This window comes from Neodiprion pinetum, chromosome 2 (assembly GCF_021155775.2).
Source record: "Neodiprion pinetum isolate iyNeoPine1 chromosome 2, iyNeoPine1.2, whole genome shotgun sequence".
Classification (NCBI taxonomy): Eukaryota; Metazoa; Arthropoda; class Insecta; order Hymenoptera; family Diprionidae; genus Neodiprion; species Neodiprion pinetum.
Genome location: NC_060233.1, coordinates 16,661,406 through 16,773,669, shown reverse-complemented (window position 1 = coordinate 16,773,669; position 112,264 = coordinate 16,661,406). Strand labels below are relative to the sequence as shown.

At 37.8% G+C, this 112,264-nt stretch overlaps 7 protein-coding genes and 1 long non-coding RNA gene across 15 annotated transcripts; 7 read left to right on the top strand and 1 right to left on the bottom strand.

Moving 5' to 3' along the window:
- Positions 1 to 2,134: 2,134 nt before the first annotated feature.
- On the top strand, positions 2,135 to 7,933 carry LOC124212735 (juvenile hormone esterase-like). The gene is made up of 7 exons (XM_046613104.2): positions 2,135 to 2,334; positions 2,630 to 2,765; positions 3,094 to 3,436; positions 4,966 to 5,328; positions 5,965 to 6,128; positions 6,649 to 6,938; positions 7,003 to 7,933. Exons 1-7 carry the CDS (start codon positions 2,135 to 2,137, stop codon positions 7,238 to 7,240), a joined length of 1,734 nt encoding a protein of 577 aa, XP_046469060.1. The 3' UTR covers positions 7,241 to 7,933.
- Positions 2,206 to 36,572, bottom strand: LOC138190429 (uncharacterized). Its single transcript, XR_011176368.1, has 4 exons — positions 36,311 to 36,572; positions 35,862 to 36,234; positions 2,867 to 2,907; positions 2,206 to 2,783 (listed from the first exon to the last, which is right to left on the bottom strand). It is a non-coding gene; the product is annotated as an uncharacterized lncRNA (long non-coding RNA).
- LOC124212737 (juvenile hormone esterase-like) lies at positions 21,666 to 31,843 on the top strand. Of its 2 annotated transcripts, XR_006881735.2 has the most exons (8): positions 21,666 to 21,907; positions 22,200 to 22,335; positions 22,650 to 22,992; positions 24,507 to 24,869; positions 25,506 to 25,669; positions 26,188 to 26,477; positions 26,542 to 26,806; positions 31,372 to 31,843. XR_006881735.2 is itself a non-coding variant. In XM_046613106.2 (7 exons), exons 1-7 carry the CDS (start codon positions 21,708 to 21,710, stop codon positions 26,753 to 26,755), a joined length of 1,710 nt encoding a protein of 569 aa, XP_046469062.1. In that variant the 5' UTR covers positions 21,666 to 21,707; the 3' UTR covers positions 26,756 to 27,467. The 2 variants fall into 2 exon arrangements, 1 of the variants encoding a protein (XP_046469062.1); XM_046613106.2 differs by lacking the exon at positions 31,372 to 31,843 and having other exon boundaries at positions 26,542 to 27,467.
- On the top strand, positions 32,367 to 45,010 carry LOC124212736 (juvenile hormone esterase-like). Of its 3 annotated transcripts, none has more exons than XM_046613105.2 (7): positions 32,367 to 32,661; positions 36,709 to 36,844; positions 37,173 to 37,515; positions 39,046 to 39,408; positions 40,046 to 40,209; positions 40,728 to 41,017; positions 41,082 to 45,010. In XM_046613105.2, the coding sequence occupies exons 1-7, from the start codon at positions 32,462 to 32,464 to the stop codon at positions 41,317 to 41,319; spliced, it is 1,734 nt and encodes a 577-aa protein (XP_046469061.1). In that variant the 5' UTR covers positions 32,367 to 32,461; the 3' UTR covers positions 41,320 to 45,010. The 3 variants fall into 3 exon arrangements, with proteins under 3 accessions (XP_046469061.1, XP_068989562.1, XP_068989563.1); XM_069133461.1 differs by having other exon boundaries at positions 32,538 to 32,661; positions 37,204 to 37,515; XM_069133462.1 differs by lacking the exon at positions 32,367 to 32,661 and adding an exon at positions 36,383 to 36,634 and having other exon boundaries at positions 37,204 to 37,515.
- A 135-nt stretch (positions 45,011 to 45,145) lies between these two features.
- On the top strand, positions 45,146 to 65,944 carry LOC124212714 (glucose dehydrogenase [FAD, quinone]). Its single transcript, XM_046613065.2, has 6 exons — positions 45,146 to 48,643; positions 56,971 to 57,191; positions 58,164 to 58,378; positions 61,050 to 61,528; positions 62,981 to 63,310; positions 64,110 to 65,944. Exons 1-6 carry the CDS (start codon positions 48,563 to 48,565, stop codon positions 64,755 to 64,757), a joined length of 1,974 nt encoding a protein of 657 aa, XP_046469021.1. The 5' UTR covers positions 45,146 to 48,562; the 3' UTR covers positions 64,758 to 65,944.
- On the top strand, positions 65,586 to 68,315 carry LOC138190308 (glucose dehydrogenase [FAD, quinone]-like). 4 transcript variants are annotated; one of them, XM_046613067.2, is made up of 2 exons: positions 65,586 to 65,675; positions 66,280 to 68,315. In XM_046613067.2, exon 2 carries the CDS (start codon positions 66,290 to 66,292, stop codon positions 68,159 to 68,161), a length of 1,872 nt encoding a protein of 623 aa, XP_046469023.1. In that variant the 5' UTR covers positions 65,586 to 65,675; positions 66,280 to 66,289; the 3' UTR covers positions 68,162 to 68,315. The 4 variants fall into 4 exon arrangements, with proteins under 4 accessions (XP_046469023.1, XP_068989554.1, XP_068989553.1 ...); XM_069133453.1 differs by having other exon boundaries at positions 65,652 to 65,675; positions 66,283 to 68,315; XM_069133452.1 differs by having other exon boundaries at positions 65,672 to 65,944; positions 66,283 to 68,315.
- Positions 68,316 to 76,092: 7,777 nt separating this feature from the next.
- On the top strand, positions 76,093 to 86,255 carry LOC124212709 (glucose dehydrogenase [FAD, quinone]). The gene is made up of 5 exons (XM_046613061.2): positions 76,093 to 76,484; positions 80,694 to 80,858; positions 81,525 to 81,677; positions 82,841 to 83,209; positions 84,217 to 86,255. The coding sequence occupies exons 1-5, from the start codon at positions 76,140 to 76,142 to the stop codon at positions 85,144 to 85,146; spliced, it is 1,962 nt and encodes a 653-aa protein (XP_046469017.2). The 5' UTR covers positions 76,093 to 76,139; the 3' UTR covers positions 85,147 to 86,255.
- A 7,570-nt stretch (positions 86,256 to 93,825) lies between these two features.
- On the top strand, positions 93,826 to 103,697 carry LOC124212719 (glucose dehydrogenase [FAD, quinone]). Of its 2 annotated transcripts, XM_046613076.2 has the most exons (5): positions 93,826 to 93,994; positions 96,799 to 97,028; positions 97,099 to 97,557; positions 99,090 to 99,273; positions 100,278 to 103,697. In XM_046613076.2, exons 3-5 carry the CDS (start codon positions 97,141 to 97,143, stop codon positions 101,552 to 101,554), a joined length of 1,878 nt encoding a protein of 625 aa, XP_046469032.1. In that variant the 5' UTR covers positions 93,826 to 93,994; positions 96,799 to 97,028; positions 97,099 to 97,140; the 3' UTR covers positions 101,555 to 103,697. The 2 variants fall into 2 exon arrangements, with proteins under 2 accessions (XP_046469032.1, XP_046469031.1); XM_046613075.2 differs by having other exon boundaries at positions 96,799 to 97,557.
- Positions 103,698 to 112,264: the final 8,567 nt, after the last annotated feature.

The window sequence follows — 112,264 nt, the reverse complement described above, 5'->3', positions numbered from 1 at the left end:
GAAAAAAATATTCATTTGACTCACAGTCAGACAAAAATTGAAGGACCGTAAATTTCAGTTACAATAACACTGCTATTGATGACTTTGATTGCATCAGATTATTAAATTTATTTACTATGGATAGCTGTCAAGGGAATATTGTTTCAACTAAATTCAGCCCGATCAACTTCAGTTACACTTTCAAATTTTCGTTATATCAAATATCTCTCCTTAACTGTACTATACGTTTTGTACATCCTTAAGCTTCGGAGAATAGTTTAAAACATAATATAACCGTTATGCTCAAGTTGAAACTATTTTTGAGATCAAAAACGCATCAAATATCTAGGGTGACACGTATTTGATGCTACTTCTAAGAAATAAATTACATATGCTACATAATGCATTTTTAACTATAGTTTATATTTGTAACCGATTTTACCCATAATTTTGACATCTAATTGATATTCTTATGCAAAAATGTATTCAAACATTCTAAAATTCATGCAAAATATTCTATAACCAGATTTGAAAATAATATCTTTCACGTGTCTCAAAATTTATTGTGCGGATTACTTCAAATCCATACAGTAATAGTTTCAATCCATGTAACTTTGTTTATAACTGATTATCAACATTGTACGGGCTACGAAAAATATAGGTACCATATTTGTACTGACATTGCAGTCTTCCTTGTGCGCCGAATAATTTTTTTGAAATTAGTAATAAGTAAGACATCTTTTTACGACTATTTAGATTTTTTTAACGAGTGATATGTTCATAAGTACCAATCAGCCACGAATAACAATTATGTTCACAAAATGTCGAGATTGGTTGCAAATACATACTGGAATGTTATATCAAGTTTCTATTACAACTTTTGTCACTTTTTACGATAAACTGTAGTGAAAATATGTTGTTGAGGATTTTTCGACATGTTTCTGACCTTGAATATGGTTGTAAATCGAAATCAACCGTTAACCAATTATGTTCGACAATTTCCTAAATTGCGGATACTTTTGAAAGTACAAAAACTGTGTTTCGTTAGAATAATAGTCCCGACGACAAATTTGACAATATTGCAAAATGGCCTTCCGCATGTTGAAATTACTTGATTCCACCAAGTTTCTCATACATCTCCAGATTTCCGAAGTCGAAAGAAGCTCACAATTAATACTACTTTCGGTGATGGTGTTTAATCATGGCGGAGCAATCAAGGAGGGAAGTTCTCTTTCAACACGTCACAACACCGAATTTATCCTCGATAAAGACGTGCTACTTGTCACAACGAACTACCGCCTAGGCGCGCTAAAATTTTTGAATACCGGAGACGCAGTGGCGTCCGGAAATTGGGCGCTCAAGGACCAATTCCTGGCGTTGCCCACACGGAAAAAAAACCCTACTTGGGTGTAAATTCGTACCCCCAACTCACAAATAATGCTAATTTCCCATAAGAAAAAAATTAGGCGTACGAATTTACACGCAATTTGGGTTATATACGTGAAAGCCAAAAATGGGAAGCAAATATGTATAGATTCGGCACATTAAAATCCTTCATATCTACATTATTTTTTCTTTTTGAAGTGGATTCCATTGCAGACCTGCCTAATCAGTTAAAGCTGACCTTGAGTCTCTGCACTAGGCGAATTATAAAGCATGCTGAAACCTTTGATCACGATTTTTTCGAGAACGACTGCATGTGAAACAGCTGCAAGCCGTAGAGCAAAAGGCAGCCAGTTGTTTGGAGATAAGATTTCATGCCATTTATCATCTTTTGACGCGATTGAAGATTCGATACGGTCTGCAATAGATTGCGATTAGGAATGAGATAATCGATATGTTAAAGTACTACCGATTGGTCAGAGTCTTGAGCAGATATTATACTTATCTTCTAAAGTGTTTCAAAAAGATTCATTACTTCTTGCCTTTTCCATCACGGCCACTTTGAATACAGTGTGAATACAAGTTAGATACGTGTGAAAATCTGACCTCTGTCATTTGGATTAAAGATTAGGAAAGATAATATTTTACTGCAGTCTAATGATTGATTATAGATTTCACACTTATATTGTTGATCGACGTCGCATATAATCCGAACCAAAAATAAGGGCAGTTGGAAATTTGCTCAACTGCGGGACAGCGAACATTTTTCACGATGGTGCTGCAAGTGACGGTGAAATGTGTCCTCCTTACAATCTTGTCAAGTTTATTATTTCTCGGTACAAGTTATGGTGAGCCAGAAGTTACGATTCTTCAGGGTAACCTGCTGGGCACGACTATGACCACCAGAAACAATCGAAGCATTTCCGCTTTCCTCGGGATTCCGTATGGCCAGCCACCGATTGGAAATCTCAGGTTTGCCGAAAGAGCATATTCGTAAATTATGTACGAATGAAACAAACGATGTTGAAAGTTGGGTGTGGATTATCTGAGAGGAGAAGTTTAACGGCGGTCATTGAATACGATACTACATACGTGGTACGACATGAATTTTGGGTTGTGTCGCAAGTCGATAAGATAAACATGTAATTGAGTTGCCGATGACGCCATTTCATTGGATGGACTTTGAAACGTATCGTACGAAAGCGTTCCATTTCAGTTTTTTTCCTTTTTTTTTTAATTAGATTCTCAATTTTTTTGCTTATGTCAGATTCGCGAACCCCGTGGCAGCCGGAGCTTGGAACGGGACTCTGAATGCCACTAGAGATGGAAGCGTATGTCCCCAGGCGTTAGGCAGCATATCAGGCAACGAGGATTGTCTGTACCTCAACGTTTACACGCCACAGGTTGATAGACACAAAATTCTAAAATCAATATCACTTCATAGTGTGGTTTGAGCGAATCGAAAGTGCTTGACTAATTCGACTGATACAATTACAATACTCACGAGTCATTTTGAACTACATCAACGAACGGAACTGCACTCACCTAGAAAAAACAAGAAAAGAACACTAGTTAGATTGATTACCAAACGAATACATGAAAGTTATCTTCCACTGCAAGGGAGCTATGAAACTGATATTTCAATATTCTGCATCCACTAAGAATTAATTGATTTCGCACTGCATTTTCAAGCCAATATTTTTAACCTCTTATGACCTCAAATCTTCACAGCTTCCGGTGAACACAAGCACTCTGCTTCCAGTGATGGTTTGGATCCATGGAGGAGCTTTTTTACACGGCAGTTCAAGCTCTGCCACTTTCTCGCCAAACTACCTTTTGGATTCTAATATCGTGCTTGCCCTGCCGAACTATCGGATCGGGGCTTTAGGATTTCTGAGTACTGGCAACGAAGTGGCGGCTGGGAATTGGGGGCTGAAGGACCAGATCCTGGCTCTCAAGTGGGTGCAAAACAACATCGAATACTTTGGCGGTGATCCTGATCAAGTCACACTTTTTGGACAAAGTGCTGGAAGCGCTTCCGTTCATCTCTTGTCACTCTCGAAAGCGGCGGAAGGTGAAAACAGGTTTACTTTACTGTCTTGATTCAGATCAAGAGTCTTAAGCTCAACAAATCTCTTGTTAGGCTCTTTGAATACATCGGAAACATCCCCTCCTTCTTTCGAAATTCGAAATGACTAATTCAATATGGCGAAAAGGAAAACAGACGAATCATTCTATTTCTAATATCGATATGTTGGCCGACTCATCATTTTCAAGTGCGACGTGAATTTGACTTCTGATGGAAAAAAAGAAGAACAATAAAATGGCGTCACATTTGTGTAGTTTTCTTGACCGGTAACCATTACAGAGTACGTCACCTGAAATATTTTCACACACGTGCCAAAGTCGGCGGTCACATTGTTAGGCATTATGGAAGAACTCTATTCGGTAATTTATAATTAACTTACTGGCAATGACGGACATTCAAGAGTCAGTACAAATCACGATCTCGATCGTTCGTCAATTAAAAGTAAGATATTTCATGACATACAAAGCTATACATCAACCTGCGAATTACTGTCTCGAAACTTTACAACAACGCATGAGACGTATTATATTTCCACTTATGTAAGTGGAAATGCCCAAAATTATCCCTGTTTCTTACGTTTAAATAATAATTTCACCAATTACTGGTCTTACGTATTGACGATGCCTCAGTGACAATAGTCCGTTCACTTTGAACTGAAATAAGCGCTGAAAGTGCATCAATTTGGAACAATATTTTCCTTCACAAATCGTTTGGCGATGGGTGGCGGAGGGGGGAGGGAGATGTTAAATTCAATTATCGTCTTATCCTGTCCATTGTTTACTTTTACGCACGAACAATAAGAAACCAACTTGTAGGGAATAAAATTCCCTACAACTTGGGTGGTGATTTTTAATTCTAGGATAACTATTTTTATATTTATAACCGAAAAAAGTAGAGATGAAATCTAATTATTGCGTCGTCACGTTGATTGTCAACTTTCATGCATAAACGATGATCAAATCCCTCTAAGTTTGTTCATCATCGTTCATACGTAAAAGTCAATGATAAACGAGATAATGAGACCATTAAGTCCCATCCCCACTCCTGCAGGCCTAAATCGAGAAATATCAATCTTACGGAAAAATGGTAATTGCCCAAGTTGTAGAAAATAGAAATTGCTTCAAGATTGGTTTCTACCATTTCTAGCGTGAAGTTGAGAATGAACGAGTAACTTAACAACTAAGAAAATCCACATGTAAATTCAAGATGGCGATTGAAGGTAGAGGGATGGACTCCCAAAAATCTAGTTTTTTACTACAGATGACCCCCACCTTCCTAACGATGCGCGAAGGAAAATTTTTATTCTAAATTACCGCAATCATTCAAAATTCAGCAGTGACGGATCTGTAGGAAGATTCGGCTCTAGTGGCTCCATAGTATTTAACTTCGATCCACTGTAGATCTGTTATTTTTCCCACATCAAAACCGCGGCAATTTCTTCTCGAACAAGAGGAGCAGATAAGCCTCATCACTACAGAACGGATCTCAACGACACGAATCTTTTCGATCCACAGGACTGTTTCACAGATACATAACACAGAGTGGATCGGCTCTGTCGACTTGGGCCCATTTGCCCAGTGCAGGATACGCAAGCCGTGCTTTTCAGCTCGGTGGCTACGTTGGCTGTGACAACGACACCTCGAGTGCCTTGATCGAGTGTTTGCGGACCGTGAATGCCTCGGATATCGTCGCCTCAGCCTCACAATTCTACGTGTGGGAGTCGGTCCCAGTTGTTGTGTGGGGCCCGACTGACGAGCCAGACATAGAAGGCGCTGTGCTCACCGACAGTCCTACGAACTTGTTGGCGAAGGGTGAATTCTGCGATTTGCCTTGGATGACAGGAATCGTCCGAGACGAAGGGATCTTAATGACCGGAAGTACGTACTCGATATTTCAAAGACACTACCCAATTACAAGTACCGAAATTTTAAGCTGATGACAATTTTTATTATCGAAAAATTCTTAGTTGTGATTATCATGCAGCTCATAGCGACTTCAATTTTGTTACTGTAATCAGAATGGCTATTACGTACTACCGTTCTTTTCTGATACAGTTACTCGTACTATCCATCCTTGTTATTTTCAACCCTAGAACGGCAACGGGGGGAGGGGGGAACACCGCACGCTATTTTAAATTTTCTGCCGCAAGAGAACAGCTTACCCCTTTTTCGGCATTTTAACTGATGTTTGGACCACTTTTTGGAACTTACGCAAAAAGTCTTTTGGAACACGAGATTCTTCATTAAAAACCGAACAAAATGAGACTATAAGACCCTTAATGATATGATGGACCCGAGAGATAGAGTTCACAAAATTGCGGCGTTTTCGACCCCCGTTAGTCGAATAGGTGAAAATAAAATGAGTTCACCGTTCTAGGGTCAAGATAGTTTGATGTTGATGCAACGATGAAGTGATATTAAGGTCTCTGTAGTGATGATAGGTTGTTCACTGAATTAAATTTTTCTTAATGTACTTTGAATTGAAATTCATTTCGTTTTTGCCTGCTTGAACAGCGTTCTATAGCGACGATGAAATGTTTTATGACTTTTTGGATAACTTCGATCTTGTGCTGCCCGAGATGTTGACCTGGAATTATCAGACAGACTCAGGAGCCGCTTGGGTCAAGGCTGTGAAGACGTTTTATTTCAACGACGATTTTACAACAAACTCAACTGAGGTGGGTAAAATCTTAACCCTCAAATTTTGTCATTCGGTCACGCGCCTTTAGATTCCAAGCCGGTGCGAATAGGAATTTGAAATTTTCCAACCGCTGTAGTTATGGCAACACAAACGATATTTTCTGCAGTGGTGTAATTTTCAGGCGAATTAATTAATCGTGTTAGAGATCAAAAGTAGCGATGTTTTCCTGTGAAAAATCATCGTTCTGAAAAAGTCTATATCGCCCAAAAGGTTCACGATCCTTCAAATCTGGTGTATCTACATGACACGTGAAATCTTATGAAATCATTCGAGGTCTCTGAAATTTCAATTACACGAAATTCCTGAAATTCCTGGAATCCTATGAAATCTTTCGCATTCGTCCGAAATCTACCCATAATTCTTTGAGATCGTATGATATCGTATATTCTTGGAATCCGGTGTAAAAACAACAAAACGATGGAGTGGTCAGCCCCCCAATCCCGCCAGTCACTAAAATGACACTATTGACTATATCTGACTATATGATTTGCCGTCAGCTGCTCACGAACCTAACTCGTCTCGTTGGCGACGCTATCTTCATCTATCCAACCTTGGACGGACTCCAACAGCAGCTTCCTCTGGCTGTGAATCCCCAGTATTTTTACTTGTTCAATTATCGAGGTACCTACAGCCTCGATGCGGCAGTACCCGACGCCGTCGTGCACACCGACGATGTCATCTACCTCTTTCCACTGACGTCGATCCTGGGAGGTGATAATTTGACCGACACTGATTTCGAAATGGTGGACAACATGGTGCAACTCTGGACATCATTCGCGATCAATGGGTGAGTTGTTCAGAATTCGAAATATCGTATCGAATTCAAAGCTGACGATGCCCTGACATTTCAGGACACCAACGGTTTTGGCTTCTGAAGAAAACGTCACATGGACTGAATACTCGACGATGGACAATTATCTACGAATAGGCAACCAGTCTGAAGTTATACTGTCGATGGAGTACTCTCTTTTTAAAGAGCGCATGGAGTTTTGGGCTAGTTTGGTTCATGCCGAAGCATCTACAGCTACCTTGACGAATACCTCGACCGGGATCTTGGTTCTTTTATTAATTTGCTCAAAGCTCATATAGGCGAGTTTGCGATCGCTAGTGTATAAAGCACTTCGTTTATCAACGATCGTGTTTAGTTATCAGTTCCTGGAACGTGTTTCATTGTTGTAAGGAACAAGGTTGGCATTAAGTTGATGCTTCCATTCGATTTTATCACGAAACAGTCATGCATTGAGTGTTTGTCAAATCCTTAGATTTATAACCTACGAGAACCTCTTCATACGTACTAAATATGCAAGTATTTTCGGGCGGTATGAAACGAAGCATCGATATCTGGTTGTGAATGTCTCCACATAATTCCAGTATCTATTCATTTTGTTTTTGTAACGAGACCTCAATAGTTCACTGTTTGCTGATACGTATCTCGTAAATGCTTGACGGAAGGCTATCTCGTGATACAATTAATGAAAAGTACCGATTTCGGGCCACGTTGAAGGGTTTTTTAATGTCTAGAAAATTAGTAACGTCAAATTCTTATGTGTCATTCGTAAAAATATACATTTAATATCTCCAGAGAATCATTTTAGAAATTAAAATATAACACACGCGCACACACACACACAAAATTTACATGGGTTCGGGACTTTAACACTTCGTGAGTTTGATATGGATCCTTTGAGGGTTAAATTAGTGAAAAAAGGCTCCTACAAAAAATTAATCGTCAGTCGGAAAATTCTTTTGTATACAATAACCTCAAAAAAAAGTGAAGATCAACTCTTTGGATTTCTTTACCCACCGATTTTGACGAATTCCAACAACACTCAAATCCATTCATGCAAATGCTATGTCGACGTTATTTTGTGTGAATAATCAATTGAGCGTAATCTTAAGTCACTATGATTGTTCACTTCAAAGTCATATCCAAAAAATGGAGAAAACTAGTTTTGTTTTTCCAGCTTTTGATCCTCCGATAGTCGATATGTCTTTTTCGAATTCGTTAGAAGCCAATTTGTAAAAAAAAAAAAAATTCTCAGCAACCAATTTTGAAACGGAAAATTTCTTAGTTTCAAAAATCATAAGAAATCGGAGACTAGTTCCTTTGTATTTTCGGCAAAAGTCGCATCGATTTTGAACAGTGCAATTTATGTACATAAGCTACGTTTACGTCATTTTGCGAGTGGAAACGAATGCACATTATTCTAAGTAACCGGAATCGTTCAAAAGTTACGTTCAATAATGTCCAAGCCTTGTCAAATATTCTCTGCTGTTGATCGAATGTCAATCTGATTGCATTTACCCAGTTCCCGTTTTTGCAGTTAATAGAAAAAATAATATTAAGTTATAAATCGACTCTGGCAGAAAAAGATATTAGACTCAACAGATTGCAGAAAGAAAAGAAAAAACACACGACTTAGCTCTTTTCATTTTGCCACAATCTTGAACAGATCTCGGAAAATGTTAAAACCAATTTCTTGATACGTCATATCGCGGTTATTATTCTCAAACCAGAAGAAAAAAAGAAACAAACACGTTTGCTCATAATTTCACCTTTCTGCAATCTGCAACGGTTTAGAACTTACAGCAGACGTACTGCAATTCAATATAAAATAGTAGTAAGGGGTCGTCCACATATTACGTCACGCACTGGCGGGGGCGGGGGGGGGGGTCTGGACAAAACGTTACTAACTGTGACATGGGGGGCCTAGGGGTTTCCCCAAGTATGACATCACACTTCAAAGTTATAAATTAAAAAAAAAAATTGTTTGTAGTATTTATCGACGCGAGGTAAGTAGTATTTAATATTTACTTATGCTTTGTGCCGATAGTTGCAGCGCTATTTTATTATCATGAGACACTTTAGAACCAGCCCTCTGACACTCACCTTTGCTCGTGTACTAAAAAATTGCACGCGTTTTGTCCTCGTTTTTTAGTTCCTCTACGTGGCGCTAGTAGACTTCTGACACGCTCGCTGCCCTCGCTGACCACACGCATGCTTGTCAGACAACTACTAGCGCCACTGGTGGTGAAGATTGGCGGCAGAATCGAGGGACATTTTGCGAACCACTTTTAGCAGCGTGTGTCAGGGGGCTGTTCCGAACTCAGCAAGTATTTTTGGAACAAGTAAATGTACGACGTAATCAATAATCAACAATTGGCAATAACCAATCAAATAAATCATTGACAGGGTCATTAAAGATCAATTGGTTATAGTACAAAACTATGGAACGGTAGGTTTTTATGCTCAACTTGATATATATGCTTATGGTGTTATGATAATTGGTTTTGGTGTATTGATGTGAACACCTTCAAATTGTGTATATATGTTCAAGTTTCTGAAAATGAACATACCTTATTTTTAATTTTTGTAAATCATTTTTTTTATTGAAAGTTTTTTTTAATTTATAAATTCTGATAAAATTTGTTTTCCGAATGAAATTTAAGGTTAACTGCAAATTTTACAATTCTTTCAATGCTACTTTATATTTTATTTTAATATATTGTAACGTGGCATTTTTGATGCCCGTTACAAGGAGCTCCTTGAACCCTGGGCGGAACCAAAAATTTAGGAATTTCCGAAATTGAGTCGCGAAGTTTTTGAAAAAGAGCGCCAGGACTAGAGTCACGCATCCGAAACTACGAGAGGGGACACATTAGCGAATAACGTAAGATATTTCAGGTTTTTTTTTTTGTTTTTTTTTATTTTTCGAGCTACAACGGCATCAGGCAAGAAGTCAACACCGAATTCGAGGAAATTGCGAAATGGCGGACTAGCAACAATTGCGAAGGAAGGATGTCGAGGCTGCGGAGGGGGAGCCGACGCAGATCCCCGCATCGCGGGAATCCAAGGTGGACGCGATTCCCGCTGGCGGCCGGCGCGCCGCAGCCTCTTCCCCTTCACCCCGCCAACAATTGACCAGCGAACTTGCGACGGACCGACTAGCGACGAGGGAGCACCACGCTCACCGCCAAGACGTCATGGAGCTGCGCGGAGGACGAGATTGCGAGCTAGCTTTAAGTTCTGTGCAGCGATGCTATCGAAGGTGCGCGTCGAGTTGCGCGATCGACGAAATCGATGACGGATCGATTATTGCGTATTCTTGTGGGTATGACGTCACGTGTGGGATGGCGTATCGAGATCCGTGTTGCGGCAGGTAGTAGGTTTTTGAAACCACTCTAGTTCTGGCGGTCGTGATTAGTAGTCACGTTTTGGGGGAGTTTCGCGAAGCAATGGAGTCGCCCAAAAATCGCGAGGGGAATGGAAAGGGGGTTGCATGGATGTAGAAGGTAAGCGCTGCTTCTATCCCCGCGATTGAATTTCGAGCATAATTGCGAAAAGGCTTGCCGAGTAACGGATAGCCGTTTTGGATTTGCGTTGTAGAGAAGTACTCGAAATTCTTTGGCCGATTCTTTTGCTTGATGACCGTAGCCTGAGTACGCGGGTTAGAGTAAAGTAAATTTTGAATTTATGAAAAAGTTGAGTAGAGTCACGGGTTTTAGTTGAATCTTTCTCGTTAGTGAAACCAAGTATAGCCGAATTTCGCCCTACCGGGTCGAGCCGCGTTATCGTTTTTTTTTTGTGTCACCTCTCGAGTAGGTCGGGAAATACCAAATTGGAGTGCTCGGATTAGCGGGTAACGTTTTGGGGGATTTTGACAAGAATTAAGTTCGGATGCGTTGCGATTGCGTGTAGTTTAGGTTACGTTTAGTTGCGCCTGCATTGAGTTCCGTACCCGTTAGTTAAGATAATGTAGATTGAGTTGAGTTACTCTGAGCTTGTGTTTAGTTGAAGTTAAATGTAGTGGTGTTTGCGCTTAGTTAAGTTTACGTTTAGTTAAGATAGTGTTTAGTCGAGGTTAGGTGATGTATAGTCGAAATTGCCGTTGCGTTGAGCAGCAGTTGAGACGAGAAGTTTGAGCGTTGCGTTTTAGTTGCGTTTAAAATATAGTAGCGTTTACGGATTCGTTTAGATTTAGGACAGCTCGCGGTAGCGTCGAAGCTCCGAGTCGGGTGAGATTTCGAGTGAGATTGAGGACGCCGTCTATTCGGTAGCCCGACGGCGCACCGTCGAATAATTAGTTTTAGTTTCGTTTCGAGCAATAATCGCCATGGAGAACAAATGGCGAATTTGCAAATTAAGACTTGCGTATGAGGATTTTGTGATCGTTGAGTGACGTTTTAGTTAGGGAGCCGCGAGCTCATTAGAGTAAGAAATAGAGTAGGCTACGTGTAATTTTCTGTTTAGTTTTAGACTCGCGATGAGCGATTTTTGGATTATATTTTTTTTTTGTTTTGTATCACCGCTATTGTGAAATATGAGGTTTTATTTTACTTTTGTTAAATAGCGTGTGTATTTCGAGTGTCTCTCTCTCTCTCCAAAAATTACCCCTCCCCTCTCCGCGGTACTGAGCTATCGGGCATATGCCCAAGGAATAGCGTATTAATGATTTCGAGGCGTGTTCATCACGCCAGGCGCCCAACAAAAACTTTGCGATATTGTTTTAGATCCAGGGTACATCGTGGACGCCGATTTATTGTGCACGCGGTAAGTTCTCGGTCATTTTCTCCGAGTGACCGAGGAGCGGGAAAAATCCACGTCACAATATACACAGAAAAATGAATGATGATCGAGGAGACCTTTATCAGCGACTTTTTAATGCTGTCAAAATGACATATCCCGACAAGTGAAAACTATTCATTCAAACAGAAACAAACTCAGTTTGGACAAGTATGAAATGTAGGGAGAAGAAAAACGGCGACAATTTCGTAACAATTGTTAACGAAGAAATTAGTTTTTCGAAAAGATAAGCTATAAAAAAAAAGTTGAACTCGCCGTTAATAAAATTTCTTACACCTCCCTCAAACGCTAAGAATCTACATATTAAAGGAATTGAAAATGATCTTCAGTTGCCAAGTACAAGTCCAATAGTAGCTAGTAAATCTTTGATGATTACCTCAACATCTAACAGAGATGTCGACAGTGAAAATAACGACAAACCGGGTTGTGATAATCCTGAACTCTCTCGACAAACTCCGGCTCAAGAACTGAATAAAGAAAATATTTCTCATCTTGAACGACAAATATCTGATATTACTAAAGCACAAGATGACAAAAAAAGACAAAACGCTGCAGTAAGACAAAAAAAACATCGACAAGAAAAAAAGCAAAAACTTCGTGAAATTTGTGAAAAGATTCCAGAAATTGCCAAGGAGTTAAAGATCAAAGAAAAGCCAGGTAAACCTCGACTCGAAGATGAGCAGCCAGAATTATTGACAGCTATTGCAGACATAGCAATTTTCGGAGGAGCTGTTGATGACCGCAGAAGAACTAATCTTATTAGAAGCTGTAAGGGATTAACGCAACTCACTGAGGAACTGAAAAAAGACGGTTTCAATGCAAGTCGGAGTGGTGTCTATTTACGTTTATTACTTCGTCGTTCTAATACTACGGAAGGTAGACGTCACATTACAACTGTGCCGGTAAAACTTTGTCGCTCTCAAGCTGATCAACATCGCAAGCATGATAACACGAACTTCTGCTTTAGCAGTATCCGTGATTTAGAAACAATAGCATCATTATTGGGACTGCAACAAGTGTGTTTCATATCACAAGGCGATAAAGCCCGTGTACCACTTGGTATCACTGCGGCTAAAAAGCAGGCTCCGATACTTATGCATGTTGAGTATCGTGTTACTCTTCCTGATCACGATTGGGTAGTCGCCGAGCGACATAAATTAGTTCCTTCGGTCTATGCTGGAATTATTATACAAACCAACGGTGAAGGAAGACCTGATGCTGTAAGTTACTCTGGACCCACTTCTGTAGCCATACGAAGTGGGAAACACAGTTCATCGTTACCTGAAAGTCACGCTAGTGATTTGAAACGTCTTCTTGATTTACCTGATTTTCAAATTATTACGAAGACACCAGAAGGGCTTATTAAACCAATTTTAATTCTTACAGTAGACAGTGGTCATGACGAAAACCCTCGTTATTCACGCGTCATAGCTAATGCAATAAATAATTTTAAAGAGTTAAATTTAGATGCTCTATTCATTGCTACGAATGCACCTGGGAGAAGTGCGTATAATAGAGTTGAACGTAGAATGGCTCCTCTTAGCAATGAACTTGCTGGTCTTCTTCTACCCTATGATCGTTTTGGGACTCACCTCAATAATCAAAATGAAACTGTTGATCTCGAGTTGGAAAAAAAAAAAAAATTTGGACATGCGGGAAAAATCTTAGCAGATATTTGGAGTTCCATGATTATCGACAATTATCCAGTAGTTGCTGAGTACAATGAACCTCATGATTATGAATCTGTAGAGTTACCAGATGCTAAATGGTATTATCAGCATGTGCGAGAAGCGCAATATGTTCTGCAAATCGTAAAATGTGACTCTATAGATTGCTGTGGGCCTAAACGAAGTAATCTATCAGACATTTTGCCTGAAAAATTTTCAGTACCACCTTATCCTATTCATCAAGACTCAGTTTAGTGCATACCAGAAACTAGCATTGAAACCAAAACATTTGCTCCCCTCTTAGTTCGATTAGCATTTAAAAAGCATCCTGAACCGAGAGAAATGAAAATGATACCATATGATTTATACTGCCCGTCTATTAAATCACAACTTGTCGGAAGATGCTTTGTAAAATGTGGTTTGTATCATGCTTCAATAAAATCAGCTGTGAAACATTGCAAAGAGTTCTATCAAACTCTATGTACAAATTATGTAAAAAAAATTCGACCAGTTCGAGTCGCAGCTCAATAAGCTCGAGAACTTATGTGTATTATTCAAAGCGATGTATGTAACCAGTTATTACTTATTACTAATATCTAAAATAACAAAATAAAACTAATTATAACAAGCCTTTTGATCATTATTTTGCAGAATGGAGATTTAGATGCTGAATAGCTCAATACTGATGATGTTAAGGTACAGACATCCAGTATACCTACCGAAAAAACTGATAATATAGGATTTCCTGTCATTGAGTCAATTACCGATTGGGCATCAAATCCGTGGACATCACAAGAATCATAATCGTCTTTTTTTTGTTACAGAACGTTTATTTGTGATTTAAATTTTAGAAAAAGATAGTTGATATAAAATGAGCTTTATAAGTGTTATTAAATTATATAATAATTGTTGCAATAATTTATAGAATAAACTAATCGAAAAATAAATACGAATTTTTAATGAACTGTACTTTACAGTTGGCATATCGACTAAAAAAAAAATAAGACAAGGGGGGGGGGGGGTGATTGTATAATGTGACATAATATTTGTAGGGGGGTTCATTTGAATGTGACCAAGTGTGACAGGGGGGAGGGAGGGTTAAAATATCGTGGAAAAAGGTGTGACGTAATATGTGGACGACCCCTAACATTGTAAATTATGCATTATACATTCATTTCTCATGAAGATGAAGTTAGTAACGTTGCTGTAACGAAATATTGAAATGAAAATTATCACCTGTTTCGCAACGGCTGAACAACTATGAAGGAGTTGAATTCACAAAATATAAGTTTGTTGATGCTGTATTACAGTTTACTAAAGGTCAGACATTTGAAAAGTTGCAGAATGAAGAATTATTCTGAAAGAGCATCTTTGCATTGCGAACTTCAACCTCATAATTTCTATTTTCTTTCATGTAATTCGTTACTTCCGGTATAAGGGCCCCGCTTTCCCCACCCTGACTACGGCACTGTGTTCCGTATCACAGTCTCTGTTGATATAGTTCAGTTTTTAATTTTGAGTGACATCTTTTATGATCCAGCGGTATTTTAGTCATTGCGATGATAAAGCCTCCAAGTAACGTACATAGACATTGATTATCGATTGCGTGATTTTTTTTATAGCCGTATGAATATGTATTGACCAGTATAAATACATGTGATTAAATTGCACATCAGCATGTATAAAAGGCGAGTTTCCTGTACGTTATCCTAAAAATATTTTCTGATCAGGTGAAACCGAGAATGATTCGTTTCGGCAAAATTTTATAAATGAACATTTATAAGAAGAATTATTGTGCATAAGATGCGCGATAAAAATGATGCAAATTATATATATTGTAACAACGGGGAAAAGTACGAATGGACTGAGAGAATCAATGGGTTCTCTGTGCGAATTAAGCGTACGCCGAGCCAAAGAAGTCTGACGAAACGAGGATTATTTGAGAAAGAAAGTGGATATATTTTGACACGAAGTTCTCTTTTTAAAGTCTAGAGACTGACTGTTTTTACAATAATATTTGTTGACGCAGCAACCCTATTCATTTTATGACACATGAAAGCTTACAGTTTAAGATGATTACTAGATCATTAGAAAGACGATAACACGGGTGGTTGATGATTTCACCCTTTATAACAATATCAATTACTAGAACTTTCATGATGTCGATAATATTCTGATCTCAATTTTGATTATAGCTTTACTAATAATAGCAATTTAAACGTAATTTTTCGATACTGCAGAAACCAGTACAATTCCTCCTTTTTAGTAATATGTGTAATTATAATAGATTTGATGGTCTTGAAACGAAATATAGTAATAAAAAATATGTACCATGTATAATTTTCATGCAATGTTTCTTTTAGTAAATTTTTGCTTATAAAATATAATGAAACACTAATGATAGCAGCAGTGCTTGTAAAAACAAGTTATAATATTGAAAAGTTTAAACAGTAAAATCATCAGAAAATCTATCCACTCAATAGTACAGCAAGACCGATTCCGGACATAGATTCTTACTACGGACACTTACTGACATCTTCCCAAGACTCAAATCCTTTTACGCGATGACGTCACAGCGATTGACACCTGCAGTATTGACCTGAAGGTCAAAATCACGCTGTCTTACCAACAATTTTATCTACCAAAGCTGAAATCACGCTGCCTTACCAGCAATTTGTATCGATCAAACGTCAAAATCACGCTGCTTTACCAACAATCCCGCTGTCATCCTCCCTTACCGACGGTCGACGTGTAGCGGAGACGCAAACCATTCTGTTTCATCATCCTACCAATCTCAGGAATGTTCTGCTTAACCTTGAGCGGCTTTCAGTGCGAAATCAACCATCCATAAATCCGGACATAATGGTTGTGAGAATTGTTTTTGCCAAACCGGATGCTGGTGTGATATCAACCACCCCGCATTATACTCTCACATAACGTTCCTTCTCCAAGCACTGTTTGGGAAGCCAAAGTCCAGTGTAATACCAACCTCGTGATATTCTACAATTAATAGTTTGAAGAATTGTTTTCGTCAACCTGGAAGCTGTGGTGTGTTATCAACTAGTCAAGCACAAAGTTCAAACCTCAAGACCTGCGGAGTTGAGCTATGGAATGCAAAACATGATAAGCTAGTTCAAGACCCACATACGTACAGCTCGCCCCATAAAAAAAGATTTTCATCACATTTAACGATCATTCAAGTTTCAACTTGTCACGCGCACGTGAGAAGTAAGCAAGCTGAAGATAGAATCCGAAAAATGTTTGAAATCAATATCAATATCATGGAATCTGCGTACAAAATCTTGGATAAATCCAAATCTTGAATCAAATTAACGAATTTCATTCAACAACAGTATGTCATCTTCGCAAAAAACCGTTCACGCTCGAAGACGTGAAACACCCTCATTACTTACATTTCACAGGAAAGTAGCGCGGTGCTGCACATCAAGGCTGTAATCTAAATTATCAAAACTCACATAGTGTTCTAGTGATATTCCACAATCTGTTAGGTTACAATTCGAATTTTCTAATTAAAGCATTGGCCACATTTTTGAGAGTACTGTTCAGCTTCTGCCCGTTAAAAAAGAAAAGTATATTTCGTTCACAAAATTCGTTCAAGGGACGGACGTAAAATTGCGATTTATAGATTCGTTCCATTTCATGATCAGCAGCCTTGAAAAATTAACAACGTATCTGAATAATAATCAAAAAACAACTATACATAAATTTTGCATTAGCTCGAATAAATTTCAGTTAGTAACCAAGAAAGGTGTTTTTTCATATGAGTACATGGATGATTGTGTCACGTGCGGAGCGGTCTCGGACGCGACGACTTCAACCCTCTTGATCTCTCAGAGGTTTATATTTAATTTTTGGTGGATTCGGAGGTGAACGTCCTCTACAGGGCGTTCCGTGTGAAATGGATTGGAGGATTTCGATATTAATTTAGGAATGTTTTGTATAGAATCAAAATGTTTAATGAAAAGAAAAGATAGCAAGAGAAATGGGAGACGGGGAAGCTTACAATATTCCTTATCTTAATGGTTACTCTCTCTCTCTCTCGCACTTACTCTTCGGTGGTTCAGCCCTCAATTCGCAGAACAGCTCACACTTTCACACTCACATTCGATTAAGACTACACAACTTGATTAAGTTCGTGGCACAACTTCTTACACTTAAAGTCTAACTTCGAAGACTAACGTCGCGACGCGAGACGCTTGGATGACCGCGTGTAGATTTAAAGGAATGCTCTCTCTAATCGTCAGAGACCCAAGACTTATAACTCTATACTCGACAGCTTTGAAGGAGCCTGTTTCCGTTGATGTTGGTTTGATCCTGTCTCTAACGGGACTGTCTTCGCTCGCTCGTCCGACACCCCTTGGAACGTCGGGCGGCGAGCGAGCTTTTCGCTGACTTTGCAATTTCGAACAAAGGCTCGCCTCGCAACGGTCATCCTCGAAGCGCGTGATTTCGCGCTCGCCTCATCCCGGTGTTGATTACACCCGGGATCTGGCGGGCGCGAAGACGCTGACGTTGCTGGCTGTCCAACTACGCCGTTGCGCTTGGCTATACCACGAACTGATTATAATAAAATATTTTGTATAGACTAACTAAACTATGCTTCCCTGTCTCTAAAGATAATAATAATGAAAAATGATATGATCGGTAATATATTACAATTTTGGGTAAATGTGCGGCGCTCGTGACAATTGGAAGAAGCTCGAGGACGTACACTTGGGGACAATGAATCTGAGACGGCTAATTCTTTACACTAGACAGTTATGTTGGCAACACAGTCAGCCGACCGCGAAACAAACTCAACTCAATAAACATAACGTCGAATCGTCGAAAATAACGTGTCAATCTAATAAGTCATTATCGCCGCACTATTCTAAGGTTAGATCCGACGGTCATGGGTTATGTTATGTTTATTGAGATTCAGTTTGTTTCGCGTTCAGCCCACTATGGCGCTGTAGGTTTCTCTGTGTTGCCAACACAACTGTCTAGTGTAAAAAATTAGCTGTCTCAGATTCATTATCCCCAAGTGTACATTCACCAACTTAAGAAAAATTTTATTCAAAATTGAACAACCACACGCATGTCAAGATTGGCAAACTTTCAATCTTAAAACGTTGGGGAAGTATTCAGACTTGTACTTGCAAACTGATGTTTTTCTGTTTACTGACATTTTTTAAAACTCTCGGCAAAATTGTAGGGCAACGTACAATCTGGACCCACTACATTATTACACTGGAGACTAATGGAACTCACGAATCAGACGTACATACCTGTAACTGTACTCAAGGTCAACACGGTGCGAGTTGAATGCAGCATCACCACGGGTGCCTACGGCAATGGACGTAAAGTACACACTATTCACGAGTTTTTTCCAACTATCCCATCAGGATATAAGATCGTGGAAGAGCCGTCGCACGTCGTTTACCTTCCAATCACCATCAAAACCATATATCACGTTCAACTTGGGTTAGTGGATCAAGACAGAGACCTAGTTAATTTTGAGACGTATTGATACCGTTCAGTATGCTATTGGGTTTCGCTGAAAATTACCGTAATTATCGCAAGATCGTTGTGAATGCCAAACACGAGTTAATTTGACAAGATCAAAAACTGATGTCAACACAATTCTGCAGTCAAGTGGAGGAATTCAAAATTGTGAGCAACGCAGTGGAATGCCTTGTGCCGGATTTGGAACTCACGGATCAGAGAAAAGTTAACGTGCTCAAGTTCATTGAGAAAGATCCGCCTACTTCGATAAGTTTCCACAATTGGGAATTATACGAATGTCCTTTACTTCCCACTACATCGAAACACGTTTGGACTGTGAAAATTTCCACTCAGCTTAAAAAACTTTGATATGTCATTTTGGCTTTCCAAACAAGTCGCAAGAGCAAGACCAACAAGAACGCAAGTCGTTTCGAGAGGGGGAGAAAAGTTGTTTAGTGACGCCAGCCCGTACATTTGCGCGCCAGATTTGTTATGGATCAAAAAACCCTTCGAACTTTCCTTCGATCCGGCCACAAAACATCTGGTTAACTTACGTTCAACCTAGGCCGGGTTTTTCCACGCATACCCACCGATCGGTCAGTCGACGATAACTCCTTGGAGCAACGCGAAGCCCGAGGTGAGATTTGTAAAGTCAAAAATAAATACATATATACTTGACAATAACTGAGCCGTTCATTTTAGCCTAACCACACCCTCCATCCACAGTTGGATTTCACTCTCCTTGAAAACATCACCATCAACGTTTCTATTCAAGCCACCTTACGAATGGGATTGTCTACACGTTAAATACAAAAGCTAAAATTCTTGGTTCCAACGTAATTTTCACGGTTTGCCTTGGAGCTGTGCAAATATACCATTCGAGAAAGTAGAATGGACAATACGAGCTGTGCAAAGCTCACAAGGCGTACGTGAAAGGAGTAGAAAAGAGAGATTGGCTGCTTAAAATTGTTCCCAAAGTACAAATCATCAATTTGCTGGACTTGGGCTGCCCATCGCTTCAAAGCATACAAAAAATTTCAACTGTGTCTGCACGATATGATGAGCATACAACACCTGACGCAAACTGTGCAGCTCAAAACGTCGTGTTATTTAAAAATTGGTTACTGAATCATCATGCTGTACGGAAGGCAACGCTAAGCGATTTACGTTACTGTACCGAAGCAACTACAAAAAGAACAATCCCTCATTCCAGGGGAAATTGGAGCAAACCATGAGTATCTGCACTAGGCAAATTATAAAGCATGCTGACGAGGAGAAAGCGGCAAGTTACCCATGAATTTAGTGCTGAAATTTGGTAAGCGTTTGGTGGGAAATGGTACTAAGTAAACTGTGAAATATTAGCTTTAGAACGCAGCCGTTCTTGAGATATTGCGGTTGGAACCTTTCGCAATCGCTTGCGTACCTTAAAATTTGGCGAAATAAAATATCTTAGCAAACAGACGAGCAGCGAGCGCGTCGGACTATCATCCGCGCTGATTCTTGATTTTCATGCTTGTTGACGAGTACAATGTTTCGGATGGTAATCGTTGTAAAAGCAATCAAAACTTTTGTACTGTCGGCACCAGAAGCATTGAATGAATGCTGCTTCATGTTCGGCACAGTTGTATTTCTTTTTCTTCGATTCCGTTGGCGCAGGGTATTCACGATTTTTTCCAAACCGACTCGGACTCCGCAGGTAGAGAATTGTTATTATTCTGCCGAAGTTGCATTATTATACAAAAGTAACTTGGGAATTACCCGTGTACTAACGTCAAATATGCAGCAAGTACTCGTGTTTGTAATTGATGAAGCAGGTTATTATGGCATATGTTTTTGATTCTAGCGAGTATTTAAGCAAACGAGATCCATTTGATTCGGTGCAAAAGTAGCGTACGTGCAAAAAATGTCGATTGTAAATACGTCCGAAGTGAATTGCGATAGAAGAAGGGGAAAAAATTCAATGCAGCCCGAGACTTGAACAAGAAGTCTCAGGGTATCCAAGAGATTCTGCAACGTTCCGACCGCAATATCACAGTAACGTCTGCATTTCTGAAGCTAATATTTTGCAGTTGACTTGGCACCACTCCTCACTAAACGCCTACCAAATTTGATCCCAAAACTCGTGGGTAACTTGCCGGTTTCTCGTGGTAAAACCTTTCATCACGATTGTTTCGAGAATGGCTGCATATAAAACAGCTCGAAACCGTAGAGTAGAAGGCACCCAATTGTTTCGTGACAAAATTTCATGCCATTTACAACCTTTTGTCGCGATTGAAGATTCGATGTCGTGTGCAATAAATTGGAATTGGGGATTAGATAATAGATAGGTTAAACTAGTATCAATTGGTCAGAGTCTTGAGCAGATATTATACTTATTTTCTAAAGTGTCGATCGACACCGATTAGTATTAAATATAAATACGGTGTTTTGTTTTTACATTGAATAAGTGACCTACAGAAAAATTTGAGGAATATCAGAGAGAGGTCGACCGACGAACAATGGTTCCATTTATTGCGAAGCAGACATATTCTTCAAGCAGTAAAAATGCTTCAAGAACATTCATTACTTCTGGTTAGTTCCATGACGGTCACTTTGGATACAGTGTCAGTATAACTTATATGCATGCGAAAATTTGGCCTTTGTCGCTTGGATACGACAATTAAAGAAGATAACACTTGACCGCAGCTCAATCTTTGTGGATTTTACACTCATTTCGTTGCGCGACACGGCACACAAGCCAAGCAAAGAAAAACAGCAGTTGGACATTTGCTCAACTGCGAGACAGCAGACATTTTTCACGATGGTGTTGCGAGTGACGGTGAAATGTGTCCTCTTTACAATCTTGTCAAGTTTATTATTTTTCGGTACAAGTTATGGTGAGCCAGAAGTGACGATTCTTCAGGGTAACCTGCTGGGCACGACTATCACCACTAGAAACAATCGGAGCATTTCCGCTTTCCTCGGGATTCGGTATGGCGAGCCACCGATTGGAAATCTCAGGTTTGCCGAAAGAGCATATTCGTAAATTATGTACGAATGAAACAAACGATGTTAAAAGTTGGGTGTAGATTATCTGAGAAGAGAAGTTTAACGGCGGTCATTGAATACGATACTACATACGTGGTACGACATAAATTTTGGGTTGTGTCGCAAGTCGATTAGATAAACATGTAATTGAGTTGCCGATGACGCCATATCATTGGACGGACTTTGAAACGTTTCGCACAGAAGCGTTACATTTCAGTGTTTTCCCTGTTTTTAATTAGATTCTCAATTTGATTTCTCACGTCAGATTCGCGAACCCCGTGGCAGCCGGAGCTTGGAACGGGACTCTAAATGCCACTGCAGATGGAAACGAATGTCCCCAGGCATTTGGTAGCACATTGGGCAGCGAAGATTGTCTGTACCTCAACGTTTACACGCCACAGGTTGATAGACACAAAATTCTAAAATCAATATCACTTTATGGCGTGATTTGAGAGGTTCGAAGATGCTCGACTGATTCGACTGATACAATTACAATTACAAGTACATCAAAGAACGGAACTGCACTCACCTAGAACAAACAAGAAAAGAACACTAGTTAGATTGATTACCAAACGAATATATGAAAGGTATCTGCCACTGCAAGCAAGCCATGAAACTGATATTTCAATATTCTGCATCCACAAACAATTATTTGATTTCGCACTGCATTTTCAAGCCAACATTTTTAATCTCTCATGACCTGAAATCTTCGCAGCTTCCGGTAAACACAAGCACTCTGCTTCCGGTAATGATTTTCATCCATGGAGGAGCTTTTGTACTCGGCAGTTCAAGCTCTGCCACTTTTTCGCCAGACTACCTTTTGGATTCTGGTATCGTGCTCGCCCTGCCGAACTATCGGATCGGGGCTTTAGGATTTCTGAGTACTGGCAACGAAGTGGCGGCTGGGAATTGGGGGCTGAAGGACCAGATCCTGGCTCTCAAGTGGGTGCAAAACAACATCGAATACTTTGGCGGTGATCCTGATCAAGTCACACTTTTTGGACAAAGTGCTGGAAGCGCTTCCGTTCATCTCTTGTCACTCTCGAAAGCGGCGGAAGGTGAAAACAGGTTTACTTTACTGTCTTGATTCAGATCAAGACTCTTAAGCTCAACAAGTCTCTTGTTAGGCTGTTTGAATACATCGGAAACATCCCCTCCTTCTTTCGAAATTCGAAATGGCTAATTCAATATGGCGAAAAGGAAAACAGACTAATCATTCTATTTCTAATATCAATATGTTGGCCGACTCATCATTTTCAAGTGCGACGTGAATTTGACTTCTGATGAAAAAAAAGGAGAACAATAAAATAGTGTCACATTTGTGTAGTTTTCTTGACCGGTAACCATTACAGAGTACGTCACCTGAAATATTTTCACACACGTGCCAAAGTCGGCGGTCATATTGTTAGGCATTATGGAAGAACTCTGTTCGATAATTTATAATTAACTTACTGGCAATGACGGACATTCAAGAGTCAGTACAAATCACGATCTCGAATGTTCGTCAATTAAAAGTGAGATATTTCATGACATACAAAGCTATGTATCAACCTGCAAATTACTGTCTCAAACTTTACAACAACGCACGAGACTTGTGTAAGTGGAAATGGCCAAAATTATCCCTGTTTCTTACGTTTGAATAATAATTTCACCAATTACTGGTCTCACGTGTTGACGATGCCTCAGTGACAATAGTCCGGTCACTATGAACTGGAATAAGCGCTGAAAGTGCATCAATTTGGGACATTATTTTCCTTCACAAATCGTTTGGTAATGGGTGGCGGAGGGGGGAAGGAGATGATAAATTCAATTATCGTCTGATCCTGTCTATTGTTTACTTTTACGCACGAACAATAAGAAACCAACTTGTAGGGAATAAAATTCCCTACAACTTGGGTGGTGTTTTTTATTTCTAGGATGACTATTTTTATAATTATAACCGAAAAAAGTGGAGGTGAAATCTAATTATTGCGTCGTCACGTTTATTGTCAACTTTCATGCATAAACGATGATCAAATCCCTATAAGTTTGTTCATCGTCGTTCATACGTAAAAGTCAATGATAAACGAGATAATAAGACCATTAAATCCCGTCCCCACTCCTGCAGGCCTAAATCGAGAAATATCAATCTTACGAAAAAAATGGTAATTGCCCAAGTTGAAGAAAATAGAAATCGCTTCAAGATTGGTTTGTACCATTACTGGCGTAAAGTTGAGAATGAACGAGTAACTTAACAACTAAAAGAATCTACATGTAAATTCAAGATGGCGATTGAAGGTAGATGGATGGATTCCCAAAAATCCAGTTTATTAGTAGAGATGACCCCCACCTTCCTAACGATTCGCGAAGGAAAATTTTTGTTCTAAATTAACGCAATCATTGAAAATTCCGCTGTGACTGGTCTGTAGGAGGATTCGGCTCTAGCGGCTCGATTGTATTTAACTTTGGTCCATTGTAGATCTGTTATTTTTCCCACATTAAAACCGCGGCAATTTCTTTTCGAACAAGAGGAGCAGATAAACCTCATCACTACAGAACGGACCTTCACGACACGAATCTTTTCGATCCACAGGACTGTTTCACAGATACATAACACAGAGTGGATCGGCTCTGTCGACTTGGGCCCATTTGCCCAGTGCAGGATACGCAAGCCGTGCTTTTCAGCTCGGTGGCTACGTTGGCTGTGACAACGACACCTCGAGTGCCTTGATCGAGTGTTTGCGAACCGTGAATGCCTCGGATATCGTCGCCTCAGCCTCACAATTCTACGTGTGGGAGTCGGTCCCACTTTTTGTGTGGGGCCCGACTGACGAGCCAGACATCGAAGGCGCGGTGCTCACCGATAGTCCTACGAACTTGTTTGCGACGGGCGAATTCTGCGATTTGCCTTGGATGACAGGAATCGTCCGAGACGAAGGGATCTTGATGACCGGAGGTACGTACTCGATATTTCAAAGATGCTAGTCCAATTGCAAGTACTGAAATTTTGAAGTGACGACATTTTTATTATTAAAAAAATTTTTAGCTGTATTTACCATGCAGCTCATAATGACTTTAATTTTGCTACCGTAATCATAATAGCTATTAGGTATTACCGTTCTTTCTTGATACAGTTACTCGTACTATCCATCCTCGTTATTTTCAACCCTGGAACGCTAACGGGGTGTGAAAAAACACCACACATGGATTTACATTTCTAGTCGCAAGAGAACAGCTTACCCTTTTTTCACCTTTCCAACTGATTTTTGATCACTTTTTTGGAACTTGAGCAAAAATTTTTTTGGACCGCGTGATTCTTTATTGAAAAACGAAGAAAATGAGAGTATAGGACCCTTAATGATATGATGTACCCGAGAGATAGAGTTCACAAGATTGCGGCGTTTTCGACCCCCGTTAGTCCAATAGGTGAAAATAAAATGAGATCATCGTTCTAGGGTCAAGATAGTTTGATGTTGATGCAACGATGAAGTGATATTAAGGTCTCGGTAGTGTAGATACGTTGCTTACTGAATTAAATTTTTCTTAATGTACTTTGAATTGAAATTCATTTCGTTTTCGCCTGCTTGAACAGCGTTGTATAGCGACGATGAAAAGTTTTATGACTTTTTGGATAACTTCGATCTTGTGCTGCCCGAGATGTTGATCTGGAATTATCAGACAGACTCAGGAGCCGCTTGGGTCAAGGCTGTGAAGAACTTTTATTTCAACGACGATTTTACAACAAACTCGACTGAGGTGGGTGAGATCTTAACCCTCAAAATTTGTCTTTTCGTCACGCGCTTTTAGATTCCAAGCCGGTGCGAATAGGAATTTGAAATTTTCCAACCGCTGTAGTTATGGCAACACAAACGATATTTTCTGCAGTGGTGTAATTTTCAGGCGAATTAATTAATCGTGTTAGAGATCAAAAGTAGCGATGTTTTCCTGTGAAAAATCATGGTTATGAAAAAGTCTATATCGCCCAAAAGGTTCACGATCCTTGAAATCTGGTGTATCTACATGACACGTGAAATCTTATGAAATCATTTGAGTTCTGAAATTTCAACTACACGAAATTCCTGAAATTCATGGAATCCTATGAAATCTTTCGCATTCGTCCGAAATCTACCCATAATTCTTTGAGATCGTATGATATCGTATATTCTTGGAATCCGGTGTACAAACAACAAAACGATGGAGTGGTCAGCCCCCCAATCCCGCCAGTCACTAAAATGACACTATTGACTATATCTGACTGTATGATTTGCCGTCAGCTGCTCACGAACCTAACTCGTCTCGTTGGCGACGCTAACTTCATCTATCCAACCTTGGACGGACTCCAACAGCAGCTTCCTCTGGCTGTGAATCCCCAGTACTTTTACTTGTTCAATTATCGAGGGACCTACAGCCTCGCTGCGGGAATACCCGACGCCGTTATGCACACCGACGATGTCATCTACCTCTTTCCACTGAGGTCGATCCTGGGAGGTGATAATTTGACCGACACTGATTTCGAAATGGTGGACAACATGGTGCAACTCTGGACATCATTCGCGATCAATGGGTGAGTTGTTCAGAATTCGGAATATCGTATCAAATTCAAAGCTAACGATGCCCTGACTTTTCAGGACACCAACGGTCTTGGCTTCTGAGGAAAATGTCACATACACTGAATACACGACGATGGACAATTATCTACGAATAGGCAACCAGTCTGAAGTTACACTGTCGATGGAGTACTCTCTTTTTAAAGAGCGCATGGAGTTTTGGGCGAATTTGGTCCATGCCGAAGCGTCTGCAGCTACCTTGAGGAACACCTCGGCCGGAACCTTGGCCCCTTAACTTATCTGCTCAAAGCTCATATAACCGATTTTGCGCTGGCAAATGTACAAGGTATTTCGTTTATCATAATTATAAGTTCCTGGTACGTGTTTCTTTCTTCTAAGGAACTGAGTTGGTAATACATCAATACTTTCATTAGACTTCCTCACGAGACAGTCATGCATTGAGTGTTTATCAAGTTATTAGATTCATAAGCTAAGAAAATCTGTTCATACGGATCAAATTTGCAAGCATGTTTGAGCGGTATGAATCGAAGCATCGATATCTGGTAGTGAACTTTTTTTCATAATTCCAGTATCTATTTGTTTTGTTTCTGTGACGAGATCTCAACAGCTTACTATTTGCTTATACGTATCACAATCAATAAAAAGTATCGATTTCGGGCCCAGCTGAAGGATTTCTCAGCATAGAAAATCAGTAACGTCAAGTTCTTGTGTATCGTTCACAAAAATATTCAATCAATATCTCCAAGGAATTATCTTAGAAATTAAAATATATAACACACACGCACGAAGACAACTATATATTATATGTATATTTTACATACATACGTATAAAATTCACACGGGTTCGGGAATTTAAACCCTCGCGACTCTCATGTGGACCCCTTAAGGCTTTAATAAGTGGAAAAGAGCAATTTTGTTTGGCTACAATAATCTTAAAAACAGTAAAGATCAGCTCTTGGACTTCTTCGCCCCCCCCCCCCCCCCCCCGCCCTTCCCCGATTTTGACGAATTTCGAACAACACTCAAATCCATTCATACAAATGCTATGTCTACGTAATTTTGTGTAAATAATCGATTGAGGGCAATCTCAATTCGCCATGATTGTTAATTTCAAATTCACATTCAAAAAATTGAGATATCTTATCTTGTTTTTCCGGCTTTTGATCCTCCGGCGGTCGATATATCTTTTGTAAATCCGGTAAAAACGAGTAAGTAAAAAAAAAAAAAACAAACAAACAAACTCTTAGCAAGCTATTTTGAGACGAAAAATTTTTTGAATTCAAAAATCTTAAGAAATTGAAGATTGGTCCCTTTGAATTTTTGACAAAATTCTCATCGATTTCGAAAATTGCAATTTATGTACACAGGCTACATTCACGTAATTTTCGAGTGAAAACGATTGCATACTATCCCAAGTCACCGAAATCGTTGTTTCAAAAGTTACAATTTCGAAGATCGAATCTGGTTGAATTTACTGAGTTCCCGCTTACGCAGTTAGTAGAATAAACATTACAAAGTTATAAATCGACTCTGGCAGTAAAAGATATTAGAGTCAACAGATTGCAAAAAGAAAAGAAGAAACACACGATTTAGCTCTTTTCATTTTGCCAAAATTTTCAACAAATCTCGAAAAATGTCCAAATCAATTTCTTGATACGCCATATCACGTTTATTATTCTCAGACTTAAGACTCAGACTCAGACTATTGTCAAATAATTTCAACTTCCTGCCATCTGCAGCGGTTGAGAACTTACAGAAGTACTGCGATTTAATGTAAAACAGTGGTGGCATTGTAAATTATACATTATACATTCATTTCTCACGAAGATGAAATGAGTAACGTTGAAATGAAAATTATCACCTGTTTCGCAACTGTTGAATAACTTTGAAGGGGTTGAATTCGCAAAATATCAGTTTACTGATACTGTATTACAGTTTACTGAAGTTGAGACATTTGAACAGTTGCAAAATGACGCATCATTTTGAAAATGCATTGTTAGATTACGAACTTCAACTTCGTCATTTCTTTATCTTCTTTCACGTATTTCTGTTTCCTCCTCCGTTCCGTTTTGTCAAGCATTCGTTCGAATTATTAAGAACTGGGAAAATGTTGGTGTGGCAAACATCCAAAAATTGATATATTTACTTACGACGAAATTTTCGGCTTCGTTCTACGTTACTTCCGGTATAAGGGCCCCGCTTTTTTCACTCTGACTACGACACTGTGTTCCATATCGCAGTTTCTCTCGATATAGTTTGAAATTCAATTTTGAGTGTCGTCTTTTACGATCCTCCGGTATTTTATTCATAGCGATGATAAAGCCTCCAAGTATATGGTAGCGCAACGAAACGCAAATGAATAATCAAATCCATAAAATGATCGAACAACTTGTTTTGTTAGCAATCTCACAGCACAACCCATTCGGTTTTATAAAAATATTCTTGCGAAATATTAGTTTCTCGGTGTAAAGAATTAAATTAATTCCGAATCAAGACTTGAATCATCTGCATTCAAATTTGAATAAAATTTTCATTCAATTATCAGATTATCGACGTAGAATAAAAAAAATTAACACATCACCAAGAACTATTCCTCCAGTCACGAACACAGCGATTTACCACAACTCATGAAAGGCTAATTTTATATTATAATGATAAAGCACGGCGTTCCGTTGGAGGAAGATTTACACGTGCCTCGGTAAAGAAGAAAAAAAAACCGTGGATGGCCGGATGTAAACTAACTGGCAATGCAAAGGAAGGCGATGAAAATTAATTGAACTGACTACCGCATAAATTAATTTCGTAACTGGTGCGGTAATTTGGAAAATTTCACTTCAACGTTGAGTGCACGTAGTTAAACATTTGCATACATCGTTTTTTTTCAAATATTATAATCACGTTAAATTTAACCAGGCCCGCATTTGAAATTCATATATGTAACTTTCTAAATGGACATTTATCAAAAAAAAGGTTTTGATAATGAAAAGGAGGGTAATAATGTCAGCAAAATTATCTCAAAATCTTATTCCATGCACTCGAGCTGGTAAAATTTCAGACTTGGATAGCAAGCTGCCGAATGCTATGAATATATAGCATGCATTTTTATCTCAAGGCATCCAATTAGATAAAAAAACAAAAAAAAAAAAATTAAAAGAAAAAAAAACGACACAAATACTGTACTTCACCAACATTGTATTTTTTGGATTCTTTTGGATTCTTGCTGTTCATTTGCTTGTCATTTCAAACAAATACGATTTTCAATTACAACGTGACAGACGTTAATTACCGATTGCGTGATTTTTGTTTTATAACTGTATAATATGTATAGACCGGTATAAATACATGCCGTGTGATTAAATTGCACATCGGCATGTATAAAAAGCGAGTTTCCTGTACGTCATCCTAAAAATATTTTGCAATCACGTAAAACCTACAATAATTCGTGTTGATAAAATTTGACCAGTAAACACCTGTAAGAAAAATTATTTTGCATAAGATGCTCAAAAAAAAAAAAAAAAAAATGTGCAAATGATACATATCAATTACCAGAACTTTCACGATGTTGATAATATTTTGAATCTAATTTCGATTACAGCTTTACTAGTAATAGTTATGTAAACAAAGTGTTAATTTTTCGATACTGCAGAAACCGGTAAAATTCATAACTTGACGCAAAACAGAAAAAAAAAGAACATGAGGTAATAAATGATATTTTGGAAATTGCCATGATCAAGTTATTTCGCATATTACTCTTGATGTAAACGATCTATTGAGTAAAGGAAAGAACACAAAGGTAGTTGATTCACCTCTGCAACTTTTTTTCCGTTCAGATACATAAATAAGTCTTATGCTGTCACTTGTGATCGATATACGCAAATGTACGTAGAAACAACTCACTGCGTAAAATCTAGCGTTGTATATCATGTGCAATAAAGTATTCAGTATACCTATGTATATTTTTTCGCGAGCACTGCGTAATTATTTTCCTGCATAACCCTATCATGATCATTGATGAACACAATGTATGATATGTGTAATGCTCCGAAGTCGGATATGACTCAAGATAACCACAACCGCGTAGAAATTTCATTTGTATTTTTTGTTTAGAACTCATTTTCTCAGAGTTCAACAGCTGCTACAAATTAGCACGTGAATCCTGTTTATTTGGGAAACACACTGAGCACGTATAAAGTGAATTCACAATGAAGGAGAAAACTTGCTTCCAACTTCGATTCACTGTCGATTTTGCAACAATAAATAAAAACGAAAGGCATGACACAATATATGCATAATTTGCTAAGTTGATGTTTAATACAGAATGTACGGAAATTCGAAAGTCTTCGTTCGACGAAGTAGCTAAGGCCGGAAATTGTTTTACAGGTTCATTAGATGCCTAGGAACATGTCATAAAGTTTGTCACAAAAATGAGGTTCGGATTTTCGCGTCGCATTTTTTTGAAAATTGATAAAGTTGTAATTTCACGTATTTTTTTCCGTTGGTCTTAGAAAAAAAATGGTTCTTGCAAAAGTTGTCCGTCATGTTGCCCTCTGTAAAATTAGTCCCATACAAAAATCACGTATCGTTGGTAGTTTACTTGTAAATTACCTGTAAACACGGACATCGATCGTTTTGTTTATCGCTATTAATTCTGTGAATTTTCAATGACATGCCTTGAAACTCGTCCAACGTGTAGAACAATCATTTCTCCAATTTTTTCAACAAGACCAAAAATTTTGCGCGAAACTCCAGGCCTGATTTTTTTGACAAACTTCATGATATGTTTCTAGGCTAGCCAATGAACCAGTAAAAAAATTTCCAGTCTTATGTTCTTCATCGAGCGAAGTCATGTAAATTTCGACTGGATTACAAAGATTTATTTTGGATTTTCAGGCTGGTCAAAACAATGTTTGAAGTAGATAATTTAGAAAAAATGAAGAATGAACAAGTGCAGCTGTGGTTAGTCAAATTGAATTGGATCAAAACGATGTCGTCGCCTCATTATCAGAAAAAACCAGCGCATGCATACGAAGAGTTAAGTTATCAACAGTTTTTTAGACATCGCTATACTATTCTGGAATTTTTGTAACTGAAAAATGTTTGATTTTTACGGGGCAGTGCTCAACTAAAATATATGCGAAAAACGAATTTATTATACCTGTTTTCGAAAATGACGTTCAATTCCAGTAGATTCCTGCTTTTTCTGAATTATTTACTGCATTACAAGTCCTCTTTTTTGTTGATTCAAGGATTCATCAGGGGTACGTAGTATATGTATAGCAAAAACAATGAGTAAATGGAAGAATTAAGAAATAAATACTAAAAAAGGGTCAAAACGATTTCGTCTTAATATGGAGGAACGAAAACAAGAAGTAACGGATTTGCATTTAAAGAGCATATAATACTATTCTAAATTTTCTGTAAATGATGAACTTGTACCATATACCTAATTCGAGTAGATCGTAGCTGACTTTGGAATAAATTGGAATTGGGGATTAGATAATAGATAGGTTAAACTAGTATCAATTGGTCAGAGTCTTGAGCAGATATTATACTTATTTTCTTAAGTGTCGATCGACACCGATTAGTATTAAATATAAATACGGTGTTTTGTTTTTACATTGAATAAGTGACCTACAGAAAGATTTGAGGAATATCAGAGAGAGGTCGACCGACGAACAATGGTTCCATTTATTGCGAAGCAGACATATTCTTCAAGCAGTAAAAATGCTTCAAGAACATTCATTACTTCTGGTTAGTTCCATGACGGTCACTTTGGATACAGTGTCAGTATAACTTATATCCATGCGAAAATTTGGCCTTTGTCACTTGGATACGACAATTAAAGAAGATAACACTTGACCGCAGCTCAATCTTTGCGGATTTCACACTCATTTCGTTGCGCGACACGGCACACAAGCCAAGCAAAGAAAAACAGCAGTTGGAAATTTGCTCAACTGCGAGACAGCAGACATTTTTCACGATGGTGTTGCGAGTGACGGTGAAATGTGTCCTCTTTACAATCTTGTCAAGTTTATTATTTTTCGGTACAAGTTATGGTGAGCCAGAAGTGACGATTCTTCAGGGTAACCTGCTGGGCACGACTATCACCACTAGAAACAATCGGAACATTTCCGCTTTCCTCGGGATTCCGTATGGCCAGCCACCGATTGGAAATCTCAGGTTTGCCGAAATAGCATATTCGTCAATTATGTACGAATGAAACAAACGATGTTAAAAGTTGGGTGTGGATTATCTGAGAGGAGAAGTTTAACGGCGGTCATTGAATACGATACTACATACGTGGTACGACATGATTTTTTGGGTTGTGTCGCAAGTCGATAAGATAAACATGTGTAAGTTTGTGGCCTGTTTACCCAAACTTATCTATGAAAAACAACAAACACGCTGAACGGGTTACGGAAAGGATAACCAAGAGTGACCTTCGCGGAATCATCGCCTCGGGAGAGAGGGGAGTGATTGACAGGCGCTCGAGACATCCACTAGCGTCATAGTGAATGCTCAGTAAAATATATTGTAAATTATATTATAAATTATTCTTTTCATCATTGTCAACTAAGCCTACAATCCCGATCGTCAAAACCGACATTGTTGTTGATTTAGGTGACTATAAGTGTTATAATTATTTTTGTTATTATTTATGTAATTATTTGTGATTGGTGTTAATATAATGTTTCAGTATCGTTTCTACATCAACCCAAGTCGTTGAGACTCAGGAATTATTATTTCCGCAACCCTTTTAAGTTATAAGAGTCACGCTTAAGCGTAGTTGCATAGTTATGAAGTTGACGATTTGTATTTTAGAACCTTCATCATTTTTGTTTTCTGATAGAACCGGGTTTCTTGATAAGCAATCAGCCTCTGAATTATTTATGCCGGGATTATATTCGATATCAAATGTAAATTGTGAAATGTAATTTAATATGTGTAAAAGTTCTGTATCTTTGCAATTTTTTATGTTGAAATTACGTAAAGGTTCATGATCTGTGAATATTTTAAATTTTTGTCCTATTAAGTGATATTGCCAATATAGAATCGCCTCTTTGATTGCTAAACATTCAATAAATATAGCTCTTTTTATTTTTTGAGATTCTGACAACTTTCGCGAAAAATAGAAGACCGGTTTAAGTGTGTTATCTTCTTGAGGTTGTTTTAGTATTGCACCCACGCCTTCTAAACTAGCATCTGTATATATGAAAATTGGTTTCGTGGGGTCGAATATTGCTAGAATTGGTGCTTCACATAAACAACCCTTAACCTTATCAAAACTGTTTTGACATCTAGCGGACCAATCGAACTGCACATTTTTTCGCAAGAGATTGTGCAATGGATCCAAGATAATTGAGGATCTAGGAATATATTTCAGATAAAAATTTACTTTCCCCAGGAATTGTCTAACTTGTTTTTTTGTTTTCGGAATCGGAAAGTTTTTGATCGCTATTAAATTGTCATTAATCGGTTTTACACTATTGTTTGATATTGTGTGTCCTAGATACGTAACTTCTTTTTTAGCAAAACTGTATTTATTCGTGTTTAATTTCAAGCCTTGCTCATGTAAAACATCCAATGTTTGTTTAATATGTTGTACGTGTTCATCGTAATTTTTCGAAAATATCAGAATATCATCGATATAATTAATTGCAAAGGTGTCTAAATTGTTGTTTCTAATTATGGTTGAAAGTATTCGTTGGAATATTGCTGGAGCCGATTGTAAACCAAAAGGAAGACACGCCCATTGCCAGTGACCGTGGTGTGTGACGAAAGCCGTTTTATATTTATCTTTCGCACGTAATGGTATTGACCAGAATGCTGAGTTGATATCTAACTTCGAGAAGTAAACGCACCTCCCAACACGAGCAATCAGATCATCAATTCTAGGAAAGGGGTAACCTTCTGGTACTATGAGTTTATTTAGTTCGCGATAATCAATACATAGTCGCGATTTTTTGTCTTCATCTTTCTTGTGTACTAAGGTCAGTGGTGAGGCATATGGACTATACGACTCCTCGATCAATCCTAATTCCAATAATTTCTTTATTTGAAATTCTATTTCTAATTTATCGAGAATAGAGCACTTATATGGTTTTCTCGATATGTACTTATTTTCCGTTAATTTTATTCTTGCTTCGAAGTTTCTGACTGTACCTATATCGAACTTTTCCTTGGCGAAGACTGAATCGTATTTATTTAACACACCATTCAGACTATCTTCGTTATTGTTCGAAGCATAGTTTATTTTAACGCAATCAAAACTTTGGTTCGAACTTATATTTTGAGAAATTTCAAGATTTTCGTTTTGACGCAATCGGAATGATTTTATACAATCCAAGCCAAGCAACAGATCTTCTTCAAATAAATCATTTTTCATTATTAGGAATGGCGATACTTTTTCTATTTCAAGTATCTTTAATTTCAAAAATACCCTTCCATTCGTACTTGCTACGCCGCCCATTGTTCTTATTGTTGAGCCCCCACTCATAGGGATATTCATTTTTAATTTTTTGTAAAATGTATAATTAATCAAGGACACATTGGCTCCTGAATCGTAAAGAGCAACTGCCTTTTCATTACAATTTACGGTAACATGTAGTCTTATAAGTGGGAGGCTATCTAGTTTTTTGATTCGGCAGATTTGATAATCGCTGATCTTGCATTTCTGCAAATTTCCTCTGGATGGAATCTATTTTTATAACCGGCTTTCTCGCAAATACGACATCCGTGTGGATCGAACTTTCGATTTTGCTTATTTATTTCTATACGTGAGCTGTTATTGTTTGATATTGGTTGAAGTTGACTCAGACTAAACATTAAATTTTCTATTGTTTTCAATTCACGTTTATGAAGGTGTGATCGAACAAATTTTGGCAGGGCAATAACGATAAAATTTATTTGTGAACTGACGCCTAATTCTGGATCTGCATCTATTAATAGGTTTCTCTTCTTTAATGCAAAATCTAAATATGGTCCACTTATCCAACGAAAAGAGTAAGCGTATTCGACCTCTGACCACGATTTTTCCCCGAATGTTTCCAGAAAGGAACTTTCCCAAAAGCTCCAACGTTTCGTCATACCATAAGTTTTAAAAATTGATGTAAACCAGTCTATGGCTGGTCCTTCTAAAACTAGTTTCAGAACCTCGGGGAATTGATTTTCTTCCACTTTAAATCTTTCACATTCAAGAACAAATAAAGTGAGCCATGATTTTGCGTTCTGATTTCTGTTTGAAAATTTTTCTAATAAAATGCCCTTCGAAATCAATTGGATCGGGGTTTCACGTGCCGGAACTGTTAAACTGGATGAGTTTGGAGTGGGTTGGGGGGTTTCTATTTCCTCCAGGTAATAATCGTTGAACACTACATTACCCTCCTCATCGAAGTATAACCTTTGCAGATGCGCGTCCAGTGAGACGATAGCTTTTCTCTGCTTCCCTCTTTTATCCAGACTCTTGATAATTCCTTTGACCACTGGTAATTTGGCCAGCTCAGCATGGTTCGAAATCGGTTGATCTTTTTGTTCAAAAGAAAAAATTTGTTCCTGTTCCAATACTTGGATGGATTTAACCTTGATGACGGTCGTCTTGGCATCCCAGGCTTCTGCGGCGAACTGGAATTTGACCTTGACCTTCTCCATTTTGTTGTTGATTTTTAAGTTATAAGCCTGACTCTTATAACTTAAAAGGGTTGCGGAAATAATAATTCCTGAGTCTCAACGACTTGGGTTGATGTAGAAACGATACTGAAACATTATATTAACACCAATCACAAATAATTACATAAATAATAACAAAAATAATTATAACACTTATAGTCACCTAAATCAACAACAATGTCGGTTTTGACGATCGGGATTGTAGGCTTAGTTGACAATGATGAAAAGAATAATTTATAATATAATTTACAATATATTTTACTGAGCATTCACTATGACGCTAGTGGATGTCTCGAGCGCCTGTCAATCACTCCCCTCTCTCCCGAGGCGATGATTCCGCGATGGTCACTCTTGGTTATCCTTTCCGTAACCCGTTCAGCGTGTTTGTTGTTTTTCATAGATAAGTTTGGGTAAACAGGCCACAAACTTACACGTGTAATTGAGTTGCCGATGACGCCATTTCATTGGATGGACTTTGAAACGTATCGTACGAAAGCGTTCCAATTCAGTTTTTTTCCTTTTTTTTTTTAATTAGATTCTCAATTTTTTTGCTTATGTCAGATTCGCGAACCCCGTGGCAGCCGGAGCTTGGAACGGGACTCTGAATGCCACTAGAGATGGAAGCGTATGTCCCCAGGCGTTAGGCAGCATATCAGGCAGCGAGGATTGTCTGTACCTCAACGTTTACACGCCACAGGTTGATAGACACAAAATTCTAAAATCAATATCACTTTATGGCGTGATTTGAGAGGTTCGAAGATGCTTGACTGATTCGACTGATACAATTACAATACTCACGAGTCATTTTGAACTACATCAACGAACGGAACTGCACTCACCTAGAACAAACAAGAAAAGAACACTAGTTAGATTGATTACCAAACGAATACATGAAAGTTATCTTCCACTGCAAGGGAGCTATGAAACTGATATTTCAATATTCTGCATCCACTAAGAATTAATTGATTTCGCACTGCATTTTCAAGCCAATATTTTTAACCTCTTATGACCTCAAATCTTCACAGCTTCCGGTGAACACAAGCACTCTGCTTCCAGTGATGGTTTGGATCCATGGAGGAGCTTTTTTACACGGCAGTTCAAGCTCTACCACTTACTCGCCAGACTACCTTTTGGATTCTGATATCGTGCTCGCCCTGCCGAACTATCGGATCGGGGCTTTAGGATTTCTGAGTACTGGCAACGAAGTGGCGGCTGGGAATTGGGGGCTGAAGGACCAGATCCTGGCTCTCAAGTGGGTGCAAAACAACATCGAATACTTTGGCGGTGATCCTGATCAAGTCACACTTTTTGGACAAAGTGCTGGAAGCGCTTCCGTTCATCTCTTGTCACTCTCGAAAGCGGCGGAAGGTGAAAACAGGTTTACTTTACTGTCTTGATTCAGATCAAGAGTCTTAAGCTCAACAAATCTCTTGTTAGGCTCTTTGAATACATCGGAAACATCCCCTCCTTCTTTCGAAATTCGAAATGACTAATTCAATATGGCGAAAAGGAAAACAGACGAATTATTCTATTTCTAATATCGATATGTTGGCCGACTCATCATTTTCAAGTGCGACGTGAATTTGACTTCTGATGGAAAAAAAGAAGAACAATAAAATGGCGTCACATTTGTGTAGTTTTCTTGACCGGTAACCATTACAGAGTACGTCACCTGAAATATTTTCACACACGTGCCAAAGTCGGCGGTCACATTGTTAGGCATTATGGAAGAACTCTATTCGGTAATTTATAATTAACTTACTGGCAATGACGGACATTCAAGAGTCAGTACAAATCACGATCTCGAATGTTCGTCAATTAAAAGTAAGATATTTCATGACATACAAAGCTATATATCAACCTGCAAATTACTGTCTCGAAACTTTACAACAACGCATGAGACGTATTATATTTCCACTTATGTAAGTGGAAATGGCCAAAATTATCCCTGTTTCTTACGTTTAAATAATAATTTCACCAATTACTGGTCTCACGTGTTGACGATGCCTCAGTGACAATAGTCCGTTCACTTTGAACTGAAATAAGCGCTGAAAGTGCATCAATTTGGAACAATATTTTCCTTCACAAATCGTTTGGCGATGGCTGGCGGAGGGGGGAGGGAGATGTTAAATTCAATTATCGTCTTATCCTGTCTATTGTTTACTTTTACGCACGAACAATAAGAAACCAACTTGTAGGGAATAAAATTCCCTACAACTTGGGTGGTGATTTTTATTTCTAGGATAACTATTTTTATATTTATAACCGAAAAAAGTAGAGGTGAAATCTAATTATTGCGGCGTCATATTTATTGTCAACTTTCATGCATAAACGATGATCAAATCCCTCTAAGTTTGTTCATCATCGTTCATACGTAAAAGTCAATGATAAACGAGATAATGAGACCATCAAATCCCGTCCCCACTCCTGCAGGCCTAAATCGAGAAATATCAATCATACGGAAAAAATGGTAATTGCCCAAGTTGCAGAAAATAGAAATCGCTTCAAGATTGGTTTCTACCATTACTAGCGTAAAGTTGAGAATGAACGACTAACTTAACAACTAAGAGAATCTACATGTAAATTCAAGATGGCGATTGAAGGTAGATGGATGGATTCCCAAAAATCCAGTTTATTAGTAGAGATAACCCCCACCTTCCTAACGATTCGCGAAGGAAAATTTTTGTTCTAAATAAACGCAATCATTTAAAATTCCGCTGTGACTGGTCTGTAGGAGGATTCGACTCTAGTGGCTCGATTGTATTTAACTTCGGTCCATTGTAGATCTGTTATTTTTCCCACATCAAAACCGCGGCAATTTCTTCTCGAACAAGAGGAGCAGATAAGCCTCATCACTGCAGAACGGACTTTAACGACACGAATCATTTCGATCCACAGGACTATTCCACAGATACATAACACAGAGTGGGTCGGCTCTGTCGACTTGGGCCCATTTACCCAGTGCAGGATACGCAAACCGTGCTTTTCAGCTCGGTGGCTACGTTGGCTGTGACAACGACACCTCGAGTGCCTTGATCGAGTGTTTGCGGACCGTGAATGCCTCGGATATCGTCGCCTCAGCCTCACAATTCTACGTGTGGGAGTCGGTCCCAGTTGTTGTGTGGGGCCCGACTGACGAGCCAGACATAGAAGGCGCTGTGCTCACCGACAGTCCTACGAACTTGTTTGCGAAGGGTGAATTCTGCGATTTGCCTTGGATGACAGGAATCGTCCGAGACGAAGGGATCTTGATGACCAGAGGTACGTACTCGATATTTCAAAGATGCTAGTCCAACTGCAAGTACTGAAATTTTGAAGTGACGACATTTTTATTATTAAAATAATTTTTAGCTGTAGTTACCATGCAGCTCATAATGACTTCAATTTTGCTACCGTAATCAGAATAGCTATTAGGTATTACCGTTCTTTCTTGATACAGTTACTCGTACTATCCATCCTCGTTATTTTCAACCCTGGAACGCCAACGGGGTGTGAAAAAACACCACACATGAATTTACATTTCTCGTCGCAAGAGAACAGCTTACCCTTTTTTTTACCCTTCCAACTGATTTTTGATCACTTTTTTGGAACTTACGCAAAAATTTTTTTGGACCGCGTGATTCTTTATTAAAAAACGAACAAAATGAGACTATAGGACCCTTAATGATATGATGTACCCGAGAGATGGAGTTCACAAGATTGCGGCGTTTTCGACCCCCGTTAGTCGAATAGGTGGAAATAAAATGAGATCATCGTTCTAGGGTCAAGATAGTTTGATGTTGATGCAACAATGAAGTGATATTAAGGTCTCAGTAGTGAAGATACGTTGCTTACTGAATTAAACTTTTCTTAATGTACTTTGAATTGAAATTCATTTCGTTTTTGCCTGCCTGAACAGCGTTCTATAGCGACGATGAAATGTTTTATGACTTTTTGGATAACTTCGATCTTGTGCTGCCCGAGATGTTGACCTTGAATTACCAGACAGACTCAGGAGCCGCTTGGGTCAAGGCTATGAAGACGTTTTATTTCAACGACGATTTTACAACAAACTCAACTGAGGTGGGTAAAATCTTGACCCTCAAATTTTGTCATTCGGTCACGCGCCTTTAGATTCCAAGCCGGTGCGAATAGGAATTTGAAATTTTCCAACCGCTGTAGTTATGGCAACACAAACGATATTTTCTGCAGTGGTGTAATTTTCAGGCGAATTAATTAATGGTGTTAGAGATCAAAAGTAGCGATGTTTTCCTGTGAAAAATCATCGTTATGAAAAAGTCTATATCGCCCAAAAGGTTCACGATCCTTGAAATCTGGTGTATCTACATGACACGTGAAATCTTATGAAATCATTTGAGGTCTGAAATTTCAATTACACGAAATTCCTGAAATTCCTGGAATCCTATGAAATCTTTCTCATTCGTCCGAAATCTACCCATAATTCTTTGAGATCATGTGATATCGTATATTCTCGGAATGCTGTGTACAAACAACAAAACGATGGAGTGGTCAGCCCCCCAATCCCGCCAGTCACTAAAATGACACTATTGACTACATCTGACTATATGATTTGCCGTCAGCTGCTCACGAACCTAACTCGTCTTTTTGGCGACGCTAACTTCATCTATCCAACCTTGGACGGACTCCAACAGCAGCTTCCTCTGGCTGTGAATCCCCAGTACTTTTACTTGTTCAATTATCGAGGGACCTACAGCTTCGCTGCGGGAATACCCGACGCCGTTATGCACACCGACGATGCCATCTACCTCTTTCCACTGAGGTCGATCGTGAGAGGTGATAATTTGACTGACACTGATTTTGAAATGGTGGACAACATGGTGCAACTCTGGACATCATTCGCGATCAATGGGTGAGTTGTTCAGAATTCGAAATATCGTATCAAATTCAAAGCTAACGATGCCCTGACTTTTCAGGACACCAACGATTTTGGCTTCTGAGAAAAATGTCACATGCACTGAATACTCGACGATGGACAATTATCTACGAATAGGCAACCAGTCTGAAGTTACACTGTCGGTGGAGTACTCTCTTTTTAAAGAGCGCATGAAGTTTTGGGCTAGTTTGGTTCATGCCGAAGCATCTACAGCTACCTTGACGAATACCTCGACCGAGATCTTGGTTCTTTTATTTATTTGCTCAAAGCTCATATAACCGATTTTGCGCTGGCAAATGTAAAAAGTACTTTGTTTATGATAATTATAACTTCCTGGGACGTGTCCTTTCTTTTAAGGAACTGAGTTGGTAATACATCCATACTTTCATTAGACTTTCTCACGAGACAGTCATGCATTGAGTGTTTATCAAGTTATTAGATTCATAAGCTAAGAAAATCTGTTCATACGGATCAAATTTGCAAGCATGTTTGAGCGGTATGAATCGAAGCATCGATATCTGGTAGTGAACTTTTTTTCATAATTCCAGTATCTATTTGTTTTGTTTCTGTGACGAGATCTCAACAGCTTACTATTTGCTTATACGTATCACAATTAATAAAAAGTATCGATTTCGGGCCCAGCTGAAGGATTTCTCAGCATAGAAAATCAGTAACGTCAAGTTCTTGTGTATCGTTCACAAAAATATTCAATCAATATCTCCAAGGAATTATCTTAGAAATTAAAATATATAACACACACGCACGAAGACAACTATATATTATATGTATATTTTACATACATATGTATAAAATTCACACGGGTTCGGGAATTTAAACCCTCGCGACTCTCATGTGGACCCCTTAAGGCTTTAATAAGTGAAAAAGAGCAATTTTGTTTGGCTACAATAATCTTAAAAACAGTAAAGATCAGCTCTTGGACTTCTTCGCCCCCCCCCCCCCCCCCCCCCCGCCCTTCCCCGATTTTGAAGAATTTCGAACAACACTCAAATCCATTCATACAAATGCTATGTCTACGTAATTTTGTGTAAATAATCGATTGAGGGCAATCTCAATTCGCCATGATTGTTAATTCCAAATTCACATTCGAAAAATTGAGATATCTTATCTTGTTTTTCCGGCTTTTGATCCTCCGGCGGTCGATATATCTTTTGTAAATCCGGTAAAAACGAGTGAGTAAAAAAACAAAAAAAAAACAAACTAACAAACTCTTAGCAACCTATTTTGAGACGAAAAATTTTTTGATTTCAAAAATCTCAAGAAATTGAAGATTGGTCCCTTTGAATTTTTGACAAAATTCTCATCGATTTCGAAAATTGCAATTTATGTACACTGGCTACATTCACGTAATTTTCGAGTGGAAACGATTGCATACTATCCCAAGTCACCGAAATCGTTGTTTCAAAAGTTACAATTAAGCAATAACGTCGAAGTCTTGTCGTACATTCTCTGCCGTTGATCGAATCTGGTTGAATTTACTGAGTTCCCGCTTACGCAGTTAGTAGAATAAACATTATAAAGTTATAAATCGACTCTGGCAGTAAAAGATATTAGAGTCAACAGATTGCAAAAAGAAAAGAAAAAACACACGATTTAGCTCTTTTCATTTTGCCAGAATTTTCAACAAATCTCGAAAATTGTCCAAATCAATTTCTTGATACGCCATATCAGGTTTATTATTCTCAGACTTAGACTCAGACTCAGACTATTGTCAAAATAATTTCAACTTCCTGCCATCTGCAGCGGTTGAGAACTTACAGAAGTACTGCGATTTAATATAAAACAGTGGTGACATTGTAAATTACACATTATACATTCATTTCTCACGAAGATGAAGTGAGTAACGTTGAAATGAAAATTATGACCTGTTTCGCAACTGTTGAAGAACTTTGAAGGGGTTGAATTCGCAAAATATCAGTTTACTGATACTGTATTACAGTTTGCTGAAGTTGAGACATTTGAACAGTTGCAAAATGACGAATCATTCTGAAAACGCATCGTTAGATTACGAACTTCAACTTTGTAATTTCTTTATCTCCTTACTGTTCTTTCTTATTTCTATTTTCTCCTCCGTTCCGTTTTGTCAAGCATTCGTTCGAATTAGTAAGAATTGGGAAAATGTTAGGGTGGCAAACATCCAAAAATTGATATATTTACTTACGACGAAATTTTCGGCTTCGTTCTACGTTACTTCCGGTATAAGGGCCCCGCTTTTTTCACTCTGACTACGACACTGTGTTCCATATCGCAGTTTCTCTCGATATAGTTTGAAATTCAATTTTGAGTGTCGTCTTTTACGATCCTCCGGTATTTTATTCATAGCGATGATAAAGCCTCCAAGTATATGGTAGCGCAACGAAACGCAAATGAATAATCAAATCCATAAAATGATCGAACAACTTGTTTTGTTAGCAATCTCACAGCACAACCCATTCGGTTTTATGAAAATATTCTTGCGAAATATTAGTTTCTCAGTGTAAAGAATTAAATTAATTCCGAATCAAGACTTGAATCATCTGCATTTAAATTTGAATAAAATTTTCATTCAATTATCAGATTATCGACGTAGAATAAAAAAAATTAACACATCACCAAGAACTATTCCTCCAGTCACGAACACAGCGATTTACCACAACTCATGAAAGGCTAATTTTATATTATAATGATAAAGCACGGCGTTCCGTTGGAGGAAGATTTACACGTGCCTCGGTAAAGAAGAAAAAAAAACCGTGGATGACCGGATGTAAACTAACTGGCAATGCGAAGGAAGGCGATGAAAATTAATTGAACTGACTACCGCATAAATTAATTTCGTAACTGGTGCGGTAATTTGGAAAATTTCACTTCAACGTTGAGTGCACGTAGCTAAACATTTGCATACATCGTTTTTTTTCAAATATTATAATCACGTTACATTTAACCAGGCCCGCATTTGAAATTCATATATGTAACTTTCTAAATGGACATTTATGCAAAAAAGGTTTCAATAATGAAAAGGAGGTTAATAATGTCAGCAAAATTATCTCAAAATCTTATTCCATGCACTAGAGCTGGTAAAATTTCAGACTTGGATAGCAAGCTGCCGAATGCTATGAATACATAGCATGCATTTTTATCTCAAGGCATCCAATTAGATGAAAAAACAGAAAAAAAATTAAAAGAAAAAAAAACGACACAAATACTGTACTTCACCAACATTGTATTTTTTGGATTCTTTTGGATTCTTGCTGTTCATTTGCTTGTCATTTGAAACAAATACGATTTTCAATTACAACGTGACAGACGTTAATTACCGATTGCGTGATTTTTGTTTTATAACTGTATAATATGTATAGACCGGTATAAATACATGCCGTGTGATTAAATTGCACATCGGCATGTATAAAAAGCGAGTTTCCTGTACGTCATCCTAAAAATATTTTGCAATCACGTAAAACCTACAATAATTCGTGTTGATAAAATTAGACCAGTAAACACCTGTAAGAAAAATTATTTGGCATAGGTGCTCCAAAAAAAAAAAAAAAAATATGTGCAGATGATACATATTAATTACCAGAACTTTCACGATGTTGATAATATTTTGAATCTAATTTCGATTACAGCTTTACTAGTAATAGTTATGTAAACAAAGTGTTGATTTTTCGATACTGCAGAAACCGGTAAAATTCATAACTTGACGCAAAACAGAAAAAAAAGAACATGAGGTAATTAATGATGTTTTGGAAATTGCCATGATCAAGTTATTTTGCATATTACTCTTGATGTAAACGATCTATTGAGAAAAGGAAAGAACAAAAAGGTAGTTGATTCACCTCTGCAATTTTTTTTCCCGTTTAGATACATAAATAAGTCTTATGCTATCACTTGTGATCGATATACGCAAATGTACGTAGAAACAACTCACTGCATAAAATCTAGCGTTGTATATCATGTGCAACAAAGTATTCAGTATACCTATGTATATTTTTTCGCAAGCACTGCGTAATTATTTTCCTGCATAACCCTATCATGATCATTGATGAACACAATGTATGATATGTGTAATGCTCCGAAGTCGGATATGACTCAAGATAACCACAACCGCGTAGAAATTTCATTTGTATTTTTTGTTTAGAACTCATTTTCTCAGAGTTCAACAGCTGCTACAAATTAGCACGTGAATCCTGTTTATTTGGGAAACACACTGAGCACGTATAAAGTAAATTCACAATGAAGGAGAAAACTTGCTTCCAACTTCGATTCACTGTCGATTTTGCAACAATAAATAAAAACGAAAGGCATGACACAATATATGCATAATTTGCTAAGTTGATGTTTAATACAGAATGTACGGAAATTCGAAAGTCTTCGTTCGACGAAGTAGCTAAGGCCGGAAATTGTTTTACAGGTTCATTAGATGCATAGGAACATGTCATAAAGTTTGTCACAAAAATGAGGTTCGGATTTTCGCGTCGCATTTTTTTGAAAATTGATAAAGTTGTAATTTCACGTATTTTTTTCCGTTGGTCTTAGAAAAAAAATGGTTCTTGCAAAAGTTGTCCGTCATGTTGCCCTCTGTAAAATTAGTCCCATACAAAAATCACGTATCGTTGGTAGTTTACTTGTAAATTACCTGTAAACACGGACATCGATCGTTTTGTTTATCGCTATTAATTCTGTGAATTTTCAATGACATGCCTTGAAACTCGTCCAACGTGTAGAACAATCATTTCTCCAATTTTTTCAACAAGAACAAAAATTTTGCGCGAAACTCCAGGCCTGATTTTTTTGACAAACTTCATGGTATGTTTCTAGGCTAGCCAATGAACCAGTAAAAAAATTTCCAGTCTTATGTTCTTCATCGAGCGAAGTCATGTAAATTTCGACTGGATTACAAAGATTTATTTTGGATTTTCAGGCTGGTCAAAACAATGTTTGAAGTAGATAATTTAGAAAAAATGAAGAATGAACAAGTGCAGCTGTGGTTAGTCAAATTGAATTGGATCAAAACGATGTCGTCGCCTCATTATCAGAAAAAACCAGCGCATGCATACGAAGAGTTAAGTTATCAACAGTTTTTTAGACATCGTTATACTATTCTGGAATTTTTGTAACTGAAAAATGTTTGATTTATACGGGGCAGTGCTCAACTAAAATATATGCGAAAAACGAATTTATTATACCTGTTTTCAAAAATGATGTTCAATTCTAGTAGATTCCTGCTTTTTCTGAATTATTTACTGCATTACAAGTCCTCTTTTTTGTTGATTCAAGGATTTATCAGGGGTACGTAGTATATAGCAAAAACAATGAGTAAATGGAAGAATTAAGAAATAAATACTAAAAAAGGGTCAAAACGATTTCGTCTTAATATGGAGGAACGAAAACAAGAAGTAACGGATTTGCATTTAAAGAGCATATAATACTATTCTGAATTTTTTGTAAATGATGAACTTGTACCATATACCTAATTTGAATAGATCGTAGCTGACTTTGTTAGGAATTAAATTATCCAAAAATGCCTTGACTTGTTTTGATATCCAGCTGTGCAAATGACCAAAACATAACTAATGTAAAATCAATTTGGTCGCATTCAACAAACTAATGCTTTAATTCAAAATGTATTGACCTCATAAAATATGTGTAACACGTGATTTCGCAGAATTCATTTGCAACAAAAATTACCAGTTATTCGTAGAAATTGAACAGACTGTAGGTACGCGAACTTGGTACTATCGAGTAGCCACATTCTAATGCAGAAGCAAGTCTTATCGGGATTCATCTGCTACAAGAATCGAATGGTAACTTATCGACATTAACGATTGTATCATAAAAGTACACGATTTCTGCTGACAGCTGACTGACGTAGCGATAAAAATGTTCTAACCCTTTCTATTTCTTATGTTAGATAGTGACAGTCAATCCATTATTATGAACTGGACACCATAGCAACGTCTTCACTCGTTGTAAGCAAAAAATACTGTGAATTATGTGAATCAATACTTTAACCCACTTGGCTCCTTGAAGCTGTAAAAGATATTGTTCAGAACTGGTTCTCTTTAATAGGTACTGTTTACTCTATGTTGGTACTAAGAAATGATGCTCGATTATGTAACCCGTCTCAGATTATTCATTTACTACTCAATGAACGATTCCGAACGAAGTTCACGGCTTTTTATTGTGTTCCGTACCATGGGAATATCTTTGATGAAAGTAAACTGTCACGGCACGTAATTTGAGTTGCGTTTCAGTCTACAATGATTTACTAGGTATCACCATGTGCTCATCAGTCGCTAACTTTCCCTAGATAGACCATTTCCAATTACATCTTTCTAGTCAATGTCCTTCGCACACAAGTGTCAGGCTGCATTTTTCCCACTGTACTTGGATTCCACAAACTTACGTTCCTTTTCGCAATTTTTTCCACTGTACTTGGATGCCACAAACTTAAGTTCCTTTTCTCAGTTTTTTCCACCTCTCCCAGGACATCACTCTCCCTCAATACTCAATCAGCAAACCAATTGCTGGTGATTCCTCGACTCAGAAGAACGTGTATACCGAAGCTCTTTTGGACAACAATATAAATGCTTTTAACCTAACTTATACATCACCTGGATCCCCTTAATTACTGTGCAGTACGTTCATATGAGATTCGGTGTTTGTATCACCGTAGACGAGGATTCGCGTGAAGAAAAACAGACTTTGGTCCTTCCTCCGAAGGTCCTTAACCTTTGTTCCTAAATTTTTCTACCTCGACGCGTTTTCGACAGGACTGTACACCTGACACATCCTTAGAGAGAAGATCACTCGTGTCGTCAGGCAAGATGACGAAGCCCGACGGTTAACCTTAGGAGGAATACGAACGGAAAGAAAAAGAAGTAAGAATAAGAAGAAGCATGCCGAATGAAAAAAAGTAGAGAGAAAAGGAGGTAAAAATTGAATACAGCTGCAGCGCCGGCGGTTGGATGACTTCATCACTGCTGCACCGAAGGGGGAGTTTCGGAGAAGCCCACGTTCGTCTGACAGACTCTTCTCTTGCCTCGAGTATTTTCGTACAGAAGGCTTCGACGCCGCCGGATCTCGGGTACAAGAGTGAAGTTTGACTATCGCAGTGTGTGATGATCACCGCCTCGCGAATGGCGGGTATTTGTCATTAGTGATTCTCGGTCAATCGGTATTACCATCATCATCGAACATCCGGCAGATGCAGCGGGGAATTCAGCTGCAGACGGTACTTAAGTATCAGCAATGAAGATAATGTTGTGAAGGGTCACTTCATTCATCCGTCGATCGCTGCGGTGGGGTGAAATCATCGATGTGATTAAGTGCATGTATAGTGTCTGACCGCATGTGTGAGTCATATTTTACACGTTTTCGTGGTATTTCAACTGCGTCTAAGCGTAATTGCAAGACATGGAGGAAGTGGCTTGATGGGCTTCGAAGACTTCAAAAGCGGACTAAGCTTGGTGCCACAGTCTGTTTAATTCTAGAGGTGACACCGCGACTTTTCTAGGACGTAAGAATATGGAGCTAAAAGTCTTCCTCGTCCATTTTCTGCAATGGATTATCATCGGCTTTGGATTCGCTACGGCCATTAGATACGAAGTGAGTTGGTTACTTGTTTCCAAAGTTATTAAATTATCGCTCACTCGTCTTTCTGATTTTTTTTCTCATTTCCTCCGTCCACGCTCTGATTATTTTTCAACTGCCTAGTTTGATGCCGCGGTAATTGAGGTTGGTACTTAGTTCGAACCAATGCAGAAACGCGTATCCTTGCGTTGTGTAAGAGTGTGTAATACTTCCGTAGTGAAAGCAAGGGAATTATTATTCAAAGACTTTTACTAATAATTTTACACATATCCAGTAGAAGCAGATTCATCGGCTTTTGCACCCAAGAGATATTATTATCATAATTAGCGTTGAGAATTATGATTATTACTTTATTTTACAACCATCGTATTATTCGACTTGGACTAATTATATTATGTTAGCTCAAGTCGTCAACGCGCAAAACATTCTCTATGTAATGATATTAAAGAACAAGTTGCCTTCCACCACCAGATGGATTTTATTTACACCGAACCTTTATGAAACGTGCGATCTTAATATAGTATCTTGTTCGCAAATTACGTTTCATCATTTGTTATCACAGTATAAAAATAATCAAGAGGAGCAAATTTTTTTACCAAAATTGTGTGTAACGTCGAACTATCCAATCTAGCGGACAAGTTCAATAACTCGTATAATCTCACATTGTTTTCTTCTCCTGAGTGATAAAATAATTACTTTAAACTCGGTGAAATATTTCTTTGGTCGAAGCAAAATTTTTATTCAATTTGAGACAATGGCACGTTACTGTATTGTTGAATTTTGTACGTTTTGTTTGCTATTGCATCAATTTTTCAAACTTTTGTTAATAATTGAAGCATTAGCTGTGTCGTTGACCCTGTCATTTTCCAAAATTTAAAGCGACGACTTTATCGCTCAGGAGAAAAAACAAGTGTTGAAATACGAGTTGATGAATGAAAATAAAGTAATAAACAAAGAGACTGGAGAGTTAAAAGTAAATGCTCTTTGCTAATTCGATTACGAGATAGTCGTACGTTGAATTCGTATCAAATTAATGTATTTGGAAGTTTTCACGTTTTTCCTAAAAATTCACGAAAAACGAACACTAAAATTATAAACCAGAGCTTTATCTATCAATTTTTCACATTGAATTGCTTTACTGTGATCAAGAATCTGATTGAATCGTTCATTTTCACTCCCCAATGGCTTATATTAAGAAAACTGTGTTTCGCAAATTCAATGAAACAGTTTTTTTTTCTATTGTCAATTCAATATTGCTATCCGATGATGAAAATCAGTATCAGTGGATTCGAGGAATAATTGAATGTTATACGGTAGAAATGTGATCGGGAAAAATCTGTCAGCGAAATTTTGGAGATAAATGTTCCCAACAAAATTACTATAAATTGCGTTAATCTGTAAAAGTCAGTTTGGTGATGATAACCTCAATTAGTTAATTCCTCCAGTCAGTTCAATGGTTATCGCATATTGTCTCCGACTTTGTCAGCATGTAGCGACTGATTAGTGATTTTCGTACAGCTTGTTTCGCTATCGCAAAATTTGTTTGTATAAGCTCAATACTAGTTTAAAATAAATTTCGTTACGATAAAAAGTGGGATTAGGATCTTGTTTCTATAGGTTCTGAATTCGGAATCACTGCATACGCTTTTCAAATTCTGTCTGAAAATCTTCCTCGTACTTACCAATTTGTTCATAATCTATACATTCAGATTCCTCAATACCTCAACAGCCTTTCCGGTGTTACCCTAATAATCTTATATTAGTAATTGACGTATAAATTTTGCTATCGCAAGTGTACAATTTTTTGAAACTTCATATCGACAAGCAAAACAAATCAGTTTATGTAACTCGTTTCCGTGTGTCCATCATTAGCAGTTTTGATAATGGCTGAAAAGACATCGACGATGTGGATATGATTCTTTCGCAGCAAAATTACTTGGTCAAGGTTCCAAGCTTGTCACATTGGTTTGATTTCTATTATCGTTACCGTCCTCAATAATTTAATAAATACACCCATCAAGGTTGTACCAATTATTTGATAGATTACAGGTTGCACTGATTGTGAGAGAAATTTTTAGTTCCGGTTACCGCTCAGTCCTCAACTATTTTCATTTTTTACCACAATCGAAATATATAGTTCTAGATACAAAATGAAAATTAGTTTTCTAGCTGTTACCAGAAAGTCTAGTATCCGTTACTATTCTCTCTCATTACGATCACTGTTTCTATATTTTCTTGTAACCGTTGCGAAAATTTAATGCTCGTGCAACGATACATTGACGTTAAAGCCTTGTTCAACTAAAAAAGTAGAGTAAACCGAAGAAACTGATTTTGCGTTACAATTACCAAAAAAGAATCGACAATAGCGCAAAATGGTTACGTTTACCTCGTTTTTCGTAATTCCAACAATATTCAAACAGTTTTTTTCAACGATACCTGTTTTACTGAATTTTTGCTAGTTACTGTAACAAATGAAATTTTTCTCAGTGTGTTACATTAAATATGGCAAATTTAACTGTCCAAAAACCAGTTGCGAGACTTGATGCAATCTGTGTTATCCTAATTCGTCAAACGTGACTGTCGGTTTCGCTTGTTGTATTCGAATACGAAAAATCGAATGAATATTAGAGTTTGATAATTTATCGTTAATCTTATAAATCGCTAATTCCAATATCGAGACGTCATTGAATAAGAACAACAAATCAAAACGCGGAAAAATGAATCATAGTTTTTTTCAGTTTCCTTTCAAGACCGATTAGCGACTACTATTAATACGCAATTAGTTACGAAAGAGTCCGATTGATTCAACGAACATTTTATTGAATGATTACAAAGAAGCAAATGACCTCATGATTGACACACTTACCACTTGATTACAGATTTTTTTTCTTATGTAGGACAAAGCATTAGAAAATGTTTTTCTTAAATTGATTCTACGAGTTATTGCCCTAAATTTTCCAAGCTGCAAATTAGACTCGGCAATTCAAAGTTATTTCAATTTGTACGGTTTTAGTGGCAATTAACAAAGACTTTTGTGAGTTTAAAACGAGCAAGCATATAAAAACGGATGTTCGAAAAAAGAGAGATTCGTTCTTCTCATGTAAACCAAACATTTTATAACCTCACGTTATTCAATGAAAAAGTAAACTTTAACGAAGAGTGAAAACGATCTTTAAAAAAATAACAGTACATAGTTAATGCATGTATGTGATAAATTCTTCGCAAATTTTCAACTTGTCTTTTACGTGCATTGAGAAAAATTTCATTTGTTACAGTAACTAGAAAAATTAAGTAAAACAGGTATCGTTAAAAAAACTGTTTGAATATTGTTGGAATTATGAAAAACGAGGTAAACGTAACCATTTTGCGCTATTGTCGATCCTTTTCTGGTAATTGCAACGCAAAATCAGTTTGTGAGGTTTACTCTACTTTTTTAGTTAAACAAGGCTTTAACATCATTTTATTGTTGCACAAGCATTAAATTTTCGCAACGGTTAGAAGACAATATAGTAACAGTGATCGTAATGAGAAAGAATAGTAACAGATACCAGACTTTCTGGTAACAGCTACAAAACTAATTTTCATTTTGTACCTGGAACAAAATTTTTCGATTGTGGTAAAAAATGAAAATAGTTAGGGACTGAGCGGTAACCGGAACTAAAAATTTTTCTCAGCATGGTCAGAATAATACTCAAGGTTTGACAAAGGAACTGCTGATAATTTATGATATATTATACGGCAACCAAGTCTCGGTTTGTTCCCAGGAGAATTAAATCGAGGAATTTGAGGTCGACGAAGAGGTAATACACGGAATAAGAAGGGTTTACGGCCGCAGAATAGCAGGCTAATTGAAGCGCGACGTTCAAAGTGCGAGTTAAGACATGAAATTGACCGGCGTATTGGCTGCTGTGTGCCGGAAACGTTGGACAGATGGAAAGCGTAGTTACTTAACAATTGGGAATGACCAATAGTCGATATTTCGTCTTTCGTCTCAGTTACAGTGCCGGTCGTATATTTATTTGCTTCTGGCTGGTTGTCGCGGATTATGGAGGCAATGGACTCGAACATGGTTCGTATGAAGTAGACAAAACGAGTTAAATCAGGGATTAGGAGTGTGAGCATTTCTGTTGAGATACGTCATCGTAGAATTAAACAGAATCAGTTTTCTTCAAATTTGGATTGCGCGTCGTTCGGTCGGATTGCCAAGAAACATGGCAGATGACGGAAGAAACGAGATGAAATCGCAAACCACTTTTCATTGTAATCGCGCAAATATTGCATGCAATCGCTTCAATTCGTTTCAAATTATTTAGCAATTGGTTAAAATCAGATTGAACCTGTACAATTTCTTCGAACTATTTTGACATAGCTTGACACCACTTGAAGCTGCTTAAAACCATTAGAAACCGCTTAAAACTATTTTGGAATGAATTGAAACAGGCTGAAATAAGTTTGAACCATTTTAAATTGCGTGAAACCCATTAAGAATCGTTTGAAACCTCTTGATATTAGTTTGAAACAGCTTGGGGATGTTTCTTGATATTTGTAAACTATTTAAAACCGTTTAAAATCACTCTGAATCCGTTGGAAATTGTTATCCACATAATTTGCGAATGAATTACTTGTTGGAAAATAAATTCACAGAATAGTAACGAGAACTTTGTTTAGAGCAAATAATCCCAGTTATATTCCGCTGAGTATTGAAATAGTTCACATCAATTTGATAAGAGTATTAAATTATGTAGAAAAATCATTCGAAACGTATTGTGATGCAATTAGTCGCTTGGAAACTACTAGTGCAGGTAAAAATTCAAAGATTTTCTATTCTAAAAGGTGATTTGGTCTCTATAATTCTGTGTCTCGGTTCTATCTGACACGTGAGAAAATTTTCACACCTCTGCTAAGACTAGCTTTCAAACAACTCGCATATTGGCTCGTAAAATTGACGGTTTACAATTTTTTCTGTATCAAAGATGGTTTCCTGGTGGAGCTCTTTGTAACTTCATTTCGTTATCACTTCAAAACATTTGTATCCTTGAAAAGGGAACCATAACTCTGAAAATCAGTGGTTTATTGGTTTGTTTCGCTAAAAGCAGTAATATAAAAAATCGGAAAATAAAATAAAAATACTCGGTTAGAAATATGAATAACTCATAAAGAAATTCTACTTTTGAATTTTTAGATTTACAATTTATCGACTGCAAATTGAAATTAAGCGTGAAATCCCCTAATAATTGAATCTTCGCGTTAAAAAAATCAACTGTCATAAGAGCACAAAGCAGAGGAATTTTCACATTATTTTTTTCACTCTTTACATTTTACAAGCAATTGAATTTCACCGATTTTCCAGCATATACGTAAAACTTAGGAAAGGTGACGTAACATTGCTATAATTTTTTGCCGTATTTGCTTGATTTTTCATTTAATAAAAAATAAATAAAAAAATACGATCCGATTATTTTTTGTTTCCGATGCGAAGTTTTTATTGTCAAAGTTTAGAACAACTTTGATCAAGTCTGCATTTTTCTACGCGTTAAGCAGAAATCGATTCAGAATTGACAGATGCCAATTACTGAACTGACCTAGATTGATGATTTTACGCCAGGTGCAGTAGTTTATGAGACGAATGATAGTTTGCAATGTCTAGAAATCGTGCTAAGCGTCCACCATTTCCCGCTGGCTAAAAAAGCGGAACTCCGAATTGTCACGGTTCAAACTGTATTGAATTACTTGACACGCTATGTCCGAGATTTGATTAAAGATTAGAAGTTTAGCTTTTACAGCTCGAATGGGGAAGACTCATGAAATTTTTTTGCAAATCAGGAGAAAACTATTTGACATATTTTTTTTTGTTTAAAATAAAGTTAGAGTAGATGCAAAAGTTTGTAAAAAAGGTACTGTGTGACATTACTCGTACTCAAGTTTATCAATATACATTGAAAGCACGCGATATTAAACTGCACATTAACTTTTGTAACTACCGTTTTCGACAGGAATGAAAAATATGATCTGATTGTTTTTGAATTAATATACTTTATGCACATGTTAAAGGTAGAATTTTTTTTCATAAACCTTTCGTGTAGCGAAGTCCACGGATCAAATTCTGCTAATGCAACTGTTTCCATCTTTCTCTTCATTGGTAAAAGATCGGAAAACCTCTATTTTATATTAATATGGATCGAGTCAAAAACTTTCAGCCACTCGCCAATTTGAGGCCTTCAAGTCTTACCGGTTACGAGAAACACGTCGTTAATTTAATTTTGAGATAGATCGTTAGAAACTGCCAAGAAAACGATGTTTTTCGACATTATGAAGCTTGTATATGGAAACGACAAAAATAAAAATAGTTTTCATTTGTTTGCGTGAAAATACAAACATTTTGAAGAATATTTCGACATGCTTAGAGCGGGATCAAGTTGGACCATAATTAAATCGGTGTAAAAATTTCAAGGATACGGAAAGAAAAATGTTTATAAAATTTCAGATCTTTGCAAGATTTATATACCGATTTAATTATGGTGTCATTTTTATCCGAATCCAAAAATTTCAGAATATACTCCGAAATGTCTATTTTTTCAGGAAAAAAAAAAAGAAAAAAACTTGACACAATATATTTTTTGTTCTTTGTAATATACCATCGACTGTGCGGGTTTTCTGAGAGCAAACTGCTCGTGATCTTTATTTTTAAAAGATGGAAAATTTGATTCAATAAAGAAAGGAACTCCTCTTACTTTTGGGAAGAAGGATTATTGGATCTGCTAAGTCAAAAAACTCTATTTTAAGGTCAATTAGTACTCCTACCTTTACCGACCGAGAAAACTCGCCCTTTTTCTTTCTATATTAGGAGTACTACATGACCTTAACTGAGCTAAAGCGTTTCACGAACTCGAACTTTCGCCATAGCCGCCATGTCATAGACTTGAGTAACAAGTTACGGAAGCTGCCATTTTCGTAGACTTCGACAATAAATTGCCAGAGCTACTTTCTCATATTGTTTTACGGGATTGGGAGGTACAACTTCCCAGAGCTACCTTCCTCCACAGACTAGGGAAATGGGAATTCCGTGTCTTTCGTGCCTGCACTTTTTGATCGCCAATTTTTTTCTAACTCACAGCCCAAGGCGAGAGCCGTGGCTGTCTATCAGACTTGGCATTCCCCGAAAACTCGTTGTCCTTTAAAGGCACTTGTTTGACCAAAGCTGTCTGTTAGCCTGCCTCTATCCAAATTTGAAATCAAGTAATTTTAATCGTCAAATAAGGAAACAGATATGATTTTACTTTCAATGCTCAATCAAAGATTGGATTACCAACTTCAAGCATCAAACAAAGTCGAAAGTAACGAAAGAAAACTACCATGAAAAATCACATGGCCAAAAAACTAAAAATGATGGCCAAATTCTAACTGATACAAGATCTGAGTACTAGAGGATACTGTATCACAAAGTTTCGAATTTGCCTTGAAATTATTCCAAGTGGCAAATGAAGTTGGATTCATCGACTGCCTACAGATGAGACCACGTATACGTGAGTCAGTGCAGCGCTGTGCTGCCGATTTGCTATCTTCCAAGAATTGAAGAGGTTAGGTACCTGCCACTTGGCTAGGTACAAAAATTATGAATTGAAATAAAAATTGAAAATATATGCGTGACCAATCGTGGTCAGCAGTTAAATTTATACCCAAATTCTGGGACGATCTAGTTCGCTGAGCATTGCCGCTGCTCATACCGAAGGGGGGAAAAGGATTCATTTTTACAGGCTTATATCGCCAGCTTAGCGGTCGCTGCTAACTCTTGTTGAAACTTTTTGGCGTCGATCTCTGTATCTGTATTGGTGATTCTCTTCCTTAATACCAGCCTGGGTGCCTGGACACGTTACAACCTACAGGATTAAAAATGTCGAGAACGCGCGTTCTTTGACAGTTTTTCGGGATGTATACTTCTAAATGGATTTCATATCTGGATATATCGGACTTTTTCACATGAAAAAACACATCACGGTTATATTTCTTTTCGGACGACAGGAAGTGCTAAGAATGCAAAGATAAATGTTCAATTCGAAAACATGGCAAAATTGATCACTGTGTTGTTCGTAAGAGGTAATACCTAATATCCTAAAAATTTAACGATTTTCGTATTTCAGTACGCACTGTAACATATTTAAATCGGAGCCAGATTTAAGCTTCGTTCTTGAAAGGGTGGCCAAAAATTAGTGAACACGCACACGTTATACACATGAATTTTGGGTCTTATTGCAGACAGTTTAGTCAGCACTGATACACTCAACTGGGTTTAATTGATTTTTTTGAACGTGCTGAATGGTTCTGATTGATTTCCATGTTTGCAGCCGACGGCGACGCCGAGAGGAGCCGGGACATCAGCGAATCCGAGTGGCAATCCTTCCAGCGGATGTTGCCAGTGCAAATTCGATGACACCGCCTACCTCAACTCAGCTTGCGGGAGTATGGCGTCTTTCATGATACTTGTTCAGAGCTTGATGATGTCCAGATGCGACATAGCCGACCCTTGTCGACGGGCCGGAAGGTCGGATCTACCGGACGGCCAATGGTAAGCAATGGTGATGACACAGTTAGTATGAGGACCTCGGTTATTTTTATACCAAGCAAACCGTGCTTCTGCGAAGGTCGTGATTAGCGTTTCATTGGAAAAATCATGCGTGCGATGGCTCGAAGAAACATGGTCGAGAGACATGTGACCGTAACAGTTGAGTGATACCGTGTCCAACGGAAACGATTACAAATTAAGCACTCAAGAAGTTTTGTTGAGGTAAACTCAGTTGAATTGGCTCCAACAAATATTCAACTTATATAAAGAAATACAAAAGACCAATGAATTCGCGTAGAAAGAACGTAGTTATTGAACATTTTTCAGACATAGTACTATTTTGTCTTTTTTGTAAACGACAAAACTACACCATATATCCGATTTATTGTCTACAAATCTACAAATCGCCTGCATTTGGATTTTCATTCGGCTCTTCAAGTGGCTGCGGAAACAACGCATGTGAAATTCATTCAGTTGCAGTCAACACACTAACGCTTTGTTTTGGAATTTATTCATACTACAAAATATCTGTATCAAGTGATTTGTGCGAAATCCGAAATCCAACTACCGTTTCGTAACTTCTATTCCTCAATTTTCCCGTTTGTACACTTTTATGACTTTCCCCCGTAAGTCGAATCAAAAATACCGTGAAAGATGATTTAGACTAAAGAGTCTTTGTTTGTAGCTCAGAAAATGAAATACTTCCGTTCATTCTGTGTGATTTATAGAAATATAAATAAGCTATTTTATGCACAATCATCGGTTTTTTCGATTTTATTCAGTGCCCCACTTTACCCCGATCCTCGTACATTCCCAGGATCATTTCAATTGACGATAGCAAGTTCAACGTTTTCGAACTACGGTTGATTGGTTGTTAGTCGTGCGAGAGAACTAATTGCCAAGTAAAATTATACACCTACTTATCAGTTTTATGAACGGAACGTGACATAATGTTGCTAATTTGATTTGATTCAGGTACGATTTTATCATCGTCGGCGCCGGAGTTGCCGGACCGATCTTAGCCAGACGATTGAGCGACTATCCGTGGTGGAAGGTGCTTCTCATCGAAGCGGGACCTGAGGAACCAACGATGACGGCTTTTCCGGGGCTTGCCTTCAACGCGATCAACTCGTCATTGGACTGGAAGTTCTTGACGGAACCAACGCAGCCACACCCGACAGCTTGCTTGGGTGAGCTTTGGCAAGTCAAGCTGAAGACAGCTTCTTTTGTGGAGAATGAATAGACAGTAGCGTCTGCATCAACAATTGGGAAAAGAGAAGAAACCGTTTAAGAGATCGCCAACTGTGTTATTTGTGCCAATGATAGTGAACAGCAATGAAACAACAAGCCTACTATGCAACAGAAATAATTCTGAGCAATTTCAATAACGAAAGTTTAGGTATTTTAACAGTTTGATAAAAAAAATTTATAGTTAAAACGTTTAAAATTACTGGACTCTGACGTTTTTTATTTGATATTGATGTTTTTGAACTCATTTTGATCACTGTAGTGATCTGCACAAATTGCTTGAAATTTTTTTTTTTTTTTGGCGTAGTTGTTTCCGGTGTTAGTAAAATAGATTTTGAAAAGTAGGGTGCAACATATACCCTATCTAAGTCACATTTGTGCATTATAATTCAACTATCATGTAAAATCTCTAGAATATTTTTCAAACGATTTGTACGCATCTGGTTAACAATCAAAATGAGCCCAAACATACGACTGGAATCACAAATATTAGAATTCAATCATTTTCAACGTCTTAACTTTAAAAGTTTTTCTCAAATTGTTCATATCTCAGCTTGTGGTATTCGAATTTGGTCACTCTGATTCATTTGTATTACATATTAGGGTAATTTGATCATTTGCCTATAGAATCATGGTGCAAATAACATTGTTGGTTTTTTCTGAACAATTTTGGTATTAGTATCCCATTCTCAATTTCCCCTTCTACACAGTGAACACGAGGAGTATGTGATTTGTTTTCAATTGTTACCATCAGCCGTTTTAAATTATACGGGTTTGATCCTGAAAGCGTTATGAAGAGAATTAAATTCTCTACAAAAGTATTTTTCAATCGCGACCTCCGTAGCTCGAACACTGCAAAAGTTGCAAACTTGGAAAATCGATTTCATGTCTGGATTCATCTTTAAACGTTTCTGACTGCTAAGCTAATGACTTGAAAAGAAAAAATCACATGACATATTTTCAAAGCAATTCGATTTTCTATAAAAATGTCTATGGATCAAAGTTTGTAGCTTCAAGGGTTCATGAGTTATAAGCCTCGAAAGTAAATTTTACATGAAAATTAATCTTCAACCATTAATTACCACCAAAATATTTTTCGTATGTCCAATTAATATGAAACACTGTCACTAAGCGACTTGTCCCTACAACCTGAAATATATTTGAACCCACACTTTGCCAACAGCATGCAGGTGGAGAAAATTTGTGCACTAAACTCTAAAGTCATCGCAACAATAATTCAAATCATAAATTTCTGAGGAATTCAATTCTCTACAAAATGCTCCGAGATTCAGACACGTATCGTTGAATGCGCCTGATTGTGAATGGTAACAAATTGGGAGAAAAAAAATGACGCCCTACCAATGTTACTCAGATGAAAAAGCTTCAAATTCCGAGGGCGACATTCCAAATTTGAAATTAAGAGATATCCTTCCGCGAGTATTGCCTTCTTTCTTTTGCTACCTATACATTTAATGTGTCAGACTCGAGGCGGTTCCGGGAACGCTATTTACGCCAAACACGAAATGCGATGAGAACCATCTGATACGTCGGTAAGTCAGTCTGTAAGATCGTGCACCGACATGTCGAGCAGGTCAGACATTACACAGCGCTAATCACGCATCGCCGATATACCTCTGACGATCTCCATTACATTTTGTGTTTGATGTAAATACGCGTGCCTGGAACCGGTTAGAATCCAACACGTCATGTGTACACAACAAGCTTTGATCTAAGAAAAAAGTTACATTATCGTACCATGCAATCGCGACGAATTGAGCGTCTTTAAAATCTGACATTATTTTAATTATAGGAAGTGCGATTCATCTAGATTGCTTGGTATGATGACGTGATTCTTTTCGCAAATAGTAGCACTAATACCGACTAAAACTTTGCGGTTACAGATTTCTTTGAACATTATTACTCCTACAATAAAATATATACTGAGAATGTGTCTGAAACACGAGTATTTAAAATGGAGAAATTCATTCTGTTGGTGGAAGGGGTTAGACTTGAGGTAAAAGTCTAAAAAAATTAGGGAATTAGTTTTTAATTATTCACAGCCGATTTGGAGGGTTGAGATGGTCCAAATTCAACAATGACCTTTTCAAGGCCTACCTACCCTTGTAATATTCAACCTACTCGAGATGTTGGCGGCCGATTTTACCGACCGGCTTACCGACGTATCAGACGATTACCATCAGATTTCGTATTTAAGCCAAATGCGCGCGCTCCCGAATCGTTCAGAATCCAACACGATAAATGTACACCTGATCTGTCCTCGAAACCTCAAATCATGGAGACTAGAGGTAAGAAGGCCGAACGCACATGGCGGAATCGTCGAAAAGTGGATCGTGAAAGTGATGAAAGATCTTGTAGTTCGGGATGTATCCGCAAGCGATACCAGCGCCTGGTTACGAATAGGATACATACGTGAGGATCGACGATTCAAAATTACCGCGCTGACGGAGCCCGCAGTGGTAGCGCCGCCAGGCGGGTACAATCCGCGGATCGTTCATCACTTTCACAGTCCATTTTGCCAGCATTGCGTTCGGCCTCCTTACCTCTAGTCTCCATGCCTCAAATTTCCACCTAATGGGAACTTGACATTCGCAGAAAGAGGCGGAATCTGTGCTTGGCCACGAGGCAAAATGGTGTCGGGCACCGGGGGTCTCTATGGCATGATGTACGTTCGGGGTCACCCCGAAATCTACAACAAATGGGCGCGGGAGGGGAACGTCGGTTGGTCGTACAGTGAGATCGAGCACTACTTCGAGCGGGCGGAGGCGCCGGCAAATCCGAATATGGTGCGGAGCGAGCCGTTCGCGCGAACGCGGAGCGGCGGCCCGTTGCAGATCAACTATTTTCCGCACAAGCCGGACTTCTCCGACGACCTGCTCAACTCGGCAAAGGAGCTGAGCTACCGGATCGGCTCGCTCCGTGGCTCTAACCAGACGGGTTTCATGGTAGCCCCGATGATGACGAGCGCCGGCCTTCGTGGAACTACTTCGCGGTACTATTTGCGGCCCGTCTCGCATCGGCCCAATTTGGACGTGTTGATAAACGCTCACGTGACACGAATCCTCGTGGAGAAGGTGGCTGAGTATTTGCGACGTTAGACTTGTTATCTTGTCAATATTTTATTTATTCCCGACTCGACCATAAAGTTAATTTTTTTTTACCTCAAGAGCGGGACGAAGTGGTATGTTTTCCCCTGAAACGTATTTACGGGAAATATGAGGCCAATTTAAAAATCACAATTTTCAAATAAATTTTCCGGCCAAAGTTGAGTCGGAAATGAAATCCTATATGTAACACAGGAATAAAATTCGACTTTATTCCCTTGTTACATAATATACTATTTGTTGTGTTTATCAAGTGGGCGTAATACAGAATGAGCGGTACAAAAAGTGGAAGAATTTTGTGGAATTTATACCTCGACAACCAATTATTCAATTCTATCGGGGCTTGTTTCTTTTGATTCTTTCGACATCGATAGTTACTTACACTTTTTTCCCAATCAAAATCAATTGCTAGGAAGCATTTTTGTTGACGAGTTCAACGTCAATAATTTCGATCGGTGACATGTTTTGCGGTGCCCATGGTTCGACTTTCTTTCTACCACAATGACGACAATTTGAAGTTTAAATTCTATTGTTAATCCAAAGGTTAGGACTTTTTAAATATGACTACCAAAAAAATATTATTTAAAAAACGTAGTATCGTTGCAAAGAGAATTAACTGTCCAAAAATACTATAATATGTCTCCAAATTTGAAGGAAATCGGTTAAATCGATCGGTTCGTTCCTGAGATATCGTGGACACAGCAATGTAATAGGACAGAGCGAAGTGGTTGACGATACTGTTAATAACAACGCATCTCATCAACTGATTTTTATGAAAAAATATGCAAATGAAGCTCGATCTACGTATGTTTTAATAATATGAACTCAAATCAAATTGAATAATTGGTTGTCTGGATGTTAATTTTTAAAATTCATCCACTTTTTCAGGCGTCCACTCGTATGCAATACACCATGAGGATGCTGTAGTCAGCCTTCACCGACTGCGCTAAGTGTCTCCCATTTTGGCTATTATCAGAGCCTATGTATCGTCGATCCATAAAATTCACAGCTTGCGTAATTCTGCATGTAATATCGAACACGAATATCCAAACACGTGGTTGCTTTACGCAAGAATAATGCCAGAAAACGTATTCGTGTAATTGAGTGGCCACATAGTGCTGGGGTACATATTCTGGCGATATTCTCGCGTGAAACGAAAATGTTATGGGATATTTCTGTTTAACGTTGCATGAAGAATTGCGCCATCTGAGGTATTTTCATATCAGTGATGCGCAGGCTCGTATAAAAGTCAAAATAAGTGACATTTTACTTGGACAATAAAGAATGACTATAGCATCCTTTTACTTTTCTTCTCTTATGTCTATCACGTAATTGCTGCTTAAGTGTCCAATTTTTAGTTATTCATATTTACTGTCGGGTGATTCGTGGATAAATAAATAAAAAAATCAATAAATAAACTAGTGGTCCGCGAGGGCGTACGGGGTCGAGTACATCGACAAGAATGGGGTACGGCGAGTCATGAAGACTAACAAAGAGGTGATTCTAACCGCCGGGGCTATCGGGTCACCGCAGATTCTGATGACGTCAGGAATCGGACCCAAGGAGCACCTCACTAAGCTCGGAATAAAGCCTGTAAAGGATCTGCCGGTAGGAGAAAACCTCCACAATCATGTCTCCATCGGCATAAAGATGAGCATCAATGACACTCACTACGAAACGCTCACTCTTAGCGCGATCAATGAGTTCCTGGCCACCCGGAGCGGGCCTTTAGCTAGCACTGGTCTGACCCAGGTAAAGTATTAGGCATCACCTAAATACATGTTTCAATTTTCACTACCGCCAAAAAAAAAAAAAAAAATTAAACGACATAAATTGCAAATGCGATTTCAATTTTGAAATAAAGATAAAGTAAAATGCAAAATGCATATGTGATTTGTCATTTGGGGAAAATAAAATGGTGAAAGAAAATACTAATCACATTTGTAATTAGTGTTCATTAAAATTTGGTTCAATTGCAATTTTCTCATATAATCAAATTCTTGAGTGCAAAATTTGTTTTTCACGGACACACATGTGGCGATATCTACAAAAGCATAGGAGCACTTTCATTTTGGTCTAAAACGGTTCGTATTTTGACAAAAAATTCAGAAGAAAAACTTGAAGCCAATCGAATGGGGTTATGCAACGAAAATTGGGTTTTCTTGTTTTCGCGTGCAGTAAGACTCAAGCCCGTAGTTTAAAAAATCTCAAATCCGGTGAAAAATATTATTTTGTACACTCTACACCATACTTAAAAATAAAAAACAAATCGTCGATGTTGAGGATCGGTTTGGTGTGGAATGCCTCATACACAGAACCGTATCCTATTGGCAATAACATCTAGAATATAGCAAATAACAAATCATTAACTGTGTAGAACCGGAGTTGAAATTTTCACTATAATATTTCATTATTGAATTCCCGAAATAACTTTTCCCAGTGTACAAAGCGAATGAAAGAATTATAAATGGATCGAATAAAGATAGCAATTAAATTTGAAAAATATGTAATTGTATATTTGTGAATTGTAATTTTTACGATCACTGCGCAGGTGACAGCGTTTCTAGAAAGCAGCTATTCGACGGCTGGAGTTCCCGACCTGCAGATATTCTTCGACGGTTTTAGTTCAAAGTGCCCTAGGACCGGCCTTCAAACGGAGTGTCCAGATGGTAGCATCAACACGTGTCCGGAGCGTCGAGAGATAGTCGCCAGACCGACGGTCGTCTGTCCACGAAGCAAAGGCTATATGAAGCTGCGCTCGCCGAACCCGTTGGACCCGCCACTCCTGTACCCCAACTACTTCGTGAACGAAGTCGACGCAAAGATCCTCGTTGAGGGTATAAAGAAGGTCGTCGAGCTGAGCAAGACCAAAGCATTGCGGAAGTGGGACCTCCGCCTGGACAACAAACCCCATCCATGGTGTGCCAGGTACTACTTCGGGTCTGATGCTTACTGGTCTTGTCTCATCCGCGTTCAGACTGGCCCGGAAAACCATCAGGCGGGGTCTTGCAGGATGGGCCCGGTTGGCGATGTCCGCGCTGTTGTCGATCCTGAGTTGAGAGTTCACGGCGTTGAAAACATCCGCGTTGCTGACGCTTCGATTTTCCCCATCGTTCCCAACGCCAACCCCGTCGCCGCCATCATCATGGTCGCCGAAAAGGCCTCCGACCTCATTCGGGCCGCTTGGATGGTGAAGTGAGAAATTCTCGTTCGCCGGTACGAGTTTCTTGTCCCACCGCCAAAATATGCCGATCCTCTCGAGATCTTCGAAAATTCGGAAAAGAGAGAGATCTTCTTCGACTTCTTCTTTTTCTCCTTTGCTCTTTCATTGGTTAACGGGTTTCTTCGAGAAAGGAAAAGAAGGATAATGTACGATGTAGTGACGGTGAACTGACATGATTGTAACGTGCTTTCTAGAAATAATAAGGATTCAAGTTTTGGTTACAATATTGTCTAAAAAAAGGTTCTCAAATGTTGTGAGCTAAGAAGACGATATAATAAAACAATAACTTTCATACATGCAAGTCTGCATACTTTCAGTCTGCATAGTCATTGTGTATTTTCTGATGTACCATCGACTGGTAATCGATACATTGTAAGCAGTAAGTTAGATAGATCAGGTTCTCTGGCAGACTCCAACTCGTGTGACCATCGACATTAACACTTCACTTCGTGAAATCGATACTCTGATCGAGTGTAAAGAGAGTAAAAATAAAACCAGTAGCACCGAGCAGCATTCAAGAAAGATAAATATACGTAAAGAATTCGATTCTTTCGTCGGTTCCAATCGAACGGTTCAATAGAACTTTGATAATACTTCGATCGAATGGCACTATGTTATAATTAATAACGTAGATCAATAATTGTATATATATATACGCACGCATCTGTGATAATTTCTTCAGGAAACTGATCGACTCGTAAAACAAACTTCTGACGACGCACTTGTGGTTAATATTGAAGCAAAAAATCTGCGGGTTGTAATACCAGTTTGCACAGGTTTTACCGATGATCGAAGTGGGGTAATATTCAGACGCCTGCTTCCTCGGGCATTCGTTATACATATAAACTCCTTGGCAGTGCGCGGCAGAGCTTAACTACAACTCAGAGTGAACAGGTCAGTATTTCGCCCTTTTATTATCAACCTTGAGAAGCCTTTCACCGTGTTTACTTCTGAATTATGGAGATTGTATTCCAAGCTCTACAAAAGACACAATGAGAATAGATTGTATGGTTTAAATAATTTTTTAATCCATTAAACTGTTCACGTTACATCGAAAACACAATTCACAGTATATGGTAGCTTCCGGAAAACGACTGCTTGTACAACGGGGCAAGGTTCAGGTTAATTTTATCGCAAACCGTGGAGACAAACGTCCATTTTCTGTAAGTACCGTCAACCTTTATCCAGTACTTTATTCTGCGCAATGGAACGTTTTCATAAGAGACTATCGTTTATGCCAGAAGAACTAACGTAAGATAATATCGGATCCATTGCAAGTTTTACATGAGTCTTCCTGAATACATGTCGTGTGGTTTTAATAGCTTTTTCTTTATCATTCCATTCCGAAGCAGAAAGACAATTTTTTATTGCCACTTTCATATTTATGCAAAATCATATCCCTCTTAACATTTTCTGTATTTTTTGCCAAATTTTTCCACCACCTCGTTCTGGGCAACGATTTAATTTTCAAGCAATTAGAGACCACTACTTTTTGCAGAAGAACTTAAATGGAGTCATGCCTGGCGCAAGGATGCACAGGAGCGACAGAAGGCACACTAGGTTCGCTGTTCCTGCAACTAATGCAAACGCTGATGTCGGCTCGGTGTTCATTGAACGAGGATCTGTATCCGGCGGATCAAACGACGTACATCCTGTCCAAAGCATCAGAGCCTATTCACTATGATTTCATAATCGTCGGAGGAGGAAGCGCGGGTTCCGTTGCAGCGAGGCGGCTTTCCGAAGTCGAAGAGTGGTCAGTGCTGCTAGTAGAGGCTGGGGAAAACCCTTCGGCCAGCACCGATGTCCCAGCGCTGGTGATGGACCTGCTTGGGATCCCGGAGGACTGGGAGAGCGAATTGGAAGCACAACCCGAGGCCTGTCTAAGCATGAAAAACGGACGGTGTTCATGGCACAGGGGAAAAGCGCTAGGCGGAAGCTCGACGATAAGCGCGATGTTGTATCTGACGGGAAACAAACGTGACTTCGATGCTTGGGCTGCGGCCGGAAATGGGGGCTGGTCGCACGACGAGGTCCTGCCGTACTTCAAGAAGTCTCAGCAAATGCCACCTGGTTTCGCTTGGCCGGACAGGTTCTTCGGTCAAGACGGACCTCTGGTCATCAGGAACTTCAACTTTTCCGAGAGCGCTATTCAGGATCTACTGCTCCAGGCTGTCCGGCAACTCGGCCTTGCCACTCCCGATGCCTTCAACGGTCCTCACTTTACTGGATTCGCTAAAGCCCACGGGACTCTGGAGAATGGAAAACGGGTGAACACGGCCAAGGCCTATCTGGGACCAATCAAGGACAGAAAAAACCTCCACGTAATCAAAGGAGCGCATGTCGATAAAATCGTTTTGAAGGATGATCAGGCGACTGGAGTTGACGTGACGCTGAGAAATGGTCAGAAGATCACTGTCCATGCCAAGAAAGAGGTCGTAGTTTCAGCTGGAAGCATTGGGACTCCACAGCTCTTGATGTTATCTGGAATTGGGCCAAGAGAACATCTCGAAGAGATGGGAATCAAGGTAGAGGCGGATCTGCCGGTGGGGCAGAACTTGCAGGACCACGTGACCTGGCTAGGATTGGGAATCAGCTACGATAATGATACGAATTTTCCGAGACCGTCGAAGCTGCTGGACGCGGTTTACGAGTATCTGATGCACGGCAGGGGGGAATTGTCGACGGTTGGGGGCGTTGATACCATCGGTTTCATCGATGTGCTGGACTGGGCGTCAGTTTACCCGAGCGTCCAGTTTCACGGCATGTACCTGCCGAAGAACGATCTTGGCAGGGCGGAATTTTTCGCGAGAGCGTTCGGTCTCAGCGAAGAAATTTCGCGAGAGGTGGTCGAACAGGCGAAGCGACGCGACACTCTGCAGCTTCTGACGTCGCTACTGAACCCGAAGAGCGTCGGTGAGGTCAGGCTGCGCAGCTCTAGACCTGACGATTCGGTCAGGATTTTTGCAAACTATTTCACCGAGCAGAGCGACGTCGATCTGCTAGTGAAGAGCGTCGAGTTTGTCAAGGCGCTCGAGGACACACCGGTCTTCAAGGAACATAACATCAAGTTCTATCATACGAAGGTGCCGACTTGCGCCGATCACCAGCTTGAGACGAAGGAGTACTGGGAATGCAGTGTGAGGCATATTTCAGGGACGATTCATCACGCCGTAGGAACCGCCAGGATGGGACCTAGTAACGATGTGCGATCTGTAGTCGATCCTCGGCTCAGAGTTCGCGGAGTTCGGAATATTCGAGTTATAGATGCTTCTGTTATGCCCAGTATCACCAGCGGCAATACCAACGCACCGACCATCATGATTGCCGAGAAGGCTTCTGACCTCATAAAGGAACGATGGATGGCTAAGGACGAATTGTGATGCCGTCGTCAGGGCCGACCGGTATCAGAAGATACGCTTTTACAGTTCGTCAATTTTCTCTTGTCATTGATGATATAGCTTATTCTTAATTCAAATCTGTACATGCAGTTAATCCTTTGAGAACACCTATTGTCAATAAATTATCATGAAAGTATTCTCGAGAATTTATTCACAGTTTTCACCTAAGTACATAATTATAAGTTAGATTTGGTTAGCTTTTTATTAGGTGATTAAGGGTGAAATCAGCTTTCGACCAGATAATTGAAAATAAAGTTACGTTCCGATTCGATAATTGGTAGATTATGTTAGCTTTTGGTCAAATAATTAGGAATGAGGTTAGGTTTTTAACGAAATATTCAAGATTTGGTTAGCTTCTATAATTATATAACATCTAATTGAATGATCAGAGATTAGGTAAGCTTCCCATTAGAAAATTTATAGAATAGATAAACTCTTGATTAGATGATTACAGATTAAGTGAGCTTTCATAATCACGTTGTTATAAATTAGGTAAATTTTCAATTAGACGATTAATATACTAACCTGAGGGGGGGGGGGGGGGGGGGGTGTGATTTGGTTTAAAATAACAACCAGGTGATCTTAGGATGTATTTGCAGATAATGGAAGATACTGCAGGGAATGTTTGAAAATTTTCAACCATTTTTTTATATTATTTTCTAGAGATTTTTGCAAAGAAAAAGATAATTTGAAAATTTTTATGAAACGGAGATATGTACACAATTTCGACAGTGATTTACTTCTCGTAGTAACCCAATCCATATGAATCAGTTCAGACGGTCAAATATAAAACTAGGATTCACCTGGATAATTCAAGATTAGATTAGGGTTTAATCAGATGGTCGAAGATTATGTTAGTTTCCGCTATTATATGATGACAGATCAAGATAGCTTTCAATCACACGATTTTAGGTTAGATGAATTTTTAAATAGATAATTATAGGTCAGATCAGCTTTTAATCAGATTATTGTAGATTGCAACGGATCCAGATATGCCGCGATTCATGCAACTATAAGTAGATATATATACATATATATATTGTATATGTATACTAGAGTGCCTCGAAAAAGGTTTATTTTTTTCGATCGGCCACTTCATGAAACCATAGTTAATAACATAATATTGAACCTTACGACAGAAAAACGGCTTGTGACTTTTTTTTAAAGGCCACGAATCTAAATTTTGTATTTGCCATTTTATTAACATGTAAGAAATAAGATTTTAACGGTTGGATGGAGATTATTATATCTCTGTGCAATGGACGGAACTTCATATTAGAGCATTTGACAATTCATTCGGTTTCCTTCAAATCGAGGCGTCGTTGAACATTGAAAGTCCTACGATCTTTGAGATATTCAACATTGTGTAAAACGTAGTTTTTTACCTTTCGAAAAATTTGAACCTAAGATAAACTCCCGGTTTTTGGGACAGAATGACCATGGGTAAGTTTAACATTTACATACGTCGATGACCAAAGTTTTATCAAATCTTGGCATTTCAAGGAAAATGTCCCCTTTTAGATATTACATATTGTAAGGAGATATAAAATAATGGCAAATTACCTTAAAATTTCTGTCACAAATAGCATGTTTGTTTGTTGGATTTCACGTCACCTGGTCGACGAATAATTTTCACTCTTTCTTACCTGTAACAGAAAAAGTGTAACATTAGTCGAGCGAAAACTTTCCAAACTTTTTTCCGACCGTTTTTCGACTAGCTTCTTCTAATTCACTAATACAGAGAAAAATTCATTCAATCTTCAAATCGCAACCTTATCGAAGTTTTACGATAATTCTGCAATGCACGCGTTATGCGCCGAACCGTTAATTATTTTGTAATTGAAACTCTGCCTTGACTCGACGTGAAATCGGGAGCTCGTCATGATTCAAAACCGCTCATTGAAAAAAACAAAAACCGTCACGTGCGTCTGGCTGTCGACATTTTATCAACCGCTTACCAAATCCATGGTTTTTACACCTGAAACGCAAACGGCCTTGGGCTTCGATTGCGCTGGGATTCCCGTAATGAATTGCTGGGGCAATTTCGCAGAATGTTTCGAGTTATATCATCCGGTTTTTCTTTACCGCAACGAAACTGTGAAAAATCGGAGCCGAGCTGTCTCGCGTTTTTACTGAGAAATTCAGTAACTACTCGATGGAATCGCCGCTCTTCACGATCAGTTAGAAATCAACTGAAGCGTTTACAGAAGTCTGTTTGATAATACTCTCGGTATTAGGAGGACAAAACATCTCACCAGATTCAATCGAGCAGCAAAGTAGTCTTACTTTTGGCAGAGATAGATTCGCGAATTTTTCTCATTACATTTTGGTGGGTCATAAATAAATTCTTACCAGAAAAACTTTGCAGTTGGCGAAGTTTCTTCAAAGAGCGAAAATTTGAAAGCATCCACAAAACATATTAATTGTTGAGAACGAGAATTCTAGTCATTGTTTGCATTTAAATTTTGTGTGAAAATGTAACTTTTGAAAATTTCGTTTCAGATCACACAAATATTGAAATATTAATTTCCGTTGGACAATAATTTCGATACAGTTTTCTGCAGATTTGGCGACAGCAAGTGGAATTTAAACCGTTGGGTTGCAAACAAAATGACCAAATAGTACTAGAAGCAGAAGAAAAATATTGCGCGATAACTGAGTTTTTTATTCATATTATAATACGTAATATTATTGCCAAAATGTAGTACAGAAAAGCCTTGAATTCGGCAAAAACTATTTCAGATATAAGCCATTGAATTTTTGTGTTGTGAAACAGTAATGCCTATTGTATAATTCAATTGTATTGCACAGATATAAAAGATAGAAAATAATAGGCTTCAAGGTAGCGAAATAGCAAAAAATAATTAGATACACACTCCTGGAATTTTTTTTCAATTTCCGAGACATGTTAAGGACTTCAATGATGTGTCAATATATCAAACATTCCACAAGTTGTTTCTGTACGCATACAAAATTTTCTTTTCTTCGTCTGACGATGAAAATTGGAATCGCAAAAATGAGTACGTAAAGAAATAGTGCAAACATTGAAAATGTACTGGAATAACATTTCAAAATTACTGGTAATCATCATTTATTAACGCACGTATAAAATAACAATAATATTCTGAATTGTTAGATTTTTTTCCTACGAACAAATGCTGGTCAGAGTTTTGCTGTTGATGCTGAGTTGCGGGAATTTAATAAATTATTACGTGACCGCGTTGCAATCGTTAAGGTTTTGCTTAAATGCAAATCATGCTGCTAGCGAAAGAATTTCGCACATTTTTTATAAAAAGGTACAATTCAATGTTGCAGAAAATTATGAAAGTCATAGTAGATTAGAGTGAGTTTTTTTTATCGAAGAGATGAATTCTCGAATTAAAAAATCGTGACGATGGTATTTATAAAAATATTCCGAGCTGTTTAGAGTCATGCAGTACCTTTACTCAGCAGAATGATAACGCGATTGAATTTTAAATTAAAGGTTATGGATATACGAGAAGCACTCGATAAAAATAACCTAAATTACGCTAAAGGTGATATATAATCTCGATTTTTATTTCTTTCTACCGAAAATATCGGTCAGAAATGAACTGAAATATTGTGCTGAAATATAATGCAAAAAGAAAAGCCAATCAAGTAATGCGAATACTTCTAAACGGCATAAATCGTGCAAAATATTTCTTACGACGCCGACGTCGTGAAAGTTCCATTAAACTATACTGCTAGCGAGTATTGCGGTGACACTCATGGACCATTTCAAAGTGACTGAATGAACAGTGAATGCGTTAGTTTTATTGCCGCGCAAGAATTGTTCCGAAGTTGAAAGTTATTTCGCTCTTCGTTCATCTGATAATACATATGTAAAAAAAAAACTAGGAAATAGAACAGCACATCAGCCGAATGGAAAACTTTCTGAACTACTTTCTATCAATTTTTACTGTGGTTTACAATAACAGAAGATTCATATTTTTTGCTTGATATGTTTTTGCACAAATCAGTTTTCGTCAGCAGTTTAGGCAGAATTTAACACGTGGATATTCTGACATAGTTTCACATGTTTTCTTATTCTTAAAGGATTCGCAAATAACTTCCAAATTTTGTCAAGACCATTTCTAAGATCGGTTACATACTGTTGTTATTTTCTCTTTCATTTCATATTTCCAGCATTTCAAAGAAGTTGAATTTACACAAATCTGTGTATGAAACATTTTCTAAGCTTTGAAAATTTCAATTCCAAATATTTTCGTCAACTCTGTAACAAGCTTAATAAAATTGCATGCATTACAATCAAGGAAGAAACTGATTTTTTTTTTATTACTTTGTAATATTTACTGCCGTATTTCTGAAAAATGCGATCAACAATCAATTTTATTTTTCCCCTAATTCTTAGATGTTTTTTGAATTTTTCAATGTTTTCCAAATTAACTGAACACAGATTTTGGTAAGTGATTCGTGTCAAGAAAAAAAAAAAAAAATGATGGAATAAAACAAGCTGCAATTATGAAAGTGTTGAAATCCTTTTGAGATCACAATCGTTCCATGAAAAAATTGGAAAAATGAAATATTACAGTTACACATAATTATACAATATATGATTATACAATTTTCTCATTATTCTCAAAAATTCTCATAAATTCTTAAAAATTTCTCAACTTGACAACGCAATTGAAGAATGCCATTAAAAGTCGGGCTCATTGTCGCTTCACCTTTTCAATTGGAACAAAATTTTATTTACAGTGTAGCGAATTTTCGGGAAAAAAAGCACGTGGAATAAAAAGAATCATTTCGAAAACTGGTTGGCCGAAAATCGTTACTTTTTATTGATTATACTGCGGGGTAATTATACATGAAATATTGAATATATTATTATATTCATGAGCTACAACAATCTCTAAAACAGAAAAATAAACAATATCGAAGTTTTGAACGAAAGCTCACATATCGATACTTTGTTTCAAATAACTTCAAAAATTGTCAATAATCTATTAGATTAGTTATGTATGACTCCACGATGGTTTATTTTACATAGAAAAATATTTTCTACAAAATCACCGAAGCAGATTGTATTTTTTGTCACTTGTCGATCTTTATTGATGTCACTCCAATGTTGTAAAATAAAATATTTAACGATGTCAGCATGATAAAAAAAAAAGCCTTGTAGTAAATTTGTATAAAATAGTCTTTCGAATAAAATGAGCCATTGCAGAGTGAAATCTAACTGTACTAGATTTGTAGCCTTATTGAAGCGACCTGAAATGAAGCATCGACGTCCAATGTTTATAATTATAGACGTTTTTATTTTTGCATTTCCGAAGAGATCTTCGCAGCTTGCTGATACGATAATTCGATAAATTCTGGATTTACGACTGTCTGACATAAAAATTAACGAAGAGTATCGGATTTTGGTAAACCACACCCGGAAATCCAAATTGACGTATAATGTGAATTTAGTGATCGACTGGCCGGCGGTGGAGGAAATCTAACCGAACGATAAATCGATCGGTCACGGGCATGATTCCCTTTCTTTCGGTGCGGTGGCGTAACTCGGAAATTTTTTGCTCTTTTTTCATGTTTCTCTCTCATTTTCTTTCTCTCAAATGGCTGCAGACGAGTCGCAGCGATATCGCCGCGTTTATTGCTCCAGAAGACCGGGAACGAAATATGCCGGGCTTTCTGAAACTCTCAAGCGGTTTTTACTCGTTCCAGAACTCAGACACGAGCGACATTCGCTTGTCTCAACTCCTTGGAGAAGCAGTTCGCCCGCGAACGGCATCGTTCGAGTAACGCCAGGAAACGAGTCTCCGAAATTAGGAAAATTCTTGTGACCGGAGATAGAAATCCGGCAGTAATTTTTCCCGTGGTGGTTTTTCTTGGATGTGATAAAATACGTGACATTTGTTCAACGCGGATCAAAATTTTTTCTTTTTATCACACTTACGTACGAAATTAGCACGAAGATTTTGAGAATGTCGGTTGATTATCAACGCAGAGAAGTGTTTCTAAATGAAATTGAATGAAGAACTTTGTGTCAAGTTTTTCAGCTTGAAATTAATATTTAGATTCTACGATTTATTAAATAGTCATTATTCAATACGCTACAGTCGATTGTTTGATTAAACGATTTGTGCTCACGGTGAAGTGGGAAATTATCTTCTCAGTAAAACTTTACAACTCAACTAGGGGTAAGTTCAATTCGGAAATTAGTATTTTATCAACTGTTTATGGAAAAGACGATTGTTGCATCGATTTGTCGACTAGCGCTGACGAAATTCCGAAACCCAGCCTAAACAATAATTGAATCTTGTTTCTTTAACGAAGTCAAGATTTATATTTTTTCTCAGTTTCGTTCGCTCGTTAATTTTTTATTCACGGTTCGAAAGTTTTCGAATTTGATTGAAATTGAATATTTAGACCGGGGGCTGGAACTTGGAACTATTTCAAAAATGTGGTATTATGTGAAATTACTTGTGCTGGAAAGGTGAACAAAATTGTGTAACTAGAGTTCAAAAACATCACCGCAGCATTTTTTAAAATATATACTTCTTCAATTTGAGGAATCGTAATGCAAATTAAAGAAACTTGACTGGTTTGGTGTAAGTTAAAGTTTTTCAAGCCTGAAGAGTTGACAAATTATTATTCCCAAGTTCTTAATTTCGAATTAATTTTTCTATTAGTTAATTTCCCAACGAGATTCCTAACACTTCAAGTGTTTATAAACCAAAACTTAGACATCGCTTTTTCACTTAAAATCGCGTCGTAACGGTAAAAAATCGATCAAGTATCGTTCGATTTTACCTCACGACGGCTTACTTTTTTTAAACACTATTTCACACAAATTCACTGGAACAGGTTTTTGCTGTCAATACTCATTATCGTATTGTTATTTTTTTCGTCAATATCAACATTAATAAAATATTTAAAAATTTACTATTTGAAAAATAACCAAGATTAATGCAGTGTTGAGCTCTTTCATTTCATTTATTTTATTTTGTGTTTTACAAGTAAACATCGTCTAAGAGTTACTTGATCAGCACTGTGTTAGGCTCTAAAGTAGTCAACTGATTCGTACAACATTTACTCAATCTAGGTAATATTTACTTAGTTTGATTGAAATTTCTCTCAATTTGAGTAAAATTCATTCAAATGGAATGAGTACTTTGGTGATTCAAAAAGCCCGTATTATTTGATTCCGAATATCAGCCGGCATTGTGGCAACTGAAAGTGCATTTGGCTGATTCACATTTTTGTGTCATTACTGAAAATTGGTCGACTCTCCATTATCTCCAATCGTTGACAACGCAACAAATCTTGATCCGCGAAATATATCCTGAATCGCACAAAGCCTAGGAGAATTCACCCTATGTTGAAGTGGCCATGTGACATTTCGTGGAAGCCACTTGGAAGCATAAACAAGCAAATAGCTTTTTCCTTGGTGATAAGCAAACCGTCAAAACGTTGGCAAGAAGGATAATATTTGTCAACAATAACCGTGTTTCAGAATTTTTCCGCAATGTCGTGGGTGCCGCCGAATTTGGCGCAGCTCTGCGAGCCGCACACAACAGTGTCGACGTGTCAGCCAGCGACTTACATGTTTTTGGCGCTAGTGGTGCGGCTGTTTGGCCAGACGAAGGATAATCGCTTCAACCACTTACACGGGCCATCATTGTACTTTTCGCCGCTGCTCGATAATCGCGGAGAGCAGCGCAGTACGCATTCGGCGGATTTCAGCATCAACGGTGGAGGAATGACCAAGGCAGAGAGCCGCGCGAATCCGCTCAACACGCACGCCGCAAGCGCAGTGAGGCCTACAAGCGCCGCCAGCGCCCCTTTCGGGAGGCCACTGAAGCTCTGCGCGCTGCGCAAACCCGCTGCGCAGCCCGCTTACGCCGAGGAGCCGCTGTACCCGCCGCTTTCCTACCATAAGAACGCGGAAACGGAAGCAGCACCTCGGCTCGCGATGCGACAGATCGCCCAGATCCACGGCGAAGTCGCGGATGACGTCATTCCCGTGGTCGAGAGCTCGCGGGACAACGTCGGTGCCAAATTTGGGACCGGATTTGCCATGTACGACACCTGGAAGCAGAGCATTATCCTCAGGAATTCGGACGACATCGTCACTGGCGAGTACTCAGAGAATATCAATCACGTTATTGCCTCACCGCTAGCAGATAGCGAGCCTGCGGCTTCCGGACAATCTTTTGGTCAAGGCTTCGCCGCCGAGGAGTACGACTTCATTGTCGTCGGCGCTGGCTCTGCCGGCTGTGTCGTTGCTAACAGGCTGTCCGAAAATAAGCACTGGAAGGTAAGTTAAAGCCTGTACCGAAAGAAATTTCTATTTGTGGTTAGTGTACAGTTTTTAGCTGCTGTCATTTTCCACGGTAGCCAGAAAATTTGGTACAAGTCTATCCAATTTGATTATGGTCACTTAAAGTTTATTTTCCTGTTACTGTTGTCGTAATTTGATCTTGGTGCAACGATGAAGTGACATTAGAGCCTTCGCAGTGGAACAGAATTGTGAGCTAAACAAACAGATTTAATGTTGCAATGCCCAGAAAATATAATACCGGACCCAATACTGTCTATTTACCTTCGCGCATGCTTTGAGCGCCGGAATATCGAGACAGAAAGAGATAGAACGAGAAGGAAGAAAGTGTGACTTGAAGACGTTAGAAGACCTGTATATACAACACTGGAAAAATAACACAGGTCTGCGTGCAAAAAACTGCATAGGTGTTTTTATACTGTCTCTTACAGATTTTTACTCACTGAAACCGTGAAAAATTCGGAAAAACTTCCATCGCGTCAGATTTTTTCTTGCACTTCGTGTTTGTAGTTTAATTTAGAGTGAAACTCTCGTTCAACTAGAAATCTAGTGTTCTAAAAATCCTATGCAAAAGTGATTTCCTACTTTCATTTAATATGTATTGGAGTGAGACTCAAGAATAAATACAAACATGGAAACAGAAAATGGTAACCGGCATCGTGTTCGGAGAGTTATAAAAAAATCAAGGAAAAGGTTTCATAAGCAAAAAAAATGAACACGGAATTTTAAGTACATTTCATGAAGAAATTGTTTGTTTAATTTTATAAGAAATATTGTTTAGTTCATCCTAATGGAATGGTGGTTGTTTTCATTATTCTTATGCTTTTTTTATGCAAACATCTTGTACTTTGCAAAAGTACTGTACGTGACGGAGGGAAATGGAAGTCATTTTTGGATTCAGCACACTCGAAAGTATAATTTTTATCAAAAACGTCCCCTGCAGCTGAAATAAGTATTTTTTTGCAGACCTGTGTGATTGACTTTTTTCTAATTTATCGATGTTACATAGCAAAATTACATTAACATGTAATCAATTGAACAGTTGGCGTTATTGCAAATCTAGAAACACGGTCGTATTTTGAGCGACGACTTATCGAAGCGTAAGGGTGAAGATTAAGAAGCGACAGCTGTTTATGATATTCGAAGTTGTAGCGGACGATTTTTCCGACAGTCGAGGCCAATTGAATTACTTGAAATTGCGATAACCGAAGTTCTACGGCATTGAAAACTAAAATCACACTAAAAAATTACTTGGACCACACCTTTTTGTAATCCTAACAATATTCAAACTATTATCAAAACGATATACATTTCACCAGAATTTTCTAGTAACAAAAAGAAATGAAGTTTGTCCCAGTGTAAAATCAAACTTCAGACAAGGTCAAACTCCAAGCTCTTTCTATTTAGAACAAACTTTGACTCTCATTCTAGTTTCATGGAATAAGTATTTTTTATCGATTTAGGTTCATTTTGTTGAATAGGTTCCTGAAGAATATTTGTCCATATAAACTGAAAAATTTACTTTCTCCAAGAAGCTCTTAACGTCCACAATATTTCTCTTTCAAATGGTAAATTATTCTACAGTAATCCTGGTAGCACAGAAACAGAAGCTGTTATTTAATTTCCACTATGATTATTAATTACCAAACTATGCGATTTATTTTCAACCAACAATATTATGAGACAAGTTTTAGATTGCTGAAAATTCGATGATCTAAATAAATTAAATTTTGCAAGTGATTTTAATATTAAATTTTAACGCGTTTTTTTATTATTACTTGATTTTTTTTTTTTGTTTTTTGTTTGCAAACACGATTTTGTCAATAATCATTAAATTTTCATTTGGATAGCAGCTTTTCTGCTTCCTGGAACAAGAATAGCTGTGAACTAAATTTAGAGCGATGAGAAAGAGTTTGACGAGATAAGCATTTTGAATTACGCTAATTTCTGACGTTGTTTGAAACAGTATCTATAATAAGAATTTATAAAATAGTATTGATAAAACGGACAGGAAAATGCTTGTCTTAGAGAATGAGATCTCGAGATGAAATGAATAAAAACAGAGAATACCGTAGATACGTGAAATTGCTGATAATACGGAAAACATGCAGAAATCGGACTTGTTATTTTTCTTAATATCACAATTAAATTTTCTACTGTACTTTGCATAACAACACGTACAAAAGTGAGAGCCTCACACAAACAGGTTACTCTTTGGTGCAAGCATGGGTTATTAAATCAAAATCAAGCACGTAGGATTTCCTTAACTTGTTCTTTCGGGTGTTTCCTTATTATTCGAGTATATAGCTTGGTTCGTGTTGAGTGCTCGGATGAGTTAGTTTTTCATTTACAATTAGATTTCCAGCTGTGATATTTGTGATCAGCAATTGCGTGCATGTCTCTTTGGTAGAAATATACGGTACTTAATGTGATCATCCAATGATTTAAAAGCAGGCAGATGTAAAAATTTATAATTTGAATATTAATAAGTAACGAGTAATGGATTTACGGATGTTTCTTGTAGCAAATCCTGTCCACAGTGAATATTGGTAGGAAGTATATTTGAAAACAGGAAACACCGGAACTGATAATGAGTCATTTGTAGAATGCTAACTTCTGCAACTTTTCCAAAAAGTTACTTCCGGCCTACTCTCGATATAGACAACTCAGGATTTTGTTTTTCAGGTCCGAGAGCTGCAATCAAACAAACTTCAGCCGCGTCTGAATTAGTTCCAAGACCTTTATTTGACTTTCTTTAAAGGAAATATATGTAGGAGCATGGAGTCTAAGTGTCGAAACAATCTTGAGCGTAAAAAATTCAGACAGCGTTCCGAATCAAGAGGGAAAAGAAAAACGCCGTGTTAGCAAGTCGTGATGCAAATACCAGTTACAACTGGCACGACAGTGTCATTGCAGACTCCATGAAAATATCTTTACTATTTCACTATCGCTCCATTATTCACATTACACATTGTACAAACATTCTTTGGTATGAAAAGATTTTTACGGCGATGAATTTAAATCGTACCACAAAATTGTCGCCTCGCAATCTCTACCAAAGAAATGGAAAAAAAGAATCTGAACCATATATAATCAATTCATCACAGTTTGGAAAATACGCACGAGAAACTTCTGCTTAAATGTAATACATCGCGAATACAGATGAAGGAAAATATCAATGTTTGATATATTGAACGCAAAGGTAAGAATAATGATAAAAGCATTATGGATTGTGGCTGTGAGTGACTGCGCATACTGGAAACATGGATCGGGACAGCAATTAGTGTAGGCATACCTATATGGGACGCAAAATAGAGAATTTCACGGCTACACAATGCGAAACAGTGTATAGCAATCGATTCGTTACATTGGCCGGTAAAATTTATGCAACGAGGGAAAGTTGTCAGCGTTCTGTTCAAGTATAGGACAAAACTTTACTGTAGTGCAAATTAGCGTCGTGGAATGTCCGAAAAATACAAACATACAACAATTTTAGTTGCACAATCGTTTGGATTGTAATAATGGTAAAATGCTGAATACCGTTCTGTAGTGCAATGATTAAACACTACGGTAAGTTGTGTGTTTCAATTTTTTTTTTTTTTTTTCGGTAACAAATCAACCAGTCAATTTCTCGCGATCAGCACTGAACCTCGACGAACAGACTCTATAATATATTGATGAGATAAGATGTTTAAGATTTCACATGATTTGGAGAACGTTACGCGACTTTGAATTTTTTGCCCTTCAATGAACGTGGCCACAAAATTCATCAATCAAACAATTAAACAATCTTTTTATACTACCACAATTTCAGATGTTTTTGAACTGTGCGATGGAGAAAGTTTTACCGTCAATGATGTGAAATATCGTGTACAGAATATTTTCTCACGTTGAATGAAACTGTTTTTTTTTTTTTTTTTTAATTGTTTTATTTTTGTGTAGAAGTGTTTTTAATTCTTGTTCCTCATAGTTGTAAAATATCAATAATACAAGATTGAGGAACGCTACACTTGTATTCTGCACGATGGACGCATTTGTGAAATACATTCTATAATTACGCCGTCCGTTCACCTTGTTTGCAATAAGATCGACATTGGAGTACGAAAGGTTGCCGTTTATCGGGCGTAAGGTGAACAGATTTATCAGTCACGCTAACGTTGCTATTTCCCCCTGTTTTGTGGGTCACAGGTTCTGTTGTTGGAGGCTGGTATAGATGAGCCTGAAGTTGCCGACGTGCCGGCATTTGCGTCGATGTTACAAGCGAGTAATATCGACTGGATGTACCGTACTCAGCCGGAAAAACATTCCTGTCGAGCAAGAAGAGGCAAGACTTGTCCGTGGGCTCGAGGCAAAGTAAGTTGCTAACAATATTCGATTCTCTCGTTCACACGAAACTGTAGCTGTATGAATATCTCCAATTTCTTTGATTAAATGGGGGGGGGGGGGGGTATTCCAACATGGAATTACAGAATGTCGGTAATACAGGAACCTCAGTTACGATTCATCATATCTTTATACACCTTTCATCAGCGCTGTAAGATGTCATTCAAAATTACTCAATTATTCTTGTAGTCGGCAATTGGGAAAGAAAGTATTTATATTTTCCGGTACAACAAATCAGCTATTTCGGTAACCGCGGAAATAGGAAGAGGATGTGTTTGCAACATTGTTAATTTGTCAACGTTCAGGAGTTGGAGTTTTGAAACAATAGTGTATTTACAGTTGAACGTGACATTTATAAATGTATGTCGTTTTTTCCCTTGTCTAGCAGTCTGATATTTGCTATCTTTTCTATTTGGCTTGTTTTTTTTTTAATGACACTAAGTAAAGTCGTCATTTTCTATATATATCATAAGGTGTCCAAAACCGCTGAACTGATTACAATATGGTTTTTTTTCACCCCATGGATTATTTATCGAAGATAGTTTTAGGATTACATATTTTATGAGGTTATTGTTGAAGAGAGCTGAATATCGAGTAGTCAGGATAATATTTTAATGCTCGTCAAATGACGTTCAGGTCATGGGAGGATCGAGCACAATCAATTATATGATCTACATTCGAGGAATGCGAAGCGACTATGATGAGTGGGAAGCTGAAGGCAATCACGGTTGGGGCTACAAACACGTTCTTCCGTATTTTCTGAAGTCGGAAAACAATGAAGATCCAGAGGTATGTATTCAACTGGTTTGGCTCTCTGCAGCGATTACCGATTGTACTCAAGAAACTATTCGAGATTTCATGGAACTTATGTACCACCTGGTGAATTTGAAATGACAGCAGGATATGTAAAAGAAATAAATGAATTGAACGGTGTACCGGTAAAGTTTTTCAAGAAATCAAGGAATCAAAGAAATTATGCAAGATTCTAAGAATTCGTTATGATTTGCATTATGTATTAAAAGAAATGTGTTAACAAATCATACAATCAAATTCTTCACGGCAGACATATTGTGAGAAAATCAAGTTTTCAACATCGAATTTATTGTAACAATATGGAATATAATTTAAGTTTCCTTGCGCCGTTTCTTTCGGGAATTAGAACCGAAATGCGTATGTGAATATTTAAGGTTAAACCAGAGATTCGATGAGTTACTGACCGTGTGAATTGATTTCGCAGAGAATTTCAAATTCAGATGAACAAAATATAACCGATTGGTAATAATACGATTTATAATTTTTTTTTTTGCGCATGCGTTTCATCTATTCAGCGTCGAAATTGAATTTCGTTGCAAAATAAACTGAAATGAATAATAACGTATCATAGACCGGCATAACCTCAAACGCTCGTAACTTTAACTCTATTAAGTTGGCGAGCCTGACGAGCGAACGAAAATCAGATGATAGTTTGGTCCAAGTAGCCAATGAAATCAAATAATTTCGCGTATGTGAGCTGAGATTTGTTCGTTTTATGAAATCATAAAAGAAATGAGGCAAATGAAGTAACTGAAATCGTATCATATCAGATCGCTCACAAAAATATAACTCATACTTTGATCGACGATGACCGTTTCTTTGTTCGGGTTAATGAGATTCAACTTTTTTCTGCACGTTACGTTTGGGTACTCAGTTTCAAGATTGAATTTGGTCACGAGATGAAAGAAAACACTTAATAACTTATCTCGACTCAGCATAACTTCAAACTCTTGTAAATTTCATCCGATCAAGTTGGCTGGACTGACGAGCAGACAAAAATCTAACCCCACTTTGGTCAAATCGACCAATGACACAAACTAATTCCGCGCGTGTGCACTCGATGTATAGTTTGTTCGTTTCGTAAAGTCATGAATGAAAGTGACAAAAGTAAAATAAAACAATAAATCATTTCATTTCAGATCGTTCACAAAAACCCGAAATACCACAGCAAGGGTGGCTACCAAAACGTCGAGAGGTTCCCGTACGCAGACAAGAACGTGGGGATTTTGCTTGACGCGTGGCAGGAATTGGGCTACAAGAAAATCGACGCGAACGCGAACCAGCAGATAGGAGTGATGAAGCTGCAAATGACGTCGATCCACGGCCGGCGGCAGAGCACGAACGGAGCGTTCATCCGACCAGTGCGCTACAAGCGACGTAATTTGGAGGTTAGGACGCAGGCTCACGTGACGCGGATCGTGATTGACGCGAAAACGAAGCGTGCTACGGGGGTCGAGTACAGCTCGACGAATACGGGATTCCGGAAGGTGGTGCTGGCCAGAAAAGAGGTGATTTGATTCTTTTTTTATTTCCAACTTTCCGAGCAGCGGCAGGTTTTGAGGAAAAAATAGAAGCAAGGTCAGAAGTTTTCACTGGATCTCAACGTTTCGATTCATAACGGTAGAAAAGAAAAAAAAAAAATCGAAATGTTGATGTATTGAGAACGAATCATCGGATTTTCATGCTTATAGTCTCAATCGACGCAGCTGTTCTTAATTCTAGTGAAAGAATGGATTTCGAATTTGATCAGTTTAGTGAATTTCGAGTTTTTGATTTTTTGAAAACAAGTTAGTAAGAAAAATTTAATTGACCATTATTCAGGAAGTGATCAACAGGTTTTTATAACATTGATCTGGAGCGACGTGGTTCTTTTCAATTTGCAATTGTTTGGGTTTTGGATTCGATCAATCCAGCAGTTTCCGCATTATTCAAACAAAAGAATGGAAAACATACATCATATTTAATCGTGTTTTTGAGCTCGGTACGCATCCCAGAGTGAAGTTCGTGGTAGATTGGCACATCAAAATCAGCTAGAGCAACGACTTGTTTATTTTTCATTTTACTCTTTCACGTAAAAGTCGAACAGTAGTAGTCAAATGTCTAATAATTAAAGGAGTGCCCTGATCGCTTTTGATGTGACGTCTATATCTCCAAATATCGGAGTCCACGTATTTGAAACGCGATAAAGGGTTTAACAGCCCTATTTTATGCACAATTTTGAACAAAAACACTCCAACACATTGTCATTTCACGCAGAAATAAGCAAATGGAACGGATTTTGCGAGATCGCAATAGTAAATTCGTGGAATTCATGCCATTCCTTTATTTCTGCGTCAAATGAAAATGTATCGGAGTGTTTTTGTTGAGAATTGTGTATAGCATGCGGCTGTTAAATCCTTTTTCACGTTTGAGATATTTGGAGATACATACGGCAACGTCGAAATCGACTAGGGCACCGCCTGAACAGGACTCTCTAACCCAAACAAGACACGAATAAAAATATGAATGTAAACAGGTGATCCTGAGCGCGGGGGCGATAAACTCGCCGAAGATCCTGATGCTCTCTGGCGTGGGGCCGAAAGAGGAGCTGTCGAAGCACGGGATCAAGTTGATCAAAGATCTGGCCGTGGGCCGGAACCTGCAGGATCACGTGACGATGAACGGCATAGTGATCGCTCTGAGCAACAAGACGCGTACCGACAAGCAGGAGAACGAGGTGAAACACGACGTCTTCTACTACAAGCAGGCCCAGATGGGTCCGCTGTCGGCAACGGGGGCGCTGCAGTGCGGCGTCTTTGCGCAGACGCTGTACGAACACGGCTACGACAAGCCGGACATCCAGTATGCCTTCGACGCGAGCAACGTCAAGGACTACCTGGCGGATCCAGGTGGCTTCGAGGAAACCGCGGTGACGCCGTTGTCCTACTATGACGCCATCAACATCCGGCCGATCCTGCTCAGCCCGAAAAGCCGCGGCGTGATCAGACTCAACGATACCGATCCTCTATGGGGACAACCGCTGATATTCCCAAAATACTTCACGGCCTATCCCGACCTCGAGAGCATGGTCGCTGGGATCCGCATAGCACTGGATCTCTTCGCCACTTCCGCGTTCGAAAAGCACGGCATGGAGCTAGTCGACGCTCCGCTTCCCAATTGCGAGAAGTGGAAGTTCAACACCGAGGAGTACTGGGAGTGCGTGCTTATGGAGTACACTGGTACCATTTACCACCCTGTTGGCACGTGCAAAATGGGACCGCACACCGACGAGAAAGCCGTCGTCGATCCCGAGCTCAAGGTTCACGGCATCAAGGGGCTTCGAGTTATTGACGCTTCCATCATGCCCAAGATCGTTAGGGGCAACACCAATGCTCCCACTATCATGATCGCCGAGAAAGGAAGCGACATGATCAAGGAAGACTGGCACCATCATCATCATCAATGATTGATATTCAAATCGTACAGACTCAAGTGCAGTTCATCTGTTGGAATTGCATGGTACTGCAACGACGATCGAAGATTAAGAAACTTGTTATCTTTATGAATGAATAGACCGAAGTGTCTGAATTGAAAGATGGGAAAAGTGAAAAAATCGCTTGACAAATCTTCAGCAATTAGGTTGTGTGCGCTGATGATGGTGAACATGAATGTAATAACGTCCCTGTTGTCTAATAACAATGATTCGAAGCAAATTTGATTTTACAATTTGAATGTTCAAAGTGATTGAACGCTGATATTTTTTATCCGATTCTAATGCTTCAGACTAATTTTACCCATTGCTCAGATTCGGACAATACAGTTTTACAAACATGCAAAAAATCTTACATTATAATGTAAAAAATATTTTTCCAGGAGATATTTGGAGACTTTTACGATGAACAAAATAATCCCAAAACATTAGAATCGTGTCAAGAAACACCAGAGTTTAAACATTCACACCTTTTCTTAAATTACTCATATCTCAGCTTGTCTTATTCCGATTTGTTCCGATTAATTTCGCATTATATATGGAAGGGGATATTGTTTCGTTGGTGTTCACCGTCACCGGCACAAATGACACTGCTGGAGATTTTTTAAACTGTTCTTACTATGTTCCTATATTTTGATTGAGCCAGTGCGGTCAATTTCTTCCTCAACTTCCGACGAACCGGTTACAATCATTGTCAAAGCTAAACGCTGTATCTCAATGTTGACTATTTTATTACGTTGTATATTATCAATCACCATTTGTTATTCATTTTATGGTTGTAGATGGGAAGACGAGCTGCTGTTTTCACTCTCTTTACAACAATAAAGTACTAGTTGTTAAAGCGTTCTTTTCTCTTCTCTCTATCGTTTCACTTCCTTAATCATGTTATATCAACGAGGTTGAAGTTTGCGAACATTTGAAAGAACTGGTGATATTCTACAATTTGTTAATGGTGCAGAAAGATGCATTGAACGTGAAAATTCTAATAAATAATGATGAACACACTTGGTTTGCTCCTAAATTACGATCAGTTATTTTAATTTTTTCTTTGGAAAACCCTACAAAATTCAACCTTGTTCGTACCTACCAATACATTGTTTCCGGGAGACGAGAAGTGTGTCCGGTTCCACCATCGTGGCCATGACATAAGATTGCGTCATTTGAAAAATACTCACGTATTGCCTTGTCGATAGTCACATATGTGAACGAGGAGGTAGAAAGTTGCGAACAATATTTATCTATCACAAAACGTTTCTGCTTTCTTATGCAGTACTAATAAACTGGCTTTTAAAAATTATGTAAGATTCGGGCATCGTTCATACTAATCGCGGGTTTGGGTCGTACGAGGTTTCTAACGAGTCACCAATCTCCAAGATCGTTAATTTTCACACTGGGGGAAAAACTTTCTTCCAGCGGGCGAAACTCGCGGTTCTATTTTTACCCGTGACGTTAAGCAATCAGGTTTCATACATTTTTTCTTTTTTTGAAAAACTGATAGTGATCATTCAGGGAGAGAATATACAGTGTTTCAATTGCTATACTCCTCAAATGATCAGTCGAAATGATAAAACTATATTATACAGGTTTTTTGCCATTTTTTTTTTTTTTTTCTATAATTAGAACAGGACTTGTAATAAAAAAGACGCTTTATGTTAGATGAGGATATTGTTGTTACTTCAATGGACATCGTGAAAAAACTCAGACATCATTTAAAGTCACCGTCATTGCGTCCGGCAAAAGTTTCACGAATTAATTTTGGCATCAGAAGGTTCGAGGAAAGTAAAACTCTGATAAAAATTTGGATTTCGTTCCTAGAATTTTCGGGTGAAATTTGGTGAATGAATTTCATTCCTACAACGGCTTATGTAAGTGTTATTCTTGGATTTTATTTCTAAGCCTTATCGTTGAATAGAGGCAAGCAAGTAAAACTATCGAAAGGAAAAGTAGGTAGCGGAAAATAAGCATAACTCAAAGTATCGCTCATACACGATGAGACGATACCTGAAAGATTATCGACAATCCAATAAAGAAACCATTAGGAAACGAGACCTTCCATCAAGATTTGATCGATATTTTTCAAGCCTCCCTTTGGATTTGTTGCTTCACCGATTTCGCGATAATTACCACTAGCAACGTCTCGGTTTGCAGGCTTGCGAAATGGTTTTTTGCTCATTGCGATCACCGATGACCATTCTCTTCTAATGTGTCTGCCAGTGCGTTGAGTCGGGTAAAGTTGACGCCACTCTATTCCGACTATCGATGATTGCTAAGGTACTCCTTGCATTGCGCTGGATTACCAGCAGTATAAAGGAGACTTATAAAGCAGTATAAGTTAAACGCCAAAACAGTTGAGATGTGTTGCAATGGAGGTGGACAAGCAGGATCATTAGAGTCTGTTTGGTAACCGGTTACATCCTTGATAATTGGAAAAGACGTTGCGGTAATGTTGTTAAACATGCAGGAAAACAAATTACATCAAAGTCATGAGCCGGAGCTTTGTTGGATAATTTTTCATTTTAGTCGGTTTGATGTCATCGTCGAAAATCTGGTTGGTTTCTTCGATTTCATGCTGCGGTCAGTCGTTTTATCCACGAGTTCGTCACATGGAAATCTGTTGGAACCGTTTTTTATTACGTTTGTATCGTCGAACGTATCGTTTTTTCGACATTTCACTGATATCGATTCTTCATTTCAAATCGATTTAAAATCCTAGAAAATCTAGTGAATTCTTTCGATTCATTCAGTAAATTCAGACCGTTCCCCAGGATTTGATCGGTAACTAGATTTAGTTTATTCGGAAGATTACTGTCGGCGAACCCGCTGAAAGATACGTTTTTTTATTTTTGTTGGTATCATTGATTGTCAAGTTTTCAAGATTCCACTAATCTCAATTTTGATCAACAGATAAGAATATTGATTTGACTATTCGAGGAAAAAATCGACGTCACAGCGTGTAAGCGAAGTAACCCATCGTGGAATGAAATCGAGTACATTTACTGGATTTTAGAGATTTTTAAAGCAGTTCGAAATGAAGAAACGATGTCTTGGCTATCATTTACAGCTTGAGTATTTTCCTTCCTTGAATCTGTATGAAAATCATCGTAACCTCCTTATGATTATGATCGCTACATTAGAAAGGGAAAAAAGTAACCCTATATGTATAATTTCTCAGGTTATCCGCATAAGATCAGAAGCACATATTCATCATGCTTTCGACGCCTTGATGTGTATATATATAAAAATAGAAAGTGTACTTTTATGGCGAATTTCAACACAATCAAGGAAAATTAGGAAATTAAATTTTTATATCCAATCCACATTGTATAACTTGGTTCTGAAATATGAATGTCTGATTGAATAGGCACGTTGAAAAAGTTCACAAAGACACTGTGAAGACACAGAGATTCGAAAGGTGTAACTGAAGCTTGTCAAGTTACGTCTAATTGGAAGGTTGATTAATCTGACAGGTATGAAAAATACTTGGAACACTGAATTTTTAGTGTAGTCATATTATTATAAACACAAAATATCAGAGAGACGAAATTGATGAAACTGATCGATAATTTTTTCATGTTGTATGTTTATCCGTGAATGAAATATTCAATTTTGTACCTTGTTAAACAACGTGACGCTATTTGAATTCTCCAGGAAAATGACAAGATACGCAGACATTAGAGTTGAGTAAGATTGACATTATAAATTCTAAGCTATGTAGGTGAAACAAGTTCGTTTACTTCATCGCTCTTATTTTATTTTTATTTTCTGACAAGACTGACCTGCTTTCTTCTTCTGCACTGGTAATAAGCATTTGACAAATACATTCTAAATCAACGCGCTTTGAGATAGATCTTTAAAGTTGTTGGCATGACTGCTTGAGAACAATCGATTAAAATCTGTACAGAGGTTTAGTGCTTTCTTGTTGCTAATTTCTTTCCAAAGTCCCGATTTTTTTACTCCAGCCGTTTCGGCGCAATGCCAAGTAATGCTAGGTTGAAAAAAGTTGACATTGCCACAAGTAAGAAGTGAAAACAAAATGGGTATATTAATTGCTATTTAGTTGCTTGAATTTCGCGTAAAAATAAATTTGTATCTATCAAATCCAGCTTGGTAATCTGTACCTCTGGTGTACTGAAAACATGAAATTACGTTCAATATCCTTCATTTAACGCAATTACACGACCTGTATCTACGTCTAGAATTCATTGCTCGGTAAAACTCAACCGCTATATTTTATTGCTCACCTGAATTTGGCCGAAATTCATCCCTAGTGTGATAAAAAATACGAAATGAAGGATACTTCGCAGGCGAGCAACAAAATATCGCGGTAGATTTTTTTGTAAAATATCAACTATATATTTCATTTTTGTTTTCATTTTTTACCTCTGGCAAAGCCAAATTTTCTTCAACCTAACATCGCCATTGATTCCGCTGAAACAGCTGGAGCAATAAATTCGGGATTTTGGCAACAAATTAGCAACAAAAGAGTACGAAATCTCTACATAGATTTTAATCGATTATGTTCAAGTTGCCATGCCATCTTTAGAGGCATATTCTATAGAAATTTTAGCTGCGAATTGTAGCAATTCATGTTTACACTTCTACTGGGCTCGTACAACTCTCGATGAGACAATTACGATATAGCGAGGAGATAAATTACGACGTTGCAGTTAGCGACGCTAACCTGATGAAATCTTGAGAAAAGTACACCATTTACAAATTTCACAGTGACTTCGAAAGAATTAGGTTTTCAAAATATGCGTATATTCTGCGCTTCAATGCGGTTCAACTGGATTTCAGACAATCCTAAAGTTGCGAAAAAAAAAGATTATTCCTAAATATGCATCGTTACAACAACGTTACTATACAATTTGAACTTCATAATAAATCTGCAAGCACCTCAGCAGCTGAAAAAATTTTTATGGGGCATTCCGAAATCTCCAAAAGTAAATACAAGCCCATATTCATTTCGGTTCATAATTTGTACGGTTTTTTTTTTCTTTTTTTTTTTTATAAGAAATTGATTATGAGTAACAGTGATTTTAATAATCGGGTGATTGGTAGAAAATTCATTATTTCAAAGCACACAAAACAAAGATTCGTGATACAAGGTGATACGAAAAATTAACGACAACGAATTCAGGGCCGCTAGGTGGTCTAGTGGAGTAAATCCCTGGATGCCAGATTTGCTATCCCGGCTCCGTCGTTAACTTTTATCATCCCCAAAATGTTTGAGTTTAATTTCATTCTTTCGAGCAGCTCAAACTTTGCAAATGGTGTTTTTTTTTACACCCTACAATGTTGTAAGAGAAAAATGAAATTAAAAATAGCGGGTCATGGTCGGTTTGATTTTGCCAAGAACACCTCTTACATGAAGATTCATCCCATTATACTACAGTCTATACTGTATTGGAAAAATATCACAAGTGAATCCCAAAAACGCGCCGCATTCCTTTAGCGTGTTAATTTCATGCGTTTAAATCATATCTTTCACACTTTCTAGAGTTTGCAGCAGGAGCATATAATATGAAAAAATTTTATGCTGTAGTAAAGTAGAAAAATATTATGCACAGTTAATTAGCACGAACGCTGGTTAGTAAATTCGGTCATGTCGATTGAAAACCGGGTAAGACTCGTCGTTCCTAAAAATGAGTAGATACGTTAGGTGTATAGGCTGAATTTTATTCGATGATTGAGGTTCGTTTCACCTTTGACAATCTATAAGGGAGCACCGGCAGCACATGACCTACAGAAAATATAGCTTAAGTTGCATGACTTGCATTCCAGATTGCATCCCAGTCTCTTCTCTTGACTTTCTCTTTCACCATTATGAGCAACAACATTTCGTTTCGCATTATAAATTCTCATCAAGTAGCACCAGTCGTAACACCGCTCTTGAAAATCAAACTCGTTTACATACGTGGGCACAAGAATCATTCTTATGCAAAGATTGGATAATCGGTGATACGGTTCTACCAACATCTCTGATTTGTTAGATACGACCCTGCGTCAAGTGTAATATTTTGACTTCGGTTAGTCGATTCACTTCACATTGCAGACTATGAGTTGGAGGTTGTTTCTCTCTAATGGCCGATCGTAACAGTTTCGTAATATCGAACGCATAAGAATGCGTCATAATCCCTCATTACAGGCATTCGTCGAATTATTTGTCAGGGGGATACTGAAAATGATAATGTAAGAAGTTCGGATCACATAACGTATAATCGACTGTTTGATCATATCAAACCACAAGTTGAAGTATTTGATACTATTACATTTACTTAGATTAAGTTTGGGTAGGTTAGGTTAGGTTAGGTACTATTACATCTACTTAGATTAAGTTGGGGTAGGTCATGTTAGGTTAGGTTAGGTCAGGTCAAGTAAGGCCAGGCCAGATCAGGTCAGGCTAGGTCAGGTTAGGTTAGGTTAGGTTAGGTTAGGTTAGGTTAGGTTACGTTAGGTTATTCAGTATTGTATACTAAAAGTCGAGTTCAAGTTATCCAATACATTATATGTAGATTAGGTTAGGTTATATCATAGACGATCTATTTACCATTCTTCACAATACCAAACTGTTTCTCACAGAATTTTGAACCTAATGGTTATCTGATTTTACTTTTCCGTCCTTTAGAACTCAAATGGCTTTGATCGTGCAAAATAAAAAAACATTGAAAAAAAAATCAAGCGATTTTGGTAAAAAAAAAAAAAAAAAATTCTCAAATGTTTTTATAATCCCATTTCGTTAGTTTAGTTTTCGTTTTTTCTATCATTATTCTAAGGACGACCGATCGATAGAATAAAACTAGTGTCATTAAACTTGAAACAGGCTTCTCCGGTTTGTTTGCGAAATGGAAATTTTTCAAATTCGAAAAATAGTTTGATTTCGGTCGTAGTTAGTATCTAGAAGTACTTGAGGTCGCTGAATTTGAATTTGAAATCAGATTTCCAACATTAAGAATCACAGATTCCACATGGCGGATGCAAATTCGAACATAGTTCGACTTCGACGAAAGTATTGTAAACTCAGGGTTCAAATTCTAAATTCGCGATCAAGCATTTGAAGATACACTTATTTTTGTTGAAATTCAACCAGATACTTTTTCAATTTTTTCCCACCACATTACATCAGCCACACTGAATATTGGAAATCTAACTTCAGATTCAAATTTAGCGACTTCAAAAACCGTACGATATTCACTTTCGTCGGAATCGAATTATTTTTCGAATTTGCATCCACCATATTGGATCCGCCGTTTTGAATTTAGCAAATCTGATTCCGAATTCGGATTCGGAGGCTTTAGAAACTATGGTTTACCAGCAAAAGTCAAATAGATCCACTAAGAACATTTTTTTTTTTTTTTTTTCAATTTAAATTTCCACAGATGTGTCACAACACAAAATTGGCACTACTTTTTGCAGCCTACGTGTATGTCACTCACAACCGTGAATTGAAAAATCATTTGGAAGGAGTATTGACAGTTGAATTAGATTCAGCAATGCGGTGTTGAACTACCGATCCGATTTTAAGAAGCACCAAGAAGGGTGAAGTTAGTAACGTTAACGTCACGAAGCATCGTGGGAAAAATAGTTTTCGTACAATTTTAGAACAACTTTGAAGGAGTAAACTTTTCAAGATACAGACATGTTCTCTTTAAAGTTTGATATTCGTGACCAGGTTTGGTGATTGAGAAAAAAAATTCATCGATTGTTGGACGACCATGACTTTTATTAATATTGTCGAGGTTTTGGCCGGGCTCTACTGACTATCTTCAGGCTACAGGCGGATATAATGTTTTACTGGACATTCGTCTTGGCTGTTATTTTTTTTAAGGATCCATCAGTTAGTCGGCATAAATGTTCCTTTGTTGCGTTTAGAATTAATTGCTATAAGGATACTCCGATTTTTATGGTTAAACGTGACATTTCAAAAAGAAGGTTACGTACAGAGCTCATATGCGTTGATTTACAAACTTATGGTTTGAAGTGCAAGGACGAATTACTCTGTGTTAGCAAGTTAATATAAAGTCCATAATCAACGAGATTACAATTGTTCGAACAGGTTACACACATTTTTGACGACCTGCATTTTTGAACAGAAGTGACAAAAGGACTGTAAGACTAATTCCAAGTTGTGACCTTGACTTACGTTAACCTAGTCTCACACATTTGTGTCACTTCCCTCAAAAAATGCCACTGCGTTATCTACTACCTGAATTCCAGAAAATCCCAAGAATCCAAGTAACGATTTGTTCTTCTCATGCATCGTTAAAGAAACGTTAATCCAACTTCAACCTCATAAAAATCATTGTTCCGCAACTTCACAGTACAGGAATCATCAGAACATACTTGTCAATAATGCAAATTCTTAAAAAAAAAACACAGTAGTTTAGATTTTCCGTGCACCTTTAGTTTACATTGTGTCCAACGAATCGAACCTCAAAAAAAAAAAAAAGGTGTAAGAGTGAAACTTCTGTTGAAACAAAAATCGTGATTCACGCAGATTTCCGCAAGCCGAAATTGCCAGTGGAGTGCGTGCAGATCGACATGCAGACTCGCGGCGAGATGCTCGAGGCAAGGAAAGACGAATTCTTGACGTGACATAAGCATCGGGTTCCCAGTGGTGGGCATCAACGTGGTCTCCTCGTAGGAGGCGCGACCAACACTTCAGTCTCTACCTTTCTCCGACTCGGTACGTACGGCATTGTCTCGAAAGGCCTCCACGTGTTCTTGGAGAGATGCTGCCGTGACAGGTTTTACGTCGAAGCCTTTGATTCCGTAGTGACGTACAAATTCAAACCGCAATCTCTCTGACGAAATTTGCAATTCGGTGAGCTGCGAATGAATTATTTTTTAATACCTAATCTCGTAGAGTTGTTGTCGGCGACGTTTGGATCAAGTTTCACTCGATTATTACGATTTTTTTAACATTAGGGGTGTGATTTTTATTTTTTTTTTTTGTTACTATAGCAGATTCTATGTAGATCATCACATGTAGTGCGAATGGTCAAATGTGTAATTGGTGTAATATCGATGTGTAATGTTTGATAGCGTATAATCGGAATAATCAATTCGATTGTCAAAATTGTACTTTGTTTTTGATTTGCTCAACGTGATTCAACAACGTGATTTATAATCGTGGGGACTGAAACTGTAATAATTATTAATCGTAGTGATTCACAACGAAGCAATGCATTTTTCATTGAAAAACTCAGTTCCAAAACGTTGTACGAATAAATGGATCGGAAGATGATTATTTTTATAACGTTGCCATTTTGTACAAGTTATAAATATCCGATTTTCGAAATCAACAAACAGAAAATGAGAAATAATGTGATACGTAATAGACCAATTGCAATTTTCCCTCTCACCGGAGTAGTTTTTCTAACCGTTTGTGGCTGTTGTTTTTATGAAGCGTTATTACCATGCATATATTACCTATATAATACGTTACTCCAGTCGCACATGCAATTGATTATAACGTATCGTGTGTATAAGAAATTAGAGTGGAAAATAAATTATTGACTGTAATCTGAGATAGGCTGCAAGGACAGCTTTGTAACGAAGAATAACGAGATCAGAATTTTACACTATAAAACTGGAAGCAAATATAAGCCGGTAATGCTCTCCGGGTAGAAAGGTTTTTAATATAATTTACGCTTGTCCGGACTACATTAATTTTACCCAACTTTCATTATTACGGAGAGAACAAGGAGGATAAGCTCTATTGCCAACTTGACGAGATAGCGTTAAAGATATTCATCAGACTCGTGTACAGTCCGGCGAAGAAGTTTATCAAACTGAAGAATATCAAATAGCGGGCTTAAAATTTCATCCGCAATGAATACATAGACAAATTGTATTTTTCTAAAATCTCTCACAGAGACAAGTTCAATTTTCAACAATATAGTAAAGTGTAAGTTCACCAATTATGAGAGATGATAATTATTCGACGGAAAAACTTTTTGCGACAAAGTTATAATCCATGGAAATAATTGATACCGAAAAAAATCATCCATAATTTATGAAAACTGGAGGAACGATACGTTTTTGAGGTTAAATGAATTTTTGCTCTCAAATAACAATCGGTACTTTTATATTTTAAGCCTGTGGGTTTGGAATTTTTTTATTTGGGTCTTGTTTTTGCATTGTCTTAATGAATTTCACCACAGCCTCAAAACTTTTGATACTTAAGAAACGATTTTGGAGAAATTTTGCCAGTCGGAGGTAAAATGGCACGTTGCGTAAAAATCCCATTCTCATTCCCGGCTCGTCGACCACGATATTATTCCTAGCCTCTTCACTCAACTCTTACACGTTGTTACAATTGCATAATAATAACATTACTATAATTACATGTGTAATATCCGCCTGACCACAGAATCAAAAAAAAAAAAAAAAAAATCCAAGGCGAATCAACATGCGGTTATTTAATAAAAAATTATAACCGAGTGCTATTTTATTCAGTTTGCGCAAATTAAATTCAATACGCGGATATAACTTACTAGAAAAAAACAAAAAGAAGAATCAAAATGTGGATCAAATTTGTGTGCGATAGTCGATTGATTACATTTAATTTGTTGAATAAGGGAGAGAGAGAGAGAGAGGAAAAATATTGAAAGTAATTCGAATCGGTTGAGAATATTCTTAAATAATATTTCTGGGGCTGTGTAAAGTAACCTGGTTACGAATTTTTTCAGGTTTTTGCGAGAACCATTTCAAAATTTGATAAGTTGATGCCCATATAAAGTTACGTGAAATCGCGAACCAATCAACTCGCGACTCGATCGATTATTATTCCCATGAAAATCGATTATGGCTTTTTTAATTCACACCTTGAAGTAGAAAGTAAAGAAAGCGAAAGTTTTTTCGATTGATTGGTGCTTAGTCACTTCAAGTTTCTTTCATTTCCCACTCTTAATAAATCATATTAGCATAAATCAAGAGTCCAAAAAAGCTCCGATATGAACCGGTTATATAATTAACGAACTTCCGTCGATATCATTTTTTCCTAATCTTGAGGTTAGATTGTCAATCAGCAATTTCAAAAACGAAAGACCCTTTTCCAGCATATGTTATAAAATTTTTTAATGTGTTTTTCTCTGAACCTGACAGCTGTCCATATTTTGATTGTAAGATTCAGTTTAAACTTATTACATAAGCAGTTTTTTTTTTTTTTTTTTTTTCTCTTTTCACTATTTTACACGACAAACAAACGACTCTCGATGTATTTAAAAATTTTTTTACTGGACCGCTGACAGTTTCGCAAATTATTTACAACGTCAAACCGATAATGTATGCACCAATAACTGAGCAGTGAAATCAGCACAATTCAGCACATCAATTTCTGGCACTAAATAATCATATATAATAAATCTAAATGATCTACTTCGATTGGCGTCAATAGTAACACACACACATAGGTATATATATATATATATATCATCGTTGAATGTTCACCTCATATTACGAGGTACAGAATTACGAAACGAACATTGTCGCGATGTCAAATTTGAAAAAGTCGAGTGTTAGTATTGCGACAGTTCGCCGTTTGCTTATTATGACGTGTTATCAGTTAGTATAACGGTTCAAATTTCACTGATGAAGTGAAAACTTCACTGGGTATAATTACAGGTTAACTACAGGATACGCGATGGGGAAATAGTTCCCACGTGAGTAAAATTCACACCGTTGACAAGAAGTGAAATCAAGCCAAGAAATGAAAATAGGTGAAAAACTACTCGACGGGATGAACATGTATAAAAATACTACGAGCAACGGATAAAATCGATTCGAAGAAGTGACTCGCTTAACCGGAAGTGAAAAAATGATATAAAATGAACCACAATATAATGAAAGTGAAAGTGAAGTATAGTAAATGACTGTACCAAAGTTGTTGGATCTTGTGCAGAATTGTAACTTTCAACATTTTAGGGTTATAAATTCGGGATAAAGTACTGAAAGTAGAAGTAAAAAATGGCGGCGGGTCTGCTGGCCGTTATAACTGGGGCCATAAAGGCGGCGACGCTGCTTTTGGGGGTGGGAAAAGTGGCGTTCATTCCAACGCTGATAGTGGCACTCGCTTATTACAACTACGATTTGATGGATCCCGAAAATCAGCCGCGAGTTGCGCGAGTTCTGCGCAAGGAGTACGACTTTATAATCGTGGGGGGTGGATCGGCCGGAAGTGTCCTTGCGAACCGTTTGACGGAAGTCCCAGAGTGGAATGTCTTGCTTCTCGAAGCCGGAGGATACGAGACCGAAATCACCGACGTCCCGATCCTTTCCTTGTACCTTCATAAGAGCAAATACGACTGGAAGTACAGGACCCAGCCTCAGGACTCGGCCTGCCAAGCCATGGTCGACAAACGATGCTGCTGGACGAGGGGAAAGGTGAGAATTGAATTCCAGTTGACAGTGCGGAAAGTAAGGTCGTAGTCCAGTCGAATTAGGTATGGAGTAAAAATCTTTTTGGAGATGGCTGCATTTTTGGGCGAAGGGGTTTTAAACCCTCAGGAACTGGAATCTGAACTCATTTTTGGGTTGCATAGCCGGCGTTTCGAGAAAACAGTGAAATTTGACGTTTTTTGCGTTTTCTTCAAAAACTGCTATCGATAGATGGAAAATGATTTGACCATCGTACAGAGCGGCAAATTCTACATAGAATTGTGTTCTCGTACGTCGATAACGGAGTCAGATTAACAAATTGAGAAGAAATTATTTTACCAAAATGCCTCGGATGCCGTCGTCGATAAGTGGAATTTCTTTTTTCTTAAAATTGCATTATTACATCGACGTAACTAACTTTAGCCTCATATTTTTTCACATTTTGAAATTGAAACGAGGTGGCAAAAAATGACGGTGATACACAAGTGTGACAATAATTGTCCTCAACCTTCGTTCAAGGTTTGAATAACCCATGAAAATGTCATCCTGACCATGAAAATGATAAAAACTACAATTACAAAAGCATTGCATGCAGCGTATATCGTTCTCTCAACAATAAGTATATAAAGGTTGAATTGATCGATTCGTCATAATCAAAAGTTAGGTAGAATGAAAATCTTGTTTACAAAATTTTGAGTAATGTTAATTGCATCAATGATTAACACGAATGAAGCAATATCTTTACCATAAAATATAAATGATTCTGAGTGAATTTGAACGATACAAGTAAAGTTTTCAACAATGTTAGAAGGAGTTTTATAGTTATAGAATACTCAAACTCTGACATTTGTCATGTAGTTTTAATATTTTGGACTTATTTTTTTCAACATAGAGATTTTCAGAGATCGTTTGAGAAAAATTGTACAAATAGTTATAAATCTAGATCGAATGTAAATAGATTTTTGTAGGAACGGTACAACAGACGTTTGTGACAACAACATTTGCAGATAATTTTTCGAATATTTTCAGACAATCTGTGATGATTCGGTCAGCGAGTAAAATGAACCCAAAAACGTTAGAATCGGATCAGAAACATTTTCATTGTTCTCTTGCTTTGCCTGCGGTGCAAAGGAGGAGAGTAAGAAAAAAATCGCAAACAGAAAAACGATTTCTTCACAAGTCATTAGCGATCGAACTCTCTTGTTTGTCATTTAGCCGAACTCAAATTTCTTCACGTTCATCAATTACGAATTGAAAAATTTCACAAACAAATCTGCTGCAGCCAGCGGTCACGTAGACGGAAATACTGAGCTGGCGATTAAAGAAAGAAGAAATTGAGAAATACTTTTTCATGTCATCATGATTATAAATATGTACAATTTTGTACATAACAAAAGGTGGAAAGTGTTTTCCACCAAAATTCGAAATCAGAAAAAAGTCATTACACGGTTATTTATAAACACATCATATTATTACTAAACGAACATCAGGCCTGAAGGGCGAAGTTTTAGATTAACTCGTTGCCGTTTATGAAATAGGTCCTCGGGGGTTCGAGTGTGCTGAACACGATGCTGTACATCAGGGGTAATCGGCGAGACTTTGACCAATGGGAAAGTTTTGGAAATTATGGATGGGGATGGGACGACGTTTTGCCGTATTTCAAGAAATCCGAGGATCAGAGGAATCCCTACTTGGCACGCAACACCAAGTATCATAGTACAGGTATTTTTTTCACATTACAATTTTTTATTCCTACATTAACTCGACTGGACATTGATGTGCGAACCGCACGTCGGAGTGTCGATAGTATTTAGATCTTACGAAACGAGCAGCTGGTCTTGCGGTCCTGAAGAAGTTGATAGTAATTACTGATCGTCGATCACGGATGTACGATTGATCATTTATCAATCGCGAGTTTATTACTACCTGACTATTTTAAAAAATTTCTATCCTACAAAACCTACACTGATGTAATCAAGAATTCAATTGTAACCAGTAGATCTAGTCAAATACGAACCGATAAGAAATTGGCTAATTATAAACAACAGTGTTTTTGATAGATATAAATTTTCGCTTACGCAAAGTAAATTATTCAATATGTAAGCTCGTATTAAAGTGTGAATCTATTTGGTAAGGTAATTATTTTCATTGCGAGATAATGGTACATTGAGCATTAATAAACTTACTATATTCCTAAGCTGCGAGTATCTCTTGGAATGTGCAAAATAGAGAATGCTGAAATTAGAAACAAAAATTTACACAACTAATTTCACTCTACGATGACTCCAGTTAGTTCGAAATAAGAATAAATCCAAGCACGCCGGAAGTTGTCACCGACTACAGAGTCGAGAAAATCAATACAATAAATCGGTCGACGTAAGATAATTACTTACTAAAAAATGCTTATAAAATTCTTGATAAAATTAAATCATGCAGATATTACTGTAAAAATTTTGATGTATTCGATGTAAGGAACGTGTATTGAACTCGTGAAACTTTTGAAACACTGCTGCTATTCTTACGAAGAAAGAGCTTCTTAGAGTGTGGCGCAATGATTACCGAATCGGATTAACTTGCAAACAAGCTTCTCAAAACTAACAATACTTCAACATCACCTTGATCTCATGAAAACTAAACCAGCAGATGTTTAGCTTGAGTGAATTCTGGCGTTATATTTATCCAATTATCTGTAAACCCTTTGAATCCATCTTATCGTTAATTTCTAGGTGGTTACTTGACGGTCCAAGACGCGCCCTTCAACACTCCGCTGGGAGTGGCCTTCCTGCAGGCAGGTGAAGAAATGGGCTATGACATAGTGGACGTGAACGGAGCCCAACAAACGGGTTTCGCGTTCTACCAATACACGATGAGGAGAGGAACGCGATGCAGCGCGGCGAAGGCGTTCATCCGTCCGATAAGGAGTCGTAAGAACCTGGACATAGCGCTCTGGTCCCACGCCACCAAAGTGCTGACGGATCCCGAAACGAAGCGAGCCTACGGAGTGGAGTTCATCAGAGAGGGTAAGCGGCAGGTCATCTTCGCCCAGAAGGAGGTGATCCTCTCGGCCGGAGCTATAAACTCACCACAGCTGATGATGCTCTCCGGAATCGGGCCCAGTAAGCACCTGGAGGAGGTCGGGATCAAGGTCGTTCACGACGCGCCTGGCGTCGGACAAAATCTGCAGGATCACATCGCGGTTGGAGGCTTGGCTTTCCTGATCGATCACGAGATCAGCCTGGTCATGAGCCGGCTGGTGAACATCAACTCAGCGCTGAGGTACGCGATAACCGAGGACGGACCTCTGACATCGAGCGTAGGACTGGAAGCGGTGGCTTTCATATCGACGAAGTACGCGAACGCGAGCGACGACTGGCCCGACATGGAGTTCATGCTGACATCCTCCTCGACTAACTCGGACGGTGGAACGCACGTGAAGAATGCGCACGGACTGACAAATGAGTTTTACAACGAGGTCTTCGGCCGGATCAACAACAAGGATGTCTTCGGGGTGTTCCCAATGATGCTGAGACCCAAGTCGCGCGGATTCGTAAAGCTCAAGTCGGCCAACCCTCTCGACTATCCGATCATGGTTCACAACTACCTGACGCATCCGGACGACGTCGACGTTCTTCGGGAGGGTGTCAAGGCCGCCGTTGCCTTCGGGGAAACAGCGACCATGCGCAGGTTTGGAGCCAGGTTTCATAGCAAGCCAGTGCCCAACTGCAAGCACATCCCGCTGTTCACGGACGATTATTGGAACTGCGCCATCAGGCAGTACACCATGACTATTTACCACATGAGCTGCACTGCGAAAATGGGAACGCCCGACGATCCCATGGCTGTCGTCGACCCCGAACTGCGGGTCTACGGCGTTCCGGGTTTGAGAGTCATTGACGCGTCCATCATGCCTACCATCACGAATGGTAACATCAACGCCCCAGTCATCATGATCGCCGAGAAGGGCGCTGACCTCATCAAACAACAATGGCTGTCCAAAGTCTGATCACTCACGGTCTTTAGGGAGGCTCGGTTGGACGAAATCGACTCTGTTCGTCCGTTTCGTCACGAGATAGTCGTAAAGTCGAATTTGGTATCGTTAATGTAACGAAATATTGGTGCGGAATCACTTTTTCTACTCTAGAATGAATTTTATGGAGTTCAGTCGATTTCGAACTATGAGTGTTTTTACACTTTGTTACTATTTTGTACAGAATTTCAGGCAATTTGAAAATTGCGAAATTACGATTACTGCGTTTGAACAAATTGAATGCGTATAACACTAAAACAAATTCTGCTCAATAGCGCTGTGAAACGTACTTTGCCGAGGAAACTTGTCAAATTTTAGTCGAATAAATCCCAGGGGTTAACGATTCCCAAAGTCCGGCACACGCGTTGCTTAAGGGTACTTAAACTCAACGAAGTCACTCGAAATCAGTGAAGTTACTTGAGGTCATTTGATGTAATTTGAAATTGATTGGCTTCACGACGTCTTTTGGAGTCTTGCAATCACGAACTCAGATGTACCGTTAATTGCAAAGGTTAACCTTTCGAGTGAATCATAAATTTCTCGTCTTCAACTGAAATTATTCGACTATCCGTTGATTATTTTCACTAGTGACATATTGTTTGTCGTACGTTACACTTGTGATAGTTTCTTAACGGATATCGATACGTTGACTTGTATAACAGTTTCTTTCACTCTGCTGCGATTTATTTTATACAGTATACTATTGTAGGTACAGAATTCTACGAGGAAATTTTTTTTTCCCAAGGTTGACATCGTGATCAATTCATGACGAACATGATTAACAAATATGAGCATATCGAATTGCCTATTTGAAGCGAAAAAAGAAATTCTTCCATTGAATTTGTGAAAAATAGTTTTCTGATCAGAATAAAATGTTGCAGAGTGAAAATCAAATAAGTCTTTACACTTTGAACCATGTTGAATTAACGATTTAGAATGAATATCGATATTCAAGCTTTTATTTATAATATATGGCATTATTGTTTTCTATTTTTTGTTAATTTTGAGAAAAATCGTTGTAGCTAGAGAATATTTCCATTAGATGAACACGAAATGTGAAAATTTTACGTTATCGCATCAAACAAAACTATCAATTTTCAACTCACCAATGTTTTTAACGAAAACGAGATCGTAGAAAGGGGCAGAGATAATATGTAGACTTTTGTTCAGAGTTTTCGAATTTGTTTCGAAGGAAAAAACCGTTTTCAAAGTCCGTGAAGATTCAGCTATGAAACGTTTTAAATGAAAGTGAACTTTTTGTCAGATCAGCCGGCAGAAAATGATTTCACCGGCTCATCAAACTCAGTGGGACTTATAAATAGCGATAGGAATTATTTTGGGGATGCGAAATGTGGCCAAAGAATTGTTTTCTTAATGGTGCAAGGAAATGTTGTTTCACTTAATATGACAAAAAGAATGTGAAGTTGTGTTCTCATCACTTCGTTCGTTGAATCAAATGACATTACCTTGATTCTTGGAAAGTGAAAAAAATAAATAAATAAATAAATAAATAAATAAATAAATAACATCGCATTCGCTATATTTGCTAAAAAGAAATATTTCGCTGAATGCAGTAAACCAATGGTGCATATAAAAGTTTAGGTTGTTGTCTCGTGTTTCAGGTGTTATCATAATACTAAGAAAATTGATAATATTATATAAAATTATATAAAATTATTTTTATTTTAATGCATATTCGATGATTAAGCTCAAGGAACAGTAAATAGCGATAAGAAAATGCCTAATTACCATTAAATGAATAATTATCATTATTCTTGATTCCTTAGCTGTTGATATGCCGAATCGCATAGTTTTTAACGATTGTTGTACAACTGATGTGAGATTCCCATAGCAAAGTCCGAATTGGCGGGAATTTCAAATACGGGTTTTACGTACAGTTTTTTTTTTTATATTGAAAAAAAAAAAAAAATCACCCTCTTTCTACCAATACAATTGTAAATACTAGACAGTTATTGTTAAATATAAAAATGACGTGCAGATGTAAGAGTTAAGTGTGTACGAATACAATATATGTATACAAACATATAAAAATATACACGGGTTGTAATGAGTCTGATAATCAAAATAACGATAAGGATAAATAAATAATTTGCATTGAAACAGAGCCCAGGCACTTTTCTCTTTCCTTCCTTTCTCCAACTCGAGACGTGTAAGATAATTACAGATGATTTCCAAGCGTCTGGAATTCGGAAAGATTATTTTATACGACATTTTATAAACAAGAATCGGGAGTCGTCGTGTCGCAATAAAAACGTAACGACGCGCGAGTTTCTGAAGTGACGCTTGTCCGAGTAGTAAATGAAAGTAAATTTCACTCGAGGTGTGTTGCGTAATCGAAATAGCTCAAGTCTACGTGTTGCGTTGGGTGCTGGGGGCGGCCGGTTGATATGGAGAAAGTCGAACTTACTCAGCCAGAACAGCCACGTTAATGACAAACGGTGGCCTTCGATATATGCTAACTAATAGTTCAACTGTACTGATCGAATCAGGTGTTAAGGGACCTCGGTCTTTCATTAGCCGACGTTTATTAGTCTACTCAAGATAATCAGAAGATCTCCGCGATCTGCGATAAAAATAAATTTCAACCGTTCATCAACGTCGGAGATATCTCATTATTCTAACATACTTGCAATCTACTGTGTATTTCATTAGTCGTGTGTTGAGAGTAATATGCAGTTTTTGAGATGTTTTTTTTTTTTTTTTTTTTTTTTCTCTCTTTAATATTTGATATAAATTGATTGGCTTAGGTTACACTTTTTGAACCATTTCGTGGTTCCTGTACATCTTTCCCCTTATCGATTTGATTCACGGAGCGTTGAAATGTGAAAAATAAAAATCCGATAACACGGTTCTTATACGACTAGAATTTCATCGATTTAGAACGTTGAATGAAACTAAATCTGAATTATTGTATAACGTTGATATTTTCGGTGGGTAAAAAAAAAGGGTTGGCAACAAGTAATTTCAAGTTCGTTTCCCGCCGCAAGGCCCGAGTGTTACGTCTACGTCACACGTCAAAGTTTCTTCGGTTGATCGTAGTTTAAAATTTCTATAAACACGGAAGTTTTTTTTTTTTTTTTTTCTTCGTCTTAAAGATTCTTTCACGATCGTCCGGAATCATGATTAATCTACTGGATGAGATCATCAGCTCCGTAATCACCGACAGATTTGAAAGCTTCGAGAGGTGTACAGTCCAGTAAAAAAAAAAAAAAAAACTTTACACATGGAATTAAGAAGGAAAGTTCAGCTGTCGCAAAACTGTGACATATTGGGCAAGAAGATTAAGGATAAGGCTGATAAGGTGATAAGTATGACAAGGAAATTTGTATAAAAATAAGTAATGCTGCGAGTATTCATATCGAATTGTATTCATCCGATTAAAAATTTGTGCAAAGCGATTTGTGAAGAATTTATTTAGCAACAAAATGAGCTACACTTTTGAAAATTGGATATATTATACAAATCCAGCTATGAAGAAAGGTGTCGAATAATGCGGCGCGTCTCAGATTATCAATCGTCGAATTATTTGAATTTTTTTATCCGAGGATAATTTTTTGATTAATCTTATCAGAATTTAATTAGATAGCGGATTCTGAGCCTCCGTAAATCCTTCCGTTTAGCACATTTTCGACCGGACTGTACATCCGATACATCTTAGGGTCGAAATGCTCTTTCGTCCGTTTCGAATGCCCCGATCCGTCATCGAATTCCCGCTTCAAGTGCTTCGCTTTCCCCGTTCGTTAGAACTTTCTCGAATCTATCGGAAACAGCTGGAACCAAACTTGACGGGATCGGAAGATCGGTCGATAAAGAGGACTGCTGTATCACCAAAGCATGAATCATTTTGTAACTTCACCGGCGCAGCAAAAGAAAGTTTTGAATAAAGCTGTTTGATCAATCGTCAAAACAAGGCTTCACGGCATAAAGATATAAAACTTTTATACTACAGTGTTCGGAAAACTCTGCAGACGACATTTGCTACGAAACTTTGATGAAAATTTTCAAAAGCAAACGAAAGAAGACTGGCACTAATTTACGTGATGATTAACAATTAGTCATTCGCACTGAGAAAAATTTCATTTGTTACAGTAACTAGGAAAATTCAGTGAAATAGGTATCGTTAAAAAAACTGTTTGAATATTGTTGGAATTACGAAAAACGAGGTACGCGTAACCATTTCGCGCTATTGTCGATCCGTTTTTGGTAATTGCAACTCAAAAGTAGTTTGTTCGGTTTACTCTACTTTTTTAGTTAAATAAGGCTTTAACATCGATTTATTGTTGCACGAGCATTAAATCTTCGCAACAGTTACAAGAAAATATAGTAACAGTGATCGTGATGAGAAAGAATGGTAACGGATACTAAACTTTGTGGTAACAGCTACAAAACTAATTTTCATTTTGTACCTAGAAATATATTTTTCGATTGTGATAAACAATGAAAATAGTTAAGGACTGAGCGGTAACCGGAAATAAAAATTTCTCTCATTCAGGTCTAGAAGTCGCTTGGACAAATCAATCGCAGATACGAATAATTGTTTTCCATATTTGTAGAATCTTGTTATTTGCACAATCCTTGCGATATACGAAATAATTGCACTGGTTTACTTAGCTGGTATAATTCACGCTAGTTATAATTGAGTCCTTTCTAATTCAAAAGAACGAAATCATCCAGCTACTGCTAGCTGCCAACGTTGAGACATCGCAGACATGCTCCAGTTACCACTAAACAAGAACGGAATTAGCGTCATTATGTATGAAACTAAGAATGTTCCACAGTTTTTAACCATCGATAGATAGATGTCCATTTTTTTAAATTGTGTGGTAAAAATATTAGAATCTTTGCACCGAATTGATATGCTTTAACCCTTACTACGCTGCACGTCGGGGTCAAAGTGACCCCCAGGGCTTCTTCGCCGTAAATTCTATACGAAAACCATTTAAAATAATCGGATTTGATCCAAGTCTGTAACGAAATATCGTAAATATCGTTAATTCATTCTTTTTCCAAAAATTCAACTTCACTCACTTCGATAAATGATATTTCTTCGTCGCGCAGTATCTTCATATTTTTTCTCGTAAATATCTGTGTCTTGAGAGTTACTAAGTCAATTTTCAGCTGAAAATATTGAAAATTTAGCGAGCTGTGATTTTGTGAGTTGAATGATCCATTTTCCGGTATTTTGTTGTTTTACGTTTTTCTTTTTTTTTTTTTTCTTGTGTTAAAAATTTCATTTCGCTAAAGACGACTAATTTTCCTTGAAATGTAACAGCTGAAGAGTATCCCAGAATTTCTTCACGATATTTGAATCGATATCTTCGTTTCTACGCAATCATGAAATTTTTACGGTATTTTTAAGAGGTTACTCGCTCGTCTAGCCGAAATAAAATTCGACAAGAATTCACACGAAAACGAATAATATTTATTGATGAACAATAGGCTTTTACATTTCTCTGTGACTCTGGTTGACGTCGGCCATAGAAAGTTTGTTATTTAGATAGGGCGTCTCGTACACAGATACGTCTAACTTGTCGATCGGACCTTAGTCTAACTATTTGGCATTCAGGTTACAACATTTGTTTCAAAATATTCCTTAGGATAGTTCAGTGAAAAATTATGACCATGAATGGAAAATTGTAGCTAGACGAATATACGTAATACATTATCGGTAATTTTAACCTGGTAACAGCAATGATTTCTTAACAATATGCATGTAAACGATGCTTGACGATGCGGAAAGTTGAAGGTCAAGTTCGGTACAAGTGTCATGCAAATTCGGAGACAGAGACGCGGAAAATAAAGTGTAGAGGTACCCAAACAACAAGCGTTCAATTACAAAGGCTGAATGGCTGTTCAGTGCGCCAAAGAGGAGAGAAAGTAAACCGTATGCAAGTGCAAGTGAGCGAAACGCTGCAGAACCATTTGCATCACTAATCAGATCGACGGAATGACATGAAATTCAAGCCGCTCACTATCTTAGTTTCAGAGTTTTACTCTTCTCATGAGGCAAGTGATTGTCTATTGCTGATCAGCAAAGAACGCGTGCTTGAAATGTTCTTCCAAATCGGAACAAGCTGACAGATTTAAAATTTTAACAGGTGCCGGTTGGATATGAAAACAATCCGAGTCAGTGCGACCATTGCGTCGGATCTCATAAGTTGCAATGTTGGAAAAACTCTGAAGGAATGGAATTGCGAATCGTCGAAAGCTCGAATCTTTTATTACGAATGGACTGAATTAAGAATGGATGAAACACCAAATGATTTGGATTGCTAATAGCTGAAACTCCGAATGGTCGAAACTCCGTATAGTCCAAATTACAGATGCTTCAAATAAATAATGAAGAATTTTACGAGACATTTGGAGAACAGACGTGAGAAATTTTTGAAAAACAGAACCTTTCCGAATAATGGCTATTCGGGATTTTGTCTGCCCTGGAATTCGGACTATACGGAGTGATGAAATTCGATACAACGGTCAACCCAATTTTAGATCATTATGGACAATGACACCCATTTTGACAGTGGAAAAGTTTTTAGCATAAAAATTTGCACGTGTATCTTGAACGTTGATTTAAATAAATGTTATGAACTCTAAGCACATGATGAAACTCATCGGAACTAAACTTCCGTCATTGATTCTAAGCATCCGTTCCTTAATTTTTCCGTTTTTAGACATTTCGACTTGACTATCACGCTCTCTGTATCGTCGCGTCACTTGTAACGCGAAAAAAAACTTACGCAAGTCAAATTTGTAACTTGATAGCGTTACTAAAATAATTTACAAATTGTACACCATGACAACCAAGCGTCGTGACCAAACTTAAAGACCTAGAGTTTATAATTCAATTAGCTCGGGTGAAAACGGATCACAAAATTTCTCCTCCAAGGTTACGATGACGTCGTTACACCGTCGATTTCGCTTGGAAAACCCTCGATATCGGTAGAATTTCACTCCTCTTCGTGTTATTCAAGGAAGCAAAAACCCTCTTCTGAAATTGGTGTCTAATCACCACCACAACTGTCGCGTCCTAATTGCTGCCGAAGACCTTGAGCCACTTGCCACAGAACCACGAAACTTTGTTTTTACCTCGGATGCATCTTCCACGAGTTTTCAGCGTTGAAAAAAAACAAGCGAAAAAAAAAACCGCGCACAAGTCTTGGCTGAACGTTTGATGTACTAACTTTTCGCAAACGCAGCAAAGATTCTTCTCAACCAAAATCACTGCTATAAGAAATTGTTTTACGCGAATTTAATTAAATTGTGGTTACTGGCTTGAAGAGACGATAAGAGAAGTGGGGTTGGATTTTTCAACCTGCGCTTCAACCGCGTATAGAAAGTTGAATTCGGGTCTCATCGCGGCATTCCTGAATCCAACGGAACCACTTTAAGCGGGCTCTAAAAGCCAAGAACCGCTGCACGGTACCTGAATGTATCGAAATCGTCACCGTGGTCAATGAATTGGGCATCTTGGTAAATTCTTATGAGTTGAAAGGCTATTCGAGTGGCGATATGAATCAGGTATGAGAAGTAATAAAATCTTATCGATTTGAAAAGCTCTTCGCAAGGCCGGAAAGCATTTTTGGCAACTGAATTTTAATTGACAAAATACAGTATCATTTCATTCAACGTTCGACAACTTTTGTGATTCGGTTGTATGATTTTGATAATAACGTGGGCTTTGCGCAGTTAAATTTCAGTGTTCAACTAACATTCAATTTCTTTTCTTTTTTTATATCCTAGAGATTTTTACAAATAATTCAATGCAAGTTGATTGGCTTCAATTAAAATTTTTCAATTCGTGTTTCACTTTTTTTTCACCCGACTGTACGTCTGAGAGATTGTAGGAGAAGAGAATTGGAGTCGAATGACAGCAAAAACTCATTTACAACGGGATAAAAAACGAAAATGAGCTCGTCTCTCTGCAAGTTAAAATCGTGAAAGTCCTGCGGACCGTAAAAAATTGCAGGCCGGTATCTGAAGACTGGCTGAACACTTTCAAAATTACAAACAAGTGATTGTTCAAAATGTTTCGACGGTCATTGCGATCAATATTCCGATTTACATGTAGAAGAAATAATGGAACAAATGTTCGAAAAATAACACTTTTCAAATAATGACTGATACTCTGAACTGACTATTGTTACACTGGCACAGAAAAACATGATGAACATTGGAATGTTTTAGTTTTTTTTTTTACTAATTTTATCGACAAATTGAATAAGTAGAACACGTTTCTGCCAACGTTAAAGCATGGAAACCCGTTTTAAACTATTTTCAGGAAAATGTGAAGGATGTATCAGGTGTACAATCCAGTAAAAAATATGTGAAAACGGAAAAATCAGGAAACAGAGGTTTAAAATTGATACCAAACAGAATTGGGTTCTAATGAGCTGCACAGGAAAACGGTCTTTATGGTGTAAAAAGAATTCCAAGAAGTGTGTTTTGATCGAGACGGTTTAGTGATTATAATAAACCAGTAGTAATGAAAATATCGAACAGCTTTTATTAATGGTAAAATCGTGTAGTTTTTCCAACTTCAATGTATAAAAGCTCGTAATTTTTTTCAACGAACTCTTCATAAGCGGCCTGATTCGGATTTTTCACGGAATAAATACATTTAGAGATTAAGCTTTAGTTATTAATATACGCAACATGTATCGATTTCACGCGAGTCGATCTTTACCTTTGTTTTTTTATTTTTTTTTTTTTAGCGTTTTAATTTATGAAAAATTTAAAATATTACGGTTTTGACAACTGAGAACGTGAATCATTGCGCGCTTCGTGAACTCGACTTTCGTGAAATCTTGATATCCCGCCAGGTGGATTGATATGGAAAAACGATCAAAAGAAGGCTGAATTAGAGAAAAAGAATCATAGAATAACAGAGGGTCGAGGAGGATGTTGCATTAGAAACTCCGGGTCACAGCGCAGGGAGCTTTTTAATCGTCATAAGCACTGATGATCGTCACGCAAAAGCATCCAAAACAGTGAAAGCGTTTTTCTCCTATTTTATTTTTTGAGCATTTTTACACGATTTCTCTAAAACGGAGCTTCCGGTCCCCTCAAAATTTGAAAAGCATCTTCATTACGTGCGTCATTTTCGGACCATACTCGGGAGTTTCTGGGAAAACTTTAGTTTTTTAATTACTAATTAACAAAGCTTTGAATTCTGGCAAAAAATCGATGTTTTTACGAAAATGGTAGAATTTTTTTTTTTTTTTTTTCTTTACTTCGATTATGCCCCGAAAACTACAAGCCCTGGGAGTATTTCAGTGAAACTTGAATGAAATCGGGCTGGTAGAACTCAAGATGTCGCTGAAAAGCGAAGCAGATGTCAAAAAATTCTCTAAACTTACTATTTTTCTTATACTCTAAGCTATTATCAACTTTGTGTGATTAAAAAAAAATTGTTTTACGTCATTCAAACCATTAATAAAAATTGTAAAAAATGAAATTTTTTTACTGGCATCCATTATTTCCCAATTCGACGCTCTAGTCCCCTTAAAAACTGAATAACAATTCAATTTCAGTTAATCTGTAGACGATTCAATTGCAAATAAAATAAGCTATGACTTAATTGTTAAAATTTGGTATGCGCTACAGATTTTTTCCAATCACAAAAAAAGGTGGAACGGTTTTTTTATTTTTTCATACTTTTATTTTGACAGCATTCCAACCGGACTGTACACCTGACGATAAATTCTTAAGCAGGCAATGAAGAAGTTGTGCATGTGCACCTGCGGTCAGTCACGTATGTCAAGGAAGACTGGAAGAGTCGGTTTCGAGGATGAATAGGCTGGACCGTCTGAATGAAAAGTTAGGAAAAGGGGGAAAAGATGTTCAAAAAATGTCCAGCAACGTTATTTGCAGCAATAATGGTTTAAACTATGAAACAACATTCCTATTGCCTTGTAGAAAAGAATTTTGGGAACATTCGAGCAACACGAGCTAAGATATCAACAATTTTAGAACATTGTTTAAAAGAAAGCTGTCAAAATTATTAAATTCTAGAGGTTTTTTAACCCATTATAAAGCTTTTGGGCTCAATTTGCTCGCTGTCCAAATACCCACAAATTGTTTGAAAAATATTGAATTGCAACTTGACAACTCCTTTCTAAATATGTCTACAAAGTACAAAATATGTCCAAAAAAGATTCTAATCAGGTAAAAAGTACCAAAGTGTAATTATTTTTGAGCATATTAATTATAAAACATCTGCTCAAAATTTCTTATGTCATTTAAGTTTGCTCACAGTCAGATTCATTCCCAGTACATATATTGTCAATTTCTGTATCACCGGTACAAATACATGGTGGCAACAAATTTTTTGGAAAAAAAAAAAAAAGTTCCATGACATTTCCAGGTTTTCCAAGACCTAAAACCTAGTTTTCCCTGACATTTTCCCAGTTCTAGTACAGGTTAAAAAAATCAAAATCTTTCAACTTATTAATTCAATTCGAATCGAAGAAAAGTACAGTGAATAAAAAAGTCAAATCAAGCCAATTTGTTTTCTGTACGGATAAAAGTAAATTTGCTACCTCAGAAAATCATTTCCAATTCCCATGATGGAAAAGTGAAGTTTTCAGTTTTTCCCATGACTAAATAAAAAATTCTCCGACATTTCTACGTTTTCCAAATGTGTGGCTACCCTGAGCTAACACT

Coding starts and splice junctions, on each gene's coding strand:
- LOC124212735 (XM_046613104.2), top strand. CDS start 2,135: ATGGTGCTGCAAGTGACGGTGAAATGTGTCCTCCTTACAATCTTGTCA. Junction 3,437..4,965: donor ACTCTCGAAAGCGGCGGAAG/GTGAAAACAGGT, acceptor TTCGATCCACAG/GACTGTTTCACAGATACATA. Junction 6,939..7,002: donor ACATCATTCGCGATCAATGG/GTGAGTTGTTCA, acceptor CTGACATTTCAG/GACACCAACGGTTTTGGCTT.
- LOC124212709 (XM_046613061.2), top strand. CDS start 76,140: ATGCGACAGATCGCCCAGATCCACGGCGAAGTCGCGGATGACGTCATT. Junction 80,859..81,524: donor GTCCGTGGGCTCGAGGCAAA/GTAAGTTGCTAA, acceptor AATGACGTTCAG/GTCATGGGAGGATCGAGCAC. Junction 83,210..84,216: donor TGGTGCTGGCCAGAAAAGAG/GTGATTTGATTC, acceptor GAATGTAAACAG/GTGATCCTGAGCGCGGGGGC.
- LOC124212737 (XM_046613106.2), top strand. CDS start 21,708: ATGGTGTTGCGAGTGACGGTGAAATGTGTCCTCTTTACAATCTTGTCA. Junction 21,908..22,199: donor CCACCGATTGGAAATCTCAG/GTTTGCCGAAAG, acceptor TTCTCACGTCAG/ATTCGCGAACCCCGTGGCAG. Junction 22,336..22,649: donor TCAACGTTTACACGCCACAG/GTTGATAGACAC, acceptor AAATCTTCGCAG/CTTCCGGTAAACACAAGCAC.
- LOC124212736 (XM_046613105.2), top strand. CDS start 32,462: ATGGTGTTGCGAGTGACGGTGAAATGTGTCCTCTTTACAATCTTGTCA. Junction 36,845..37,172: donor TCAACGTTTACACGCCACAG/GTTGATAGACAC, acceptor AAATCTTCACAG/CTTCCGGTGAACACAAGCAC. Junction 40,210..40,727: donor TTACAACAAACTCAACTGAG/GTGGGTAAAATC, acceptor ATTTGCCGTCAG/CTGCTCACGAACCTAACTCG.
- LOC138190308 (XM_046613067.2), top strand. CDS start 66,290: ATGGAGTCATGCCTGGCGCAAGGATGCACAGGAGCGACAGAAGGCACA.
- LOC124212714 (XM_046613065.2), top strand. CDS start 48,563: ATGGAGCTAAAAGTCTTCCTCGTCCATTTTCTGCAATGGATTATCATC. Junction 61,529..62,980: donor CACGAATCCTCGTGGAGAAG/GTGGCTGAGTAT, acceptor TAAATAAACTAG/TGGTCCGCGAGGGCGTACGG. Junction 63,311..64,109: donor CTAGCACTGGTCTGACCCAG/GTAAAGTATTAG, acceptor ATCACTGCGCAG/GTGACAGCGTTTCTAGAAAG.
- LOC124212719 (XM_046613076.2), top strand. CDS start 97,141: ATGGCGGCGGGTCTGCTGGCCGTTATAACTGGGGCCATAAAGGCGGCG. Junction 97,558..99,089: donor GCTGCTGGACGAGGGGAAAG/GTGAGAATTGAA, acceptor TTTATGAAATAG/GTCCTCGGGGGTTCGAGTGT. Junction 99,274..100,277: donor CACCAAGTATCATAGTACAG/GTATTTTTTTCA, acceptor GTTAATTTCTAG/GTGGTTACTTGACGGTCCAA.